Source organism: Cervus canadensis, chromosome 1 (genome assembly GCF_019320065.1).
Source record: "Cervus canadensis isolate Bull #8, Minnesota chromosome 1, ASM1932006v1, whole genome shotgun sequence".
NCBI lineage: Eukaryota > Metazoa > Chordata > Mammalia > Artiodactyla > Cervidae > Cervus > Cervus canadensis.
In genome coordinates this window covers 24,330,392-24,469,175 of record NC_057386.1, presented here as the reverse complement: position 1 = coordinate 24,469,175, position 138,784 = coordinate 24,330,392, and the positions used below count along the sequence as shown (strand labels likewise).

The window sequence follows — 138,784 nt, the reverse complement described above, 5'->3', positions numbered from 1 at the left end:
GAAACTATGAGCCATGCTGTGTAGGGCCACCCAAGACAGATGGGTCATTGTGGAGAGTTCTGACAAAATGTGGTCCACTGGAGAAGGGAATGGCAAACCACGTAAGTATTCTTGCCTGGAGAACCCCATGAACAGTATGAAAAGGTAAAAAGATATGACACTGAAAGATGAGCCCCCCAGGTCGGTAGGTGCTAAATATACTACTGCAGAAGAGCAGAGAAATAGCTCCAGAAGAAATGAAGAGGCCACGCCAAAGTGAAAACAACGCCCAGTGTGGATGTGTCTGGTGGTGAAAGTAAAGTCCGATGCTGTAAGAACAATACTGCATAGGAACCTGGAATGTTAGGTCCTTGAATCAAGGTAAATTGGAAGTGGTCAAACAGGAGATGGCAAATGAACACTGACATTTTAGATGACCGTTATATCTACTATTGTGGACAAGAATCACTTAGAAGAAATGCAGTAGCCCTGATAGTCAACAAAATAGTCTGAAATATAGTATTTGGTTGCAATCTCAAAAACAACAGAATGATCTCTCTTTCCAAGGCAAACCATTCAATATCACGGTAATTCAAGTCTATGCCCCAACCACTAAGGCCAAAGAAGCTGAAGTTGAATGGTTCTATGAAGACCTACAAGACCTTCTAGAACTAATACCAAAAAAAGATATCCTTTTCATCATAGGGGACTGGAATGCAAAAGTAGGAATTCAAGAGATAACTGGAATAACAGGCAAGTTTGGCCTTGGAGTACAAAACGAAGCAGGGCAAAGGCTAACAGAGTTTTGCCAAGAGGACAAACACCCTCTTCCAACAACACGAGACAACTCAACATGTGAACATCACCAGATGGCCAATACTGAAATCAGATTGATTATATCCTTTGCAACCGAAGATGCAGAAGCTCTATACAGTCAGCAAAAACAAGACCAGGAGATGTCTGTGGCTCAAATCATGAACTCCTTGTTGCAAAATTCAGACTTAAATTGAAGAAAGTAGGGAAAACCATAGGCCATTGAGGTATGACCTAAATCAAATACCTTACAATTATACAGTGGAAGTGACAAATAGACTCAAGGGATTAGATTTGATAGACAGAGTGCCTGAAGAACTACGGACAGAGGTTTGTAACATTGTACAGGAGGTGGTGATCAAAACCATCCCCAAGAAAAAGAAATGCAAAAAGGCAAAATGACTGTCTGAGGAGGCCTTACAAAAGCTGAGAAAAGAAGAGAAGCTAAAGGCAAAGAAGAAAAGGAAAGATAAACCCATCTGAACGCAGAGTTCCAAAGAACAGCAAGGAGAGATAAGAAAGTCTTTCTCAGTGATCAATGCAAAGAAATAGAGGAAAACAGTAGAATGGGAAAGACTAGCAATCTCTTCAAGAAAATTAGAGATACCAAGGGAATATTTCATGCAAAGATGGGCACAATAAAGGATAGAAATGATATGGACCTAACAGAAGCAGAAGAGATTAAGAGAGGTGGCAAGAATACACAGAAGAACTATACAAAAAAGATCTTAATGACTGGATAACTACAATGATGTGATCACTCACATACAGCCAGACACCTAGAGTGCGAAGTCAAGTGGGCCTTAAGAAGCATCACTACGAACAAAGCTAGTAAAGGTGATGGAATTCCAGCTGAGCTATTTCAAATCCTAAAAGATTGTGTGTAAGATGCTGTGTAAGTGCTGCACTAATATGCCAGCAAATTTGGAAAACTCAGCAGTGGCCACAGGACTGGAAAAGGTCAGTTGCATTCCAATGCCGAAGAATGTTCCAACTACCACACAATTGCACTTATTTCACATGCTAGCAACATAATTCTCAAAATTCTCCAAGCTAGGCTTCAACAGTACGTGAAGCAAGAACTTCCAGATGTTCAAACTGGATTTAGAAAAGGCAAAAGAACCAGAGATCAAATTGCCAACATCCATTGGATCATAGAAAAAGCAAGAGAATTCCAGAAAAACATCTACTTTTGCTTCATTGACGACACAACTTTTGACTGTGTGGATCCCAACAAACTGTGGAAAATTCTTAAAGAGATGGGAATACCAGACCATCTTACCTGCCTCCTGAAAAACCTGTATGCAAGTCAAGAGGCAACAGTTAGAACCAGACATGGAACAACAGACTGGTTCAAATTGGAAAAGGAGTGCGTCAAGGCTGTATATTGTCACCCTGCTTATTTAACTTATATGCAGAGTCAGGCAAAATGCCAAGCTGGATGTAGTACAAGCTGGAATCAAGACTGTGGGGGAAAATATCAATAACCTCAGATATGCAGATGACACTACCTTTATGGCAGAAAGTGAAGAGGAACTAAAGAGCCTCTTGATGAAGGTGAAAGAAGAGAGTGAAAACGCTGGCTTAAAACCCAACATTCAAAAAACTAAGATCATGGCATCTGGTCCCATCACTTCATGGCAAATAGATGGGGAAAAATGGAAACAGTGATAGACTTTATTTTCTTGGGCTCCAAAACCACTGCAGATGGTGACTGCAGCCATGAAATTAAAAGACACTTGCTCCTTGGAGGAAAAGTTATGACCAACCTAGACAGCACATTAAAAAGCAGAGACATTACTTTGCTGACTAAATTCCATGTAGTTAAAGCTATGGTTTTCCAGCAATCATGTATGGATGTGAGAATTGAGCCACAGAGAAGGCTGAGCACTGAAGAATTGATGTTTTTGAACTGTGGCGTTGGAGAACACAAACACCCGATGCTGGGAAAGATTAAAGGCAGGATGAGGAAAGATTGAAGGCTGATGAAGGGGACAACAGAGGATGAGATGATTGGATGGCATCACCGACTCAATGGATATGAGTTTGAGCAAGCTGTAGGAGATGGTGAAGGGCAGGGAAGCCTGGCGTGCTGCAGTCTATGGGGTCACAAAGAGTCGGACACCACTGAGTGACTGATGCTGCAGTCTATGGGGTCACAAAGAGTCGGACACCACTGAGTGACTGAACAACAAGGATAATTCAGTTCTTGGGTTGAACACCAGGCTGGTGGGTAGTACCACCCCACCTTTTTATGATGGGATAACTTGGGAAGGACTGGATTTGGGGTGGGGTGGAGGGAAGTTAGAACCTAGTTTGGACTATGACATGCATTCAAGTGGAGATGCTGTGTTGTTGTTTAGTCACTAGTTGTCTGACTCTTTGTGACCCCATGGACGGCAGCACGCCAGGCTTCCCTGTCCTTCACCATCTCCTGGAGTTTGCTCAAACTCACGTCCATTGAGTCAGTGATGCCATCCAACCATCTCATCCTCTGTCATCCCTTTCCCCTCCTGCCTTTAATCTTTCCCAGTATCAGGGTCTTTTCTAACGAGTCAACTCTTCACATCAGGTGGCCAAAGTATTGGAGCTTTAGCTTCAGACTCAGTCCTTCCAATGGATATTCAGAGTTGATTTCCTTTAGGATTGACTGGTTTGATCTCCTTGCTCTCCAAGGCACTTTCAAGAGCCTTCTCCAGCAGCACAGTTCAGAAGATCAATTCTTCGACGCTCAGACTTCCCTAAGAGAGTGGAGATGTTAGGTAGTTAAATGTATCAATCTAGATCTCAGAGGAGAAATCTCAGTCAGAAATCAAGATTTGTAATTCGTCAGACAACAGATGAAGACTATGAAGCCACAGCAATGGCTGAGACCCATAACAAGAGAGAGTGAAGGTGAAGAAAAGAGGCCCAAAGACAGAACCTTGAGCCAACTGCCATTCAGAGTTGGTGGAGGAGAAGGAAAGTGAAGGAGCAGAGGTGAACAGGATGAAAACCAAGGAAGGTGGCATCAGAGAAATCCAGAGAAAAAGCTTCTTCAAGGAGGAGGTGGCCAAATGTGTCAAGCGCCCAGAGACTGAGTAACTGAGGCTCAAGAGTTGACCTTTGACTCTGGCAAGATGTAGGTGATACAGACAAGAGCCATTCGGGTAATGACGGGGACAAAGGGCTGGTTGAAGCAAGAGAAATTGAGAACAAGAGGGATGAGAGGATCATGGGAGGGTTTCTCTAAGAAGGGTCATAGGACACAGTGATGCACAGGTGATCATGATAAAGGTCCAATAATGAGGGAGAAACAGCTGACCCAGGAGTAACTATGAGAGCAACATCCTGAGACGCTCTGAGGAGGGTGGAATCAGCTGGAGGTATGGAATGCAGTTTCCACTGTAATCAAAGGTGGTGGTGGGAGCAGGGACAGAATTGGGTGGTTCTTGTGTGATTGCATCCATTTATTTTCCTCTGAAGTCTGTGGTGCCATCACCACCTGAAACCGAGGTTGCAAGCCTGGGAGATTAGAGTAGAATTAGTTATCTCAAGAGGAAGTAAAGCTTCTATGGTACTGAGGTTTGTAGTTTTGATTTTGAAGTGAGTCCAATCACACAGGTATACCGGTTCTTGAGCACAACTGGATCCAGTCAGGATTTGGGATTTTTCCAGGTGAGTACAATGGATACAGAAAAGGACAAAGGAGGGATCCAGGACTCCAGGCTGGGTAAGGGCAGTGAGGACGTAGCTGATGGCGCTGCAAGGGGCTAAGGCTGATGGCTCAGAGGTCTCAGGGGGCTCAGAGATTCGCTGGTGTGGGGTAATACAGTACCTGAGCTGGAGGAATAGGAGGATCAGGAGGTGGGAGGGTTGAAGTTACCAGGAATGACAAGATCAGGTGTGACCATTTGAAGCTGTGGCCGAGGTGTGGTTGGAATCAAGGAGGGCCTCTGAAAACTCTCTTGTGATTCAGCTGGTAAAGAATCCATCTGCAATGCAGGAGACCTGGGTTCGATCCCTGGGTTGGGAAGATCCCCTGGAGAAGGGAAAGGCTACCCACTCCACTATTCTGGCCTGGAGAATTCCATGGACTAGGCAAGTCCATGGGATCACAAAGAGTCAGACATGACCGAGCGACTTTCACATTTTGAAATCTCTTAGCTTCTCAGCCCCTCCCAACCTGGGAGTCAGAGGGCAACCTCCTACCAGCAGGGAAGGGGTACATCTCTTTATTGTGCAAACCAAGGCTGAGGCTTGGAGATGCTGGATGCTGAAGCTAAAATGTCAGAAGCTGGAGTTCTGACTCTGAGTGCTAGGCTGAGGGAGGATTCTTGGTGTCAGCCCTCCTCTTAGCTTCCACAGCAGCCGAGCCCCTGGCTCCCCCTCCCAACTCCCACCTGCTCCCTGCCTCACAGCCTTTCCTACATTCCTCAGTCCTCTGGGGAATCTCTGCTGACAGAAGAGCAAGTCCACAGCCACAAGTAGCACCTTGGAGCTAACCAGGCTGCACCCAGCACTGAAAAATGTTTGTGGCAGACTTTCATGTTTGCTTGCTCACTCACTCATTCACTTAGTTAATCATTCATTCACATACTAAGTGGTTCCACCTTTCGGTTATTTTTCATTAGGTTTGAGCTGCTAAACTCAATCACTGTGAAACTGTTCATCTCCCCAACCCACCAGGCAGACGTCCAACATATACCGAGTGCCCATCACAGTCCTGCATAGGTGTGACAAACAGGCATCATATGTCCTCACGTCTGACAAGTCCCATGTCCATCACTCACCTATTCCCTGAGTCCCATTCATGTCATGTGTGTGCTGTGTCTGAATCCTTTGAGCCTCTTCCTCATAGCAGGGTTAATAATACATGAATTGCCATCTATCAAAGTTCACATGATGTGTCTTTATTAACCTTTAAGGTTGCCTATATATTGCATTGGAGAAGGCAAAGGCAACCCACTCCAGTGTTCTTGCCTGGAAAATCCCAGGGATGGCGGAGCCTGGGGGGCTGCCGTCTACGGGGTCACACAGAGTCGGACACGACTGAAGCGACTCAGCAGCAGTAGCAGCAGCATATATTGCATTAAAGAGATCTTTTTAAAATTTGTGAAAGTCATGCTTGCTCATTGTGGAAAATGTAAACAATGACAAAACATACAAAATAAAAAACCTCCCTTAAAATTGACTATTTCCATTCCTCTATCCCACAGTGCAGACCACTGTGAAAAGTGTGGCCAGAGTGGTTTAATTCTTATCCTTCAGTATCTTTTCTATACATTTGCAAAGGGGGAAATATATATAATAATTATATGGTGTAGTGTATGTTTACAAATTGAGGTCATAGACTATTGTTCTGCAACTTGCCTTTTCTCTGTAACAATAAATGAGACATCTTGCCAGGTTGGTTCTTTAGATCCACTTCATTCTTTTTAAAGGCTGCAGAGCATTCACAGTATGGAGGGACCTGGTATATTGAACAGGCTCCTATCAGCAGACATTAAAGGCATTTTCAATAATCCCCAGCTACAATGCTGATGGACATCTCTCTGAGCTCTTTTATATGATCATTTCTGAAGGATCATTCCTAAAAGTAGAATTGCTGGGTCAAGGGCATTTTAAATTTTAATGGTTACCAGGCATAGTGCCACAGTGCATAGTGCCAGACACACAGTAGGGTCTTTGTAAGTGTCTGTGCAGTGAATGGATACTGCTGGATTGCCCTCCATGAAGAACACACCATTTCCACTCCCACCAACAGCAGAGAGGCACAGTACTGACCATTTCTGCTACTTGAGCTAGCCAGGCTGGGCTTCAGGATAACCACTTTCCTCTAGGCCACTCTGCTGATGTTGGGAAGGATTTAAAGCCCCTACGTCACCTTCAAAGAAAGGCAGGCACCCTGGTAGGGGTGCAGACCTCTTCCAGGTCTGCAAAGCCCATGGCTTAAATCCTCCCACTGGGGCGGGTGATTACTACAGTGAGGGCAACCATGTGGGACTTCTCTAACGGGCGCTTCCCATGTTTACACAAAGCACCTACATATGCTTCCTTCTGCTCCCCCGATCCACCCCTGAAACGGAAGGGAGACTTCCTGTGACTGGGCTCACTCTAGCATCAGCTCCAGAACCATGCTGTCTCTCTCTAACTGCTGTTCTTCCTCTGGGTCCCTGACTCCAGCAGGAACAGTCCCTGTCCCGAGCATCTTGGGGGCTGGCTGTGCCATCTCCCTGCCCCTGGCCCTGTCACCTGTCTAGGACCTGGGGCTCCAAGAAAGGCTATTATTGGGAGAGGTCTGCAGAAGGAATCCCTACCAGCACACACCAGGGCCAGTTCTACCTCCAACCCTCCCAGGAACACTGGCCAGCACTGCTTCTGTGCCCTCTCTCGGGGAGCAGTGCCAAGGCAGGGTCCTGGTGGAGGAGCCTGAGCCCCCGAGATGCTGGCACAGGAGTGTCTCTTACACTGCATGTCCCATGCCAGCCCCCACAGGGATAATGACGCCCTGTGAAGACTGTCTCCCAGGCTGCAGTGGTGACTGCCTTTCCTCTGAGGGGTTAAGCCTGCAGATGAGGCTGAGGTGGCGGTACCCAGAACCCCACGGGACTGGAGGAGAAGGGTAGATTGCTCTCCTCTCCTCCCTCTAGAGATTCCAGGGCAGAGCAGATCAAGGTCTCCAAGACCCTGCCCCACAGATGGCCAGCCTCCCCTACTCACCTCCACATTGCCCCGTCCCCACCCCCATAATGACAGAGTTCAGAGCTGAGTTCTAAGTGTCCCAAGGGAAAGCAGCAGGAGGATGGGATGAGGAAGCACGCAGTGGTCACTCCCTACCTCTAGTCCCCCTCCAGACTCTTTGGCACCCAAAGACCTCAAGGAACCAGAGGTCAAAGCATCTGCCAAGATTCTCTCCTGCAGGGTGACCTACTGATGTGCTGTTCTTCCAGGCTCATCAATGGTGGGATTTTTCAGGCTCAGTGACCTCCACCTGCCCCCGTCCTCCACACACACACACACACACACACACACACACACACACACACACACATATGTACCCCAGCAGTGCCTGAGCTTACCTCCCCACAGTCAGAGGCAGACTCTCAGCAACAATCAACTGAAATTTAGTGAGAACATGTGTTGCGGGTGGGGGGAGGACAATGGGGTCTTCTCTATTCAGGTAGAATGGGAGAGAGGTGAAGCAGCCCCATCTTGCAGGGTACATTGGTGCCCTCCCAAACATCTCAGAGCTGGCAGTCCAGGCCACGCTGGAACCCCAGGGTGCAGACTCCTCCACAGCTCAGAGCAGCCCATTCCACTGCTGGGCACCTCCAACTGTTCACATTTTTCTCCTGGCAGCCTCTAACTTATAATGGGAGGTGAGGGGTGGACATGTCACTCCAGACCAGCCCTTGAGACAAGAGAAGCAACTGGCATGGAACAAGGGTAGAAAAGCAATAAGTTAAAGCCAAGAACTGCCAGAGATGTGGCAGAATGGGCGAGGGTGCTCCAGGGCTCCTGAGAGTCTCTGGCTTGACCCAGGAGGCACTGGGGAGGTGGCTGATGACAGGGTTCCAGGCAGGAGGTGAATCAGAAGGTGGAGTTGTCCATGCCTCTGCGTAGCCCGGCATATTCCTCAGGCCTGAAGCTGTAGGGTGGGGGCGGCTCCAAGGGAGGCAGACCCAGGACAGGCTTCAGAATTATCTGCAGGGAAAGGAGGGGACACAGTGACTTCTTAGGTCAGGCCACTGGCCATCACCACCTGTGTGCTGGTGGAGGCATGTTTACCAGGGAGAAGAGTGACCCCAGGCTGGTGGCAGAGCCCTCCCCAGGGCCCAGAGACATGATGTAAGGACACTCTTCACTGCCCCAGTTGCTCTAAAAATCAGAAAAGGGAGGTACAGACAGCGGAGGGACAGAGCAGGGGTCGGGATGGATACCCACCTCACTGTAGGGGGGTGGGGGCTCAGAAATGGGTGCTGTGACCCTCTCTACAGGAGCAATGGGGGGCTGTTCCAGGGGGGCTGTTGGGGCCTCCTGCTCTGACTTTCTGCAGTTGAGATACAAGTGCTTAGCCAGGCCGCAGATGCACAAGAGGGGTATGATGATCAGGAAGATGATGACAAAAATCCTGGGGTAAGGAACCACCAACATCAGGCTGAGTCTCTAGTCACCCCACACCGCCCTCCCTCCCTTGACCTACCCCCACCCTTCACAGCAGGAAGTCCAGGCCAAACCCATCGGAGGACTGTGCCCAGAGGAGCTGGCCCAGGACTCACCTTAAGGGGCCGGAGAAGAACTCGAACTGCTCCGGCTGGTACTCTTGGCAACAGCTGCTCCCACAGCATTTGAATCCCTTAGGGCAGGTGCTGGGAGTGGGGTGGGATAGAGGCTCTCGGTACCAAGGCGGGGGCGGGGGAGGAGGGCAGAAGGACCCTAGCTTCCCTAAAACCCACCCATGTGCTCAGGGCGCAAGCCACACCTTTGGCAGAGCAGGGTCACAGGCCCCTCTGGGCTTAGTGGGAGGAACCTGGGGCTGGGATTGGGACCTGGGTTTCAGGTTCAGCTCACTACTGGCCTTGTGCACTCCTGCCAAGGTACATTCCTTACTGGGCCTCACTTTCCTCATCTATAAAATGGGTGTAATGAATGTCCTGTTGACCTTACTGGACAGGTGTGGGATTGAGTGTTGTAGTGGTTACAGCATCACTCCAAAAGAGATGCAGGGGGAGAGGGGCAGTGGGGAGGATCCAGGAGTGAATTCTGAGTGAATGGCGAGATGATGGGGCCCCCAGAACAGGAGGCAAGAGGGACTCAGTGTTCCTGGAACATCCAGGGCTGACTCGGTAGAAACACTTTGCTGCCCAGAGATCACCCCCTCAGCCCCTCCTCATTATGGGGAGTGACCCCCAAGTGTGAAACTGCCCATAGGTTGGTTGGTAGAAGGAGTGAGGGGGTAGAAGAGTGGACTCCCCCTCTCTGGTTGGGGGTGGGGATGGTTTCTGGCTAGAAGGGGAGTGGGTGAGGATGATGAAGGCAGGCAGGGCAGGATTTGGGGTGTCTCCTCCCCACAATGGAAGTTACAGCCCAAACCCCAGACTTACAAGAAGAGACCACACGTGGCTGCAGCCTGTGGAAGAGAAGAGGCAAAGGTTTGGGTCATAAACTGGGGGCCGGGGTTTCCACCCAGATACCCAGGTACCTCACAGCCCCAGAGGATCAGCACTTTTCTTCAAGCCTGCTTTCCACCTCACTCCACATCTTCCCTGGGTCAATGGTTCAGCCCTAGCTGCCACCTGGGGGCCCTAGCTCTCCTTCCTCTTCTCGTCACACCTCCTACCACATTTGCTCAGCCCTAGGTCTGTAAGCTTACACCACTAACCCACCCTTCCAGCCCACCCCCATCACAGCCCCCCACCGAAGTCACTCCCAACACCTTGGCAAGTTCCTATCCCACAAATCCGATCACCAGAAACCTTGCAGGAAGCTTCCCTCAGTGGCTCCCTGGGTCCCAGATGCCACCACCCACTGGGAGTTCCCCGGCTGCAGGGGCAGACCCTTGTCCCCGAGCCTTCAGGGCCCACTGAACTCCCAGTCATCCTTCAGACCCAGCCTGGGCCTTCCTGGCTCTGAGAAGTGCTGGACCCTCCTCTCCAGAAACAGCTCCCCTCCCTCCCTCTTCTGCACTAGTTCTGTGACACGTGGTGGCTATCATTATAGAATTTCACCTGATTAACATAAAAATATGTGTATAAGCCCTGTTTGGAGTGCTCTCTCCCCAGGAATCTGAGAGGCTGGCTCCAGGACCTTCTCTGACCATCTTCCTTAAAATTACATCTCCTCTCACAAAGCACTTCTTTTCCCCTAACTGTGCTTACTTTCTCGGCATAGCTCCTGTCAACATCTAACATACTACGTATTTTACTTTATCTTGCTAGTTGTTTGTCTCCTCAGTAGAAAACTCCACCAGGGAAGGGATTTTTGTCTGTTGAAAACCAATACTCACGATTTTGGCAGAATGAATGAAAGAACATTCATTGACAACCTGGTTTCAGTTCATCCTGGTTGCTCCCAGGCAGTGGGGGGAGGAAGAAAAGCAGGCAGAGGAACACAGCTAAAGGGAGTTTATCTGCCACCCCATCCCAGCCTCCAGGGGGATAAAAAACCACAGCTCAAGAATAAGGAGCCAATTTTTTTTATGAGACCACCATATCTCTTTCTTTTGGGGTCAGGGGAGGGTCACACAGCATATAGGGATCTTAGTTCCCTGACCAGGGATTGAACCTGTGCCCCCTGTAGTGCAAGTGGGAAGTCTTAACTACTGGACCACCAGGGAAGTCCCAAGACCACGATATCTTTATATCTTGAAATGACAGTTCAATTGCTAACGACAACAACAATAAAGCTTAGAATACCAATGAGAGCCAATAACAGTTGGGCTGATCCCCCTTTTCTGTGCTCAGTCCCGTGTACACACCTCCTTCTCTCAAGCCTTGGCCAGTAGGGTCAGGAGCAGGAAAGAACCCCTGCAGGTTGGCCCAGGGAGGGTGAGGTGATGGCAGAGACGGACCAAGGGGTCCAGGCACTCAGCATACCCACTTCCCCTCATCCTAGCCCCTGTGCCTCCCCCTCTCCTGGCCCCCAACTGAGCAAAAGACAGCAGATTTAACGAATTAATCTTGAGCTCCTGTTTGGAGGAGCAGGGGATCCTCTCCCAGATCCTCTCCCCTTCACCCACTTCTTAAACAGGGGGTGATCTTCACTGAGGTGGTATCAAACATTGGGGCAATTCTGGGCAACTTCAACTTAATTTGCATGTGAACCGAGGGCATTAACAGCCTGCCCCATGGAGTTGTTGGGAGAAATCAACAAAAGGATACACAGCCTAGTGCTGGCACAAACCCACTGCAGGTGATGGAGAAGGAGTATCAGGGCTTTTGGGGTGAAGTCGCTCGGCGCAGTTAGTGAATGCTGTGGGGGAACTGGCCTGGCCCCTCCCTCAGACTCTCATAGAGGTTAAAAATCCATATTCTAGAGCCATATCAGTTTCCAGGATAATCTCCCATCTCAGAACCAGATAGACTGCCCTTCCCCCAGGCTGGGGGGAGAGAAGAATGTGGGGGTGCTGACACCCTGCCTTACTCTTGGAAATCACAGATTTCAGAGATCATCCCAGCCTTGGGTCAGGCAGCCAGATCAAATCCTATCACCTGCTAGAATCCTACCCCCACTCCTAGAAAGGGAAGAGGGAGCCTCCTTTTCTCTAGGGCACAAGCACAGATACACAGTCCCAGAGAGGGCCAGGACTTCCCCCAAGGTCACCCAACACTGGCAAGAACGGAGCTGGGGAGACAAGCTGCCGAGACGTCCAGATCTCAGTCCAGACCTCAGGTCCCCGCTTTCTGACGCTGAGGGAAGGAGACAGAAGGGCGAGTCAAGGCTAACACTCTGAGAGAGGCGCTAGATGTCAGACAGCGGTGTGCGGGAATAGGTCCCACGACACAGTTCCCCACTAGGTGAAGGAACCCAGGCCTTCTCAGGACCTCCCACCGCGTCCTCTACCTATTACTCCCCTGGCGAAAAAGAGAAAGGAGTTGCTAACTGCCTGTGGTCACGAGGAGATCCTGACAATGGAAGGTGGTGCTCGGGAGTCAAAAGCAAGCCCCGGACCCACAAGAATAGGGGCCTGAAAGTTCCAGTTTTACCTCCCAAGCGCTCACCTGTTGGAGGCTGGCCAGCAGGCCAAGCAGCAAGAGGCTGGCGACCCAGGTGTCAGACATTCTTGCTTGGGGGCCACTGAGCTTCCTTGTGTAGGGGAAGGAGGAGAGAGGCGGGGCCGCGACCTCTCCCACGACTCTCCACCTATCGGGCCCCACCTCGGGATGGGGGCGGAGCTAATGCACCCGGGAAGGGCCCGACCCGGACAAAGGAGGGGGAGGGGGAAGAAGTCTGGACTGGGAAATGGGAGTTAGAAAAGATAATCTGATTTTAAGAATATATATATTGTGCTGTCAGTTCAAGACTGCTGAGCTACCCCTTCCCAACCCCTAACTGCTCCACCCTCTAAGTGGTCCCAAGCTTGAGATGGAGAAGGGCTGCAGGCCGAGAGAGCTGGACCACTGAAGTCCCTCTCTTCCCACACGGATTTCTGGGGCGCAGAGGGAGAGCGGAAGCGAAGGCCTTGGAGTGGATTGAGGGGATTGTAACGGAGGGAGGTGCCACTTTTTGTTTTGTTTTGTTTTGCCGAGAAGAGAGGGAGGGGCGGCCTGCTTGATTTCTGGGGAAGGAGAACCAGGAGTAGAGAACTGGTACAGTCTTGCCCCGCCCCCACCCTCCTTGAAATCCAGGGAGGAGGCGTTGGTACATTTCCTCCATTTGACTACAAGGGAAATTGAGGCCCCAGGATTCTGAAACTAGTTCCTGAGTCCGCAGAGCTGAGTCCGCAGAGCCAGGCCAGCCGGGGCGCGGGCGAGCAGGCCCACCCGGATTCCTAGAAAGATCCCCCGAGGCCGCGGTCCTGGCCTGCAGGGGCTGGATTCAGACCCGCCAGCACGCCCAGCCCGGAGGCGCGTTGTGCTTTCCAGATCCGGCCGGCAGGTGGCAGCATCGCTCAACGCGGGATTTCCAGGAGCCAGGCGGAGCTGGGCGGGGACCTGGGCTGGGTCTCCCCGAACTCTCTCCCCGGGGGACCAGGCTGGAGGGTCGGGTGGGAGACCGTCTCGGTGGGCGATCGGCAGAGGGGAGAGCCAGACGCCCAAACACAGATGAGACGTAAGGAACCTTGCCGGAGTTGGAGAGATGGAGCCCGGACCCCTGGGGTAGGGGCGAAATGGAGATGGTCTTTGGGGTGCCGTTCCTAGACCTGGGGAAAGGGGGAGGGATCCTGGAGAGGATCAGTTCTTAGGTGTTTAGAAGTTCCTGCTATGTCTCAAGTCTGACTTCGCCCCTGAAAACTAGCCCCAACCTAGTAGGAAAGGACAGCCGCCCTCCTTTGGCTTGTCCGTTTTTCTCTCCAGGCTTTCTCCTTATGTGTCTCTCATCTCTCCCAGTCCAGTTATCTCTGTCTTCTGCTTAACCCCTCCTTGCTCTGCCGTGTTTCTCCCAGTCTCTGTCTGCCTGTTTCAGTTTCTCCCTGTCTCTGTCTCCATGCAGCTTCTCTCCATTTCTCCGTGTTCCCTGTTTTCCCATCTCTGTTTCTCCTCTTTGTTAATCTCTGTCTGTCTTAGTGGAGGAGTCTGTTTTTCGGTCTGTTTCCATTTCCCTTGCCTCTGATTTGGTCCTGTGTCTGTGTCTCACTGACTCTCCTGATCTCTCTTGGTGTATCTCTCTCTCCTTGGTCTCTTTTCTCTGTCTCTGTTTCTCATTATCTCTTGGCCCGGAAGGACAGAATCTTCCAGTCTCTGATCCAAGTGGAATTGGGGTCTGGCCCCAGAGAATGCCTTCTCTATTTGCAGTTCCTGTTGATTGATCTTGGAGAAGGGAATGGGGAGTGGGGGTGTGGAGCCGCATGTCTTTCCTCCTCCCCCAGCAGTTGGCTATGGACCTAGCCCACTCCTCAGCCAAAGGAGACCTAGTGCAGAGGGTTCTGGAGCCTTCTCCCCCCAGCACCCACGCTGCTGCCTCCTTAGTGAGTTGTTGCTGACTTGGGCTTCCAGGGCCCTGTTGCTCCAACACCCAAGACCTGAGGTATCTGCCTGGAACCTCCTGCCCCTCTGCCCAGGCCTGGAGCCTGACAGAGGTGTAGCCTTTCCTATCTCTCCCAAACAGAGATGGGAAAACAGGGAACACGGAGAAATGGAGAGAAACTGCATAGAGGAAGATGGGTGAGCTTAGGGAGAAGGGTATCCTAGGGAGTGGAATGAGGATGCTAAGAAGGGCATGCAGGAGCTTCAGGGGTAGACGTAGGAGGCTGAAACGGTGAAGGGATCAGGCAGGTTGGCCCCCTGAGGAGAAGAAGGAGGAGGGCAGGAGGGTGGGATTGTTTCCCTCTGGCGTCCACTGACACAGATGTAGGGTTGCCAGACAAAATACAGGATGCCAGTTGAATTTGAATTCCGCATTAACAGTGAATAGCATTTTAGGATAAATAAATATGTCCCATGCAATATTTGGGACATGCTTAAACTAAAATTTAGTTGTTATCTGAAATTCTAATTTAACTGAGTGTCCTGTATTTTTATTTCTTAAATCCAGCAACATTACCCGCATCCCTGGTATGCTGTAGGAGAATATCTACTCTACTCCCTGCCCCGTGTCTCCCCAATGGGAAAGTGAGGCTCCTGGGCAGAGTCTAGAGGGCCTCTGGAATCTGCTTCTGGATCCCCAGTGTTTTTTCATGACATCAGACTTCCTTTCTGTGCTCCTTCCGGCAGATGGGGATGGGCTGAGTGGCCTGGAGGTGGGCGGTCCCAGCTCGGGCCAAGAACACCAGGCCCTGTTGTCAGCAGGCCCCGTGGTTCCAAGGGCCCCAGCATTCCTGGAGGGTGAGGTCGGTTGGGGGTGGAAGCATAGTGGGGCCCCAGACTGAGCAGACAGGGGCCTGGTCTTGTCTAGAGGCAGGAGGGTCGTGGACAATGACAACACCTTCTGTTCAACACTCTGGCAGTGGGTGGGCAGTGCGGGCATGTGTGTGCACGTATGCTCAGACATACAGGGGCCTGAGGGCAGGGAGGCCCAGAAGCCTCAGGCAGACAGTGGGTCCTTCTAGAGTCCATGCCAGATTCCATCTGGGGCTTCCCAAGAGCAGCGCAGTTGCAGTGTCTTACTACTGGCTCGAGCCTCCCTGGCCCATTTGCTAAAGAAGGAGCTGATTGTGCACCCAACAAGGGCCCAGCTTGAAGGGCCTCGGAGGTCAGCTGGTCCACCCGCTCTCTTCTCCGAGAAGGCAGCTGAAGCCCAGAGGGGTAGAAAGGCCAAGTCACAGGGGACACTGGGGCTGAGTCAGGACCCAACTATGCAGGTCTTAAGACCCCACACCCAGCCACAGTCTCAGGGGTGGCACACATGTCAGGCCTGGGGAGCCTCTGCCAAGGCTGGAGGAACTCACTGGGAGCTGCAGTGGGAGGCCTTGTGCAGCCTGGCTCAGCCAGGCCCCAGGCAGGCTCTGGGTAACAGGCAAGAGCCAGACTGAGTTCTGTTCCTCTCACCTCCCTCCCCATCATACTGTGGTGGACATTGATCCCCATAAATGACATGGCCCTGTGTAGGGATCTTTCTTTCAGAAATACCCAGAATGTTCTGTCCTAACCCAGCTCTTGGAAGAAAAGTTATGACCAATCTAGACAGCATATTAAAAAGCAGGGACGTTACTTTGCCAACAAAGGTCTGTCTAGTCAAAGCTATGGTTATACCAGTAGTCATGTATGGATGTGAGAATTGGACTATGAAGAAAGCTGAGCACCGAAGAATTGATGCTTTTGAACTGTGGTGTTGGAGAAGACTCTTGAGAGTCCCTTGGACTGCAAGGACATCCAACCAGTCCATCCTAAAGGAAATCAGTCCTGAATATTCATTGGAAGGACTGATGCTGAAGCTGAAACTCCAATACTTTGGCCACCTGATGTGAAGCATTGACTCATTTGAAAAGACCCTGATGCTGGGAAAGATTGAAGGTGGGAGGAGAAGGGGATGACAGAGGATGAGATGGCTGGATGGCATCACTGACTCCATGGACATGAGTTTGAGTAAACTTTGGGAGTTAGTGATGGACAGGGAGGCCTGGTGTGCTGCAGTCCACGGGGTCACAAAGAGTCGGACAGAACTGAGCAACTGAACTGAACTGAACTGAACCCAGCTCTGCCTGTAGGGACAGTAATGTGTTGTGTTAATAAGTGTGGCACTTGTTAGGGTGTGCTGTGTGACTTTAGTCAAGAAACTTCTCTGTGCCTTTCTACACTTATCTGTGAAGGGGGTGTGGGGGCGGATAACAGTATCTCCTTTGTCACATAGGATCACTGTGAGGATGAAATAAGCCACTCAGTATCTGGTATACAGTAATGGTGAATCAATATTATCTTGATAGGGAATTCCCTGGTGGTCCAGCAGCTAAGAGTCTGCACTCCCAATACAGGGGGCCTGGGTTCGATCCCTGGTCGGGGAACTAGATCCCACGTGCCACAACTAAGACCCTATGCAGCCAAATAAATAAAAATAAATATTTTAAAAAATTTCCTTAATAACAATATGCTACAATAGCCAAGACATGGAAGTAATCTAAGTGTCTATCGATAGATGAATGGATAAGGAAGAGGTGGTATTATCAGCTATAAAAAAAGAATGAAATAATGCCATTTGCAGCATAACAGATGGACCTAGAGATTATTATACTAAATCAGACAGAGAAGGATAAATGATATGTGAACTCTAAAAAATGAGACAAATGAACTTATTTATAAAACAGAAATAAGACTCACAGACAGAAAACAAACATGGTTACCAAAGGGTTGGGGGCAGGAGAGACAAATAGGAGTCTGGGATACAGGCTACTGTGTATAAACTAGGCAAACAAGAACCTACTGTGTAGCACAGGGAACTATACTCAATATCTTGTACTAACCTGTGATGGAAAAGAATCTGAAAAAGAGTATATATGAATCACTTTGGAACTAACATAACATTGTAAATTAGCTATCAGTCAGTGAGTATGTTAGTTGCTCAGTCCTGTCAGACTCTTTGTGACCCCATGGACTGTAGCCTGCCAGGCTTCTCCGTCCATGGAATTCTCCAGGCAAGAATACTGGAGTGGGTAGCCATTACTTCTACAGGGGATCTTCCTGATCCAGGGATCTATCCTGGGTTTCCTGCATTGCAGGCAGAGTCTACTGTCTGAGCCACCGGGGAAGCCCTGTAAATTAGCTACACTTCAATGTAAAAAACACAAAAAACAATAATACGCAATAAATGTTTCTTTCCTAGTAGAGTAAAGGGGCCCAAAGCTTTTTGTCTCCAGTTCGTATGGAGGCAGAATGAGGTGCTAAGAGATTAAGGGTATTGTTGCCCTCTGAGAATTGTTCTAAATGCTTCTGGACCGGCCACCAAAGTCCAGCTCCACATCCCGCCGTTCCCTGCTCACTAGCCCCCTCTGCTGTCCATTAAGTGCTTTGCCCCCCCCCCCACCCCCCAGCGCCAACATCAGAGGGAGGCCTGGTGTTGCCGGCTCCTGGAGGGCCACAGTGGGCTGGATGTGGCAGTGGTGTTGAGTCCAGGAATTTGAGAATTCCCTCTCCTCCTGGTTTGTTTCCCATTTCTGCTCCCCCTGCTGCCCACTGAGCATTGCCTGGGCTCCCCTCACCCTCATGGGGACAGTGCTCATTCCTGACTGCCCCCATCCACTGTGGCTCCCCGAGGCCATCAGGGATGTCCTCAAGGCCTTCAGCCTGACCTCCTCCTTCCCCCTGGTGGGGTATGTCTCTCATTCCCTAACTTCTAGAGGCTCCCCCTTCTGCCTAAATAAAGTCCTTCCTCAAGGAGACCTTGGGTCCTTAGTAACTAGCCCATCTGTCCTCATGGTGTGTCAGTCTCCCTGTCCTGCCCACATGCCCTCCAGCCACATGCCCAGCCTTTTCTGCTTCTCTCCTTTCCTCTGTACCTAGTACACCTGCCCCATGCCCTCCCTGAAACCTAACAAATTCTCATCCATCCTTCAAGGCTCACATCAAATATCACCTCCACAAAGCCATCCTGGACTTGGAGCCTCCTGCAAGAAGTAATGATCCCCTTCCTGCTTACCCCTCCCCAAGCCTTTCTCTGGGCCTTTCTGACGCACTTGGCCATTCTCCCTTGAAGATGTGTGTACATGTCCTAATGTTCCCACCAGGCTGCAGGGGCCAGCCCAGTTCTGATTCAGCTTTCATTTCCCATGGTGCTTTGTCCCAAGTAAACACTGGCTCTGTTGTCACTGAGTTGAAACTGGTTGGGGGCCTCCTAGGGTCAGGGGCCAGATTTCTCCAAGGGGATAGGTAATGAATTACCGGAGTCCTTAATGGGGGGCTCTTGGTTGCAGAGGTTATTCCAGACTGACCAGGTTTCCCATCTCCACAGACTGTGTGGTTTGGGGAATCCACCTCTTCTGCTTTCTGCCCCCTCCCCAAGTGTACACATACTCCTTCACCGTGTGTAAGTGAGATGGCTCCCCAGGGATTGAGCAATTCCTACGGGGCACGCTGCAAGGAATGCTTGGCTCCCTGTCCACCTTCCAGGACACGCAGGATGCTTGCTGGGCTGCCAATAGGAATTCTTGGCAATGAGATCAGGGTCTGAGTCTCCTTCCCAGCATTTCTTTGAAAACTAAAGCCCACTGGCCCATCACTCATTCTCAGGGTGATGGGTCTGGCTGTGGGCAGATAATGTCTTTAATTGACCCTGGGCTGAGCCACCAACCCGCGAGCCAGGAGGATGGAGAGGGGAGTGCCACCTGACGATTTTTGGTTCAGGGAGCTTATTATCCTAATGAGCAGGTTGGAGGAGCTCAACTAATGCTCACCTTCCCAGAGTCTTAGCAGAGACAAAAACTGCATTTGGCAGCCTTTATCCTTCCAAAGTGTAGGTTTCTGGGGCACAGCCAAAGGTGGGAAGGGAAACACCTCCAAGAGGTGGGTGGTGGGCAGTTCAGAGGAAGGGAGGCTAAGCTGCTAAGTGTTGGCTGTCTCGGGGTGGCAGAGGGAGCATGGCCACTAAGACTCAGATGGGAAGAACTTAACTCAGGTTAAGGGTCTTGAGAGCCCTCCAGCCCTGGTTCCCTGCTTCTGGGGCTCCTTCTCCCCAACTCTGCCCCTCCTCCCAACAGCTCCTCTCCCATCCCCACCCTTGATGCTGTCTCTTAGAGATAAGACCCTGTGGTCAGAGAGAAGAAAGGGGTTGAGGAACCCCTAGGGCCCCCGCTTTGTAGCTCTGCTCTTGGCCCCTTGAGAGAGGGCTCTTTTGCACCCTGCTTGTCGCTGCCTCTGCCCACGTCCAAATGTTACAGGGGATTATGGTTAGACTTCAGAAGAACTTCCCAATCCCAAACAAGTGGGGGGGGGGTTCCAGGTGGCCATTAGAAAGGGTAGCCCCTCTGTGAGTTAGGCATTTTGAGGAGACAGCTTCTAAAGGGTCTGGGAACTGAGACAAATGCAGAGGAGACACAGCTCGGGACATCCTTGAAACTGATCACCAGTTAGGGACCTGGGAGTTAGGCGAAGAATGAGTGTAAGCAGAGGGGCGGGGAAGCAAGGTGGGCAGAGATCACATTCTTCCGCAAATCATAGCTCCTTTAAGCAGCCACATCATCTGGCCCCTAGCCGAGGACAGACTTGGCTGGAGTTGTGTGCACGCACACGTGGGTGGGCGCATGCAGTGTGTGTCTGCATGTGTGTACATACATGAGTGCACACCACCCAGCCTCTCGTGTGGATGCAGCAGCCCCCTCTCAGCACCCCCGGCTTCCTTATCACCAGGCCAGCCTTTAGGGGGCTGCCTCCAGGATCCCCTCACCCCAGTGGCCCTGTTAGCACCTCCTCCCTCCCTTGTTAGCGCCTCACAGCCCCTCTTCCTCCTCAGCCCCTGCTGTCCCCAGAGAGAGGCCGGTGGCTTGCAGCCCAGTTCTCTTCTTCCGACTCTGCTTCAGCTGCTATTTTCTGAAGCTTTGTTCTGCTTCTAGCCCTGGAACCCCTGTCCTCTTCATCCTCTTCCATCTATGTGGAAAGGTCCTTTCCTGAATAAGCCAGCCTGGGGTGGGGGGCGAAGTTGGTGCCCCTACAATCTAGCACACATTCCTCTTCCAGGCTGGGACCCAAAGCGAGCTCCTCCATCAGCCTCTCCTGCCTAGAGGATAGGAGGCGGCAAGTCTGGGAGGGAACCTGTTCTAGGTGCCAAAGCTGGGTCCTGGTGCCAGCCGTGCCACCCTCACCTGGGCCCATAACCACCCTCTTTGCAGCTGTGGGACAGGGAGAGGGTTGGTAGGGGAGAGGGATGGGATAGAAGTGTCTTCTGCCTGCCCCTCCAGGACGGCTGTGCCCAGCCTCAGCCCGGGCTGCCGAGTGGGACAGGGTGGTCCCGTGCCTGGAGCCAGGCTGTCAGCCTGCCAGGACTGCAGGTTTCCTCTACTGAAGGGCCCCTTCCTGGCCAGCTTTGATGTGTCTGCGAGGTTAGTAAGGGATGTTTGGCTTTGGGGCGGGGTGCCAGGATAAACTCCCTCTGCCTGCTGGGCCAAACCACTGCCTGCTCAGTGGCCAGCTCGCCTGCCTCCCCCAGCCCAGGCCTGGCCGACCCAAACCCGGCACTGCCCGGCTCACTTGGGGGTGGGCAACGAGTTGCCATGGTTACTGCTAATGGGGAGAGGCCCTGAGGTCACTGGACGCCCTGTCTCAGAGGCTGGCACTGGGGTGTCTGCCTGCCTGCTAGGTGACCAGGCGCCTGGTGCAGGTGGGGTTGAGGGGCCGGAACCCAGCTGCTAGGAAGGGTGGGCGTGAATTACAGTACAGGGGAGGGGCGTCCACGTGGCGCTGCCTGCAGCTTTTCCAGATGTGCTGAGGCTCCAGATGTAAGGATGACTCAGCCTGGAATGGGAAGGGGTGGGCGGTCCATTGAGGGGGTGTCGCGCGGAGGGAAGTGAGGCCCCCCCACACCTGAGCAACTGCCAGCTGCTGTTCCCCTTCTTCTGGAACCCCCAGCTCCCTGAAGCCTGAGGGCCAGTGGAGTGGTAGCTGCCAGGAGCTGCCCAAGTGTGCAGCCCTCATTTCCCACTGTGTGCAGACGGGGAGAGGCGAGGTGAGGCCTCAAGGCAAGGGGCCCAGCTAGGGGGTCGCCCATGGCCTGGAGGGAGAGAAGCTGAACGTGGGGGCAGTGAGCCTGGAGGGAGGCAGGCAGGGGAGGGGAGGGGGACAGAGATGCGGGCCAGGAAAAGCTCAGGACTGAAGCATTAGAATCTCTCAGGTTCCCTGGGTGGGGGTGTGGAGCTGGAAGGAGGGTATGGGTGCAGAGGATTTGTGAGTGTGTGCGCGTGTGTGTGTATGTGTCCTCATTCGGGGAGTGTCGATTACATGTGGGGAACTGGTATCTTGTGGTGAACGTCTTGTGTGTGACTCCTGTAAGCTGTGTTATGAGCTGGGTTGTAGAAGGTTATGTGTGTGGTGGGCATGGTGGACGTGGGGATGTGGTCTCTGTGGTCTGGGTGATAGAGAAAGGATGTGGAGACAGCGTCTGTGCAGTGATTGGTGGGGCGGAGGGGAGATGGCGCACATGGAACTGAAGCCACGTGTGCCTTTCACTGCTGAGGGTGGGGCCCCCAGACCTGGGGAGTCAACAGGTGTCCAGGCACATTGGGCCAGGGCTCCAGAGTTCTGGGGCTTCCTTCACCTCCTCCAGCCTCTCCACTTCGTGGGGGCCTTTTGGGGAGTTTTCGGAAGTCTCAGAGCCGCAGTTTCTCCTGCCGAGCCTGGCCTATGTGATCTCCTCTTGCAGGGTAGCTGAGAGGGCGCTGAGCTGGTGATGGGAGTGGGTGGCTAGCACCTGTGGGCTGCAGCACACGGCCCAGGTGTGCGGTTCAGGCTGGATGCTGCTCCATGCACCCCTCCCCCCGGCCCCGCTGAGCTGCTGTCCTGGCCTCCTGTTTGGCCTCCAGGAGTGTCTGCTGGCCAGGCCTCTGGGTGCTCCCTGGAGAGCCCCACCTGTGCCAGTCGCGCATGCCAGGGTAAACAGGGCTCTAAGTGTCTGGGCTGGTGCCGGCCGCAGGCTGGGCACCGCTTCCCTCGCTGTGGCTTAGGCTTCCTCCTCCAGCTAAATGACAGGTCTGAGGCTCCAGGCCTCATAAACAGTGTTTTCTGGGCAGGTGGGGTCAGAGGGACCTGGTACACAGACAGATAATCAAGTTTAATAGGGGGACAAGTTGCCACCGCTAGGAGGGCTGTTAGAACTCTGGCCGGGTATGCCTGGACGCCTCTTGCACCTCTCAGGCAGCAGTGGCATAATTATGTGTTACTTCCCAACACACACACGCACACACACACACACACATGCCCCAGCCCGCTCCTCCACCAGGTTTTCAGCTCAGTTCTTGGCACCTGCTTCCCTTGTGAACGCAAATATCCCCTCAGAGGTGACTGGGACTGTCAGCTCATCTCATGTTGTCCTGTTCCCTCTTTACAATCCATGAGTGAAGTCCAAAGAGGGTGAACCCTTTCCAGGACATCGCCCGTGTAAGATGTGAACTTGGATGTGAACTTGGTTGTGTATGTGGTCCTCCAGACGGCAGAACCACTCCACCCAACCCCTGGGTCATCGCGCTCCCTCCTCTGGGGATCCCAGCAGAAACCAGCTCCTTTCCTGACTTCCCAGCATCTCCATGTCCTCCCCCCTCCCCTAACCCCTTTCTTCTCAGCTTCTATCTCCCAGCTCCTCTGGGCACAGTCCAAGTGAGAAGGGAATACTTACTTCTCTGCCCTCTCTCCTGGCAACTGATGGGGAGGAGGAGCCTCAGTCCCCAATGATGCCCCCTGAGGGGGCTGGGTCTCTGGGGGAGGGGAGCAGGCTCCAGGGGGCAGAGGAGAGGGGACACGGAGGCCGCATGGAGGAGTCCCCCATCTGAGGCAGGCTGCAGGTCCTTCACCCACCCCCTTGGAAGCAGAGGAGAGGGGCTGAGGAGCCGGGGGCAGTGGGCGGTGGGCAAGTGTCCAGGCTCCCGGCCTGGACACCCTCCTGGTGGAGATGAAGCTCCCCTCCCCTCCTGTGCCTTTACCCGGCCCTGTGCACACTTCCCTCTTCTCTCCTGCCTTTTCCCTCCCCTCCCCTCTCTACTCCTTGAGGGCAGCCGGCCCCAGTGTCTGGAGCTGGTTCCCAGAGTGGACAGTGGCTTTGCTCGGGGAAGTTCTTGTCCTCAGCCCGTGGTCTCCCAAGAGCCGTGTCCAGCTCCTCCTGTTTTGGCCCAAGCTCTCCCCGAAACCCCCCGCTATGTCTGGGGTCCTCAGAACTGGGCCACTGTTGCCCTGTTGGGTGATGTGTATGTGACTGCTCCCCAGGCAGTCAGGGAGTGAGGGCAATGCTGGCCGTGTCTGTCTGTCTGTCTGTCTCCCTTGTCAGTCTCTCTCTCTCTCTCAGTCTCTCTGTCCGTCAGTCTCTGTCACTCGCTCCCTCTCTCCCTGGGAAGGCAGCACTCTGGGAGGCTGGAGCCTGGGGTACACAGCATAGTCCAGATCTATGCCATTGCTTGGGTATAATTCTTAGCAGCGCCCCAGAGCACCCTGATTTGGACTAGAAATTATGTTCTCATGGCCCCATCAGGGCTGAAGAATCCCATAGCCTCTCCACCTGTTTCTACCTCCTGGGAGAGCTGTGTAGCCTGCTTGGGCCTTGCCCGAGGATAAGAAGGCCAGAGAGCAAAGCGAAGAGCTGTATAAATAGCCCATTGAGGGGAGGCCCCCCAGCACTGGGTAGGGCAGATCTGCTTGCTGGAGAGGGAGGTCGGAGAGCTGTGGTTGCCCCCAAGCAGCATGTAATTTAGGATTTATTTTGGGGCATTCTCTCTAGCTCCGGGTGGGGCTGAGGTTAATTTAAGGAGTCCGGGTTGGATGGGGAGGAAGAAAGGGCCTCTCTGGGCCTCCCTATGGGCCTGGCTGGGAAGAGGGTCCTTTCTGAGAAGCCCACTGTCCCCTGTCCCTGGGTCCCTCTGTCCCACAGAGGCCCCCGAAGTCACTTCTGTACCCGCCTTGTCCAGCAGCAGGCGGCTGTTTGCAGTCTCCTCCAAGGCCTGGGGCTTCAGGTCATGGGTCCCAGCCCTCCTCCCACCACCAGTCACTAGAAGCCACTAAGGGTTGAGGGAAGTGATGCTGGCAGGTCGGGGCCCCTGCTGGAGGGTCCTTGGGCTGAGGAAGGAGCAGCAGTTCATTGCTGGGAGGTGTCTGAGCCACATCAGCTCTTGCTCTCAAATATCCCATTCTCTGTCCTTCTCGGGGCTCCCAGCCTGATGGAGGAGATGCAGACTCTACCCTCAGGAGCCCTTGGTCTCAGGGGAGGCAGGATACAGGCTCTCCTTTCCAAGAATGACCAGTCATTGTTTTCTTCACAACCTCTATCATGATCTTAATTTTTAGCCTTTATTTGTTTACGAGTTTATATTTTGTGTTTCTTCTTGAAACTTAAACTCTGATGACAGGTACTTTATCCAGTCCCTCAAAGTATCTTCAACATTTGCCTAGCACAGAGCAAGAGCTCAGGAAGCATTTCTCAAATGAGTGAGTGAAAGAACAGGGAAACAGTGCCTGAACAGAAAGCCCTGGGTCAAGAGGCCGCAGTGGACAAAGTCTGAGGTTTTCTCCCTTGGTATTCAAGGCCATTCACCTTGTAGCCTCCTGCCCGCTCTGCCCTACTGTTTGGGGCCACCAACCACCTGATCTACTGGCTGCCAACCAAATGTTGAGCCCCCCTTTCTACCTTCATGCCCTTTCTCACAACATTCCCTCCTGCTGCAATCCCTTTGGCTCCCATTGTCACTTGGCCAAATCCTGCTAGTCATTCAAGGTCCTAGCCAGAGTCACCTCCTACATGAAGTCTGCCTGGATATCTCTGCTGGATCTAACATAGGTTGTTCTCTGTACCTCTCCTGTCACTGCATGTGTTGGCCAGGGTCATTGCTTCTCTCTGCTTTAGACCATAAGGCCTGAGGGCCAGGCTGATCTGGAGCTTTCCTGGAGCCTGGCACCCCATGTGAGCTCAAATTGGAAAAGACAATGAGCTGCCCCAGGGGCCAGAGGGAGGTGTGTGCTCCTCTCTGCCCCAGCTTCTAAGAGCTCTGGGTAATTCTCTGGTGAGAAGTATATGTGATGGTTGTTGTTCTTGGTGGGTAGGGTGTTATTGCAGGAGCCAGGAAGGGCAACCAAAACCTGAGTGGGGTGAGGCTGTCATGAAGTTTCCCTTAGAAGGATGTCAAGCCTTCTTCTGGTCAGAGAGAAAGAGTGAGGTGAAAGGAGGCATGTGGGGAAGGGTTGAGGGGGCACCAAGGCTGGGGGAGGCTGGTGGTCAGAGAGGCAGAAGCCTCTTGGTCGCTAGACCACACGTGCCTTCTCAGGTCTCATCCAACCTCGCCTCTGACCACTGAAGTTTTTAGCCACGTGTCCTTTAGGAAGCCCCTTGGGGGCGTGGGCCGCCCTGATTGTCCTGGTTTCCCTCCGAACTCTCTGGTTACTCTTTCTCCAGCCCCTTTGTAGGCTCTGCCTTCTGTTCCTCCCCTCAGGTTTGGGCCTGGCCTCTTCTCTGCACATTTTCTCCAGGTGCGCTCCACAGGTCTGGCTCCCTAGACGGCATCCCCCTTGGTTCCCTACAGGTATTTCATAGTCAGCTGGTATGAACCAGCTCTTATCCTTCTGCTAATAGTTTACATCCTTGTCAACCTGGCCATCTCTTTCCACAACACTGCCATTAGCTGGGGTCTGGTGACTGTCACCTGCCACCTGGACCTCTGTGGCAGCCTTCTAGTGGCCACCTCACCTCCACTCTGATCACTTTCCTACCAGCCCTCAATACTTGTCTAGAAAGTTTGGTCATGTCCTCCTACACGCCCTGCACCCTCAGCCCTCTGGCAGCTCCCCACCCGAGACCTGCGCCCTCACAGTGTCTACAGCCCTGTGGGTTCTGCGCTTGGCTTGTTCCTACTACTTACCGGTCGTTTTGCAGGAGCTGTTCCCTCTGCTTACAACTCCTGGCTGCAACTTCCCTTCCCTCCTGGTTATCACTGACTCTGGGAAGTCTCCCCTGATATTCTTCTCACTGGCCTTGGGTCAGAAGTCTCCTTCCAGGGGCTTCCAGAGCCTTATTTCCCCCATCACAGAACACTGAATAGCACTTCACTTTACATCTAGAAGCCCCACCAGAGTGGAGACCATAACTGCCCACAAGGCCTTGTACCTACATAGTTCCATAGGAGGAACATTCATTCAGGGGAGACTTACAGGGCAAGAAGGAAGGAAACACACGGTGCCCCCCACCCCCCACCCCCCGTACCTGACACTGGGCTGGCCTCTGAAGCCATGAGTGGGGAGAGGTTCTGGGACATGGGGATGGAGCAGGAGGCCTTGGTTAAGGTTGCTGGGATGCTGGCTCTGGGGTCAGAGTTGAGGCTGCCCCTCACCTGTGCTGATTGCCTTGTGAAAGTTGGCCTCCCAGGAGACACACAAAATCAGCAGAGATTCTGGGGGTGGGAGAAGGCATCTGCCCTCCAGGGTGGGCCAAGGCTCCCTGCTGGTACCCACCAGCATTATTGGTGGCAGCCTGAGGTCCAAACAAACTGGCCACTGATAGATATGACCAGTAGCTCACCCAGTTCATGGCCAGACCCAGGGGAAGATGCTGCTGCCTGGTGTCTACAGACAGCCTCAAGTGGAGATCTTCGAGAACCTGTTTCTACCTTGAAAATTCAGAGACATTTGACTTCTTACCCCATATTATGTCCTTGTATGTTTTCATATCAAAATAATGCTTTAAATCACTTACCATTGGGGAAAAATTGGACATTCAGCCTGAGCTCTTCTTGCCCTCTTCCTAGGTTTAGAAAGAGTGCAGGACTGGGAGCCACCAGCGTGGGTCTTAGTCCTGCTCTGCATACACGTGCGGTGAGCCGGCAATGCCTCAGCTTAAGACAGTGGCCACCATTAAATGGAGCAGCGGGTGTGAAGACTTAATGATTCACACATGGAACCTTGGATGCCAGGCTGGCCGCCCCCTCAGGGACTGTAGAAGCAGGAGGGAGCAGCAAGCCTGGCCCCACCCAGCTTCCTGGGAGCCGCTTGGGGCTTGGGGGTCCAGGCAGTGGCCGCCCCCTCCCAGGCTGGAGGAAAGGGTGAGCTCACCCGCTGGCCCAGGGAGAGCAAGCGGGTAGGAGAATAATTAAAATGCCAGAGGTTAGGATGTGAAGTTACAATGGAAAGAATGAAGGCCCAGCGCTGTCGGCTGCTGCTTCTCCCACCCCGCTGTCTCTGCCAAGCCCACATTTGATTTTTATTTCGGGAGCCGCCAGCACAGCACTTGGGAGGGAGTGGAGAAACCTCACTCCTGCTCACCCTGCCACGTCTGGAGCTGGGGCCCCGCTTGGGGGAAGGGGCTCCTGGGACCCAGAGGAAGAGCCTGGAAGCCCAGACCCCAGGACCAGGCCAGCCTCAAATATCAGGCATGAGGGAAGGGTGGTGTGTCGGGCAGGAGTGGGAGGAAAGGCAGGGGTGAAGACCCCCAAAGGATGAAAGATAGTCCTTCCTGTTCTCATTGGCCTTTGCTCCTTCGCTTCACTCATTAGAAGCTGAGGAAGAGAAACATCATCCAGCCTCTAGGCTGCCCTCCTACTTTTGTCCTCCACCTTGACTCCGGGGACTTCTGATGTCCATTGGTGTGTGCATATACATGGAAGAGATCCAGTTCCAATCTTTTCCCTCATGACTTGCTGTGTGACCCTGGGGAAGTCACTGTCCCTCTCTGGACCTTGGTCTCATCTGTGAAATGGGAGGTAAATAAGATCAGTGGTTTCAAACTGGGCTCTAAAGAGGTGTCTAGAGGGCTGGGCCTGGCCTTCCCAGGCCACCCTTGCCTGTACTTCTCTTATCTGCCCTTCCAGGGACTCAGGAAGTGGGGGCAGCTGCTGGCCCGTCCCCTAAAGAGCACTGAGCCCCCTCTTCCTGCAGACAGGAGCCGCCGCTGGGGCCAACTCACATTTTCCTGCTCTCAGCTTTCTCCACTGCCCATAATACACTCCAGATGGTTTCTCCATCCGAGAGCCGAGGCAGCAGATTCCAGAGGGAAAGTGGTTGGGCTCCTCTCTGGGCTCCTCTTTCCATCGAGCTGAGGAGAGGGGGCCGGGGCCAGGGACTGGGGCGGCTGGAAAAATGGAGTGGGAGCAGTGCTAGCTCTGTGAGAAGGTGGATATGGGGAGATCTCCCAGGCATCTTACAGCTGAACAAGGGGCTGGGGACAGTAGGAGAGACCATGGGCTGTGCTGAGATGGGGCATGGCCCGGAGCACGTCGGTGATGCCAGCAAAGCTCTTCCCCTGACTGGGCAGCCCACCAGGGAGCTGCTTGGGGGCTCTGAAACCTGGAGAGGAAGACTCATCAGCTTTCCCAGTGTTGAAGAAAGAGCATCATCCAATGAGACAGACACCTGGGTTCAGTCCTGCCTTGGCCACTTCAAGGCTCTGCAACTCTGGACTTCTTGGAGCCTCAGATTCCTCACCTATAAAATGGGGACGGCTAATGCTGGCTTTGGGGTGGTCATGAAGATGATACGGATAATGTACAGATAGGCCGCCCACAGCCTCAGGTGTTCAGGAAACGCTCTGAGCAAACAGCTCCCTTAGGAAAAAGCCCTGTGTGGGGAGAAAGTCTGCCTCAAACCCCTCCTGCCGCAGCATCACGGTGGTTCCCTCTAGGACTCCAGGAGGACTTGAAATTGCCCCTTGGAGACGGTTCTGTGAACAGCATTGGGAGAGAGGGTGCTATGGGCCTGAGGCTGAGCCCAAGTCCAGTGCTTGCCTCCTCCCAGGCCCCAGCCCCCTCCACCTCAGACTCAGGACTTAGCCCTGGGCCTGGAGAGCCACGTTGAAGCAGAGGGGGTTGAGAAGGGGGGCAGTCTGTCCCCAGCCAGGCCCCGCCTGCTCCTCGCCTCCCCTGCCAGGACAGCCTCTCAGCCAGGCTCACCCTCTCCGCCTCAGCTGTACCAAGGGGAGTGCTTCGATTTTTCCACCATAAGAGCCAAGAGCAGCGAAATGAGAAAGAAAGCCAGCCTGGGGCTGAAGTCCCCCTGCCTGCCCCCGTGGTGCATGGGGGATGGGGGAGAGCGAGGCCCCAGCCCCTTCCCTACGCCCACTGCCACCCTCCACCCAGGACACCAGCCTGCTCTAGGATCCCAGGGGCAAACGGTTTAGCTGGGAAGGGGAGGAGAAGCCCCTCACTTCCCCACACCCACCATGAGCCAGAGAGTCTGTGGCTCCCCACCCCCTGTCCTGGAAAAGAAAGAACAGAGAGGCTGCCTCCTGATTTCCCCACGCTGAGCATGGGGTGGGTGGGGTGGGCGGGGAGTGGAGTGTCAGAGGGGACGGGACAGAATCCCTGCTCTTAGCTGCTCCCCTTCTAGACCAAGAGAGGAGACCTCTAGGCCCCTCCTGCTTAATAATCCCCCTCCCTACCCAGTCATTGAGCTCCTTCTGCCCAGCAAGCTCCCCGCTTCGCCGAGCCTCCTTGCACTAAACTCCCTCCTCTCACTGGGTTGCAGTCCCTGCACCACATCCCATTCCTTCTTCAGTCTCTTCCTGTCAGGCTGCCCCTTCTCTAGTGACCTCATCTCCAGTTACTCGAGGAAACCTCCAGGAAACCGCAGCCCCGCAGAGATGCAGGCGGTGTCCCACCTGCCCTGCCTACCCCTGCTGGTGTCACCTCCAGTCCAAAGGCTAACGGCCCCCTTCTGCCCCTGCCCTCCACCCCCCTGTCCTCCCGTACTGCCCACACCTCCCGCTTGGCAGCCTCTTTCCCAGCTGCCCACAAATGCACCCTGGTGTCTCTTCCTTCCCTCCACTCCTGAACCCCCGAATCACCTTGACTCTCTCCTCTTTCCAGCTGCACTTTTTATAAGAGCTTCTTCCATTCACCCCTCAGCCTGCTCACCCTGGCTTCCAACTGAGACCCTGGAGAGGGCCACAAACAGAAACAAGGCAAAATAGACCAGCCTCACTGCATCGAGATGATTTACCTGTACTCTGGCCTCCGGAAGGAGATGAAGTCCTCTGTGGAAGACGTACCATCCACCAGAACCTCTGCAACCTGTCACACTCAAGGTCCACCTTTCAATAAAATATTGCTTCCTCTTCCTCCTACTCTTCTTCATCCCCCACATCCCCTTTCTCCTTTTTTCTCTTTGCTCTTCCCTTCCGTTCCCCATGTTTCAAGAACAGTTCAGTCCAGAAGCCTTTAGATGGGCCGAGCAAGGCGGGCATCCCTAGGGCCAGGAGTGGGGAAGGAGGCGGTGGCCCAGCACAGGGTTTGGGAGCTCAGGGAAGGAAGGAGAGCGTCTCCAAGGGGGAACAGTCGGAGAGAGAGAGAATCAGTCAAGCCTCACTCATGCAGGCAGATAGGCAGCCCCAGTGTCAGAGCTCCAACAGAGAAACGAGAATGTCTAAGCCGGATGGCAGCCTGGTCAAGATAAGGAGGATGTCCATGTAGGGTGGAGCTCAGTAAGGCAGACTGGACCCCGAGGGGGGTGAAGAATGTGTCTGACCAGGGCAGGGGCCAGGCGCTGCAAGTGGAGCCACGGTACTGAGAAGGGCAACCCTGGACAGGGTTGGGGAGGGGTGGGGCAGGGCATCCACTAGGGAGCTTGGAGGGTGTCAGAGCCTGCTGGGGTGAAGAGCACATCCATGTGGGAGGAAGGGGGTTGTGGGTGACCTGAGGCAGGGACTCAGAGCCCAGGAGGACTGAGTAGGGGTCTGGGTGGGGTGGAGCGCAGTGGCAACAGAAGATCGGTCACCCACAGTAGGACTGACCCAATAAATGATTTGTTGAGAGACTTAACTAGGTTTCTCAGTGCTGGCAAAAAGTGTTATAAATAGGGAAAGAGAAAAAAATAGAATGAACCCTGTGGTGTTGTATTAGAATTGGAGGTATGAGTGAGCACTTACAATTTTCAAAATAAATAGACATAGAAATAAATGTTACTGTAGGTGTGTGTATGTAGATGTCTACATTGTGCATATATGTGTCAATGCATGTACACTTATGTATTGTTCAGTCACTCAGTCATGTCCAATCTTTGCAACCCCATGGACTGCAACACATCCGGCTTCCCTGTCCTTCACTATCTCCATGTTGTTTAGTCGCTAAGTCACGTCCAGCTCTTTGCGACCCCATGGACTATAGCATCACCAGGCTCCTCTGTGCATGGAATTTCCCAGGCAATAATACTGGAGTAGGTTGCCATTTCCTTCTTCAGGGGAATCTTCATATATATACATATATTTATTTCCCAGCTTCATTCACTGAGAGGGCCTGGAACAGTTATAGCTTGATGATAGTGAGCATAACTAGCACCCACATCTTAATTTCTAAATACCGTTGTCCACTAGAAGGAACCAGGGCTCCTTGGAGAAATGGCTAGTTACATAACTGGGGTGGGGAAGTTACAAGAAAGTTACAAGATAAGCCTGGATCATCTTGTGCCAGAAAGTAAAGAAGTACTCAGAAATGATTAACAGAGTTATCATAAGACCCAGCAATCCCATTCTGAAGTATACTCAACAGAAATGAAGACAGGTCCATGCAAAAACTTGTACCTGGGACCTGCCTGGTGATCCAGTGGTTAAGAATCTGCCTGCCAGTGCAGGGAACATAGGTTCGATCCCTGGTCCAGGAAGATTCCACATGCTGCAGAGCAAGGAGCCTGTGTTCCGCAGCAAGAGAAGCCACTGCGATGAGAAGCCCATGCACAGCAATGAAGACCCAGAACAGCCAATGAGTAAATAAATTTTTTAAAACTTGTACCTGAATATTAATAGCAATATCATTCACAATAGCCAAAAGATGGAAACAACCCAAATGCCCATCAACTGATGAACAGGGCTTTTAAAACGTGGCATATTCATACAATGGGGGCTTCAGGTGGCACGTTGGTAAACAATCTGCCTGCCAATGCAGGAGATGCAAGAGGGGCTGGTTCAATCCCCTGGAGGAGGAAATGGCAACCACTTACAGTATTCTTGCCTGGAGAATCCCATGGACGAAGAGCCTGGGAGGCTACAGTCAGTCCAAGGGATCACAAAGAGTCAGACAAGACTGAGTGACAAGTCACACACGTATCTATTCAATGGCATGTTAGTCAGCCATAGAAAAGAATGAAATACTTATACATGCTGCAACTTGGATGAGCCTCAAAAACATTATGCTAAGTTAACAGAGACCAGTCACAGAGACCACGTATTGTACGACTACATTCATTGGAAAATCCAGAATAGGCAAATATTTAGAGACACAAAGTAGAATAATCGTTGCTAAGGGCTGAAGTGGGGATGGGAGAACATGGGGATGATAGGTAAAGGTTCTGAGGTTTACTTTTTTTTTCCAAAGGTTTACTTTTGAGATGATGAAAATGTTCTAAAATTGACTGTAGTGATGGTGGAACATATCTGTGAATACACTAAAACTCATTAAATTTTACACTTAAAAATGAGTGAATTGTATGTAAATCATGCCTCAATAAAACTGTTGTTTTAAGAAGTACTCAAAGAATGATGGAGACATCAAAAGCATACAGAAGCCAGCTGGAAGTGACTTCCATTGGCTCAATATGAATAATTTGAGCATCAAAGTAAATTGTATTATACTATTGGATTATGACTTATTGAATAAAATAGGAATCCATGACCCCATACTGACATTAAAAAAATAAATACATGGAAAGTTTGTGGAGGAATGGTATATTTACATATTCTCAAAGTATGTAACAATAAAATACTTAGTTACAATGGGGAAAAAAAAGAAAAAAGAGTAACTTTACAGGTGATACAGTGGAGAAGCCTGGCAGACACAAATTTAATCAAATGATCAAAGGGAAGATCAACAATGAGACAAATTAAAATCTTGCATCACCTGTTAGAATGAAATGAGAGAGACTCAGCATCACTTCTGTGATATTCTTGCACAGACACATAGCCTGAATCTAATCACAAGGAAACTTGGGACAAGCCCAAATTGACAGTCTACAAATCAACGGGCCTATAATCTGAAAAGTGTCAGTAAGGTTAAGAAAGGATTGAAGATATGTTCCATATTGAAAGAGACTGGAGACACCTGAGAACCAATGTAAAGTGATTCTATACTGGATCCTTTTGCTATAATATCATTGGGACCACTGGTGAAACTTGAATTGAGTCTGGATTAGAGGGTGAGAATGTATTAATATTAATTTCCTGATTTTGATGGTGGTATTGTAGTATCTAGGAGGAGATCCTTGTTCATAGGAATTACACATTGAAGTGTTTGGGAGGTTAGGGCAACTTACTCTCAAATCAGTCAAAAAAAAAAAAGGAAAAAAAAGGTTCTTTGTGCTATATTTGTGATCTTTCTATGAGCTTGAGATTGCTTCAAATTAAGAAAACTTAGTGATCGTGTATGTGAAGAAACTGAACTAATAAATGCCTGAAACCTAAGATAAAAGCAGATCTTAAAAAAAAAAAAAAAGCAGATCTTAGAAGATACAGCTTCACAGGAGATTGAGATATTGAAGTTATCAGGCACTTTTAAAATATTGTGATTACTCTATATTATAAAACAGATAAAAAGCTAGATAGTTTTATGAGAGAATTGGAATAATTGAAGAGTAAAGAATCAAGTGGAATCTTGGAATGGGAAAAAATATAATAACTGAAATTAAGAATTTACTACATAGATCTAAAGGTAGACTAGACAGAGAGGGAGAGAAGATGAGTGAATTGGAAAATAGATCAGTAGGAAATACCTAGATTGAGGCACAGACAGAAATAAAAGATGGAGAACACAGAAAATAGTATTAATGTTATTATGTGATACAATGAAAACGTCTAACATATATGTTTCTGGAGTCCAAAAAGGAGAGGAAAGAGAATGAAGTAGAATCAATATCATTGGACAAAATTTTCTGTATGTGACAGAAGAATCAAGCTCAACAGGGTAATTACAAAGAAATTATACTTATGGACATCATAGTTACATTGCTGAAAATTTTTAAATCTTAAAATATTTTTAAAAGAGAAAAATCTTTAAAGCACCAAGAGAATAAAGGTACGTTACTTCAAAGAAACAACCATAAGACTGACAAACTGAAGTCCTAGAGATGAAAATGATAAAATCTTAGTGTGTTCTAAATATATTTTGAATGGATGAGATAGCAGTATATTAGACATTGTGGAAGAAGAGACAAGTAAACTTGAAGATATATGAAGGCATATCAACAGAACATTTCTGAAAGGAAGCACTGGGAGAAAATAAATAAAGGAAGCAACATGAAAATTAAGACAACCATAGTGACCTATGGGAAGTTATTGAGTACTCTAACATACTTGTAGTTGAAGTCTAGAAATAGAGGGGAAAACAGAATGATAGTGACTAAAATTTTCCAAATTTGACAAAAGCCAGAAACCCAAAGATCCAAGAATCTCACCACCACCCATGAAGACACAAAACAGATAGTGAGGTCCATTGTGATCAAATTGTTGAAAATCTATGACAATGAGGGTATCTTTAAAAAAGCCAGAGGGTAAAAGGGACATTACACCCTGAAGCACAAAGATAAAATTATCATAGACTTACTGTCAGAGACTGTACAAGTTAGAAGGCAATAGAATACAATTGTTAAAGTTGTGGGGAGAATGGGACTATCAACAGGTCTCTAAACTCAATGAAAATTTCCTTAAAGTGAAGGTGAAACTTTTCCACACGCATACACGACAAGTGAGAGAATTCATCATCAGTTGACCTACACCATAAAAAATGTTAAAAAAAATTTTTTTTACAGGCAGAAGGAACATACTAGATGGAAATTTGGATTTACACAAGGGAGTGAATAGGACTACAAATGGAAAATATGCAGATAAATAAGAAATATATTTTTCTAATTTACAAATTGTTTTAAGTAAAAAGAATAACAGTGTGTTGTGGGCTGTAACGTGTGTGTGTGTTCATTCACTCAGTCATGTCCGACTCTTTGCGACCCTATGGATTGTAGCCTGCCAGACTCCTCTGTCCATGGAATTTTCCCAGCAAGAATACTGGAGTGGGTTGCTGTACCCTCCCCCACGTACCCTCCTCCAGGGGATTTTCCCGGCCCAGGGATTGAACCTGCATCTCCTGCAACCTTCTGCATTGCAGGCAGTTTCTTGGCCACCAAGAAGAAAGGGGAAGCCAAGAAAAAAGGTTTCCCTGATGGGGTATTGAACCTGGGCTCAAACAGTGAGAATACCAAATACTAACCAGTAGACGACCAGGGAGCATCAAATAAAATGTATAACAACAATGACACATAGTATTGGAAAGGGAAAATGGGACTAAACTATTTTGCATTTCTGACTTTTACACAAAGTGATATAATGTTATTTTTTTTTTTTTAAACATTTTATTTTTATTTATTTGGCTGCATAGAATCTTAGTTGTGGCATGTGGGATCTACTTCCCTGACCAGGGATCGAACCCAGCCCCCCTATATCAGGAGTGCAGAGTCTTAGCCACTGGACCACCAGGGAACTCCCGATATAATGTTATTTGAAAGAAAACTGTAATAGGTTAAAGATTCATATTTTAGAGAACAGGTCAGCAAAATTTTTCTGTAAAAAGTCAAACAGTAAATATGTTAGATGTTAAAGGCCACACAGTCTCTGTCACAACTAATAACTCTACTGTTGTAACATGCAAGTAGCCCTAGACAATAAGTACGTGAGTGAACACAATTGTGTTCCAATAAAATTTTTTAAAATATTTATTTATTTATTTGGTTGTGCCAGGGTTTAGTTGGGGCATGCAGGATCTTTAGTTAAGACACAAGAACTCTTAGTTGTGGCATGTGGGGTCTAGTTCCCTAACCAGGGATCAAACCCCGGTCCCCTGCATTGGGAGCGTGGTCTTAGCCATTGGACCACCAGGAAGTCCCCAACAAAATTTTATTTGTAGACTCTGAAATCTGGATTTCAAACTATTTTCTTATATCACAACATATTCTTCTTTTGAATTTTTTCAACCTGTAAAAAACATAAAAACCATTCTAAACAAACCTTCCAGGCAAAGAAATTCCTAATAATTTACATAGATACCTGTGAAGGAGGTGGGCATAACTTTTCAATCCTTAAATGTGGGCTAAGTATAGTGACTTCATTCTAAGGGATGAGAAGGGTAATTTTAGAGAAGCCTGACAAGGTGATCAAGGTCAAAGGTCAGTATCAACAGTGATAAGTCATGTTGACTGTATACACCCGTTATATGATGTGATGAAAATGTCACTTTACCTCTGTGGTCTTCCTTCAAAAAACCTATAACTCCAGTCAAAGCATAAGGAAAACATCAGAAAAATCCTAATAGAGGAATAGTACAGAAAATATCTGACTGATACTCTTCAAAACTGTCAAGGTCATTTAAAAAAGTCTGAGAAAGTATAATAGCTCAGAGGAGTCTGAGAAAACGTGATGATTAAATGCAATGTGGTAATCTGGGTGGGATTGTGGAACAGAAAAAGGATATTACATAAAATGTAAGTGACAGATGAATGGATAAACAAAATCTGGTTTATACAGGCAGTTGAATATTACTCAGCCTTAAAAAAGAAGGAAATTCTGACATATGATACAACATGGATGAAACTTGAGGGCATTATGCTAAGTGAAACAAACCAGTCGCAAAAAGGCAAATACTTTGTTACTACATTCATAGGAGATATCTAGAGTAATCAAATTTGTAGAAACAGAAAGTAAAATGGTGGTTGCCAGGGGCTGGGGAAGGGGGAAATGGGAGGTTGTTCTTTAATAGGTAGAGAGTCAGTTTTGCAAGATGAAAAGAGTTCTGGAGTTTGGTTGTACAATGATATGAATATAGTTAACACTCCCAAACTGAACAGTTTAAAATGCTTAAGATAGTAAATTTTGTGTTATGTGTATTTTACCACAATTTTTAAAAACTAAAGAAATCTTAATAAAGCATAAACTTTAGTTAAGAATAATGTGCTATTAATTATTCATTAATATTAAAAATGAAGCATACTAACACAAAATGCTAATAATAGGGAAAGTTGGGCACAGGATATATGAAAAATTGTACTCTATACAATTTTATGTAAGTCTAAAACTATTCTAAAAATTAGCATTAGTTATTTTCAAAAATTATTTCAAGGGCCATAAAAAAAACAGGCCATGGACCATATGCTGACCTTTATCCTAAAGCAACCACTAAAAATATGTGACAGTAGTATAGGTATTAAGACTTTGTGGAGATAGAATGGATATTTTAAAAGTCAATTTTTTAAAAGGAAAAGAGGAACAAAGAAATGAAGAATACCTGGGACTAATAGAAAACAAATAGAAAAATGGTACATTTAGACCCAAACATACCAGTAATTACATCAAATGTAAATAATCTAAATACTCAAAGACATAGATTATCAGATTGTATTAAAAAAAAAAAGGGAAACCCAAATATATGCTATCTTTAAGACTGATACTCAATTATGTTTCCACAGAAATGATGTAAACCAGAAGAGAATGAAATGACACATGTGTAACGGACACATGTAACTTTTTTTCCAGTTAATATAAATAATTCAGCATCTCAACTCTCTTTCTAAACAAGAAAAAGAGTTTCTCATATTTTACCTAATAAATATATACTTCATTCTCCCCAATATTTTGTATTTTGTAGAAGCTTAATTCTAAAAAGTATTTCCACAAATCTATTTTTATTATCAATCTTGAAACTGCTCACTGTTATGTGGCAGCCTGGATGGGAGGGGAGTGTGTTTGTATGGCTGAGTCACTCTACTGTGCCCCTGAAGCTATCACACATTGTTAATCGGCTCTGCTCCAAGGTAAAACAAAAAGGTTTTTTAAAGGGTTTTTAAAAAAAGAAATAAATTTTAAATTACATAAAAGTATCATATGTGAAGTACTGTAGAAGAACTATAAAATAACTGGCAAAAAAAAAAATAGTGAAAATATCCTTTAAAAACTGATTATGATTCCAGTCCAACTTGTAGCTTGGAAGTTGTAACTCCATACTTAGTAATAATGGAAAAGCGAAACTAACCAAAAAATCAACACTCCCTTTGGAGCCATCACGGAGCAGACTCCTGCCCCCAAGCTGGAGAGAAAAGATAGCAGACAGGTACAGAAAATTATGACTTACCTAGCAGAAACCTCTGCAGGAACAAGTGCCAAGGTAGGAAAACCTAAGCTGTAATTGGTCAATTTCAGGAGCACTACGTGTAGGACTATCACCATATGTCACCTCATCACCATATTACTAAAGGCCTGTTTTACTGCAGTTCCTTTTACCCAACACATCACATCTGGCCATTAGGAAAAAATTCCAAGGCATTCTAAAAGGCAGGAAACAGAGTTTGAAGAGACAGAGCAAGCATCAGACTCTGGTACAGTAGAGCTGTTGAAATTATCAGACCAGGAATTTAAAACAACTATGCTTAATATGCTGTGATGGTTAATTTAATGTGTCAATTAGGTTGAGCTAGAGATGCCTAGGTAGTAAATAAAACATTATTTTGGAGTATGTCTGAGGGTTTCTGGAATAGATTAGTATTTGACTCAGTTGACTGAATAAAGATTTGCTATCACCAGAGTAGGTAGGCATCATCCAATCTGTTGAAGACATGAATAGAACAAAGGGAACAAAGGCAACTTCTCTCTCTTGTTGAACTGAGATGTCATCTTCTCCTGTTCTTGGACACTGGAGTTCTTGGTTCTTAGGCCCTTGGACTCCAAGACTCTCGCCTGTAGCCCCCACTCCATAGTCAAGCTTTCAGCCTCAGACTGGGAGTTGCACCACCGATTCCCTTAATTCTCAGGACTCTGGACTCAGACTGAATTATATTAATCCTACTGGCTCTCTGTAGGTTGCAGACAGTAGATTGTAGGATTCCTCAGTTTCCAAAACCATGTGAACCAGTTCCTATAATGTTTCCTCATATATCTATCTTTATCTATCTATCCTGTTGGTTCTACCTTTTTTTTTTTTGGTCACAGAACTCTGACTACTTATGCTAAGGGTTCTAATGGATAGAGTAGATGGCATGCAACAACTGATGGACAATGTAAGCATAGGAATTCTGAGAAAAAATAAAGGAAATATTAGGAATCAAAAACACTGTAACAGAAATGAAGAATGCTTTTGATAAGCACATTAGCAGGCTAGACATGGCTGAGGAAAAAAAATCTCTAACGAAGATGGCAATAGAAACTTCTAAAATGAAAAAAACAAAGAGAAAAAAAATGGGAAAAAAACCAGAATAGAATATCTAAGAACTATAGGGTAACTACAAGGGTGTAATATATTTGTAACAAGAATACTAGAAGAGTAAGAAAAGAGAAAGGAAAAGAAGAAATATTTGAAGCAATAATGACTGAGAATTTCCTTTAATTAATGTAAGACACCAAGCTGCATATGCAAGAAGCTCAGAGAACACCAAGCAGAATAGGTGTCAGAAAAAAAATACACCTAGGTATATTATATTCAACCTACAGAAAATCAAAGATAAAGAGGAACTCTTGAAAGAAGTCAGAGGAAAAGAACACTTTACCTATAGAGGAGCAAAGATAAGAATTATAATAATCTGACTTCTCCTCAGAAACCATACATGCAAGAAGAGAATGGGGTGAAATATTTGAAGTGTTGAGAAAAAATTCACTCAATCTAGAATTCTGTACCCTGAGAAACTATCATTCAAAAGTGCAGAAGAGGAGACTTCCCTGGTGGTCCAGTGGTTGAGAATCTGCCTTGCAATTCAGGGACACAGGCTCAATTCCTGGTAGGGGAACTAGGATCCCACTTGCCATGCTAAGATCCCACATGCTGTGGAGCAACTAAGCCCGTGTGTGGCAACTACTGAAGTCTGCGTGCTCTGGAGCTCATGAGCTATAACCAGAGAGTCTGTGTGCTGCAACGAAAGATCCCACATGACACAGTGAAGGATCCCACATGACACGACGAAGATCCCATCTGCTGCAACTAAGACCGGATGCAGCCAAATAAATAAATATACGTATATATATTTATTTATTAAAGTACAGAAGAGATAAAGGCTTTCTCAGAAAAATGAAAAATGAGGGAATTTAGTGCTAGTAGATCTGCCTTGCAAGAAATGTTAAAAGTTCTTCAGAGAAAAGGAAAATAATATAGGTCAGAGCACTGGAGAAAGAATAAGTGAAGGTAAAGTTAAAATTCTTATTTTTCTTTCTTTTTGCCACACCATGCATCAGGGGGGATCTTAGTTCCTCAACCATGAATTGAACCCTTGCGCCTTGCCTTGGGAGCGTGGAATCTTAACCACTGGACTGCTGGGGCAATCCCTTATTTTTCTTAATCTAACATATAACAGTTTGTTAAAAATAATAATAGCAACAATGTATTTGATTATATATGCCTATGTATGTGTATGTATATCCCTTATATACATGTTTATATGTAAGTGACATGAATGACAGCAATAATGCAAAGAACATAAGGGAAGAATTAGGTTTATTTTGTTATTATAAGGTACTCACACTACTTGTGAAGCTCATAGTGTTATTTGAAAGTGGACTTGGATTAGCTATAAGTGTATGTTGCAAACAGTAAGGCAATAAAACAAAGAAGTATCATTAATATCCTAAGAAGGGAAAGAAAAATGAAACCATATAAAATGCTCAATTAAAAGTACAAAAAGCTGTGTATAAAATAGACAACCAAAAAGGACCTACCTTATAGCACAGAGAACTCTACTCAATATTTTGAAATAACCTATATGGGAAAAGAATCTGAAAAAGAGTGTAAATATGTATATGTACAACTGAGTCACTATGCTGAAACTAACACAACATTGTAAGTCAGCTGTACTCCAGTAAAATTTTAAGTGCAAAAGATATTAAAACAAAAAATTAAAATTTTTTTAATTTTTAAAAAATATAAAAGGTAGAAAAATTATGCAAGACAAAAATAGGAACAAAGAACAAGGGCAGTGAATATAAAATAGAAAGTATGGTAGATATTAATCCAATTATATCAATAATCATTTTAAACATCAATAATCTAAATACATCAAAGACAGAGATTATCAGAGTGGATCAAAAAATGACCCAGCTATATGTTGTCTACAAGAACCCCACTTTATCATTATTTTTTTAATTTTTAAAATTTTGTTTTTATTATTTATTTCCTTTTGGCTATACAGGTCTCTCTTCTCCAGTTACAGAGAGCGGGGCCGCCCTGCAGCTGCGGTATGCAGGCTTCTCACTGTGGTGGCCTGTCCCACTGGGGGCCAGAGGCTCCAGAGTGTGCGGGCTTCAGCAGCTGTGGGCTCAGTAGTTGCGGTTCTGGGCTCTAAAGCACATGCTCAATAGTTGTGGCGCGCAGGCCCAGCTGCTCGGGGGCACGCAGCATCCTCCCAGACCAGGAACAAAACCTTCGTCTCCTGCGCGGGCAGGTGGGCTGCCCTCCACCACCACTGAGCCCCCAGGGAAGCCCAAGAAATCCACTTTAAATATAAAGATACATATAGATTGAAAGCAAACAGATGGAGATAGATACATCATCTTGTGCTAAGTTGCTTCAGTTGTGTCCGACTCTTTGTGACCCTATGGACTGTAGCCCACCAGGCTCCTCTGTCCATGGGATTCTCCAGGCAAGAATCCTGGAGTGGGTTGCCATTTCCTACTCCAAGATACATCATGTTAATGCTACTCAAAAGAAATAGTAGCTATATTATTTTCGGAAAGCAGACTTCAAAACAAAGAAAATTATCAGGGATAAATAGGGGCATTATACGATAATAACACAGTCAATTCTCCAAGAAATATAACAATTCTTTTTTTTTCTTTAGTTTTTTAAAACTTAATTAATTTTTTTTTGTTTCTGTGTTTTGGTTGCGCTAGGTCTTTGTTGCTGCATGCGGGCTTTCTCTAGCTTCAGAGAGCAGGGGCTACTCTATAGCTGCAGTGACGGGCTTCTCATTGTGGAGGCTTCTCTTTGTTGCAGAGCACAGGCTCTAGGCCGCATGGGTTTCAGTAGCCATGGCACACAGGGTTAGTTGCTCCATGAAATGTGGAATCTTCCTGGACTGGGTATCAAAACCATGTCCCATGCATTAACAGGCAGATTCTTATTCTTATTGACAGACCACCAGGGCAGTCTAACAATTCTTAATGTGTATGCACCTAAGAACAGAGCATCAAAATTCATGAGACAAAACTGATAGAACTCTAAGAAGAAGTAGATGAACTACTATTATAGTTGGAGACTTCAACACCCCTTCATCAGAAATGGATAGATCCCACATGTGCTCAGTAAAGACATAGCTGAACTCAACAGCACCATCAATCAATTGGATTTAAGTGATATCTATTGACTATTTCATCCAATAGCAGCAGAATACACGTTCTTCTCAAGGTCACATAGAATGTTCATCAATATAGACCTCATTTTGGGTGATACAGCTTAACAAATTAAAAAGAAAAGAACTAACACAATGTTTGCTCTTGGATTACAATGGAATTAAATTAGAAATCAATAACAGAAAGATAGCTGGAAAATCCCAAACTAAACAACACATTTCTAAATTACACATGGGTCAAATAAGAAATTGCAAGAGATTTAAAAATGTTTTAAACTAAGTGAAAAAGAAAACACAACTTAAAATTTGTGGGATGAAAAGAAAGCAGTGCTTAGAGGTAAATTAGCAACATTGAATTTAATATACTAGAAAAGAAGAAAGATGTAAAATCAGTAACTAAGTTTTGGCCTTAAAAAACTAGAAAAAGAGAAGCAAATACGTTCCAATGTAGGTAGATGAAAAGAAATTATAAAAATTAAAGCAGAAAGAAATAAAATTAAAAATAGGAAGTCATTAGAGAAAGTCCACAAAACCAAAAGCTGGTACTTTGAAAATCAATAAAACCAATCAGCATCTAGCCAGGCTAACTAAGAAAAAAGAGAGACACACAAATTACTAATATCAGAAATGAAAAAGGATATCACTACTGACTCCATGTGCATTCAAATGATAATAAAGAAATTATGATAGACAACTCTATGCTAACAAATTTGATAACTTCAGTGAGGTGGACCAATTCCTTGAAAGACACATCTGCCAAAATTCACACAGGGAAAAACAGACTGTTTGAATAGTCCTATCTCTATTAAAGAAATTGAATCAATAATTTAAAATATTCCCAAAGAAAAAGCATCAGGCCCAATGGGCTCACTGGTGAATTCTACCAAGAATTTAAGGGAAAAATTATATCCATTTTCTATAATCTCTTCCCAAAGGTAGGAGCAGAAGAAACATTTTCTATCTCATTCTATGAATCAACATTACCCTAAGAGTAAAACCAGACAAAAACATTACAAGAAAACTACATATCAATATCTTTCATAAACATGGATGCAAAAATCCTCAGCAAAAGATCAGCAAATCAAATCTAACAATGTATAAAAATAATTGTGTACCATGACCAAGAAGCATTTATTGCAGGTTTGCAAAGCTGCTTCAATATTTGAAATCAAATTAATGTAATCCATCACATCAACAAACTAAAGAACAAAAAAACCATAAGATCATATCAGTGTATACAGAAAAAACATTTGACAAAATTCAGTGCCCATCCATGATAAATATTCTCAACAAATTAGGAATAAAGGGGAATTCCTCCTCTTGATAAAGCACAGCAACAAAAACTGACAGCTAACATCATACTTAAGAAATTTTAAGCTTTCCTTCTAAAATCAGGAATGAGGCAAGGACATCCCCTCTCACCACTGTTTTTAAGCAAGAGTGGTAAAGTTTTAGCCAATGCAAAAAGACAAGAAAAGAAAGTAAAAAGTATACGAACTGATTGGTAAGAAAGAAATAAATCTGTTCATAGATGACATGATCGTTTATGTAGGAAATCTGAATGAGTCAACCAAAAAAATCTCCTGAAACTAATAAAAGATTATAGCAAGTTTGTAGGACACAACATTACTAAACAAAAGTTAATCACTGTCCTACATACCAGTAATGAACAAGTGGAATTTGAAATATCCTATATATTAGCACCATAATAACTAAATAGTAAGGCATAAGTCTAACAAAATATGTACCAAATCTACATGAGGAAAATGACAAAGCTCTTATGAAAGAAACCAAAGATGAACTAAATTAATGGAGTGCCATTCCATGTTCATGGCTAGGAAGACTCAATATTGATGAAGTCAGTTCTTCCCAACTTGATCTATGATTCAAAGCAACTCCAGTCAAAATCTCAGCAAATTATTTTGGGGATATCAACAAACTAAATGTCAAGTTTAGATGGAAAAGCAGAAGATCTAGAATTGGCAATACAATAGTGAAGGAGAAGAACATAGATGAATAACACTGTCCAACTTGAAGACTGACAATAAAGCTATAGTAATGAAAACAGTTTATTATCGGTGAAAGCATAGACAATTAGATCAATGAAACAGACTAGAGTCCAGAAATAGATCCATATGTATGTAGTCAACTGATCTGTGACAAAATAATAAAGGCAATACAATGCAGCAAAATAAAGTTTTAGCAAATGGTGCTGGAACAATTGGACATCCACATGAAATTAACTGTTTCTATACACAGACCTAACGTCTTTCACAAAAGTTAACTAAAAATAAATCATAGACTTAAGTATAGGGTGAAAAACTCTAAAACTCCTAAAAGATAACATAACAGATAACCTTGGATATAGTGATGACCTTTTACATACACCAAAGGCATGATTCATGAAAGAAAGACTTGATAAGCTGGACTTCAATAAAATTAAAATTTTCTGCTATGCAAAAGATACTGTCAAGAGAGTGAGAATGCAAGCCACAGATGGAGAGAAAATACTAGCAAAAGATATATTTGATAAAGGACTCTTACTCAATATATAAAGCTTAAAACTCAACAATAAAATGAGCAATATAGGTGGCAAGAATACACAGAAGAACTGTACAAAAAAGATCTTCACGACCCAGATAATCATGATGGTATGATCACTCACCTAGAGCCAGACATCCTGGAATGTGAAGTCAAGTGGGCCTTAGGAAGCATCACTACGAACAAAGCTAATGGAGGTGATGGAATTCCAGTTGAGCTATTTCAAATCCTGAAAGATGATGCTGTGAAAGTGCTGAACTCAATATGCCAGCAAATTTGGAAAACTCAGCAGTGGCCACAGGACTGGAAAAGGCCAGTTTTCAGTCTAATCCTAAAGAAAGGCAATGCCAAAGAATGCTCAAACTACTGCACAATTGCACTCAACTCACACGCTAGTAAAGTAATGCTTAAAATTCTCCAAGCCAGGCTTCAACAATATGTGAACCGTGAACTTCCAGATGTTCAAGTTGGTTTTAGAAAAGGCAGAGGAACCAGAGATCAAATTGCCAACATCCGCTGGATCATTGAAAAAGCAAGAGAGTTCCAGAAAAACATCTATTTCTGCTTTATTGACTATGCCAAAGGCTTTGACTGTGTGGATCAAAATAAACTGTGGAAAATTCTGAAAGAGATGGGACTACCAGACCACCTGATCTGCCTCTTGAGAAACCTGTATGCAGGTCAGGAAGCAACAGTTAGAACTGGACATGGAACAACAGACTGGTTCCAAATAGGAAAAGGAGTACATCAAGGCTGTATATTGTCACCCTGCTTATTTAACTTATATGCAGAGTACATCATGAGAAACTCTGGGCTGGAGGAAGCACAAGCTGGAATCAAGATTGCCGGGAGAAATATCAATAACCTCAGATATGCAGATGACACCACCCTTATGGCAGAAAGTGAAGAAGAACTAAAGAGACTCTTGATGAAAGTGAAAGAGGAGAGTGAAAAAGTTGGCTTAAAGCTCAACATTCAGAAAACTAAGATCATGGCATCTGGTCCCATCACTTCATGGCAGATAGATGGGGAAACAGTGGAAACAGTGTCAGACTTTATTTTTCTGGGCTCCAAAATCACTGCAGATGGTGATTGCAGCCATGAAATTAAAAGATGCTTACTCCTTGGAAGGAAAGATATGACCAACCTAGACAGCATATTAAAAAGTAGAGACATTATTTTGCCAACAAAGGTCCATCTAGTCGAGGCTATGGTTTTTCCAGTAGTCATGTATGGATGTGATAGTTGGACTATAAAGAAAGCTGAATGCCAAAGAATTGATGCTTTTGAACTGTGGTGTTGGAGAAGACTCTTGAGAGTCCCTTGGACTGCAAGGAAATCCAACCAGTCCATCCTAAAGGAGATCAGTCCTGGGTGTTCATTGGAAGGACTGATGCTGAAGCTGAAACTCCAATACTTTGGCCACCTGATACGAAGAGCTGGCTCATTGGAAAAGACCCTGATGCTGGGAAAGATTGAGGGCAGGAGGAGAAGGGGACAACAGAGAATGAGATGGTTGGATGGCATCACCGACTCGATGGACATGGGCTTGGGTGGACTCTGGGAGTTGGGGATGGACAGGGAGGCCTGGCGTGCTGCAGTTCATGGAGTTGCAAACAGTTGGACACGACTGAGTGACTGAACTGAACTGAACTGAAAGATCTGAACAGCTATCTCACTGAAGAAAATATATAGATGGCAAAAAAAAGAAAAAAAAAAGTCTCTCAGTCATGTCTGACTCTTTGTGACCCCATGGACTGAAGCCTGCCAGGCTCTTCTGTCCATGGAATTCTCCAGGTAAGAATACTGGAGTGGGTAAACCATTCCCTTCTCCAGGGGATCTTCCCAACCCAGATATTGAACCCAGGTCTCCCATGTTGAAGGCAGATTCTTTATCATCTGAGCCACCAGGAAGGCCCAAGAATACTGGAGTGGGTAGCCTATCCCTTCTCCAGGGGATCTTCCCTACCCAGGAATTGAACCAGGGTCTCCTGCATTGCAGGCAGATTCTTTAACAGCTGAGCTACCAGGGAAGCCCTGGCAAAGAAGCAAACAAAAAGACATTCAACATCATTTGTCATTAAAGAATTGCAAATTAAAACAATGATGAGATACTACTACACAGCTATTAAAATGGCCAAAATCCAAAACACTGACAGCATCAGTGAGGATGTGGAACAAGAACATTCATTGTTGGTGGGAATGAAAAATGGTATAGCTAATATACAAGACAATTTGGTGGTTTCTTCCAAATCTACACATTCTCTTACCATATGATCCAGCAATTGTGCTTCTTGGCATTTACCCAAATGATTGAAAACTTATGTTTACACAAAAGCCTGAACATGAATGTTTATAGAAGTTTTATTAATAGTTGTCAAAAGTTGAAAGGAATCGAGATGTCCTTCAGTAGCTAAACAGACAAACTGTGGTACATCTGAATAATGTACCACAGTTTATTATTCAGCGCTAAAAAGAAATAAACTATCACGGCAAGAAAAAACATGCAAGGACCTTAAATTATATTATTAAATGAAACAAGTCACTCTGAAAAAGCTCATACTGATTTCAGCTACATAACATTCTGGAAAAGGCAAAACTATTGAATCAGTAAAAAAAAAAAATCAGTTGTTCCAAAAGGAGAAAGGGAGGTGGAACACAGAATATTTTTTTTTGTTTTTGGCAGTTGAATTCTTTTGTAGGATACTTTAATGATGGATACAAGACATTTTGCATTATTAAAACATCAAAGAAAGGTATAATCCAAGCTTTACAAAACTCTTCCAGAGAATAGAGTGAAAATCAAAACGAAACACTTCCTAACTTTTTGGATGAGGGCAGCATAATCCTGATATTAAGACCAAACTAGGATAGGATACAGAAAGGATAATTACAGAACAATTTCTGTAAATATATATATATATATATATAAGTCCTAAACAATATAATAGTGATCAAATAGTAATAATGCATCATGACAAGTTTGAATTTATTCCAGGAATGCAAGGTTGGCTTCACATTTGAAAACCAATTATGTAATTTATCACATTAAAAGTATAAAAGAATAAAGTCATATTTCAATAGATGTAGAAAAAGCATTCAATAAAAATTTAACATTTATCTGTGATAAAAAATTTTACCAACTAGTAATAAAGGAGAATTTTCTTAATATAATGATATCAAACAGAATAATCTACAGCAGATTTCACACTTAATAGTCAAGTATTGAAAACGATCTCCTTGGAACTGAAGCAAATTGAGGATATCTACCACCATCATTTCTATTTAATGTTGTATTTAATGTTGTCCTAGCCAGGACAGTAAGGCAAGAAAAAATAAAAGATATAAGGCAGTATATAACAAAGATATAACAAAACCTGTAACTATTTACTGATAGCCTGATTATGCATGGTTTAAATTAGGAAACTAAAAAGTAATCTACAGATATGGTATTAAGAATAAATTTAGCAAGGTCACTGGAAACAAAGTCAATATACAAAAATCAATTGTATTTTAATAAGCTGACAATAAGCAATTAAAAATGAAAAAAATCAACAATACAATTTTAAATAAAGAATAGAAATAAATCTGACAAAGTGTAGTCATTATTCTACACATTAAACTGTAGAATATTACTGAGAGGAAAAGAAGACTTAAAAAATTGACATATATTGTATTGATAGATCAGTAGTAACAGTATTGTAAGTGAAGTCACTCAGTCACTCCGACTCTTTGCGACCCCATGGACCGTAGCCTACCAGGCTCCTCCGTCCATGAGATTTTCCAGGCAAGAGAGCTGGAGTGGGTTGCCATTTCCTTCTCCAAACAGTATTGTAAAGTGATCAGTTTTCCCCCAATTGATCTATAGGTTCAATTCAACTGCAATAAAATTTCATACACTGTTGGTAGGAATGTAAAATGGTACAGTCTCTTTGGAAAATAGTTTGGTAGCTCCTCCAAAGTATAACAATAGTGTTACCATGTGACCCACCAATTCTAATACTAGGTATATACACAAGGGAAATGAAACCACGTCCACACAAAAATTTGCACATGAATGTTCACAATGGCACTATTCATGATAGCCTAAATATTGAAATAACAACCTAACAACCATTAGCTCATAAATGGATAAATAAAATGTATTTTCATCCATACAAAGAAATAGCATTCATCTGTAAAACAAAATGAAGTACCGATACATGCTATGATATGGATGAACTTTGCAAACATTATGCTAAATGGAAGAAGCAAGTCACAAAAGACAATCTATTTCACATTTATGTGAACTAGCAGAATAGGCAAGTCCATATATAAAAACAGAAAATGGAATTAATGGTTTCCTAAGGTTGGGAGTGGGGAGTTGGGAGAAGAATTACTGCTAATGGACATAGGGTTTTACTTAGAGGGTGATGAAATGTTCTAAAATTGACGGTGGTGAGTGTTACACAACTCTCTGAATATACTAAGGTCCATTGAATTATCCACTTATTTGTGAGTGATTTGTATGGTATGTGACTCAGTTAAAAATTCCTGAACTTTTCTGTTTTTGGTGGAAATTGACACGACTCTAAAAATTATATGGAAATGCAAAAGGCCAAAAATAATAGTGTTAATCACTCAGTTGTGTCCAACTCTTTGCGACCCCCATGGACTGTAGCCTGCCAGGCTCCTCTGTCCATGGCATTCTCCAGGCAAGAATACTGGAGTGGGTTGCCATTTCCTTCTCCAGGGAATCTTCCTGACCCAGAGATCAAACCAAGGTCTCCGGCATTGCAGGTAGATTCCAGAGCCACCAGGAAATCTAGGAATAACAAAGTTGATCTTAAAGAAGTACAAAAGTTGAAAGACTTAAACTAATATTAGTAAGACATTAAAGTTACAATAATTAAATCAGTTAGTATTGGAAAACTTGTAGACAAATAGACCAGTGGAACACAATGAAGAGTTTAGAAACAGATCCACATCTATATAGTCCAATGGTATAATGTGGTAACCAATAAATTTAATACCCCTGTGGGGAAAAAATGAACTTTGACTCCTACCTCACTAATACAAAAATTAGTCCTAGATAGATCATTAATTCAAATGTAAAGGACAATAGAAATATGCCTTCAAATTTCTAAAGGAAAATCATTCGTCACCTAGCATTCTATACCCTGCAAAATTATCAGTCAAGCATGAGGATAAATTAAACATATTTTCAATATTCAAAGTTTCAGAAATTATATCCATTTTGCACATCTTTTCAAGAACTTATTGGAGGATATGCTCCAAGAAACAAGAGAATAAAACAAGAAAGAGAAAGACAAGGGCTTTAGGAAATGAGGGAATTAGATGTAGGAAAGAAGCAAAGTGTTCTGACAAAATGTGGTCCCTGGAGAAGGGAATGGCAAATCACTTCAGCATGCTTGCCTTGAGAACCCCATGAACAGGAAGAAAAAGCAAAAAGACATGACACTGAAAGATGAACCCCCCAGGTCAGTAGGTGGCCAATACACAACTGAAGAAGAGTGGAGAAATAGCTCCAGAAGGATTGAAGAGGCTGAGCCAAAGCAGAAACAATGCCCAGTTGTGGATGTATCTGGTGGTGAAAGTAAAGTGTGATACGGTAAAGAACAATATTGCATAGGAACCTGTGTTAGGTCCCTGAAATTGTAAAAGTAATTGTACAAAGTATAATTGAAAAATTGTACAAAGTGCAAAAAATTGTACAAAGTAAATTGAAAGTAGTCAAACAGGAGATGACAAGAGTAAGCATCAACATTTTAGGAGTCAGTGAACTAAAATGGACAGGAATGGGCAAATTTAATTCAGATGACCATTATATCTACTACTTTGGGCAAAAATCCCTTAGAAGAAATGGAGTAGCTCTCATAGTCAACAAAGTCTGAAATGCAGTACTTGGGTGCAATCTCAAAAATTACAGAATGATCTCTGTTCGTTTTCAAGGCAAACCATTCAGTATCACAGTAATCCAAGTTCATGCCCCAACCACTAAGGCCAAAGAAGCTGAAGTTGAATAGCTCTATGAAGACCTACAAGAAACTTCTAGAACTAACACCCAAAAAAGATGTCCTTTTCATCACAGACAACTGGAACGCAAAAGTAAGAAGTCAAGAGCTTCCTGGAGTAACAGGCAAGTTTGGCCTTGGAGTACAAAATGAAGCAGAACAACAGCTAACAGAGTTTTGCAAGAGAATGTGCTGGTCATAGCAAACACCCTCTTCCAACAACACAAGAGGTGACTCTACACATGGACATCACCAGGTAATCAATACCAGAACCAGATTGATTGTATTCTTTGCAGCCAAAGATGGAGAAGCTCTATATAGAAAAAAAAAAAAAAAAAAAGACTGGCAGCTGACTGTGGCTCAGATTATGAACTCCTTATTGCAAAATTCAGACTTAAATTGAAGTACTTAGGAAAAACAACTAGGTGATTCAGATATGACCTAAATAAAATCCCTTATGATTGTACAGTAGAAGTAACAAATAGATTCAAGGGATTAGACCTGATATAGTGCCTGAAGAACTATGGATGGAAGTTCTTAACATTGTACAGGAGGCAGTGATCAAAAGCATCCCCGAGAAAAAGAAATGCAAAAAGTAAAATGGTTGTTTGAGGAGGACTTACAAAGACCTGGGAAAAGAAGAGAAGCAAAAGGCAAAGGAGAAAAAGAAACATATATTCATCTGAACACAGAGTTCCAGAGAATAGCAAGGAGAGATAAGAAAACCTTCTTAAGTGAACAATGCAAAGAAATAGAGGAAAACAATAAAATGGGAAAGACTAGAGATCTCTTCAAGAAAACTGGAGATATCAAGGGAATATTTCATTCAATAGGGCACAATTAAAGGACAGAAATGGTAAGGATCTAATAGAAGCAGAAGAGATTAAGAAGAGGTGGCAAGAATACACTGAAGAATACACATAAGAAAGTTCTTAATGACTGGATAACCACGATGATGTGGTCACTCACACAGAGCCAGACATCCTGGAGTGCAAAGTCAAGTAGGTCTTAGGAAGCATCACTACAAACAAAGTTAGTGGAAGTGATGGAATTCCAGCTGAGCTATTTCAAATCCTAAAAGATGATGTTGTTAAAGTGCTGCACTCAATATGCCAGCAATTTTGGAAAATTCATCAGTGGCCACAGGACTGGAAAAACTCAGTTTTCACTCCAATCACAAAAAAGAGCAATGCTAAAAAATGTTCAGACTACCACACAACTGCACTTATTTCACATGCCAGCAAATTAATACTCAAAATGCTTCAAGCTATACTTCAACAGTATATGAACCGAGAACTTCTGGATGTACAAACTGGGTTTAGAAAAGGCAGAGGAATCAGCGATCAAATTGCCAACATCTGTTGGATCATAGAAAAAGCAAGAGAATTCCAGAAAAACACCTATTTGTGCTTCACTGACTATGCTAAAACCTTTCACTGTGTAGATCCCAACAAACTGTGAAAAATTCTGAAAGAGATAGGAATACCAGACCACCTTACCTGCCTCCTGAGAAATCTGTATGCAAGTCGAGAAGCAACAGTTAGAACCAGACATGGAACAATGGACTGATTAAAAATTGGGAAAGGGGTTCATCAAGGCTATATATCGTCACCCTGCTTATTTAACTTATATGCAGAGTACATCATGTGAAATGCCAGGATGGATGAAGCACAAGCTGGAATCTAGCTTGCCGGAAGAAATATCAATAACCTCAGATATACAGATGACACCACCCTTATGGCAGAAAGCGAAGAGGAACTAAAGAACCTCTTGATGAAGGTGAAAGAGGAGAGTGAAAAAGCTGGCTTAAAACTCAACATTTTTTGGTTGTGCTGGATCTTTATTGCTGTGCAGGCTTTCTCTACTTGTGGCAAGCAGGGGCTACTCTTCCTTCTGGTGCACAGGCTTCTCTTTAGAGTGGCTTCTCCTGTTGCAGAGCGCAGGCTCCAGGTGCATGGGCTCAGTAGTTGCAGCTCATGGGCTCCAGAGCATGGGCTCAGCGATTGTCACAGGCTTAGTTGCTCCACTGCACGTCAAATCTTCCTGTCCAGGGATCAAACCCGTGTCCTCTGCATTGGCAGGCGATTCCTATCCACAGTACCACCGGGGAAGTCCCTGGGCAAAGAATTCTTCAACAACACACTCACATAACTAGCCATAGGAAAAGATTAATAAATTGTACTTCAGTGAAATTAAAGACTTTACTTATCAAAAAATAGCACTGAGTGAGAAGGCAAGCCACAAAGGGGAAGAATATCTTCAATTCATGTACCTGACTGAGGTCTTATATCCAGAATATATTAAAATTATCCTACAAAATAAGAGAAAAAGACAATCCAATTTTTTAAATATGTATAAACACGTCACATGCTTTTCATAAAAGAAAATATGCAAATATAAAATAAATGCATGAAAAGGTATTCAACATAGAGAAATTTAAAAGAATACCACAATGATATAACACTAGACATTCACCAGAATGACTAAAATTAAGAAGACTGACAATAGTATGTGTTGACAATGATGTGGCCACTGGAACTCTCATACTGTAAATTTGTATGATCACTATTAAAGCTAAACATATTCACTCCCTATAATCTATCTAACTTGAGTTCCACTCTTGAGTACACATTCAACAGAAGTATACATATATATGGATCGAAAGTGCATTGTAAGAGCTCCCATTGGCAGAATCTGGACTATTTGAGCACAAAAATAGATAATAATCTTAATATTGATTATAAATAAAGAAAGACAAAGTTTTTCCATTGAGAAGAATGACAAAAGGAATGATAGAATTAGTTCATCAACAGAGGGGCGGGCTTCCCTGGTGGCTCAGAGGTTAAAGCATCTGCCTGTAATGTGGGAGACCCTGGTTCGATCCCTGGGTTGGGAAGATCCCCTGGAGAAGGAGATGGCAACCCACTCCAGTATTCTTGCCTGGAGAATCCCATGGACGGAGGAACCTGGTAGGCTACAGTCCATGGGATCGCAAAGAGTCAGACACGACTGAGCGACTTCACTTCACTTCACTTCACTTCATAATATGAGATATCTAAGCAATATCAATGGATGCTAAAATTAATAGGCTCAAGTTGGATGAGGGATGGGACTTTACACAGTACTTTACAAAGTACCTTCCATCAAGAACATTAATTACAATGGGAAAAGAAGTAACTTTACAGTAGATAAATGTGGTAGACATGATCTTAATTAAAAGATCAAAATTGACAAAATTGGTAATGGGACAAATTGAAATTGTTCATCACCTGGTAAGATACAGCGCGAACACAGCATCTCTTCTGTAATTTTCCTGCCCAAAATGCATACCTTGAATTTTATTTTATTTTTGCATGCCTTGAATTTAATCATGAGACAATATCAGACAAACCCAAATTGAGAGATACTCTACAAAATCACTGGCCCATACGCTTCAAAATTTACAAAGTCAAGATCGCCAAGGAAGGACTATTTTTAACATGGTCTCCTTCCAAATTGAAAGGGACTAAAGACGCATGGCATCCCTTGACACTAAACCGGGTCTTTTTGCTACAACTAACTTTATTAGAACAAATGGTGAAAAGGAATAAATTACAGTAATACATCTGCAATTCTTATGGTTCCTTTGTGATTATTTAGGAGAATGTCATTGCAGGATTTAAACTAAAGTTTTCATGAATGGTGGGGACATTGTGTCAGCAATTTAGCCTCAAATGCTTCAGGAAAAGAAAAGTTCTTTGCACTATTCTTGGAACTTTTCTGTAAATTTGAAATGATTTCCAAATAAGAAGAAAAAATGGTGACAAAAAGCTTATCAATATTATGTGTATGGAAAGAGTACATGTGTGTCTATATGCTACCAGCCAAGGGGTGGAATTTTTGGACATCCATTGTTTCTGCCTTCCCTAGCATTCATTCCTCCTCCCTCCAGAAACAGCATCCAGATTTTATTTTCGGGAACTGCCCCTTCCCAACTCTTGGTTTATGTGTCACTGGTGTGGGCATGTGCCCAGGTCAACAAGCACATTTCATCTTCTTGGCCACAGTCATTGCTTTAGGGAAAGACTCAAGTTAGCTTAATATGGGTCAACACTGTGATTTTTTTTTCCTGAAACTATTGTGAAAGAGGTTCTGTTTTTCTCTTGGGGTTGCTTAGCTTTTAGAAAATAAACCTGGAACTGCCCAAGACTCCACTACATGGAGCCAGACTGTCCAGAGGGGGGATAATCCATTTCAAAGAAAAGCAAAAGTAGGAGACAGAGAAACTGAGTCTTTTTAATAACATTTTAGCCCACAGATCCAGCTGTACTTTGGCTTTTTGGTTAAATAACCCACGTATATTTAATTTTCTGCATAAGCCACTTTGAGTTAGGTTGTTGGCACTTGCAACCGAAAGATTCATGACTAATGTTAGGAAATTCCTAATTCAGCTGGATGGGAGTTTGTGGGTGGGGGAGGGGAAGAGAGTTGTAGCTGACAGTTAGGCATCGCAGGGCCTCTGGGTGTCAGGCTTCAGAAGGGATCTTGGGGCCCTCAGGGGGACTTGAAGGTACTTTTGGAAACGCGGTGAGAGCAGGCGGCATGGACAGAATGACCAAGCAGTAGCCACTAGGCTTATCCCTAGCCAACCCCACCTCATAAAAGCTTGCTCCCCACTCAGAGCCCAGTAGTCACACCCTTGGCACAGCCCTAACCAGAAACGCCTACAGGCCCAGAAACGCCAATATCCCCACTTCCGACGCCATGGTCGGAAATGTGCTTGCATTTCTTCACACTGCCTCTGTTTATAAAGCACCCTGCCTCCAGTTTGTGCAACTGAGCATCAGGACAACTCTATGAGGCAGGCAGGACTGAGATTATTCCCATTTCACAGATATGGAAAGTAAGGCTCAGAAAGGGAAAGCAACCCTCCCAAAGTCACACTGTTCAGTGGCAGAGCCACTAGGGGACAGGGTTCCTCTCTCCAAGTCCAGATCTCTCCGAGCTCTGAAATTTCTGAGAAGGGCCTGAGGGATTGGAGTATGTGGTGGAAGACAGAATCTCTCCCTTTGGATTTTGGGACTGCCCTTGAGTGAATGAGGAGGTGGTCAGGCTTTCAGGGGCACATGAGCGCTCAGGAGAGGAGAGTGGGATGGAAAGTCTGTCAGGATGCTGTTTGGGACAGGGTAGGGGAGCTTCACAGAGGATATTCAATCCCCAGGGAAGATCCAAGGACAGCCTGATGTCATGCTTTGGATGGGGCTCTGGGGACTCAGGAATAGAGGGCTCCTCCCACACATAAGGAGTTTGCTGTTGAGTGGAAGAGCCTCACAAAGGAAACAGTAAACTAACAACATGAATACAGTTAATAGTAATCACATGAATACCTAATACTCCTTATTCCAGGTACAGCTTTAAAGTCTCACGAAAAAATCTATCATTAGCCCCATTTTAGAACTGAGGAAACTGAAGCACATAGAAGGAAAGTAAGTTGCCCAGAGTCACACAGCTGGGAACAGGAGTGGTTAGGATTTGAACTCAAAGTCTGAGCCCAGAGCCCAAACTCGCAAGAGCTCCTCTTACTTTCAGCGTATTCACTGAGCACTCACTCTGGGCCAGGCCCTGTGCTGGGAGCCAAAACGAAGATGACAGGCCAGGGCGCCCTTGAAGGGTGGGATGGGAGAGGGCGGCCAGCCAAGCTGGGCATGGGCTCTGGTAGAGGAAGTGTGGGTCCTCTGGGGGGACCCTGATGGGGGTACTCAAGGTTCCCAAGTTGAGTCTTGTCAGGATGAGGAATCCTGACACAAAAGGGAGAGCAGAGGTGAAACGGTGGAGAGGAGGCTGCTCCAGACAGAAGAGGGGCACTGGCGCCAAGGCCTCCAAGTGCCTCAGCGCCCCCAGAGCCCTGTAATGGCCGCAGGGTGAGGGAGGCTCCAGCAGGAGTCGGGGAGCGGGGCGACTTGGAGGGCGGTGGGCGGCGGTTTCAGAAAGGTACTCCAGAGAAAGGGGGCCTGGGGTCCGGCAGGGAAAGTCCTGGATTGTAGAGGTTCCGAGGAAAATGTCTGTGGAAGTGACAGAGGACAGTGACCGGCGGGGAAGGGCGCGAGTGGCAGAGGTGTGTGTGTGTGAGCAACCGGAGACGTCTACGCAGGACGGTCACACTCCGGAAGAGTTGGGGGGCAGGGTGGGAGCTGGGCGGGGCTGGCTGGGCCGGATTCGAGCGGAGCCCGGCCCACCGGCCTGGGTCCCAGGAAGGCGGCTGGGGGCTCGGGTCCTGCCCAGGAGAGGGGGCGCTGCGGCGGGCGGGGGCAGAGCCAGGTGGAAGGAGCCGGCGCGGCGTGGAAGGCCACTCCGGCCTCTAGGGGAAGCAGTTGGACGTGGCAGGGAGAAGAGGAGAGAGGGAGGCTCTGCAGAGCTGGCGAGGCAGGCGAAGACAGAGCAGCTCCGAGGAGGGCTGTGGACAGAGATTTTAGAGCGGGGAGAACTCCGAGCCCAATGCGTTGGCCGTTTGCAATGGGGGGTTAAAAGCCCCGGGGCTGTCGGATTTTAGTTTGAAGCCGGTGTTGCCACTTCCTAGCAATGGATCAGAGGGCAAGTTACTGCAGTTCTCCCAAGCTCAGTTTTCTCATCTGTACAGTGGAGTTAATACATGGCATATGGTGTGTTTCACCTGCCCCCTGTGAAGGCTGAGGTGATGTGAGAGTAGGGGCCTGGTATTCACTAAGTTTCAAGTAAACTGTAGCCCTTATTATTATTCTGTAGTTGAGGTTATTTGGCAGACATTTAACTATTCAGGAAAGAGCCTTTCTGGCGACATAAAATGACTTGGGGGTTCTGGCCCCAGCCCTTCCCTCACAAGCTGGAGGCTTTGGAGAGAAATTCCCTGGGCTTCTAGGTCCTGTCCCTACACTGGGAACACGAATACCTCCCACACCGGACTTAGGGTGGAGCAGAGGGAACAGAGGGTGAGCAGGAGCTTGTGACCCACTGGGAGAGGCTGCGCTGGAGGGTCAGTCCAGCTGGCACATGGGCCTGCACTGGACAGGCAGGGCTGCCAGATCTTAGCCTCCCGCCCCCCACCATGGATTCCCTCTAGGGATTTCTTTATCTTCTGTGGAATGCAGCCATGTTAGGCAGTAGGGGAAAATGTTTCTCACACTCTTAGTATCAGCAATCCCTTAATGGGTGTCGAGCTCATACACCAACCATCAAGTTTAAGCAAATTTTAAAAGTACACTGTATTTCTAAAATAATAAAAAATGTAACTTTGCAAAAGTAATGTGAAGGATAGATGTTTCATATCAGTGAGACATGATACTGTCCAAAAACTTCCACCAGTGTATCTATGCTGTGTGACAATAAGGAGCCATGAGTTTTCACATCCTGTCAGTTTCTTTTCTTACTCCTTATTTGTACTAAATTAGAAAATCCTAAACCACAATTATAGGTCATTAGAAATGGCAGCAAATGTTTGGTGGATGTCAGATGGTTGTGGATTCAGACCAAACAAAAATCCAGAAATCACAGAGCTGTTCTTACTGAAGAAGAAAGCAGGTCAAGCTTCCAAACATTAGAAGACTGACTGTTTCACCTTGAAAAAGAAAGAGATTGACAAATGGAGCCATGATCCTCTCTTTGGTTGAATTTGACTCTGGAAAGAGTTCTTTAAGTTCTGATGTAATATTTAGATATGGTTTTTAAATAATCTTAATAATATGTCACCAATTCTTTTCTCCTGCTCAGAAACAAGAATCACCGTGTTCAGAAAGAATTAAACTCTCATAATGAAGCAGTTACACTGCAGTTTGGCTTTTAAAAATTGTTAACTTGATAGTCATCAGTAAATATAATAATTTGGTGATGTCTGGGCAGTACAGAGGTTGAACATAGTGCTGTCTGAGCAGAATACTTAAGATTGTAGAAGTGGTCTTGAGTGGCATTATTAGTGATATAAAAAATGGTTTTATCTCATCATTCTTTTCAAAACTCCTCCTGGGAACTTTTTCCTTCCACAGCTAAACTATATCAGGGTGGTAGAAAAGTGGGCTCTTGAACTTGCCATCCTTCTGTTTGCATAGGATGCTGAGAAGTATTCTCAGTGAATGAGACTGGATCATAGCCACAATTTTCAGTATTTCCCTCAACTCTATATTGGGTAGAACACAGACCCAGAATTATAGTAATAATAGTAACTTCAACAAGACAGCAATTTATTTCTTTTCCATCTGAAAGTCCAGAGACAAGTGGTGCAGTGCTAGGAAGGTGGTTCTTCTGTATTTGCTCGTCCAGAAACCCAGGCTCTTTCTGTCTTGCCATTCTGCCAAACTTAAGTCTTGCTCTCATTCATATGCTCGAAACTGGCTCACCATGACAGTAGTTGGAGGAAAGTGGGTGGAAAGGCAAGTCCCTATAAGGACCTGAGAGTCATACTTCAGCTCATACCCTTTTGGCTAAAACATCATGAAATGACCACATCTAGCTGAAAGGTAGGATGGGAAATATAGTTTTTATTCTGCATGGTCATGGATCCAGCTAAAATTTGGGAATACAATTACTATGAGAGAGAAGGGGAAAGAGATACTGGGGGGCACTAGCTGGTGTTGCCAAAATGCTGGCGAAAGTTCAGAAAATAGATGGGACTTGGCTTTCAGGCACAACTCCTATCAGCCTTGGAGGAGTGCCCTTCCCGGTGCTCCCTCAACAGTAATTGCCAAGCAGTGCTGCCAGTGTTTCTTGTGACTCACAGGACAATCACTTAAGCAAGGAATCTTTTTTCCTGAAGTATGGGTTTTAAGTGATAAAATTAAAAGTTATCAAATGTTTTCCTCTGATACATCAATATGAACTACACATATGCTAAATGTGCTTGGACGCTGCACATCATTGATTTTTACTAACCTCACACACTAGTCACAGCTCCTTTGAAAAGAGAGATGAGATATAACAGTTTCTTCAAGTCATTGATTATGCCACTTGAGACCAGTTCTGAAATCTCAAAACAGCTTGCTCAGATGCCAAAATGTTCACTACCTACGGTAGTCCAAACCTAAACTTAAAAGAGCAGAAATTTACAATTTTCATGAAAAGTATAACATAGCAGGATTTATTAAAACCAAACTATTTTCTCATAATGCATGCCATTGATACTGTGTGATGCCCAACACTTCCTCAGTTTGTTGGAGGAAGTTTGTCAAAAGCTGGTTTTGCAGTGCTGTCTGAGAAAAATGTGTCATTAATAGCACAGTTATTTTACAAGCTTCTTTTTATAGTGTTACTTGTATCTGTGTTTTACTAAGAGGAATGCAATTTTAAATGCTCCCTACATAGTTTTGTTTTTCTTCCTGCCTTTAGTGGGGGGCAAAAAAGCTATCAATTTTGTCCTGGAAAGCTTATTTTACACTTGTTCTGGAAAAAAAAGAAGAAGAAAATGGCTCTAATGGTTTACCAGAAAGGTCACTGTGCTTTGTTTGAAAATGATGTGAAAGCCTTGATGGCTTTATGCCACTATTTGACAAAGTTTCATAACACACAACACGCTGGGGATTAGGATGGGACAGATAGCCAATCCAGTGAAGTCCAGTGTCAGTATTCAATATCATACTCACTATTCACACTTTTCTTTCTTAGCTGCTTGTGTGAAATCATCATACATGTCCAAGTTCTTACAGATTTACATTTTTTTGGAACCAGAATCTGGTCCACTATTTACTTTTACAACACTGTTCTCAGCTGTAGTATTCGGGTTACTATTTCCATCACTGTTCTTCAGCTTGAATAAGCCACTTTTGAACCATTGACTTCTCTTTTTTCCCCTTTCCTTTTTATTTTTTAAATTATGAAAGTATGATAACACATTTTTAGGTGACTTGGAAAATAGAAAACAAAGTTACCTGTAGTTCCACTGAATCATTGACTTCTTATTTGAGTTGAGGACACTATACATAACAAATTTATAACGAAAAACCCATAAAGGATCCTAAAAATATATCACCTGAGACAAACTGCCAAGATTGATCAACCAAATTCAAACCTTGTATCATGCACAATGCTAAAGCATGTGACAGTTAAGAACATAATGGGATTGCAGTAAAAAATCTTAATCAATTTTGCATTTCAAATTTATGAGTAAAATAATTCCATCCTTTCTTCCTTGGGAACCTCCAACACCTATGAACGACTGATAAAGAAAACTCAGGTTATATCCTCAAGGAACCCCGATCTTGAGGGAGAAACATAGTCCCTGTCCTCAGGGAGCCATAAGTCTGAACAAGGAGATATACATCAGATATACTCTGATGGGAAGGACAGCTTTCTCTCCCAGGATGCAGGGGGAGGCAGGTCGCCTCTCTGACACTCAGATATGATATCAAGACTGGTCTTTGGACAATGGACAGGAAGAGCCTGGGAGGAAGGCTTGAGGAGAAGACTACTGTGGTCTTTTTCAGAGAGAAGGCCAGTAGGAAGAATCCTGGGACAGAGCTGATGTGTCCCCCAGAAGTGGGCCCAGCTCAGACATGGATGTCCACTCTGATGGTGGGTGCCCAAGTCCCCCATCCATTGTCTCCACAGTGCCTGATAGCATCTGACAAGCAGTGAAGGGACAGGGAAAGACAGGAGACAGAGGGATACAGAGAGACAGATATGGAGAAAATCAGCCAGAGATGCCAGGAGAAGATCTGAGCTAGAGAGTCCAGAATAGATGGAAGCAGAAGACCAAAATGGAACAGAAACAGAGCAATGTCCCTACCCTCAGCCCTGTCCCCCCACTCACCCCAGCCTCTCCCCCCACACCCCTTCTGGCCTACTCCATTGACATCTCCCTACCTCTGAGCTGCCATCCAGGCTTTGGCACCACCTCAGTATTTTCCCTCACAAGATGTCAGATGCAAACCAGAACCAAGATCCACATGTCCTAGCTCACTGGGGAGGATGCTCTCTGGGAAGAAAGGAGAGTGAGAGTGGACATAGCCCCCCATCTACCACAAAATACTGGGCAGGGGCAGGCAGGGGGTGATTTACAAAAAAAAGCCTGATTTGGCTGTTGGAGCACGTGGGTTCCCTCTCAGCTCTAGGAGGGGGTTTGGGGCGATGCCTTGATCCTTCTGGGTCTCAGCTCTCCCATCTGTAAAGCAGAGACATTAAGACTGACCTCCCAGAGCTGCTGTGAGGATTAAATTGGATGACCCCTGCAGTGCAGTCCCCTCTCAACAGTTCCCCGGCAGAAGGAGGGAGATGGCACCGCTAGGCCAGCTGTGATGGTGCCGGCAGTCCACTTCCAGCCATGGGATGCTATGATCTTTAGCCTACATGTACACAGATGGAGTGTGTGTATTTGTGCAAAAAAACACTCTTCACACTGGGGAGAGCACCCCTTGGCATCCACTCTGGGTCTCTTGGACCTGTGGAGAATAGTGGTTAAGTCTATGAGCTTTGGAGCCAGGCTGCTTGAGTCTGAATCCCAGCTCAGCCACTTTCAAGCTTTGTGACTTCAGGCAACTGACTCAGCCTCTCTGTGCTTCTCTTTCTTCTTCTGAAATTGGAGGCAATAACGGCACCCACCTGGGAGGGCCTTGCGAGGAGAATGCTAGGTCAAACGTGTGCTGATGGCATGGCCTGGTACAGAGTAGGGCTGGGTCTGAGGGCTGTGCTCTGCGCACAATTCCCACGGCTTTTCTGGCCAAGAGATAGCTCATCCCCTGGAACAGTTCTTTCTGAGCTCTGACCAGTCTCCCTCAGGCCGGAGTTCCTAGAAGGGTGCAGCCTGGGGCAACCCGGCCAGTGCAAGCTGCAAAAATAATCACACTTCCAGGGAGGCTCCAGGATGGACAGACGCTTTTGAAAGTGAATGTTAATAAAGCTCAGCTGGGGCCGGGGTTGGAGGGGGAGGGGAAGGAGCCACTCTCTGCTTCGCTCCTCCTCTCCGCCCCCATCCTCCTTCCCACAGAACCTCAGAACGCTCAGGACAACCGAGGGACCTGAGAGGTGGTGGGAGTGCTCTTTGGCGGGGTCAGAGGTCTGAGGTTCAACTCTCATCCCACTGCCCCGTCTTGCCCTCGCCCTGTCAGTGACCTCAGGAGCAGAGAATGAAAAGGGGTGGGAAGGCAGGGGGCCGTGTGATGGGGGTGAGGGAAGAAAGCGGCTGTCTGAGAAGATGCAGGGGTCTGCAGCACCCAAGTGAACAGGGGGCCAGGCACGTGCAAAAGGGAGAATGCCCGAGTTGTGAGTGGGTATGTTGTGAGAGCAAGAACGTGAGTCAGGGGTACAGGTGAGTGCATGTATCAGTGCCTGAGTGTCTGACGGGGAAGAGACAGAATCAGAGACCAACTTCACCAGCAGGGACTTGTTTGGTCCAGACTCCTATTTTACAAATTAGGAAACTGAGGCTCAGCAGTGGAAAGCCGGGACGGTGGGGGTGTCACTAGGCAAGTCAGGCCCTAGACCCTGGTCTCCTGACAAGGAATCCAGGGCTGAGAGCAGGATTAGGGAAGATGGGGTAACAGAGTGGTTGGAAAGGAGGGGACTGGAACTTATCTAACGCCAGCCCTTCCCCGCCGCCCCCCCCCCCCCACCAGCTCCTCTCCGTTCCCAGGCTGGAGAGGAAGAGGTGGCAGGACCGGGCTGCGCAGGAGGAGGAGGAGAAGAGGAGGGGCCAGGGGCAGCCTCTCAGGGTCCAGGCATCAGCCTCCTCCTCTCCTGCAGACGTGGACTCCCCAGCTCATTTGAGACGTGTCATCCTTGGAGCAGAGGCGGCGGCAGCGGTCTCTCTCTCCAGCTCTCTGGCCAGACCCAGCCTCGAATGTGGGCAGGGCCCTTCAGAAAGAGGCGTGGGCAGGCTCCCAGCTTGGCAAAGCTGAGCCCAGAAACGGAGGAGGGGAGCAGCCAAAGCCCAACGCAGTGCAGGCCTTCCCCTACCTGCCCCTCCTCAGTTTCCCCACCTGGGAAATGAGAGAAAGGACAAAGACATTCTATCTGTCATGTGCGAGGTGGAGTCCGGGGGAGTCACTGAGGCCCCTCCTCACAGCTCTGGGGGTGCAGGGCCTCACTCGCAGTCTTGCACGGGGCCTCCCTCCCCCTCCTCCAGAGCCCCTTGCCTGGGAGGGGCTCCCTCTGCCCTTCATTTGGGGGAGGAGGGGAAAGAGGGTCCCCAGCCGGGAGGAAACTGCAGCCAGAGCAGACATTCCCGATGGTGACTCACAGGCCCGGAACGCCTTGAGGAGAGGCGGCAGTCGTGGGACAGGCCCCCGTTCAGCTGGGGCAGCCAGAGAGGACCCCGGACCCGGGAGGGCAGGGAGGCCAGGGGAAGGCAAAAGGTCAAGAGGCAGAGCCCAGGGACTTTCCTGGTGGTCCAAGTGGTTAAGCCTCCGCACTTCCAATGCAAGGGTATGGGTTCGATCTCTGGTCAGGGAACTAAGATCCCACATGCTATGTGGCAAGGCCAAAGTATTAAAAAAAAAAAAAATCTTATTTAAAAAGGAGAAAGTTAAAAAAAAAAAAAAAGGCAAGCCCAAGGGAGGCTGCAGCCTGGACCCAGGATCCAAGGAAAGGTCACTGAGAAGGGCCTGAGGGAGGGGAGACAGTGTGCCGTCCCACTGCCCACAAGCAGGAGCGAGGAAGGCTGCATAGAACAGAAGACACTGCCCATCACCCCCGGCCTTCAGGAAACTCCCCTTTCTTGAAAAGAGGGAGACGTCCTGCTCTGTGCCATCCTGGGATCTGAGGATGACACCTCCTGTCCTAAGGAAGCCTGGGGATGGCTTCAGTGACCTCCCTCGGTTCTTGCCCACTCCAACTTGCTTCCCTGTCATGCTCCCCTCCATTTCCCGGCCGCGTGTTTGGGGAGGGGAAACTGAGGCCCAGAGTGGTCTGGGGCACAGGGAACACATCAGCTCCCCCAACTCTGCCTGACCTGGCAGAGTTCCAGGCTTTTCCTCTCCCTTCGGCTGTGTCCTGTTTTTTCTCTCCCCAGAAGAAGATACAGCTAAAGCCTTCAGTCTACGTGGCAGGCAGAGGGGGGCCTGCAAGGGGGGAGAGCTGGGAATGAGGTCAGCGGGTTGGATGGGCCAGGCCGTAGCTGTGAAGGCATCTGGGCTGCAGCAGTCTGGAAGGTAGGGGCCTCTGGGTCGGGCCACTCCCAGCCCAACCCGCCATCTACCCGCCCACCATGGCCTCTTTCCAGTCTCCTGCTCCTCCCCTCTCTGCAGCCCACACTCCGCCCAGGCCAGATGGTTCACATCAACCGTCTTCCATGTGGCAGTTCCACCCTGCCCACCAGGCTCCCTTCCCCCTCTGGCCACACGACTCAGCGGAGAGTTGGCGAGCAACTCTCATACCCTGTACCCCCAGATCTGGGCAGGTATTATGCAGGATCCCTGTAACATGTTGAGCCTCCCTCAATCCCAATTGCTTCTCTGGCCCCTCCAGCTCCTTAACACCCCTCCACCCCCACCAAGAATCTTGAAGTACAACAGAGATCCTTCCTCTAATCCCTGAATCTCAGCTGTGTGACTTTAAGCAGGTCACTTCCCTTCTCTAGACCTTGGTTTTCTCCTCTGTGCAAAAAAGGAGGACAGGGCAGAAGTTTTCTTCCAGCTGAACGTCTATTGTTCTGTGGTATTTCCACACTGAAACTGTAAGATTCTGAATCTAGTGGAAGTTGAACACCAACTTTGGAGGGGTCATCTGGTCTACCTCTTTGCCTGCCCCCAAGCCATACTTTCCTGTTGACACGAGATCCACAAATCCCATCAACTTACCTTGCACCTCTTTCTCCTTTCAAGGGCCTCAGTCTTCTAACCTGAGTTCTCCTACTGTCAAGGTAGAGGTTCTCTGGACAAGTCTTTGGCAAAAGGCTCATGAACATACCTTACTCAAGAGCAGTCACTGGCTCTCTGTGGCCACCAAATTGACTGTGAATCTCTCTCCTTGAATTCCAAGGCTCTAGAAGTTGGCCCCAGCCTATCTTTCCAGCCTTTTCTTTCACGTTTCCTCTGCCCAAGGCACTCTCTCTCTCTCTCTGTATGTGTGTGTGTGTTTCCGCTTTCCCAGATTTAGCGATGCCTTTCCTCCCATTCCAACCCTGCATTTCCAACCCTCCCAGGCCCAGTTCTAAAACACACATTTCTCCATGAAACCTCCCTTGTCTCCCACTGGCATCCTTATAATCCCTTGCATCTCTCTGGAGGCTTCCATTTACCTTGCTGGATAAAGTGGTCTTCTTACAACCCCATTTCACACATTGGAGAAATGAGGTTTAGAGAGATGAGGCAACTTACTAAAAATCACACAGCCAATGCTGCCTTGGGTAAGAGACATTTTGGAGGTTTATTTTCTTCCCCTTCCTGATCCTGCACTCTCTGAAGGTAGAAGTCATTGCCCCCAGAACTCTCTCCAATGCAAGGCTGGCCCCAGGAGGTCTGCAGTAACCATCCACTGAATGGAATTGACTAGAGTGTCTGCACTAAGCACTGATCTCAGGGTCTTCATCCCTAAACTTGGCCCCTGCCCAGCTTCCTCTCTTCCAGGGTACCATACCATTTGGTCCCTCTGGTCATCCCTATTCTTCACCACCACACTCCCTCATCCAATTCAATCCCAATTTCTCTAAATTCTGCCTCCCAAATTCCTCTTGAATCCATTCCCTTCTCTGTCTCCATCTGCTTCCACCCGATCCAGACCCTCATCAGTTCTCACTTGGGTGCCTCCAGCAGCCACTTTCTACCACAATCATCTTTCAGTACCTGTTCCCTTGAGTGACCATGGTGATCTTTGACAAGTGTAGACCTAGTTGTGACCCTTCTTGTTTCAGACCCTCTACTGGGTCCAAAGCTGTAAGGACAAGATTGAAACTGCTGATGTGGCTTCTTTGGCCCGTCTTTGTTTCCTGTGCTCCAGACACACTGCCCTTCGCTGGATTCTGTTAGCATCTAGAACTTGCCACGCTCCCTCCTGCCTGGGATTGCTGCCGCTCAGAGCTGTGTTCATTTCCTTCCTAAGGTTTACAGTTGTAACTACAATCTGACTTATGTGACTTCATTCCTGTCTGTCTCTACCAGATGTAAGCTCCATGAGGACAGGCACTGAGTGCCCAGTGCCCGGCAAAGTGCCCAGCATATAAGGATGCTGAATGAATGATTCTGGATCCTTCCTGTGTCCAAGCCAGACTCTGACAAAGGGGTCCTCTGCCCAGTGATGACCCAATTGAGCAGACTACCCCTACTCCAGCAGTTCCCCTGCTGGAACTCCAGAATTCACCCCCTGCTCACTTTCCCACCCAGGGAACTCCAGAATTACAAGTGTACCAGGAAGAAGAACTGGTGGTTGATGTCACAAAAAAGGACACCAGCTATCTGTGGCTGAGGATTTCTTGTGGGAAGATGAGAGTGGGGGTGACAGAAAGAAATCAGGATCTGGACAGGTGCCCTTGGCTCACACAGGCTGCCCCTTCACTCTTCCACTCCTCCCACAAATCCCGGCTTCAAAGAAAGCTTTGCATCCAGCCTCTGAACACTTCAACCAGATATCCGGTTGTGATACAAGCCTTAACCTCCCTTGATCCCCTCTCTCCTAGACTGCTGAAGCTCTCTCCTTTGGTGGAGTCCACGCACGTGGGAGACAGGCACCACCCCTCAAGAAGGGGTGGAGCACCAGAGATGCTGGAAGAGAATATGAGAGAGAAAGAGAGAGAGAAGGAATGTGTGGATGGAGTGGTGGGCCAGTGGAATGGAGGCAGAGGAGAGAAAGAAAAGAACAAAGAAAAGGAAAAAAAAATACGTGAAAAGGGAAAAGGTTAAGGGTAGGGGAAGATAAAAGAATAGAAAATGGAAAAGAAGTGGGGGATGGATAAAACAAGGGCAGAATTGAACCAAGCCAGGAAGGGGGAACTAGCAATTCATTTGATTGACTCGCTCAATCTTCAACAGAATTTGCTCTGCCTTCAGATGCTGCGAATGGGGCCAGTGATCTGATGATGACCTTGACTGGCCCCTGCCTGGGGAACTTACGCTTCAGGAGGAAAGGTGGGCTTTGGCCCCTCACTTGTAGTCACCAGAGTGGACACTAGGACTGTGGCCCCTAATTCTGACAACATCCCCATCTAGGACATTATTCTCAGTTGGGACCTGGCTACAACCTGGTGGCGCTGGAGTGGGCCTGGGGAGTCCTAAAGTCATCTAAAGGACCATGCCCCAGCCCTTCTTTCCCAGCTTGTCCCAGCTCCTTCTCTGGTTCCTGCCCCAAAGTCCCCCTCTTGGACTGGGGTGCGGGGTTCCCGGAGAATGTGACAGGATCTGCAGGACTAGAAATCAAGCCTTCTCTTTCAGAGTGTGGACCAAGGACTCACTCTCGAAGAAAGTGAAATGAAGGCAAGAACTGGATGTGGATATTTGAGAAGATGAAGATTGAAAAAGTCACCCTGAAAAAGAGTTCCAGAGAAGGAAGGATAGAGAAAGATGCAGAGTTCCACAAGGAAGAAGGGGAAGGCTGGGACAAAAAGATAGACAGGAGTTGTGTGGGGATATAAGAAAAAGAAAAAGAGAAGGAAGGAGGGTAGGTGGGAGGATGAAGCATCTACATGCTCTCCTCCCCTTAAGAGCTAAACTCCTCCTCTGAGTTGTCTGCACTCTGACCCCATTTCCTGGCCTCCCACTCCCTCCTCAGCCCACTCCAGTCTGGCTTCCTCACCCATCACTCCACCCAAACAGCTCACACTTTGGGCACCAGGCACTGCTATGCTGCTTAATCCAGTGACCCTTTTACTCCCTATCATACTAATTCTCTCTGCAACATAGAACTCTCCTAGAACAATCTTCCCTCTGCATACATGACACCCTTGATCTTCCTTCTTGCCTGCTTACTTCTCCCACTCCTGTTGTGTCTCCTGTGCAGGCCCCTCCTCCCCTTCCTGACCCTTCACCCTGAGGATCTTCAAGGTTCCATCTGAGCCCTTCATCTCTCCTCCTTCCATACTTTCTCTGGAAACAACTCCTTCTGTCATCACCCAGTGGAGGCAGGAGTCCCACATTTGTCTCTCCTCTGGATTCCAGACTCAGATACTGAAGGCTTCCCTCCATGCAGCTGACTGAATGTCTCATAGGTACCTAACACTCAACATGGACACAATCAATCATCTTCCCTCTAAACCTGGACAAGATGAAGAGATGAAAGGAAATCTCAGACCAAGGGACTTGGGTTGAGGCTGAGGCATGGAAAAAGCGGAGCTGTGCCGGGGTTGCTAAGGACCAAAGGACCCAGACAGTATGATGCTGAAGAAAGGGAAGAAGAGAGACTCCTCCACTCCTGGGATCTGTTCCCAGACTCTGACTGCAGGGATCCTCAACAGGAACCCTGATGGGAACATGATGGGAACCCATGACGGGAACACACGGAGACCAAGGTCTTCACTGCAGCCTCACTCTTAGACCTCTTCCCTTCCTCTGTCCTCAACCCCTTTGCCAGGGACCCTCTCTTCATCACCATTCTGGGGCAGAAGAGCATTCTGGAAGGTCAGATCAGGGAAGCAGGGCAACAAAACCTCAGCAGGGGACCAGGTAGTTGGAAAGGGCTGACGAACCAGCACCAGCACCTGGGCTGCCTTTTCGTTTTTACTCCACACCAGCAGACCAGACCAGGCCTTGAGGGGCTCCTCGGGAGGAGGGGGAGCTAGGGAGCACAAGCGCACTGAGGAAGGGCACTTGAGGAAATTTGGAAAGGGAGCGAACTCAGAGCTCAGCACTTTCTTCCTTCTGTTTTTCTTCTTGAGGAATTTTTTTTCCCTGACTGCTGATGACTTTACCATTTCTAAGAGGTCGGGGTGGGGGGGGGGAGATTTTGGCTTTTGCTCCCCCCACTCCAAATGCCAGACAAAGTCTTACATTCCACAAGAAGCCAGGGCTTCAGAGTTTCCTAAAGATGAGGTGGCGTCTCCTCCCCTCTCTGGCTTCAGCTCCCTCCCTCCTTCTCCCCCCCCCCCCACCCCACACCAAGTCTCAAGCCCTCAGTTCTGGCCAAGGAGGCCCAGGCAGGCTGGGAGGAGACCCCAAGCACATTCTTCCTCTCATTGTCATGCTGCAGAAATTAGAGACACATCTTCGGGCTGGGCGCCCGCCAAGCGTTTCAAGTTGAAAAGTGGCAAAGGAGGCCCTGGGCCTCAGCTCTCTCTGCCACGTGTAAAGGGTGCTTGGGAAACGTCTGCCTGCAGCCCCTGGGATGGAGGTCTGAAACTGGACATTGGAGCAGGGGCTGTCACAGACCACACTCACAAAACCCACCCCCCAATCCCAAGGTTCCCTAAATATTCTTCAGAACCCCAGGCTCCTGATATAGCAACTCCCAACCCGCATCTCTGAGTCTTAATCTCTCCTGTAAGGTGGTCGAGGCCCAGCCTGAACAGGGACCAAGTCGGGAGGGAACTGTAGGTAGGAGTCTTCTGGCTGCAAAAACTCAGCGAGCAGGGAGGTGGAAGGTCACAGCAACCCTCACTTCTAGCCTGTAACTCTCCGCCCCAAACAACCACTCTGGGGGGTGACTACTCTGAGGGGCAGGACTCCTCGTTTCTCCTGTTAGGGAGGGGGTGCTCCTTGTCCCAGAGCCACGCTGGAGGGGGCAGGAACTGCCATCTCAGCACCTCAGCCCCCAGCCCTGCCCTGCAGTAGCTGGCACGATGGGGGCAGATCCTGGGCCACAAGTTGCTGCCACATGGTGGGGATAATTGATGAAGGCCCATCCCTCCATTGCTGTCTCCAGCCCTGCCTCTCTGGAAACTCTATATTTTCCCTTTAATTATAGCCCCTGCAGTCTCCCCGTGCTGCCCCACCCGCACCGCTCATCCTGGCTGCCCACGGCCAGCCGGCCAGCCGACGTGGCTCCCTCCCCTTCTGTTCCCTTGGTCTTTTTTTTTCCTTTGCCTTCGTTGCACAAAACCAGCTGGGGGAGGGCGTGGAGAGGGGCGGGGAGGGGGGGAGGCAATGGAATCTTGGATGGTTTGGGGGAGGCGGGACTCCCCGCTTCCACGTTTGCAGCTCTGGAGTGATGGGGGTGGGGAGCAGCACAGGCGGGATCAGAGTTGACGGGGCACTGCAAAGGGACCCTCTTTGACTCTTTGAATTCTCTTGGGCCCACAGATTTTGGCAGGATCGGGAACCTGGATAGATTGGGGTTGAGGTAGAGTACTGGTGGGAGGTTGGGACATAGAGAAGGCAGGACGCTGGCTTCTAGAGTCATCTCCTATTATAGCCTGTTGTTCTTGGGGTCTCCATCGCTTTTCAGAGTGTAGATGATTCTCTCCTGGTTCCAGGGACAAAGAGTGATGCCCTGGGTTTCCAGGAAAGAGGTGAGGCAGAGAGAAACAGCCTCTAACATACTGTCACTCACCTGTAATTCCACCTCAGACCTCCAAGGCAAGCCTTCCCCCAGACACCCCAGTTCTCCCATATGTCCCCAACCCTGAATCCAGGTACAGACAGAGACAGAGCTTTACACCACCTCCAGAAGGAGCACCCTCTCTCTTGTCAAGTGCTCTCCAATACAGTTCTCTCCAGTTTGACGGTGCTGGGTAGAAGGGTGTCTAAACAGGCCATGGCCATGGCCGCAACAGACTCTAACACAAGACCCTTTTCTAAGTCACGAGTGACCACGGCCCTTCCGTGCAAACTTACTGCTCCTGGGGTGAAAAAATCCTAGCAATTTCCCACCACCACCCTGATGCCCCATCACTCAACACTAAAGCGTCCTTCTGGAGAGACCGCATACTCAAATTTTTCACTCAGTGCCTCAGCAGCCCCCCTCACCCCATCTCTTTCAATCCTGCTAGGGTTTAGGGGAGAGTATTTGAATCTATCCTGGAGCCTCAGGCATGGCAGAATTGACATCCTCAAAACAAAAACCCACCCTAAGGATCTGATTCTTAACGTCTATAAATGAATCTATGTTGTTCCCCAAATATTCCTACATTCCATACCCCAGCCACACCAGAAGACACCCCTAAACAGGCGCATCTTTTTAAATTCTCTGGTCCTCCCGCTTTAAAGTGGTCCCCAGCTGCCTCTCCATCCCCATCCCTGAGCTCTTGCTCTGGATATCAGGAGGGTGAACAAGGCATGGCGGGCAGGACCCTCTCCCAATCACCCAGAGTCCTTCCGTCTTTGAAAGCCTCCCTAACCAGCTCCACAATTCCAGTCCCCTCCCTGAGACTGGGGGGTCCTAGAAAGAAAGCCGAAGAGGCGCCCCTACCCACTATTTAGCCGACAGTATGTTGAGGACCTAGCCGCACCCCAGCGGCAGCATCTCTGGCCCAGACTGAACTGGGGGGCTGGGGAGGCAGAGCTGCGAAGGGGGGAGATGTGCGGTGGACTCCCTTTCCTTCCCTCCTCCTCCCCCTCTCGGTTCCGACTCCCAAATTGGGGGCCGGGCCAGGCAACTCTGATTGGCTGGGGGACGGGCAGCCGGCTCCCCCTCTCCCTGGGGCAGGGTTCCTCCCCGCTCTCCGTCAGGATGGTATAAAAGGGGCCCGGGCCGGTGGTCGGAGCAGACGGGAGTTTCTCCTCGGGGTCGGAGCAGGAGGCACGCGGAGTGAGGCCACGCATGAGCGGACGCTAACCCCCACCCCAGCCGCAAAGAGTCTACATGTCTAGGGTCTAGACATGTTCAGCTTTGTGGACCTCCGGCTCCTGCTCCTCTTAGCGGCCACCGCCCTCCTGACGCACGGCCAAGAGGAGGGCCAAGAAGAAGGCCAAGAAGAAGACAGTAAGTCCCAAACTTTTGGGAGTCTAGGGCTGCTTGCTATCCTGCCCTGCGCTCGGTCCCGGGGGTCTGCGACTTAAACTGAGACTCGGGATGCTCCGGAGGCTCAGGGATGGAAGGAAGATGGTGAGGGCTCTTCCTCGGTGCCCTCTCTGCGACGGGGTGTTGATGAAGGCCCCCCAGGAGTGAGCGGGGAGGATGCTGCACGGCACGAATTGGCGCAGGAGGAGTTCTGAGCGCTCACTGTGAAGTACAGCGGGAGAAATAGGGTCTGGGCACCGGTTTGGGGGAAAGTACGTCGAAGATGGGATGGAGGCGCCGAGTCGGGAATTTGGAGCCCAAGATGTAACAGTGATCAGGAAGGCTATGGGATGATTCATCAGGAAAGACTGTGTGCCCTCTCTGCGGGCTAGCAGTGTTCCTGGGGCCGCGGAGGTCTTGGACTGAGGGGGGAGGGGGCGCAGAGAGTGGGCGGGTTGAATGATGAGAAACTTTGGCGCGGACTTGGCCACGCAGGGTCTTTGCGCCCTCTGCTGATCTACACTGGCCAGTGCGCGTCCTTATCCAGCGCTTCCCCGCGCAGGAGCTGGAGCGGGAAGACTGGGATTGTTGCTGGGTGTGGACCCCACCTCTAGATCTGGAAAATAAAGCTGGAGATGGGATAGCCCCTGTCTCTAGAAGAAATAGCTAGTTTGGGGAAATTGCTTAGTGTTGCCCGCCACCTAGTGGCCGTCTGGGTAGACGATCTGCGGTGGGCGTGGCTAACTAACCACTTACTGTTGCGGACTTTCTGGTTCTTTGACTAAGTGACCCAGAGCACTGGCTGGCTTTGGGAAACGGGGGTTGTCCCTGCGCGAGGCCTTCTGAGATTTCTGGGCGCCGGAGGTTAGGGCGTACCCTATTTTTACCGTACATTTCAAGTCTCTGGGCGGGATCCCACGCCAATCAGCCCCACCCCATCCTCTTAGCCCCGCCCACTCCATCCCACCTGCCCCGGGAATGGGGCGGAATCTGGGTTGAACCTCCCATCTCTCCTCCCATTTTCCTCTGAGGTCTCCAACCAGGGTCACGCCCCAGAAGCCTGCCCTCGGGATGGGGCGCCTCTCTTCCTACTCCTCCATCCTCCACCCCCACCCCCACCCCTACCCAGTGGCCTTTTATTTCACTTGGCTTCAGCGCCAATGGGCTGAGGTTACAGTTGGAAGCGACCCCGGCCTAAAGCTTTGTTTAAATTCCTGAGAACTGGAAAGAGTTATAGCTGCCCTGGCCAGGCGCCTCGGCGCTGTCACTGGCTCTGATGAGGAGCAGATGAGCTTTTAAGGATTTGGGGAAAGGAAAAACAAAAGGACAAAAAATGGGAAGGCGGGAAATGGAAAATCTAAATGTGCCTCTTAGACCGAAGGGAAGGGACGGTGGGGTTGGTGTACCTGGAGCTCCGAGGTGGGGGACTCGCGCGCCGCTGACAGCCCCCGTCTCCCCGTCTTGCCCCAGTCCCACCAGTCACCTGCGTACAGAACGGCCTCAGGTACCATGACCGAGACGTGTGGAAACCCGTGCCCTGCCAGATCTGTGTCTGCGACAACGGCAACGTGCTGTGCGATGACGTGATCTGCGACGAACTTAAGGACTGTCCTAACGCCAAAGTCCCCACGGACGAATGCTGCCCCGTCTGCCCCGAAGGCCAGGGTATATAGCTCGGGGCCTGGGCCGGGACGGGCAGGGACCGGGCGGGGGCTGGGGGGTATAAGGGGGGACGCTCCTTAGCCCCTATCAGGGGAGGCCTCTTGTCTCTGGGAGCACCTGGAGCAAACCTTGCCTCTAAGTCACGTCTCTCCCCACCCCCCCAGAATCACCCACGGACCAAGAAACCACTGGAGTCGAGGTAATCCTCTGCCCCTTTGCCGTCGACTCTCGCCACACCCCGCCCCCCAGGACTCTTCACGATTCTTCTCTAACCCCGTTCCTTTTGTTTCTTCTCCTGCAACCCCATAGGGACCCAAAGGAGACACTGGCCCCCGAGGCCCAAGGGTAAGTGGCGCCCTCTCGCGGCTGTCGGGGGAGGGAAGTGGGCGTGGCTCCCGGCCAGCGCTCACCAGGCCTGCCCTCTCCCGCTGCAGGGACCCGCCGGCCCCCCTGGCCGAGATGGCATCCCTGGACAACCTGGACTTCCCGGACCCCCTGGACCCCCCGGACCTCCCGGACCCCCTGGCCTCGGAGGAGTAAGTGGAGAGTCGAGGCTTCTGTGGGAGGCCTTAGGAGCCAGCCCTGCCCCCCTGCCCCCCAACCCCCGACGGTGTTTTCGTTTGCTGGGTTTTGTTTTGGCAGATGGCATACTTTATATTGTGAAATAATTTCAAACTTATAGGGGAAAAAGGGAAGAAGAGTTGAAAGAATAATGCAAAGATCTTTCATATATCGTTCACAATTTGTCTGTCACATTTGCTTTATCAGTCTCTATGTATACATAAAATTATCGGGGATTTTTCTCTGAACTCTCTGAGAGTAATTTGCTGGTATTGTGTCCCTTTGCTCTCAAATACTTTAGTGTGTATTTTCTGAGAGCTAGAACATTCTCTTACATGAGCATTACATAATGATTACATTGCAGAAATTTGGTGTTGATGTGATAATATTATATAATATGCAATCCATATTCAAACTTCAATGTCCTCCGTAATATGCTTTACACCATCCCCCCCCCATTCAAGATCCAATCCAGGGTTATGAATTGCATTTAATTATCATGTCTCTCTAGTTTCCTTTCACCTGGAACGTTCCTCAGACTTTCCTTGTCTTTCATGACACTGAACTGTTTTGCAAAAGCCAGTTGTTTTGTAGACTGTCTCTTAAATTGGGTTTGTTGGATGTGTCTTCCTGATTAGATTCCAGTGATGCGTTTTGGGCAAGACTATGCCACAGGTCGTGTTGTTGTCCTGCATACAGAATGTGATATCATTGGGTCCCATTACTGGTGATATCTTCTGCCTTTCAACTCACTGCCCTGACCCTGTTTTCTCATGCACTCTCTCTTCTAGAACTTTGCTCCCCAGTTGTCTTATGGCTATGATGAGAAATCAACAGGAATTTCCGTGCCTGGTCCCATGGTGAGTCATCAGCAGACGATGTAGAGGACAGAAAAAGAGCAGACGGGCCAGTGAAGGCACATAGGGTGGCATAGATAACTTGGGAGGTCAAGATGACCTTTGGGACCTCAGAATCCAGAGAGAACATGAGGCAGCTGGGTGGTCTGAACAGGAACCATGGGAGATAAGCTTTACGACCAAGGCTTCACTATGGCCTTTCTTTCTTTTCCTTCCATAGGGTCCTTCTGGTCCTCGTGGTCTCCCTGGCCCCCCTGGCGCACCTGTGAGTATCCAGGATGTCTACACCCCTTTGGGCTTTGGGCTTTAGAGGGAGGATTGGCATGAGGGCAAGAAAAGTACTCAGAGATCTCTTAGTGAGATGGGGGACATGTTGTCAAGGACCTGCCCTTCTAACCCTACCCCTCTCTCCTTGGCCTCTAGGGTCCCCAAGGTTTCCAAGGCCCCCCTGGTGAGCCTGGCGAGCCCGGAGCCTCAGTAAGTGGCCCCTGATTTGTATTCTTTATGCAAATATACACCCCCTCTACAAATATATGGATTCTCCTATTGAAGGACCACCATCTGGGGTCTTTCTTACCTCCTTCTTCCAATCCTAGCCTTCCCCTTCTTTTCTGGTCATTCCCCTTCCTTATCCTGGTCATTCTAACATCTTCTCTTCCTGTCACCTCTAGGGTCCCATGGGTCCCCGTGGTCCCCCTGGCCCCCCTGGCAAGAACGGAGATGATGTAAGTAGCCCTAGTGAGGAGATACCATCTGACCCCCACCACCTCTCCATGGGTAGGCTCCTGTAATCTCTACCCTAGTGCCTCCACCACCTTTGGGAGTGACACCCAGAGAAAGAAGGACTTGTTCTCCCTGACATATGGGACTGCCCTTGAATAGGGAGCTTCCTGGGATGTTTCCCCATCTTCCTACCAGATATGGCTGTCCCTCCCCTCCCCTCAGTCACCTTAAGCAGTCCCCAACTCTATCCTTGATGTGAATTGCTTCCCTAGGTGTAACCTCAGGTTTTCACTCCATGTGGTGAGATTAAGATGCTGGTGACAGAAAGAGGCCTCTTTGGAAGGAGGCACAGTTCACCAAGCGAGTGTTTCACAGTACATTTAAACTGAGATAAGATTTTGGGTCCCGAAGCCTGACCCTCAGCAATCCCAAGAAGACCCAAGCCTTCCATACTTTTCCAACTCTGGGGGCCTGGGCATGATGGCCTTTTCTTTTTCTCTCAGGGTGAAGCTGGAAAGCCTGGTCGCCCTGGTGAGCGCGGGCCTCCTGGACCTCAGGTGAGCAGGATGGTGTGGCTGCCTCCAGGCTTTGCTGCACTGGGGCTTCATTTGGGAGCTGTGTCCACAGCGGAGTCTTCTAACGGCCGTGCCTTTGTCTCTCTCTTTTCTCTCTAGGGTGCTCGGGGATTGCCTGGAACAGCTGGCCTCCCTGGAATGAAGGGACACAGAGTGAGTCTCCTTTGTATCATCTAAGTTCCCAAAGTCCCAGTGTCATATTCTAGTCCTTTCCCCAAAGGATCCTGGCATGTGTCATGGTGGGTGGTAGCTCCATAAGAAGTTCCAAGGGACAGAGAGTAAATGTCCAAGAGAACTTCCCTTCGTTGGGAAAGAAATCCCAATAAAGGGAAGGAGGGAGATCTTGGGTCAGTTGGGGTTTCATCTAGCTCAAACACAGGGGGATAGATGTGATGACCTTCTGAGGCTCCTTCTCTGGGCTGGGCGGGTGTCAAGGTGGTCCACGGTCTCCACAGGGTCTCACTTGGCCCTCCCTCCTATCTTAGGGTTTCAGTGGTTTGGATGGTGCCAAGGGAGATGCTGGTCCTGCTGGCCCCAAGGTAAGATGCTGTGTGGTGGTCATGGTCCTTCACCTCCTCCACAGTCCCACCAAGAACAGATTCCTCACACCATTCTCTGCTCTGTAGGGTGAGCCTGGTAGCCCTGGTGAAAATGGAGCTCCTGGTCAGATGGTGAGTGTGTCCAGTTCTAGAAGGAAGAGAGGGAGCAGGGTGTAGGAGCAAGATGGGGGCTTGGGGAGAAGGGGGTGTCTCCCATCTCACTTGGCTTCTCTTGGTTTTGTTATCAGGGCCCCCGTGGTCTGCCTGGTGAGAGAGGTCGCCCTGGAGCCCCTGGCCCTGCTGTAAGTGCTCCTGGCCCTTTGGGGAACCCAGAGCTCTGGAAAGCGTTCCTTAGGAGCTAAAGGGACTGGCCAGTGCTCAGAGAATGTAACCGGGATTTCTCCCGCTCTTCTGCAGGGTGCTCGAGGAAATGATGGTGCTACTGGTGCTGCTGGTCCCCCTGTGAGTACAGCCTCTAGACCTCAGTGCCTGGGACTGGGGAGGCGTCTCAGCGTCAGCTCTTGTGGCTGACTTCAGGGCCAGGTCTCGACCCCAGGACCTCTTCTGTCCCAGGGTGTGACTTGCAGCTGCCATCTTCCTTCTTGCTAACATTGCCCTTTTATTCACAGGGTCCCACTGGCCCCGCTGGTCCTCCTGGTTTCCCTGGTGCTGTGGGTGCTAAGGTGAGACCCCTGCCCTCCAACGAGCAGAGCTCCCATGGGCCAAGGGGTGGGCATCTCTTTGCTCCCGAAACCTGAAGGACTCAGAATCAAGAGCGAAGCCTAGTCCCCAGCATCTTTGTCTTGGGGGGGTCTCTTCTCTGATCTTAGAGTCATGACTCTTGGTCTCCTGCCCTGGCCCTTCACCCCTTGCCATCTGGAGGTGAGGTTGGGGTCCCAGGGTGACTTCTGGCATATCCTTTCTTCCAATCCAGGGTGAAGCTGGTCCCCAAGGACCCCGAGGTTCTGAAGGTCCCCAGGGTGTACGTGGTGAGCCTGGCCCCCCTGGCCCTGCTGGTGCTGCTGGCCCTGCTGTAAGTATCACTTTCTCAGTGCTCCCAGGCTCCTCCCTAACTTAGAGTCCTTGCCTTTCACTCACCCACCTCCCTCTGTGTCACAGGGCAATCCTGGTGCTGATGGACAGCCTGGTGCTAAAGGTGCCAATGTAAGTATCCTGCAGGGTTCAGAGCCACCCCTGGTACCCACCTTCCACCCGCCCTGTGCCCTACACTCCTGGGCTCAACTTGTTCTGCCTCCCTCAGGGCGCTCCTGGTATTGCTGGTGCTCCTGGCTTCCCTGGTGCCCGAGGCCCCTCTGGACCCCAGGGCCCCAGCGGCCCCCCTGGTCCCAAGGGTAACAGCGTAAGTACCACTGTCTCTCTTCTGTCCCACCTCCTACGTTGGATCTGAGGCCCTTGTCTGGGAAGCATGATGGGCCAGGCCAGCTGAGCACTGTACCCATTCTCCACTCATCTGCTTCTCCCGCTTACTCAGGGTGAACCTGGTGCTCCTGGAAGCAAAGGAGACACTGGCGCCAAGGGAGAACCTGTAAGTCCTTTTGCAGCTCAGTCCATCTACCCCGGAAGCCCCTGGGGGGTGGTCCAGGGAGGAGAGGGAACCCCAGGTGCTGGAGACCCAGCCTCAAGCCAACTCTGGAACTGGCACCAGGACAACCCCTCACTGCAGGCTGCCCCCTTCTCTCTGCCCTCGCCAGGGTCCCACTGGTATTCAAGGCCCCCCTGGCCCCGCTGGGGAAGAAGGAAAGCGAGGAGCCCGAGGTGAACCCGGACCTGCCGGCCTGCCTGGACCCCCTGGCGAGCGTGTAAGTACCCCCTTCTTTACCCCCATGCTGACCCGGTGCCCACGTATCTGAGCTCACTGACCTCCTCTCCTCCCACAGGGTGGACCTGGTAGCCGTGGTTTCCCTGGTGCCGATGGTGTTGCTGGTCCCAAGGTAACCTCTCATCATGACTGGAAGGCTGACCCTGCCACTCCCTGGACATCACCTTCCTTTCCCGGATGTAGTCAGCCCCCTCCCACCCCCACCGTGCAGTTCATTAGTGCCCACACTGGGGCTGCCGACCTCGTCACACTCAGCTCAGCTTGACCTTCCCACCACCACCAGTGCCCCTCACGGCACCCACCCCCATGGCCCAGGAGGAGGAAGATGCCAGCCCAGACTTGAGGCCCTAATTGTTGCTGTGGCTTCCCCAACCAGGGTCCTGCTGGTGAACGCGGTTCTCCTGGCCCTGCTGGCCCCAAAGGTTCTCCTGGTGAAGCTGGTCGCCCCGGTGAAGCTGGTCTGCCTGGTGCCAAGGTGAGACTCCAGCGCTCTGCCCAGCTTGGCCCAGGACCCTGCCCATCCTATGTGGGCTCTGGAGCAGGACCACAGATCTGCCTTCTGGAATGTCCTCCACCCAGCCTACACCTTCCTCCTCCCCCTCTCCCACCACCTGTATCCTCCACTCCGCTCACACCTCTCTGCCTCCCCCGTAGGGTCTGACTGGAAGCCCTGGCAGCCCTGGTCCTGATGGCAAAACTGGCCCCCCTGTAAGTACCGCTCCTCCAGGCCCCTGCCAGCCTCCTGGCCTCTCACCCTCTGTCTTCACCTATGCTCACGTACCTTCCATCCCCAGGGTCCTGCTGGTCAAGATGGCCGCCCTGGACCCCCAGGCCCTCCCGGTGCCCGTGGTCAGGCTGGCGTGATGGGTTTCCCTGGACCTAAAGGTGCTGCTGTAAGTATTCAGGGAGGTGGGCTACAAGGACATACACACTTGGGGCGAGCGTGGGCGTGGGGGGAAGAGTCCAGGGTCTGGGTCCAGCCCTGTCACTGACTTGCTATGTGGCCTCGGGTCACTTACTGCCCCCCTCTGGGCCTCAGTTTCCCTAGTCCATGAAATGGGAGACCTCTCCTTGGCTTCACTACCATTGCTCTATCCCTGGAAATACGTATTGTTGCCTACCCCACCTCCCACTATCCCACATACACTTGGGGATAGGATGGGCCTTTTACATGATAGTCATCCCCAAATCTTGGTGAGTTCTTTGAGGCTCAAAAGGAGATTTCAGAGGAATGAAAGCCCTTTGCAGCTCAGGTCTCCAAAGGTATACAATGGAGAGAAGAAAGGGAAGAGGGTGAGAGAGGAGCCTAAGGGGCAGGTCGTCTGGGAGGAGAGGGCTCAGGGAGAGGCCAAAAGATGGAGCAGTCAAAGCCAGCAGAGGCCTTCCTCAGGGGCCAGAGCTGATAGAGGAAAAAGCTCCTTAAAAATTCCACTCAAAGTAAACAGGAGGGACCCAGGAGGCCTGGTTGCCCATTCAACTCCCTCAACCCTACCTGTCTTTCCCCAGGGAGAGCCTGGCAAAGCTGGAGAACGAGGTGTTCCCGGACCCCCTGGCGCTGTTGTAAGTATCTCCTTTGGGTCCCTGTCCCTTTCCTGCGCGTGTCCCATCCCTATATCCTGCAGAAGGGATACAGAGCCTCCAGCCCATCCCTCGGGCATCAGGACCCCCAGCTCCAGGCCCCTTACCCGTGCTGCCTTCCTCAGCTGCCCACCCACCTCACCGCCCTAACCCCTTTTCTACTCTCTCCCCAGGGTCCCGCTGGCAAAGATGGAGAAGCTGGAGCCCAGGGACCCCCAGGACCTGCTGTGAGTGTCCCTGACAGGGAGGCCTAGGGAGGGGGTTCTGTGGGGCAGGAAAGGGGAGACAGCCCCCTGCACCCTTCTCCTGGGCCTTCCCATGACCACAGCATCCCCTCCATGCAGGGCCCCGCTGGTGAGAGAGGTGAACAAGGCCCTGCTGGCTCCCCCGGATTCCAGGTGAGGTCTCACGCGGTCCGGGTATTGGGAGAGGGGTGTGAGGAGCACTTCTTCCAGATTCTAAGCCCATTCTTCCCTCCCCTATTTCCCACCTACAGGGTCTCCCTGGCCCTGCTGGTCCTCCTGGTGAAGCAGGCAAACCTGGTGAACAGGTAAGGTATACCAGCTGGCTGAAGAGATGGGGAGTGCAGGAAATACAGACAGTCCAGTCCTCCTAGCTAAGCACACAGCCATTGGCTAGAGGGATCAAGGTTAGACTTGAGGAAGGGCTTCCCATCATGAAGGGTGCCGCTCAGAGGGGAGCACAGAGCTACACCCCTGAATGCTAGGATCTGCAAGGAGCTGCCTGGCTGTGGGTCTGGATGACTTCTTTCTAGAGCTGCTGGAATACTCTGGCTTTCCCTCAACCTCAAGGTCAGGGAAGGTGACACATCCTGAGGACGGATAACCCCAGTTCAGTGCTCAGAAGGGGTTGGTCTCTAATCACAGACCCTAAGGGCTAGCTCCCAGGCGGGCGAGAATGTTTTCTAGTGGGGAGGGCCAAGGTGGGTTTTGCTCACTGTCTCTCCCTCCGTCCCCCTCAGGGTGTTCCTGGAGACCTTGGTGCCCCCGGCCCCTCTGGAGCAAGAGTAAGTAGAGCCTCTTCCCACATCACGGAGATGCCCTGCACTTGGGCCTGTTTCTGGAGCCACCACCACACACCCTTGTCCTTCCCTTCCAGGGCGAGAGAGGTTTCCCCGGTGAGCGTGGTGTGCAAGGACCTCCCGGTCCTGCAGGTCCCCGTGGGGCCAATGGTGCTCCTGGCAACGATGGTGCTAAGGTAAGGGCAGCACGGGGACCAGGTCTCACCCTTCCCGTGGTGGGGGCCGCCTGGCTGGGACCAGAGCCGGCTCGATGCTGGGGAGGGTTGGAGGGATAAGACCAGGGTAGGGTCCGTGTGCAGCCTGAAGTTCTGGGCTGTGAGCCCTTTCTCTTAGCTAGTGCCTGTCTTTGGCCTCAGGACCAAGCCTGGGAGGAATTAAGAGGAGGCTCAGAGTTGTGACCTAGACCTAGTTCTGAGATCCCAAGTCTCACTCCAGTCTTCCCCGTTGTCACATAGGGTGATGCTGGTGCTCCTGGAGCCCCCGGTAGCCAGGGTGCCCCTGGCCTTCAAGGAATGCCTGGTGAACGAGGTGCAGCTGGTCTTCCAGGCCCTAAGGGTGACAGAGTAAGTTGAACTCCCCCTCCCTTGAGCCGTGTGTAGTTCCCATCTCTCTCTGCTTTGAATCCCTCAGCATCTTTCTTTCTGCTCCCTGGGGTGTTTTCCTCTTCTTAATCCTCCTCCTTCTCTGGCCTCTTAACTATCATCTACCTGTAGTTCAGGCCCTTCCCGTCCCATGTGTTACCATGGCGACAAGCAGTAGTGGGTGCCTCCTAGAAAAGGGATCCCTTATTTGGGAGCTTCTTAACCTGAAGTGTTAGTTGCTCAGCTGTGTCTGACTCTTTCCAACCCCTAGACTGTAGCTCACCAGGTTCCTCTATCCATGGGATTTCCCAGGCAAGAATATTGGAGTGGGTTGCTGTTTCCTTCTCCAGGGGATCTTTCTGACCCAGGGATGGAACCCAGGTCTTTCCCTGGAATCCCCATACAGGCATCTTACCCCTGAAAGATCTTGTGTTCTTCGCTCTTGTGGGGCAGGGCAAACATAAGCTGGGGAGGGGTCCCAGACACAAGCAGGGTGCTGAAGGTCACCTCCTTGCCCCATGCCAGAAGTCTCATGCTTTCCTGTGTCTTTAGGGGGATGCTGGTCCCAAAGGTGCTGATGGTGCTCCTGGCAAAGATGGCGTCCGTGGTCTGACTGGTCCCATTGGTCCTCCTGGCCCCGCTGGTGCCCCTGGTGACAAGGTGAGATGGCTCCCTTCTCACCTTCTTCCCTAACACACAGCTTCCCTTGTGAGCCTGGGCACGGCTCTGCAGGGGAGTCAGCTCCTGCCACTCCAACCTGGCAACCAGTGGTGGTGGGACCAGGAGGGAGGAGGACTCTGCTGGGGTCATCTGGCAGGAGTATTCAGCGTGGCATCCTGATCCCGAGCTTCTTGTCCCTTCCTTTCAGGGTGAAACTGGTCCTAGCGGCCCAGCTGGTCCCACTGGAGCTCGTGGCGCCCCCGTAAGTACAGAAGACCTGATTAAGGCCCCGTACTTGGCCCTTCTCTCCATACTGCCCCCAGCCCTCTTTCTGTCTCTTCTCCACCTTAGCTCCCACTTGCTCTGGTCCCTGGGCAGTGCTCCTCAGGCCCTCCTCCCCACCCTCCTGTCCATCCCCACCTGCCTTCCCCCAAATCAGGGCCTTTCTCCATTTGCCTCCTTTTCTTCTAGGGTGACCGTGGTGAGCCTGGTCCCCCCGGCCCTGCTGGCTTCGCTGGCCCCCCTGTGAGTACCAAGATCCCGTTTATCTTCCATCCCCGACTAGGACCTGGGGCCTTGGGTGATTGAATGAGGACAGAGGCGTTGGCCGGGTTTAGAGGTGGTTTGTCTCCCATTGAAAGCGTCTTCCTGCCTGGAGTTCCGGGGCCCCCTAGGCTGACTTCCTGGGTGAGCACAGACCTCTCTTCCACTCACCACGCTCCCTCCTCCCCCAGGGTGCTGATGGCCAACCTGGTGCTAAAGGCGAACCTGGTGATGCTGGTGCTAAAGGTGATGCTGGTCCTCCCGGCCCTGCTGGACCTGCTGGACCCCCTGGCCCCATTGTGAGTATCTCACTGTTTAGGCGCAAGCTGCCAGCAGGCTGGACCCAGGATCGGCCCAGTCTTGATGCCTCTGTGTTCTCCTCCAGGGTAACGTTGGTGCTCCTGGACCCAAAGGTGCTCGTGGCAGCGCTGGTCCCCCTGTGAGTACCCACTCTGCCTCTCCGCTGAAGCTCCCCCCAGGCAGCGTTTGGAGGTGGGGCAGCTGGGCCAGGCGAGGGGCTGTTCTCCCTCTGATCACTTCTTTGTCCTCTTCTCCAGGGTGCTACTGGTTTCCCAGGTGCTGCTGGCCGAGTCGGTCCCCCTGGCCCCTCTGTAAGTGTGCATGGTGAAGACTCCACTGGTCTGGGAGGGTGTGGGACACCGGCTGTCAAGAGTGTGGTGGGCCTGACTGAGGCCTCAGGAATGCTCCAGAATCTGCTGGACTCTGACAGCCCCAATTCTCCCCGTCCAGGGAAATGCTGGACCCCCTGGCCCTCCTGGCCCTGCTGGCAAAGAAGGCAGTAAAGGCCCCCGTGGTGAGACTGGCCCCGCTGGGCGTCCCGGTGAAGTCGGTCCCCCTGGTCCCCCTGGCCCCGCTGGTGAGAAAGGAGCCCCTGGCGCTGACGGACCTGCTGTAAGTACCCCCTCCAGAGGGGTCCAGAGTGGGGGGCGTCTTCCCTGGCCACTGGGAGTCATCTCACTTCTGTCTGCCCCCCTCCCCGCAGGGCGCTCCTGGCACTCCTGGACCTCAGGGTATTGCTGGACAACGTGGTGTGGTTGGCCTGCCCGGTCAGAGAGGAGAAAGAGGCTTCCCCGGTCTTCCTGGCCCCTCTGTGAGTGCCCTCTCACCTTGGGGCAGGACCACTGCAGGACTTGGAGGATGCAGGATGGGGGTGGTAGGGTCAGCAAGGACAAATGTGGGGGACCATAGGACCCTCTCCCACCCCATCTCTGGCCTGACTCTCTCTTCTCCCTCAGGGTGAACCCGGCAAACAAGGTCCTTCTGGAGCAAGTGGTGAACGTGGCCCCCCTGGTCCCATGGGCCCCCCTGGATTGGCTGGACCCCCTGGCGAGTCTGGACGTGAGGTGCGTGGTTGCCAGCCCCATGCCAGTGCCCTCACTGTGGCCATTTGGGCCTCGGCCTGAGGCTCCCTTTCCTTGGCTGATGTTCACCTCCCCACCCCCCGCAGGGAGCACCTGGTGCCGAAGGATCCCCCGGACGAGATGGTTCTCCTGGCCCCAAGGTAAGACGGCTGCACCCAGGACCACAGCCCCACAGCCGCTCCCACTGGGCCTCTTCGGCTGGGGCTCACCGGATTTCCCTCCTTCTCCTCTCAGGGTGACCGTGGTGAGACCGGCCCTGCTGGACCTCCTGGTGCTCCTGGCGCTCCCGGTGCCCCCGGCCCTGTCGGACCTGCTGGCAAGAGCGGTGATCGTGGTGAGACTGTAAGTAGCTGGGCTTGGCTTGCTGCTTCTGCTCAGGCCAGGGGCTCTCCAGACCTGCCGGGGGATCTGCAGGTGGACACTTGACTTCACCTCGGCAGGGGAAGAGGGGAGGACTTGCAAGATGTCTGGCCCTTGGCCTCCCTGGAAAAATGGAGCCATAGGAGTTTGGGTTTTTTGAACCTGAACCCCCCACCATTCTCTTTGCTTGGCTCTGCCGTAAACTTTTCTCTGCTCCAAACTTAGTTTGGAATGTTTATTTAGAAAAAAAAAAAAATGTGAGCCACAGCTCAGCCTCAAGGCCCCTCCCCATCCCGTAGCCTGTTTCCCCCAAGGAAGGGGGTTTGTTCCCAGGTGCTCGCCCCAGCTTACACAAAGCCTAAATCTGCTTGAAGATTCACCTGGGGTCAGGAGGGATAGATATGGTAGGAACAGATGTGAAGGGATTTGACCAAGGGGAGGTCTCACCTGCAGCTCAGGCTGTTCCAGCCCTGAGCCGGGCTCCTCCGACCGAGATCTAATGTTCTCTCTGCTCTCCCTAGGGTCCTGCTGGTCCTGCTGGTCCCATTGGCCCCGTTGGTGCCCGTGGCCCCGCTGTAAGTGCCCTGCTCTGGCCCTCACATCATCCTCAGAACCCTTGTCCAGGTGGGGACTGCACCCTGCTCAGTGCTAACAAAACTTTCACCTGACGGCCTGTCCTCATCTCTCTTCTAGGGACCCCAAGGCCCCCGTGGTGACAAGGGTGAAACAGGCGAACAGGGCGACAGAGGCATTAAGGGTCACCGTGGCTTCTCTGGTCTCCAGGGTCCCCCTGGCCCTCCCGTGAGTATGCCCAGCACCACCCCCCACCCCCCAGCCCCTAGCTGACATTGCGTCTTCTTTCATCATCTCCCCAAGCCTTGCTGTGTGATGGAAAGGACACTTTACCTTAGTTTCCCTTTTTGGACAGTCCTTCTCCTCGCTAGTGGGGACTGGGGTCTGAAGATCAGTGGGCATTTCCAGGTAGCTTCTAGGAGGGTGAAGAGTGCACAAAGAGGGATCGTGGGAGGGGTCTCAGCCTATGGACGCCCTGGGGCTAGACTTCCAGAATGACTCAGTTGGTGGCAGTGGGATGTTGCTGGCCGCATCTGACCTACACTTGGCCTGAGCTGCCTTCCCGTCTCTCCTGCAGGGCTCTCCTGGTGAGCAAGGTCCTTCCGGAGCCTCTGGTCCTGCTGGTCCCCGCGTGAGTCATCTTCTGTTTGTCTGCTCTTCCTGGGTCCTTTATCTCTCTGGAGAAGGGTTTGGAGCAGGGGATGAAAGAGAGGAATGGGGTCTGTGGACAACCTTATGCGGCCTTTGGCCTCTCCCTCCCCACTCCTTCCTCCCACAAACGTTCCGTGGGAATAAGCCGTAATAAGGCTGGGGAGTCTGAACTAAACAAAGTGGGAGATGGGCTTCTCTACCAGAGCTGGGGTGGGCCCCTGCTTTCCGGAAGGCTTTCTCCAACCAGCTTCCTCCCTGCAGGGTCCCCCTGGCTCTGCTGGTACTCCTGGCAAAGATGGACTCAATGGTCTCCCAGGCCCCATCGGTCCCCCTGGGCCTCGAGGTCGCACTGGTGATGCTGGTCCTGCTGTAAGTTCCCCAACCCTGTCTGCCCATGGCCCCCCAGCCCTGAAAGCACCAAGCCCCAGTAATCACCGCTCTCCTCCCCCTCTGCCCATGGCCCCCCAGCCCTGAAAGCACCAAGCCCCAGTAATCACCGCTCTCCTCCCCCTCTGCCCATGGCCCCCCAGCCCTGAAAGCACTGAGCCCCAGTAATCACTGCTCTCCTCCCTCTCTGCACAGGGTCCTCCCGGCCCTCCTGGACCCCCTGGTCCCCCTGGTCCTCCCAGCGGCGGCTACGACTTAAGCTTCCTGCCCCAGCCACCTCAAGAGAAGGCTCACGATGGTGGCCGCTACTACCGGGCTGATGATGCCAATGTGGTCCGTGACCGTGACCTCGAGGTGGACACCACCCTCAAGAGCCTGAGCCAGCAGATCGAGAACATCCGGAGCCCTGAAGGCAGCCGCAAGAACCCCGCCCGCACCTGCCGTGACCTCAAGATGTGCCACTCTGACTGGAAGAGCGGTGAGGGCCGGCCCAGCTGTGCCTCCCGCTCCTGCCGTGATGGGGCTGAGCCCTGAGGGGCCGTCATCCCATACATCCCCTGATGCCATCTTACCTTGCCCCACCCAGGAGAATACTGGATTGACCCCAACCAAGGCTGCAACCTGGATGCCATTAAGGTCTTCTGCAACATGGAGACTGGTGAGACCTGTGTGTACCCCACTCAGCCCAGCGTGGCCCAGAAGAACTGGTACATCAGCAAGAACCCCAAGGACAAGAGGCACGTCTGGTACGGCGAGAGCATGACCGGCGGATTCCAGGTGCGTGAGCAGGACCTTGTAGCCAGTCTTAAGAGAGATGGGTTAGCCCAGGACTCAGAAGGGCCTGAGGGTAGGTCCTGGGTGGACCAGACCTCTGCTGAGTGTGATGGGCTGGGAGACAGAAGACTGGGGACCTTGATACTGGCTCAGACATAGGATGCCTGGGGGGCAGGGGATGCCACCTCTGGAAGTGGGGTTCTCTGGGATGCCCTCAGAGGAGTCCAGGGAGGGAGGCCAGGACTGGGGGCTCAAACACAGCCATTCACTCCTCGCTCTGCCACCCCCACAGTTCGAGTACGGCGGCCAGGGCTCCGATCCTGCCGATGTGGCCATCCAGCTGACTTTCCTGCGCCTGATGTCCACCGAGGCCTCCCAGAACATCACCTACCACTGCAAGAACAGCGTGGCCTACATGGACCAGCAGACTGGCAACCTCAAGAAGGCCCTGCTCCTCCAGGGCTCCAACGAGATCGAGATCCGGGCCGAGGGCAACAGCCGCTTCACCTACAGCGTCACCTACGACGGCTGCACGGTGAGTCCAGCGGGGCCCCTGTGCTGGTCTTTGGCTTTCTCGGCAGGCCCAGTCCCCCAGCCCCTCACTGCCACGTGGTGACACCCCTCTCCCATTGTCTCCCCTTCACCCCAGAGTCACACCGGAGCCTGGGGCAAGACAGTGATCGAATACAAAACCACCAAGACCTCCCGCTTGCCCATCATCGATGTGGCCCCCTTGGACGTTGGCGCCCCAGACCAGGAATTCGGCTTCGACGTTGGCCCTGTCTGCTTCCTGTAAACTCCTTCCACCCCAACCTGGCTCCCTCCCACCCAACCCACTTGCCCCTGACTCTGGAAACAGACAAACAACCCAAACCGAAACCCCCAAAAAGCCAAAAAATGGGAGACAATTTCACATGGACTTTGGAAAATATTTTTTTCCTTTGCATTCATCTCTCAAACTTAGTTTTTATCTTTGACCAACTGGACATGACCAAAAACCAAAAGTGCATTCAACCTTACCAAAAAAAAAAAAGAATAAATAAATAACTTTTTAAAAAAAGGAAGCTTGGTCCACTTGCTTGAAGACCCACGTGGGGGTAAGTCCTTTTCTGCCCGTTGGGCTTATGACACCCCAGCACTGCCCTTTCTGCTCCTTTCTCCATGCCTTCTTAGGGCCTCCCCACCACTGCTCCCCAAATCTAAGTCTCCCCAAAAGACACAGGAAACAAAGCATTGTCTGCCCAGCAACCAAAGGCAATGCTGAAACACCCAAGTGGCCCCCACACTCCCAGCCCACTCCCTTCACCCAGAACCCCCAAACCCTGGGGGACCTGGAGTCCTCAGACTGCCAAAGAAGCTTTACCATCTGACAACCCTGTGGCCCCGGCAACATTCCCTCTTTGTTTTTTGAGGGGAGCACGCCAGGGGGACCACTGGCCTTTCAACACCGGGTTTGGAGGAAAGTCAGGAGGGGCCAAGACAGAGCAGAAACATCGGATTTGGGAAACGTGACATTCCCCCCGCCCGTGCAACCTGGCTGGGTGGGAGAGACTGCTCTGTTCCTTGTGTAATTGTATTGCTGAAAGACTACCTCGTTCTTGTCTTTGTCACCGAGGCAACTGCGTGGGGGCGGGATGGGCGCAGGGTGGAAGGGGGTCCTCATTTTATATCAAAGGTGCTACATCTCTGTGATGGGGTGGGGTGGGGAGGGAATCACTGGTGCTATGGAAGTGGAAACACACCCCCCCCTCAGGCCAGCAAATGTTCCTTTTTGTTCAAAGTCTTTTATTATTCTTTGTTTTTTTTTTTTTCCTTGTGGATGGGGACTCATGTGAATTTTCTAAAGGTGCTATTTAATGTGGGAGAGAGTGCGGCCTCAGCGTCACTCACTCTCCGCCCTCTTCATCCCTCTGGGCGCCTCTCACCTCCTCAGGCCGCTTGCCTCTCTCTCCCCACCTTTCCCTCCTCTGAAACCCTCTCCCCCTCTTGAGCTGCATCCCATTCTCATGGCCTCTGTCTCAGTCTGTCCTGCATCCTCTCTCACTGGGTTTCAGAGCACAATTTCCCAAAGCACAAAGCAGTTTTTCCCCCTAGGGGTGGGAGGAAGCAAGAGACTCTGTACCTATTTTGTATGTGTATAATAATTTGAGATGTTTTTAATTATTTTGATTGCTGGAATAAAGCATGTGGAAATGACCCAAACCTATCTGCAGTGGCCTCCTGATTTCCTTCCTAGGAGTTGGTGGAGGGGAGACCCAGGGGCGGGCGGGGAGGGAGGTGGGCCTCCTTCGTGTCTGCCCCTTCCCTGCCCCTCCTCCTCTAGCACCCTAGAAAGCCCCTCTCCCTCCCTCTTGACTTTCCTAGGCCTATACCCTTTCTGTTTTATCCTGCCGTCTTCCTTGTGTGTCTCCCATACCCTCTTGTCCCTTCCAATGCCAGACAAGCAACCCTTTTGTGCAGACACACACACACACACACACACACACACACACTTCCATGCAGCCCTGCTCTGACCAAACCTCAGGCCCATGCCCACGCTCATCAGTGTCATTAACTCTTTCTGCCCCCTTCCATTGGTGGGGGCATCCTGCAGGGTTGGGGTCTTTGGTAGCACTTTCTCAGCAGGGGTTGGGCACTGGGAGGCCCATGGTTGAGGGAGGGAGGTGGGGCAGAGAGGAGAAACTGGGAGTCTCCCTGGGCAAACGCAGAGAGTCATCTGGCCTCTTCTCCCTTCTTGCTCTCTCTGAGCTCCTCCAAGGGAGCATCCCGCAGTACTGAATGTGAAGGGGTTGTTGAGGCTGCCCTGAGGGCCAGAGGACACCTAAAGGAAGGAGTGCCTCCTGCTCCTTCTTCTGGGTTCCCCGGGAGGAAAGGGGAGAACCCTGGGCCTTGGAGAGCTGCAGCCCAGGTCCTTTCCCAGAGCTACCAGAAGGCAATAGGCCTTCCTGACCAGCTGGGCATGTCCTAGATCTCTCTTAGTCTTCTAAGTCCCCAGAACTTGGCCCCTGGCCTGGGAAGTTCACTTTGACCAGCTCCTGCCTCCTGCTCGTTCTTTCTCACTTTTAAAAATTCTTGCTTCCTCTTCCACCTTCTTCTCCCCACCTTCCCCTTTCCTCACCCTCTGCCTGCCCCTCCTGCTGGCCTGAGAGCCCGAGGCCCCCACCGGGAAGGTGACTGGCCAGATTCCCCAATCTCAGGGAAGAGGGACAGCAGTGTGCAGTCTGTGGGGACACAGCAGATCCAGGGAGTCAGAGCTCTGACGCAGACCAGGCCCCCAGAGACCTAGAGATGGGGAGATGTTGACAGCGACCCTGTCCCGCAAACCCCCCTACCCCTGCCCCCTGCAAGGTCTTAGGGCATAAACCTTTGGGCAGGAAAGGCCCGCATCCCTCCTTCAGGTCCACAGAGAGGTGGACAAGTCCTTAGAGTCCATTGTCTGCCTTGGCTGTCATTAAATAGTCATGGCGGTTAACTATGGCCTTTAATAATTCATCATTAGCACTTCTCTCACCTTCAGGGTAGTGGAGTACTAGAATTAGCTTAAAGAGGACAAAAGATTGTGGCTTTGAACAAAGGTTTATTCAATATGCAAATTATCTCAAGTTACCCGATGATCCTCTGATCAATCCAGTGAATGATTAGTGATGCAGACCCGACACCAGCCTCAGCAACCCATCCACCTGGACCTCCTGCTCCTTGGCGCCCTTGGCCATCTTGGTCCCATCTCCATCTGCCCCCACAGGGGATCCAGAATCTACCCAAGCCTGGCATCCAAGGCTTTACCTGATCATTACCCACCTGTTCCTTCTCACTGTCTCCTCCCCTGCTTGTGTGACACTTGTCACACCAGCAATTGCACCACGCTTCTTAACTTCTAGATCTTTCTTATATTTCAAATGTCTCATTGTCCCCTCATTCTCCTGCCCAACTCAAGCTGAGTTTGACTGGAGCTTCCAAAGCTCTCCATGTCTGCGGAATTCAGCTCAGCCTCAAACCAGACTTGCTGCCGCTGTCATGCTGTCATGTTCTAACCCTGTTATTCTCTCCAGGTCAAGGGGAGCTGGCCAAGGCAGGCTGGAGGCCAGGTACTGCAATGCTGGGTGCAGGTCAGGGCCTAGATGCCGGGGAGACTAAAGAAAGAGAAGGTGAGCTCTAGAGGCGGCCTTTTTAGGAGAGCGTGTGGCGTGTGAGCATCACTGCCAATAAGAGTGAGCAAGTGTGAGAGGAAGAGCACATACAGATCCACATGCAAGCAACTAGCAATGAGAGGTTCTGGGCCTGGGCTTGCTGCAATGAGAAACATGTTCTCTGTCTACCAATGTGGTAGCCGCTAGCCGCTGTGGCTGTGGAGCGCTTGACCTGAGGACATGCTGCCAAAGGACTCCTTTTTCATTTTATTGTGATTAACTTTAATAGCTACCTATGGCTGGTGGCTACTGAGCTGAGCAACACAGTTCTACACAAAGCGGGGGGACTATGCCTCTCACTACACGTGCGCGGATCTACACGTGGGCACGTGTGTGTGCTTGCAATGTGCACATGCATGCATGAGGGCATGAGTGAGGGCATGCGAGGTGACACCCTCGCTGGTCAGGGCTGTGATGGTGACAGAGCCCCGCTGTGCAGTCCTGCCGGTGTCACGTGCGTTGGAGCCAGACTGTGGTTCCAGTGTGCACGCGGACAGGCGGGGAGGGGGACAAAGGGGCCATTGTACTACATTCCAAATTCAAGCCCTCCTCGCTGCTGACATCACAGCTGCCTAAATACAGCTGTCCAGAGCTGCTCCCCGAGACCTGCTGCCCGCACGCGTGGAGGCACCGCAGCCCTTTCCGCCTGCTGCTCCATGGACTCACTTTTGCTTTTCGGTGAGGGAATGGGTCATGTTCCTGCAACTGATTTTTCAATCAAATCTAGACTGAAGATTCTAGAAAGAGAGGAGGCTACCTTTGGATTTTTCACTTTTTGCTTTCTCTCAGAATCCTTGGACCTTTTCGTGGCTCGAACCCATCTCCTGGCAGGACTTTCTATAACTGAAACATGGCAGATTTTCCCTCTTTTTTTCCTGGCTCTTTAACTCTCAGCTCCCCAGGTGCCTCTAAGACAGAGCTGGGTGATGTTGAGAAGGGCTTCCAGGCTGAGCATGGGAGCCTCAGGCCAGGCACCCACAGGGCCACGTGGAGCTGATCTCGGGGCTGCTGGAGCAAGCATGGGGCTCTGAAAGCAAGACCACCCACTGGAAGAGAGGGAGTGAGGTGGGTTCCCACAGTCATCCCTGGGTGAATGAGAAAGTACCCACTGACCTAGGACCAAATGCTTCGATGTTCTAAGGGATCCTGCACCAGTGTGGGTGTGTGAGGGACAGTGAGGGGGGGGGTCTGCACACATGGGACATGGGTGCACAGACATGACAGAGGGCATAGGAGAGCTTGTCTGTGTGATGAGGATGGAAGGGAGATGATAGAGCAGGGAGGAGTGTGGGGGGAATGAGGAGAAGCTGGGGGCAGGGAGGCCACCATCCTGAAGTCCAGGGCTGCTGAGGCTTTAGTGCGGGTGAGCAGCTGTCTCTGCATCCCCTTCCAGGTGTGAGGGCTGAGAGATGTCCGTGGACCAGGAGGCAAAACCCTGGAAGAAGGAAGGCTTTTGTCTCAGAGGATGATCAGGCCCTTACACTCACGGAGAATCCAGTGCTTTGCAGGGGACGTGCGTGGCAAAGCCTGGAAGGAGGTGAGTCCGGTGCACATGGGTGATGGAGAGACTGGGGTTTTCTCTGCATAAGACAGCAGTGGAGAAAAGGAAGATGGGGTAGGGTGGAGACCAGAGCACGTTTTAGAACAAGAACGCCACCACATATTCAATGCTAGGTGACTTCACTGCTGTGAGGCAAACTGCTCCCTCTCCTCAAGGCTCCCGAAAACTGAAAACTGATGCACGTAGAGGCCTGGAAGGAGCAGGTGTTCTGGAAAGCAGCTGAGTTCTGGTTTCGGTTTGGGTCAATCTGGACTTGAGATACAGGTAGGACCGTGAAACCAGCACTGCCCAATGCAAGTAAAAAGTGAGCCACACGTGTAATTTTTCATTTTCTAGCAGCCGTGTTAAACATACAAAAAGAAACAGGGAATGTTAATTTTAATAAGATATTTTATTTAACCCAGTATATCCCCAAATATTATCATTTCATGAGTCCATCTGCAGCACATCTCCGTTTGGAAGCCACATTTCAAGTGTTCAGTGGCCACAGGTGGCCAGCAGCTGCCTGAGCAGACAGCTCAGGATTGGACCAGACAGCAAGCCAGAGCCTAGGAGCAGGCGAGTTTCAGGCTCCTCCCCAATTCACAGCTTGAACTCTTCGTAGAATGGAAATTGAGCCATTTCGGATTTTAGGGGACAAGGAGACCTCACAGACCTCTGGTTCTGGGGTGATCATGGGAGTACTTGTATGTAATAAACTTTTCATTCTTGGGAGCTGCCAGATGCCAGGCACTTGCCTAGTTCTCCCAAACTCTCACAAAAGCCCCCAGGACAGTTATAATTGATGTCTGTGAGTAAACTGAGCCATGATGGGAACCCTGCTCACTCTGGCTCCAAATCCCAGCAGATACACCAAGGGAGTCGCTATAAAATGGGCGTAGGTGTGAGCGTGCATGTGTAGATATGAACATGTCTCCAGAATAAGGAAGAAGTGTGTGTGCAGGGGCTGAGGCCAGCTTAGGGGTTCCTGGGTCCTTACAGCTGGCAGAGGGTCCTCACCAGTTTGACAGGTGGTGAGGAACCGTCTAGAGTCAGGTCATATGTGAGAGCTGTGTTTGGGGTGAAGGTGGAGACGTGGAGTCCTGTGGGCAGTGTGGGTATGGAGCTAGAGGAAATGAGGGAGGGAGTGAGATAGAATCTCAGGGAGGAGCAGCTATTTGTCCTTGGTGGTGAGGGGCTGAGGTGTGACTGCCAGGTGGAATCTTGCCCCTCCGAGCATATGTAAAAGGGTGCTGAGTGCCAGGGCAGTGGGGCTCGCGTGCGTCTGCGTCCAGACACAGCTCGCTGTCCTCCGCAGTCACGCTATCCCCCTAGTCGTGTCTGGGCCACTTCCTCCTCGGCCAGCAGCCAGGATCCCGTGTGCTCCTGGTAGCTGAGCTGGGAGGGAGGCACTGCCAAGATCCCAAGGCAGAGGGAAGTATGGGGCTGGTCTCAGACTCTCCCATCCGGGTGGAACAGGAAAAGCGCACGGGTCCAGGGTGAGAGGGCAGCCTCCTCCTCACAGGGGTTGGGGGCGGACAGGGAGCAGGGAGGAACCATCCCAGACCGCAGGCTGACTGCGCAGAGCCTCCAATCAGAGCAGATTCTGTGCAGCTCCGGGTTTCAGCCAGATGAGGGGCCCCCGGGGAAAGGAGGAAATTGCGAATGAAAAAGTCAGAGTCCATGTGATTGGGGGTTGTTACCTAAAGAGCCCTTGAGTTTATTGAGCACATATATTCAAGAGGCTTGGTGCCTCTTCCTGCCTCCATGGATGCTTCTGGGATTAACTAACCAATGGGTGTGGGGTGGCCAGCAGGGAAGTGGGGCAACCACAAGATAATGGTAAAAGCTCTAGCAGTGGCCTTGCTCAACTCACCCTCTTTGCCCAGAGAGGAGCAACCTACTCAAGAACTCTGAGCAGCCGGGACCTGATGGCTTCCCTTCACACATTCTTTCACACGACTTTCCTGGGCGCCCGCTGTGTGCAGGCACTGTCCCTGGGGGAGCACAGAATCTTGCCCTCCTGGAGCTTAGCCCAGGGCCAAAGTCCACCCCAACAAGGTGCTCATACAGGGCACATCCTATGGTGAAGAGCACTCTCTGAGCAGGGGGAAGGCTTCTCTAGAGACCTGCCATTTGCCCAGAGGCAGAATGACTGCACTAAGGGGAAGTTTTGTGGACACAGGAGACTGGGGGTCCCAACAGAGGGAAGAGCAGGGGCTAGGGCACTGAAACGGGTGTGTTAGGAGGCAGTGTGGCTGGAGCAGGCAAGCATGGGGAGCTAGGATGATGAGGTCAGAAGCATACACGGGGTCTCTAAGCCTGGCCAAGACTTTGGGTTTTCCCCTTGCTGTCACGGGAAGGCAATGGAGAGTGGACAGCAGAGGGGCGAGACTCCTTGATGTTTCCTTTTAAAGAACTGGCCTGACTAGTACTGGAGGTAAGACAGAAGGGGCAGGGAGGAGGCAGGGAGGCTACAGGGAGGCTGCTGTGGGGGTCCAGGAGCCAGATCCTGGAGCTGGCCTGGGAAAGTCATTGTGGAAGCTGTGAGAAGTGAATGAATTCAGGATATGTTTTCAAGGTGGGGATTCTGGGAAGTGAGAGAAAGGGGAGGGGAGTCCAGGAGCAACTTGGGGCCCCCATGACCCCTTTGCCTATACATTCCTGAAAAGTGGGATGCAGTGTTCAGAAACTCAGCCCTCCTCAGTGGCCCTGGGGGCACCACTGTTAGACTGGGGCTGCCTCAGCTGGTTCCGCTTCCCCTCAGCCCCAGGCTGGGCTCTCGCGTCCAGGTGAGAGAACAGTCCCATGCGTCCCCCCCACCTGCCCCCTACACGCACACACACACACACACACACACTACATACATAACACACATATATAACACATGCACACATGCATACATATACACACAAACATATTTACATACAATACACACATAACACACACACAAACATACACACACACATACAATACACATAACACATATATTACACACATAACACACACATACATATACACACATACATGCATACATACAACACACATATAACACACATGCATATACATACACAAATATACATACAATACACATAACACACATATATTACACACATAACACACATACATATACACACAAACATACATACATACAATACAAACATAACACACACATATATAAATATACACACACATACACACCCACAGAGAAGGGGTGATTGAACATCAGCTACAGGATAGTGGATGGGGCCCAGGCCTAGTGTGAGAAGCTCAGAAAGGGGTGTAGAAGCCTCAGAGTGGCAGAGCTTCCCCTTATCTGGATTGTCTCAGAGTTGCCCCCTTGGCCAGGGCCCTGAGCCAAAAGACTCTGCTCCTCCCTCCCCCTCTTTAACCGGGTCCCCTCTGAGGCCATCTCCGGCCTGCTCTCCCAAGGGGGCATCAGATGTGAGACTGGGTGTGGCTCTGGTGGCAGGGCGGGAGCGGACCTGGTCTGCTTTGCTTCCAGTCACCTGGGAAGAACAAGCTGCGGCTGCTTCCTGGTCAGCCATGCTCTCCGGGGCTCACACAGGGACCAAGCTAGGCTGGTGACATCAAGCTCCAGGGATCCAGGCTGTGCAGTGTCCTGAGGAGCCCACCGAGAGGGGTCACTGATCCAGGGCATTAAGAGTCCTGCACCCTAACCCCCTCTCCATATCTAGGTTATGACTTATAAAGGGGCCTCCCTCCAGGGGATCTGAATGGGTAAGAGCCCAGATCTCCTGCTTCCAGAACCTCTCAGCCCTCCAAAAGGCAGGGTAGAGGTGGACACAACAGATCTGAATCCAAGCTCCGCCACTTGCCTGCTCTGTGACCGTGGGTAAGTCACTCTCTCTCTCTGTCTGTTAAATGGGGATAATGATCCAATTGTCCCTAACTATTGGGTTCAGGTGAGGATCAATATCAAGGCTGCATATGCAGGTCCTTCCCTCTTACTTACAGAGAATTTGAGAAATGTAAAAATGCCAAGAGTTCCGAGGTCAGGCGGCAGCCCCAGGCTACCTCTGAGGGTGTCCACAAGGCAGAAAGGGAAGCAGAAGCAGTGAGGGCTGGCAAGGAGGCTTCTGAGACGAAAGCACAGCAATCGATGAGCAGAGCGGCAGGTATTTATTCTGGGGGTCCTGATCCCAGACACCCTCACCCCACGCCATCCTCCATGCCTGGGGTCCAGAGGGCCAAGAACTGGAGTCAGGAAGAAGGATGTGGTCACGGTCATGGCTGCTCTGTGAGTGGGGAGAGAAGGGAGGACAAGGCCAGGGCTGGAATGGGAGCAGCAAAGAGAAGAGAGAGTGGGAGTTCGTGAGAACCAGGCCCCAGTTCTCCCGCTTTCCCCACCCTGACCCTCAGACTGTGAGTGCTTGGCACTGGGGCCACACCCCTGGCACTGCTGAACACCTTCCCACCGCTACCCTGGGGGGCAGACAGGTCTGTGTGCCCCTTCCCATTCCCCAAACCCCCGTGACAGCCTTGAGATGGAAGCCACATTATTCCCAGAAAGAGGCTGGCCCTGCCCAGCTGGACCCACCTGGGCCGGCCCTCAGCGCTGGTCCAATATAAGGGGCACCTGAGCGCTGTCCACTCGCGGGGGCAGCCGCTCGCCTGTGCGCACATTGAACATAGGCAGGGTAGAGAGCGGCCTGGGCACCTCTCGGCTAGATGCCATCTGTCGCAGCTCCTCTGTGTTCCCACGGATGGTGCAATGGTGGACCATCTGGATGCTAGGGGCACAGGAGGGGGACACATACACGATAGGTGGAGGAGGACAAACAGGAAGTTCTTCAGTGCCAGCTCAGTATCCAGGGAATGAGGCATAGGCTCTGGGTGCAGACATCCTGGGTTCAAACCTGCGTATCCTTTGCAAGTTGCTTAACCACTCTATGCTTCAGTTTCCTCAACTGTAAAATGAGGATAATGAAAGAACCTACTTCCTAGGATTGCTATGGAGTTTAAATGAGAAAATACAGGTTGGGTGTTTAGAAAAGTGCTTGGCACATGGTGAGTGCCTGAGATATTAAGTCATGAAAAGATACCCACAGTGGCATGTATATTCAGAGGCCACTGTTTGCTAGGCTCTGTATGGTTTTTATATTCTGATGATCCCCTGGATCCCTTCCAGCAATCAGTTTCCATTTCTAATACTCTCTCCCTTCCCCATCATCTTCATTTTAGTCTGGCAAACCTACCTCCTCCACCTTTTCCTAGCTTTTGCCCAAGCTCTTTTCCTGGCGGACTTTGACTGCTTCTGTTTCGGATCCTCAAACCTTGACCCTCTCCCACCCTGCCCCACACTGCCCCCAGCATTGCTTAGCTCAGACGCTAAGTCTTACTTCCTGTCTGCGTTTCAGACCTATCGCCTTGAGGCTGGAACCAGGCTCCATCCTCACCGGGCCAGAAATCCTAGGAGGGGCTGAATGAACTGACCGCCACACCCATTAGCAAGTCCCTCCTGAGCTCTAGATCCAGTTTCCTCTAGGAAGGCTGAGCCTCCTCATCTGACATTCTCATGGGCTTGTTTTCTGCTGTCCAGAAGCAACTTTAATTCATTTTGAGAAACAGGGTAGCACAGTGGTTAAGCTTGAGGACTTGCTTTGGGCCTGAATGTGAGTTCCTCTGCTTACTGGTTGTGCTATCCTGTGTGAGTTATTTGACCTCTCTGCCACCATTTCCTCAACTGTAATAAAGCTGTTGTATGAATTAAATGAATTAATGCAAGAAAAACATTTACATCTACTGGTCAGCATGCAGCCAAAGATAGCTATTATTATAGGGAGTCTTCTGTTGCTATTATTATCACTGGTATTATTATAGTAGGTCCACTGATGAACTTGGCCTTCAGTAGAAGGACATTTCCAAGCCCTTTGGCATGAACCCACCCACACTCGTGGGCTTTTCACAGACTCCCTGGTTGCCGGGTCAGACAGACAATAAGAACTGGTTTTCTTAAAGGGGCGGCGGCCCCAGGCAGGGTGGAAGCCATCCTTCTTACCATTAGATTACTGATCAAATCCAGGAGGGGAAAATGATTCCCATCTATATCCTCATCTCAAGTAGTGGACACAGACTCCGACTGGAGTCTGAGAGATAAGACTAAAGGAAAGATATTCTAGCTTCCTGCTGAATGGGCCACCCTCCTCCCCAGAAAGAATAGAACCAAGCACTTTCTGGCCAGCGGAAGGAGGTGGAGCCACCCTCTTAAGGCGAGAGGAGGGTCAAAATGAGCTATTGAGTCTGGAATTTGGCAAGCAGAGTTGTCCAAAACACAATTTTCCATTCCCAGGCAAAGGGAGGCTGAGACGGGAAGGGAGCAAGAAGAGTATGGAAGTGGAGGCAGCCAGGCAGGTAATGATCTCGAGTGGGGGAGGCCTTGGTCGATGGGCCCCCTCCCCACCCCTAACCCCACATCTGGGTCTCATTACTCTGGCAACACACACAGGTGGAAAAATGGTCCAGGGACATGTTTTCCAGAGCAGGAGCAGAAGTCAGAGCCACAGTGCCCTCCCCCACAATCTTTCCACACCAGCACTTGGGCAGAAAAAATGAACAGGCAGGCATTCACACACACACACACACACACACACACACACACACAGCCCCTTGAGCCCTGCCTCTGGCACACAGCTCACAGGAGAGGGTCGTTGGGCTGGAGGATGTTCTGAACAATAAAATCTGATGCAGGTGAAAAACAGACAGCAGATTCACTATTTTGGATAATTTCAATTTCCTTGAACAAGCAAAAAGAAAAATGAATAAAGAAAAGAAAATTGGACTTTGTAGAAATAAATCAACACAAAATCCACACCAGCAAGGGCTAATATCACACACACATGGTAAAATTGGTTATTGACTCAAAATTGATGGAGGAAGCCTATTTTCCTGACACCAGCAGAGCTAGAAAACTGACACAGGAAAGCTGGACATGGTGGAAAGTAACTGGTCAGAAGAGAATATTCTCAATGGCAGATGATAGAATTGGTCAAATTTGGCACAGGCCAAAAAAAAAAAATAAGGAAAATCCAAAACTTACATAGAAAATCACTGATCCCAATAGGGAAAAAATTCTGCCAAATAAACATGAAAACAGAAAAGAAGGAAATCCATTTTATTACTTTGTTAAAAAAAAGTTGATCAAGGAATTAAATTGAGTTAGATAGATCAAAGAATTACATTTCTGTTCACGCTGGGAAATTTATTCCCCATAAAAACTCAGAAATGTAGGTATAATACTGATTCTAAAGTTTGGTGTTCTTCAACCTAATGAATTGAGATGGTGGGGTCAAAATGATGGGTTTAAAACTGGGGTCTTGGGCACCCTAAAATCAGCTGGTGAGCATATACACACCACATAGGTCCATCCGCCTGACTCACTCAGCCACAGCCCTTCTTTCCAGGCTACCTGGCATGTCAGATGCCCACACTCTGGTATCTCCCATCTGCCCCACCTAGGGGGAACAATGGGTCCACTGTGACCCTCACAGGATTCTGGTGGCCTCACAATGTCCCCCTGAGGTCACTACAGAGATAACCTCACCACCCCCTGCACCTCAGGCACCAGTCTGCCAAGGCCAGCGTAGGTGATCATCCTTGGTCCTCCTTCTGGCCACCCAGGGCAAGGCTCAGGCCAGAGCCCTACAGGAAGCTTCTGAGGGAACCAGGAACTGGGGCGCACCTCCCCCACCAAGGAGTAACCCAGGAGAGACTTCCAGCCGCCATCCTGGAGGTCCTTGCACCCAGCTCCCTTCACCCACCCCAGGAAGAGATGCAGAAAGACACTTCGCTGCCACCCCCATCTGGGCCTTTGGCCTCCAACACTGCCCTGGGTGCAGGCCTGCAGGCCAGCTCATCTGGACTCCCGAGCAAGAGCGAGACTCGGCGCCGCACCAGCCCCAACCCCCACCGGAAGCCCAGCATATCCAAGGTGATCCTGGGGTTCGTGGCAGACAAGGGGGCAGGCAAGCGCGTGTCCCTGGCCGCCCTGAAGAAGGCTGTTGCCACCAGAGGCTACAACATGACCCGCAACGCCTGGCGCTTCAAGCGAGTGCTCAAGGGGCTGGTGGACAAGGGCATGCTCAAGCAGGTGACAGGCAAGGGGGCCGCAGGCTCCTTCCTCATGGGCAAGAATCATGCCTCCAAGTTTAAGCTCAAGGCCAAGAGACGGCGGCAGCGGCGGCAGCAGTCTGGGCAGCGCCGATCTGGGCAGCGCCGGTTGCTCATGGGCTCCAAACAGGGGCACAAGCAACCCATCAGGGGCGTTCGCAGGGCGGCCAGATGCCGCCGCAGTTAACCAGGAAGGTTGGGCAAGCAGGCAGGGGTGCCAGGCCCGCCACAGGCTCAGTGCAGTGAGAATAAAAGGAGCCTAACTTATTTCACACCTGCCTCCTGGAATCTTTGGGGTTCAAGGGAGTGGGAGAGGAAGAGGTCTGGGGGTACACAGGAAAGGTAAGGCCAGGGGTGGGGGAAACCCTGGGGTGTGGGAAGGGCTGGAGAAGAAAGCATCCAGGTATTAGCTAGTCCAATCGCATTATCTTGGAGGTGAAGAAACTGAACACAGAAAGGGTCACAGGAATTATGCAGCAGAACAGAGCCTGCAACCTAAGTGTCTGACTCACAGTGAAGTGTGCGTGCGTGTGTGTGTGTGTGTGTGTGTGTGCTGATGCACACACTGGAAGCCTTGTAAGTTGCTTCTCAAACCCTTTGCCCGAAGGTGGCAGCAGATCCCTAAAGCCTGGCTAGATCCCCTCTCCTGTCCCACATTAGACTCTTCCGTGGAGACCAGAAAACGAGAAAGCCAAGCCAGAATAGGTGGGACCCAGCCCCCAGCCAGCCCAGGATTGGAGCGCATAGACCAAGTGTGGCCCCATTATCTGGGATTTGTCTGCTGCCCATGGAGGTTGGAGGGTCCAGCTTAATAGTCCAGAGGGGGGCTCCCACCCAGCCCCCAGACTTCCCCTACTCACTCAGAGGTGGCCAGGTCTCTCTTCAGCCTGTGGAAAAACAAGGGTGAGGATTAGCTATTATCCACAATCCTCCAGGTGCAGCCACGCAAGGGGCCCCCGCTGTTTTCCTGGCTGAGGATTCCACTCTCGGAGGGATCTGGGTCCCCAGGCAGCACATGTACCACAAGCAGCCTACAATGTGAGCACCAGCCTCGGTGCCCTCCCTGCCCTCTGCCCCCATACTCACCGTCCCTCCCGCCGGCAGCACATGACGTAGGCCAGCAGCAGGGTCAGCAGCAGGGCCACCAGAAGGGGCACCAGGAGGGTGACGAGGGCGTCGGTCAGGAAGTCTCGGGCTGTGGCCTCGGTGGGTGGGCAGAAGAACGGGTCGTGCTCCAGGATCCCATCACCTGGGGCCGGTACCTCGTCTGCAGGCTCTGGCACTGACTTGTCCACCTGCTCAGGAAGCCGAGGGTTGATCCAGGAGTGGATGGCTAGACAGAGACCCCCAGGGCACAGAGCAGGAGTTCTCCTCGAGGAAGCGGTGGGGATTCCTCCTGCCTCGCCTCTCCCAGCTCATGTAACTGAACAGGACAAGCACCGGTCTAGAAACCAGGAAAAAATTCTAGGAGAGGCAGGACCATACAACGGGCAGAGTACAGTCCTCAGGTTTGAATCCTGTTTCAGAAAACTTCTGTGCTGCGATGGTTTGCCTCTAGGTGCCTCGATTTCCTCATCTGTAAAAGTGGGATGCTAATGGTGGTACCTGTCTCCTGGGTGGTTGCGAGGATAAAACACACGGATACATAATGCCTTACCCATAGCAAGTGATCAAGAATATTGATTACCAGTTTCTGGCTGTGCTATTGGCCAAGTCACAGAAAGGGTTGCTAGCCCTGGGAACAGGATCTCTAGGGACCCTAGACACCTCAGCTCCGTATCCCAAAGAGCAGAAAGTGAGCATCTTTGGTTTATAACATAGGGGTGAGCTATCTAGTCCATGTTTCAAGATAATTTGCTAAGTGACACCTTAGAGGAAAGTAAAGTAAACAGCTGTCACACAGAAACCCTAGGTGGAGAAAGAAGCTTGGCACCACTCTATGGGAGTGACTATTGGAGCTGTTGAGTTGGGCACAGCTGGGGCTCCAGGAGCTGGCGATCCTTTTGTCTGGATTATGGACTCTATTGCCCTCTTGTGGGAGAAAGTGGAACATCAGGCTGTGTGTGTGTGTGTGTGTGTGTGTGTGTGTGTGTGTGTGTGTGTGTGTGGTGTGTGTGTGTGTGTGAGAGAGACAGACAGACAGACAGACAGACAGACAGAGACTGGGAAACAGTAGAGATAATTGGAGTAACAGAGATGGGATGGGAAGGTGAGGCTGGAGGAGACCGTGATGGGGGCCATGTCCAGAGATGGGATGGGAAGGTGAGGCTGGAGGAGACCGTGATGGGGGCCATGTCCCACCCCCCAATCCCAGAGCCCTCCTCACCAAGGACACATTGCACCAGTCGACCCGGAAGTGAGGTGCCAAGGTGTCATAGCAGGACAGTAGTGGAGGCTGGCCCTGGGCACAGCGCGCGTGGCTGTCGGGGGATGCCACCATCTTCAGGCAGGTGGAGAAGGGTGAAGCAGAGCCCACCTTGATGTATACCCTGGGCCCAGATAGAAACCACTATTAGGTAATTGAGGGTGTCACTGAGCACTGGAGATTTGGGGGTTATGGCCATCCTGAGATCTGGGATTATGGAGAGAGTATACAGAGCACCCCAGTCTTCTGGGGACCTTGTCCTCCCAGCAATGTCCTTTAATGGATAAATCTTTTGTGTCCTATGGGTACCAGGAAGTGCAAAGTTCAGGGTAACTAGGGTTTGGGCCCTGGAAAGGCAAGAGGAAGATGGAATGACCAGAAGAATTGGACAGTGACATGACGCTGGGAGGTAAAGACGGGCATGGTGAGCATGCAAGACAATGGATAAAGCCCCACTTGGAAGTTAGGGAGACCTATGTTCTATGCCCACCACCTAGACAAAGGGCAAGCTGCTCCCTCCTCCAGGAAGCCCTCCTGGGCTGCATACCTACCCTTCCTTGCGGCCCTCAATAGGAAGGGGGACTCGGCCCCCACGGTCCAAGGCAGAGGTGATGTTGAGCAGCTGGAGTTCCCCTGGCTCCCAGAGGCCCCCCAAGGCTGTGAGGAAACGGCTGGCAGGTGTCGAGGGCAGCACTTCCTCCACATCATGGCTGCGCACCAGGAACTCAGCCTGGTAGGGCAGCAGGGGGCCTGGGAGGGCCAGGTGGGCATGTCAGATTGTACCCAACCCCCAGCCCGGCATGGATCCTTCCCAAGCCTCCCCCCATCTAAGCTCCTCCCCATAACCCCTCAAATCCCTTCCTTCTGCCTAATACCTCATATATCACAGGCCTCAAACACCCTTCCCCGGCACCCACAGCCTCAACTACTCGCCTGTCAGCAGAGCAGCCGAGAACACAATTCCAGTGTTTTCAGGGTGCCCTGCCCCCCACTAGTTGCTTCTACAACCCCTTCCAGGGGAGATTCCCCCAAGACTGGCATGGTGGGGGAGGGATGGGACAGGGCTGGTGGTACCTTCTGGGTCCCCAATCAACAGCACCAGCATCTGCTGGGTGGTGTCGAAGCTGTCCCGATTGTAGGCTGTGACCTGGAGGATGGGGAAGCGGGGCTGAGAGGTTGGTTAGGAGACAAACGTGATGCCGCTGGGCCTGGTGAGAGAACTCTGAGCGAGCACACCAAATCAGAGGTGCGTGATTCACGTAAATGAGTGAACCCTGGGCCCCTGCTGAATGCGACACAGCCAACTGGGGCCCCTGCTGGTACCTCAATGACCTGGCGTCCACGATCTTCTGGGGTGGCGGTGCCATAGAGGAAGCCAGGCTGGTAGGGGCTGCGCTGGGTATAGCGGAGCCACCGAGGCAGGTCTGGGTGTCCCTGGAGGTGGGCGTGGTAGGTGATAGGGACGGGGGCTGGGACAGCTGGCGGAGGGGAGGAGAGGGGATTGGAGACATGACAGCAGCCTTCCCCAGCCCTGGGCCAGGCACCCCCCAGCCCACCCCAGTGCCCCTCAGACCCCTCTCACGGAAGACGTGCTCAGGAAGGTGCGGGAAGCTTTCGTGGTCCAGGGTGTGTACAAAGACGCGGCCCACAAGTGGATGCAGGGTGGTCTGCTGGGCCTCAGTGCCCCCCAACCCTTCCAGGAGACCTGTGGGGAGCCACGACCCCAAACACAACGGCCCAGACTCAGTCCCAGCCGGGGAATCAGGTCCCCTTTCCACCCAGTCCTTGGTGGCCCTGAGAGACCAGAGAAATGTGTGAGAGGAAAGGGACAGCTTTGCTGGCTCCCAGGAAGGCTGGGTGGGGCCCTGACTGTGCCATACACTGTCATCAGTGATGAGACCCAGACCTTAGTTTGGTTTGGATTCATGGAAGCTCCTCACTCCTCATTTTAGGCCCCCAGTGAGAGTCACAATGGGCAAGGATTAATGTCTGAATGAGAGGGTTGTGGGGTGTGTGTGTGTGTAAGGGAAGTTAGAAAAGAATTCCAAGCTGACTATCTGGGAGACTAGAGAGGAAGGGAAGAAGGGAGGGAGCGGGAAGGACCCCTTGGAGGAGGCTGTTAGCCACTCTAGGGCCTCTCCTAAAATGCAGGGGGAATAGGGTCCACACCAGAGTCCACTAGGAGCTGAGCAAAGGGAAGCCTGAACCCGGAGGCCCAGGGAAAGGATCTGCCCCAGCAGCCCTTACACCTTCCCAGGGCCAAATTTAGCCTGGACCCAGAAAGAAGCCAGCCCAGCCAGCTCATTAAAGGGCCCCAGCGCTCTGGGCCTGTGTGGTTAAGGCCCAGCCTGACACCCCACCCCTCAGAGTTCCCAGCACCCCTACACACCTCAGCTCCCAGCCCCAGTTTCCGAGAACCCCACAGACTGTAGAATTTATACCCCAGAGTCCTCTGGCCCCTGCCTCACCCCAATGACCAACTCCTACCCTGAGGAACTTCTCACCCCCTCAACCTGGGCCTCTCCCCTGAGGAAGACCCCCAACTTACCCACAAGGAGAGAAATCCAGATTAGTGCTGCTGCCATGGCTGCCCCAGCCTGGCCCTCCCTGTGAGTGACAGAGACAGGAGCGGGGATGGTGGGGAGGCGGAGAGAGGTCTGGGCAGGTGTCCCAGAGCAGCTGGGCCCGGATTCAGCCAACAGGGTCCTCCCCATCCCCACCCAGAGCGGGCGCTAAATCTAGGGTAGACCCGGTCTTCACATGACAAGATCCCTCCAATCATCCCCTTCCAGGGCCCAGAGTGTATTTTCTAGATCACCAAACTTAACTGCCTTGATTCCCCTCTTAAAACCCTAATGACTCCCATTGCCCTGAGCTCCCCAGCAGCTGATGGCCTGCAGGCCCTGCCCGTACCTGGCCATGCTATCTAGAATGCCCGCCTCTCTTCACTACCCCCACCAAACACACACACTACCGCAGGCTTCTGCCCCACCTCACTCTGTCTATACCCCTCTGCATAAGCTGTTCCCTCTGCCTGAGTTCCCTTTCTGCCCTCATCCTACCAGCAAACTTCCACTCACTTTTCAAGCTGCAGCACAGGCCCCCTGTCCACTCTAAAGCCTTTTTGCCCTCCATCCTGCCCCAGGCTGAGCACAACCCAACCACACAGCGTTGTGGGTGGAATGGGATCTTATGATCTTTGCATCCCTGGGCCTGTGCCACCGAACCCCCAAGCAGATGCCCCAGACAAGGACATCTGGGATCTTCCCTGGGTTAGCCTGAGGGGGAGGGTGCTGGCCCACAGACGGAGGTAACTGATGGGCAGGTCACCCAGTCCTTGTCCCTTCCATCTCTCCCACGTGACCGTCCCACCTGTCCCGGGATAGCCACAGATTCCACAGTGAGTGTCCACTCAGGCTGTCAGACCGGGCAGGGAATGTTTCAGAGTCACTTTGGTACCTCTCTGCCTTCTCAAAGATGAAGGGCAAGAGGAAGGAAAGAGGCAGAAGAAAGAGAGCTCTGGGGGAGCAGGCAGAGGTGCCAGAACCTGGCTAGTTGCCCAGGCCTCAACCCCTCAGTGGCAACATGTGACTCCCTCCCTTCCTGGCTGCAGCTTCTCCTACTATTTTTAGAGCCACCCAATAACACCCTCAGTTGTCTTAAGGTGGCATTGCCCGAAGCCAGTGCCACCAGGCTCACTGAGGCCAGCCCTTCTTATTGATCCTTCTCTCTTTTCCCAAAACCAGGGGAACCAGGGACTGGGCCAGGAGCCAGCTGAAAGTGCCCTGAAAGTCTCCACTGGCCCACAGAGGACCTCCCCATCTCAGGGCTGTCCAGATTGCAATCTGCTGCTATAATACTCAGCACCTCTATCCTTTGAGGCCTAGGGGTAGTGAGAGCAATCACAAGATCTTTAAACCTATTTTGGAAAATTTTAAATAAAACTAAAATATACAGAATAATATAACGAACCTCCTTATATCTATCACCGAGCTTCAACCATGATCAACCCACGGCCGATCTCATTTTATGTATACGCTTCCCAATTAATTTCCTCTGTCAATTTTTCAAGAGGAATTTTTGAAAAATAATGACTTTTTAAAAACATAGCCATGCATCCAGTTCAAGATGGCAGAGTAGAAGGACGTACGCTCATCTCCTCCTGCAAGAGCACCAAAATTGCAACTAGCAGTTGAACAACCATTGACAGGAGGACACTGGAACCCAAAAGAAGATAACTCACATGCAAAGACAAAGAAGAAGCCACAGCAAGATGGTGGGAAGGGCACAATCATGATCAAATCAAATCCCATACCCGCCAGGTGGGTGACTCACAGATTGGAGAACAGTAATACCAAAGAAGTTCTTGCACTACTGTGAAGGTTCTGAACCCCATGTCAGGTTTCCCAGCCTGGGGATCCGACAAAGGGACTGGGGATCCCCAGGGATCTGGCCTTGAGGGCCAGTGGCATTTGATTATAGGCCTTTCAGAGGACTGAGGGAAACAGAGACTCCAGTCTTGGAGGGCACAAACAAAATTTTTTGTGCACCAAGACCCAGAGAAGAGGAGCAGTGATCCCATAGGAGACTGAACCAAAACTACCTGCTGGTGTTGGAGGGCCTCCTGTGGAGGCATGGGTTGGCAGGGGCTCACCACAGGGAAGGGGGCACTGGACGGTCCCTCTTGGCATAAACCCTCTTGGGTTTGCCATTAACCCTACCATAGAGCCCACAGACTGGAGAACTAGGTCACCTCAGGCCAAACAACTACGAGGGAGGGAGTGCAACCCCACCCATCAGCAGATAATTGGATTAAAGCTTTACTGGGCAAGGCCCTGCCCACCAGAGCAGTTTTTCCACTGCTAGTCCCTCCCATCAGGAAGCTCACACAAGCCTCAGTCTCATCCATCAGAGGGCAGACAGAAGAAACAAGAAGCAGCACAGTCTCACAGCAGCTAAAACAAACCATGTTACAGAAAGTTATTCACAATGAAAAAGCAGAAAGTTATGACCTAGAGGAAGGGACAAGATAAATTCCCAGAAAAACAACTAAATGAAGTGGGGATAGGCAACCTTTCAGAAAAACAATTCAGACTAAAGATAGAGAAGATGATCCAAGATCTCGGGAAAAGAATGAAAGCAAAGATTGACAAGATGCAAGAAATGTTTGCCAAAGACTTAGAAGGAGAAAAGAACAAGCAAACAGAGATGAATAATACACTAGAAGGAATCAATAGCAGAATAACTGAAGCAGAAGAACAAATAAATGACCTGGAGGGCAGAATGGTGGAAATCTCTGCCACAGGACAGAATATAGAAAAAAGAATGAAAAGAAATGAAGACCGCCTAAGAGACCTCTGGGACAACATTAAATGCATTCACATTATAGGATCATAGAAAGAGAAGAGAGAAAGAAAGGACCTGGGCAAATATTTGAAGAGATAATAGCTGGAAAAAAAAGAGAGAGAGAGATAATGGCTGAAAACTTCCCAAGCACGGGAAAGGAAATAGTCAACCAAGTCCAAGGCAGCACAGAGAGTCCCAGGAAGGATAAACCCAAGGAGGAACACACTGAGATACATAGTAATCAAACTGACAAAAATTAAAGACAAAATATTAAAAGCAACAAAGGAAAAATGGTAAATAACATACAAGGGAACTCCCATCAGGCTATCAGCTGATTTCTCAACAGAAACTCTGCAAACCAGAAGGGAATGGCATGACATATTTAAAGTGATGAAAGGGAAGAAACTACAACCAAGAATACTCTACCCAGCAAGACTCTCCTTCAGATTTGACGGAGAAATAAAAGCTTTCCAGACAAGCAAAAGTTAAGAGAATTCAGCACCAACAAATCAGCTTTACAACAAATGCTAAAGGAACTTCTCTAGGCGGGAAACACAAGAGTAGGAAAAGACCTACAGAAAATAACCCCAAAACAATTAAGAAAATGGTAATAGGATCATACTTATCGGTAATTGCCTTAAATGTAAATAGATTAAGCACACCAACTAAAAGGCATAGACTGGCTGGGTGAATGAAAATACCTGTATGTATGCTCTTCCAAGTCCTAAATCGCTTCAGTTGCATCCGACTCTTTGAGATCCCCTGTCCTGTAGCCCAGGATAGGCTCCTCTGTCCATGGGATTCTCCAGGCAAGAATACTGGAGTGGGTTGCCTTGCCCTTCTCCAGCGGAATCTTCCTGACCCAGGGATGGAAACTGTGTCTCCTGTAGCTCCTGCGTTGCAGGCAGAACACAGCCAAACCCTGCTTGGGACTTGAACCCACGTGGCTGGGACTCAAACCCAGCCAAAACCCATGGTACTTGGTTTCAGGACCTAATGAAGCTCGGGTTCTTGATGTTTCATCGCAGAAAGAATTCAGTGAGAGACAAAGTGACAGGTAAGAAGTGGATTTATTCAGACACAGAGAGAAGCGCACTCCAGAGACAGGGTGTGGGCCGTCACAAGTGTAGCAGAAAAGCTTTTTTATGCATATATATGTAAGATATATATATTTTAGGAAACTTACTAATTTTTGCCTAACTAAAAAAATTATGACATTTTGATTCCACTTGTTTGACTTAGTATGAACAGTATGCTAGATTTCTAATTAAAAAATAGATATGCAACAAGCAACAAAGATTTACTGTATAGCGCAGGGAACTATAGTCAATATCTTATAATAACCCATGATGGAAAATAATTTCAAAAATAATATAAATTATATAACTATAATATAAATTGTATAACTGAATCACCTTGCTGAGCACCTGAAACACTGTAAGTCAACTATACTTCAATAAAATGTATATATTTTAAAAAATAACTGCAATGAATATACCTAATCACACATTTTATGTAAGGTTAATTCCTTAATATCAGATCTATAGAGTTCAAATTCCCAATTTTTCATACATGTCTTTTCTTTTTACGATGTATTTGTTTGGATCCAAATAAGATGTATACATTGCAACTGACTGATAAGCTTCCTTGAAATCTCTTTAAATCTATGGGTTCCCCCTTCAACTACCATTCTCTCTCTCTCTCTGGCTTTCCTTGGGAGTAACCAGGTCATTTGTTGTGTAGCCTGGATTTTGTCTGGATTTTGCTGATTGCAACTCCACTGCGTTCTTTAACATATTTCTCTGACCACTGTACTTCCTGTAAATTGTATTTCCTGTATGTTGTTATGTCTCACAAATTGTAGTTGGGTTGAGATTCCTGATCAGTTTTAAGTTCTACTTTCTCTGGCAAACCATTTCAAAGGTGATCATAGGAGCCCATCTTGAGCTTGTGATTTGTCCTATTCAGCTAGAGCATCCATCTAGGGAAACTGGAAGGTCAGTTCTGTATCTCCGTCTCTCAACCGTGTCTACAAAAGCCCAGTCCAGATTCGCCTGCCTCTGCTTACTCCTGCTGCGGGGGCACTGACTTCAACTAGCTGATTTTCTGTCCTTGCTGCTTTGCCATCCGCACCTGTTTCCCCAGCTTTCCGCCCTATACTGGCCCGTCAGTGTCTCAGTTTAATCCCTTTGGTCCTTTGTCCCTGTCTGTCCCCACCTCCATCAATGTTTGCTGAATAAATGATTAATTGAATATCATCTCCCAAATTCTCTCATTCCACTTCCGTCTCTATGAACCTGTCTCTTGATCTCTGAGCCATATTTTCTTCATCTGCATCTAAAACGGAGGTTTAGTTGTCATGAGGGACAAAGGAAAGGGATTATCGTCATTGTGATCCGACCGTCGCATCCGCCTCCTAGACTCCACCCACATCTTTTTCTCCCGCATCCTCTTCGCTGCCCCCAGCAAAACAAAGGATGCGATCTCTCATTCTGCCACGAGAGGACGCATTCGCCTGTTCCAGCCCGGACCTGCGCCTGCGCAATATTGGGCTGGAGCTGGGTGGCCAGTCGGAATCTCAGCAGAGCGCCCCGCCCCGGGCTAGGGATACACGTCAGAGGCGCTCGCTGAGCGCGGCGGCTAGAGGGGACACACAGCCTCTTGTCCTCCCCTTCCGGGTCCAGAGGATGTTCTCCCAAAACACCAAAGCAGGGAGGAGGACCCGCGAGGAGGCAGGGGACTGGACACAATGCCCTCTTTCCTACCTCCCCCATCATCTATATCATTGCTCGGACTTAAAAGGACAATTCCATTTTTACCCACCCGCAGGACATAAGTGTACCCATAATACCCCTCCCCCACTCGGCCTTTTATCGGTGAACTTGTCTTCAAAGGGGTTCCTTGAGCCTCCTGACGGCCCAAAGCTATCAATCTTGAGTCTGAGAAGGCCAGAGGCCAGCCCTGGCCAAACATTTTAGCTTACAGAAGAGATACGCAAGGACAGGGTCTGTCTGAGGTCCCACAGCGCAGTAATCTGCACAGCTCGATCTCTGGACTTGGAGCTGAGTCCTACACAAGCACTCCGTTTCTGTAAAGTGGGGGCAATAAGGACTGATGAGATAATGGACGTGACAGTGCTTTATAACCTGTAAAACTCTGGAGGAAGGAAGGGGGCTTTTATTTATTTATAACTGACAGTGCAAGGCAACAGCTGCCCAGGGTCAGCCCACTAGCACAGCCTGAGAGCTGGGAGAGGTCAGATTTAGAAGCCTTCTCTTCTGGAGGATTAGGAGATAAACAAAATTTCATTGTCTTACCAAGGACTTGCCAACATGGGCCCCAGTCTCTCCAAAACCAGGAAGAAGGTAGCTGAGGTCATCACTGAGAAGTAATAGAAGTGCCTGGGCAACGACTTCCAGTGAAAGGGATCTCCATCAAGCTGCAGGAGGAGAGCTAGAGAGATAATTACATGACTGAGGTCTGGGGCCCTGGCTCAACAGATCACTGAAGTATTGTAGATTCTGACACTAAGGAAGTGCTGAAGCTCTTGAACTTTGGCAGTCTGTTTAAACTGCAGGCCACTCAGCCCACAGTTGGGATGAATTTCAAAACACCTCATGGAAACTTTTGACTCTTGCTGCTGTACTTTAGTATTTTCACCCTAAACCTTGGACAAAAAAAAAGAAAGGAAACAAAGTCTCTGACTTTTTTTTTTTTTTTGCAGATGGTATGATTATTTATTTGGAAAATCCAAGAGATTCCATAGGTATGTTGTCAGAGTTATTCAAAGAGATCAGCCAGGTTGCTGGACAAAATTGAAACATCCAAATTCAAATAAAATACAGAATTCAACAGTTGTTTCTATAGACAAGCAATAATTTATTAAAAACTGTAATATCTTTTTAGAAAGAAATCATACACAAAATTAAAATTGTACAGAACCCAGAAAAAAAACTTAGAAAAGATATTAAAAGATATTTATGAAGAAAAACTAGGCTATAAAACTGTAAAAACTACCAGCTAGAAAAGGAATACATTGAGTGATGGAGAGATACATTAAATTTAGGGATGAGAAACCTCAATGTCACAAAGACAGTTCTCTCCATAAAAATCTGCTGATTCAATCCAAGTCCACTGAATATTGCAACAGGGTTTTTCAGAGAGTTAGGCAAACTGATTCTAAAATTCATATGGGAGAGAAGAGGACCAAGAAGAGATTAGACAATTCTGAAATGAAGACTTATTTGAAAGCAATAGTAATTAACACAATGTGGTATTGTTGCTGGGCTAGACGAAGAGATCAATAGAATAGAGTGCCCAGAAACAGATCCAAGCATATGTGGGAATGTGATTTATGATGGCAGTGGCCTTGCAACTTAGTGAGCGAGAATACACATTTCAATAAAAAATGTTGTAACAATTGACTTTTCATTCATAAATATTAATTTCAGATGGATTAAAGATCTGAAAGTGAAAGACAAAACTTTAATTAGCAGAAAATGTAGGAAATCTCAGGGAGGAAAAGTTTTCTTCGATGAGAGACATAATTTATAAAAGATCAATTTCACTACATCACCAAAAAAAAAAAGCTTTCTTCTATGAAAATGACATTATAAACAAAAGACAAGCAACAGCCTAAATGATAAATATTGGTAGTACATACAGCAGATAAAAGGTTAGTATCTGGGTATTGATCTCCTACACACCAATAAAGCAAACACAGAACTTTTTGAGTGCCACACCAAATGACATTCTTTTCCTTCTTCCTAGCTAATAGACTCCTGATTCAAAAGTCAAGGGTCTAGGCTTTGGATGAGGCTGGACTTTCCCCATCCCCATCAGGTGAACAGTGATTGGTCTAAGTAGAGCATGCTGATAAAGTTCCTCTGGTCAGTGATTGGTTTAGATATGGATATGTATACAGTTCTGTCCACTGAGACCAGAAGGGAGATCTCCCGTGGGACTCTGGAAAAAAAGACACTGAGAAGAAAGGATCATTTCTTTTGCTCCTGGACATTGTTGTCTGCATGAGACACCCAGAGAAGAGGCAGCCATCTTGGACCATAAGGAGGCCAGTCTAGGAAGCAAACCAACATGATGAGAAGTATCTTATAGAAAGATGGAAAGAACCTCTTCTTTGATGTCACAGTTGAGTCTCTGAATGAACCAAACCTAGGACTCCTTGTTATGTGAGATAACATAACTCCCTTTTTTGCTTAAACCACTTCTAACTGGACTTTCTATAACTATATCAATAGTTGCACTGGGTAGCAAAGAATGTGGATGTAAGCAATTTGCCTGGAAGAAACCCAGATGGCCAATGAGCATGATAAGATGCTCTGCCTCAGAGGCAAGGAATGCAAATTCAAATGAGATACTACTTCACACCCAGCAGATTAGCCAAAATAGAAAGTCTAACAAGAGCAGATGTTGGCAAGGATGTGGTCAGATAGGACATTTTATACAAATGCTGGTGGCAAGAGCATAAACTGGCTACAGAATAGCTCAGCAGTACTAGTCTAGGTGATAGTGTACCTGCAACCTTGGCTTCCTGCTCCGAGGTGTACACTCCAGAGATGGGTTCAGATGAGCACAAAGATGTTCATCACAGCCCTGCTTACAACAGAAAGTCACAGAAACAACTCAAAAGCCCATCAGTAGAGGAACTGATAAATACGTTGTGGCTTGTTCATATGATGAAATAGTAAACAGAAGTTAAAATCAATGAACCAAAGCCACATATATCAATGTGGCTCCATTGTGAAATGCACCTCAAGTGCAAAAAAGACACAAATGATACATACAGCATGATGGTCTTACATACATTTTAATAGTACATGCTGCTTTATGAATACTTAAATCTATAGGAAAAATGTGAAATTATGGGCTAGACTTAAAAGGGAAGGAAATTCTGACATATTTTACAACGTGGGTGAATCTTGAGGACATTATGCTATTTGAAATAAACCAGTCACAAAAGGACAAATACCATATGATTCCATCTATAATGTAGATTATATATGATGTACCTAGAGTAGTCAAATTCAGAGACAGGAAGTAGAATGGTGGTTGCCAGGGACTTGGGGGTGGGGGCCTGGGGAGTTACTGTTTAGTGGATAGAGTTTCAGTTGGGAAGAGGAAAAATTTCTGGAGATGGATAATGGTGATGGTTGCATAACAATGCGAGTGTACATAATGCCAGTGAACAGTACACTTAAAATGTTTAAAATAGTGATTTTCATGTTATGTATATCTGACAATTAAAATGGTAATTAAAAAATTCTGGGCCATAAAGGATGCATTCCAAATTTTTGAGAGTGGGTAGGGTTGGCAGTGGGACTAAGGAGCCAGAGAAAGGGGTTTCAGCTCAAATTCTCATGTTCTGTTTCTTTTATTTGAAAGAACCTGCAGCAAAAATGACACAATAACAGCGGGATTTTTTGTTTTGTTTTGTTTCCTTTTGGCCACTTCCTGCGATGAGGGATCTTATTTTCCCAACCAGTACCCCCTACTTTGGGAGTGCAGTGTCTGAACCACTGGACCACCAGGGAAGTCTCTGAAAGTACTTATAAATTTTGTTTGTGGACTTCCTGGGGGCTTCCCAGGTGGCACTAGTGGTAAAGAACCCGCCTGCCATGCAAGAGACAAGACAGATGGGGGTTTGATCCCTGGGTCAGGAAGATCCCATGGAGAAGGAAATGGCCACCCATTTCAGTACTCTTGCCTGGAGAATCCCATGGACAGAGGAGCCTGGCGGGCTACAGCCCATGGCGTTGCAAAGAGTTGGACACAACTGAAGTGACTCAGCAGCAGCAGCAGTTGGTGGAGCAGTGGATAAGAATCCGCTGCCAATTCGGGGGGCAGGGGTTTGATTCCTGGTCCAGGAAGATTCCACATGCCTCAGAGCAACTAAGCCTGAGTGCCACAACTACTGAACCTGCTCTCTAGAGCCCAGGAGCCGCAGCTGCCAGGCCCACGTGCTGCAACTACTGAGGCCCCTGTGCCTAGAGCCTGTCCCCCACAACAAGAGAAACCACCCCAATGAGAAGCCCGTGCATGGCAATGAAGAGTAACCCTCTCACCCCTCACCCCCACCCCACTCACCCCAACTAGAGAAAGCCCACACAAAAAAGTAACGAAGACCTGCCTCAGTCAAAAAAAAATTTTTTTTAAATTCTGTTTGTTATGTGATTCTTTTTCTTTTTTGGCCCCTAGCAGGGATCGAATCCAGGCCCACAGCAGTTGAAAGCACCACATCTTGACCACTGGACTGCCAAGAAATCCCCTGAACTTTTCTTATTTTTAAAGAAACTTTTCAAACTAAAAGTAAAAAAGTAGGTGTGTAAATTCTTTTCTCTCTCAGAACAGAGAGTTCTCTAAAGTAGAACTGCCCTGAAGTGGCAAGATTTGCCACCCCAATCCTCACTGTCACGGCCACCTGAAGTGCAAGGGGTTTAGCATAGAGCCTTAGAGCTAAGCTACTCTTGCAGAGGGTACCTGGGCTAGGTACATGCAGCCCACCACGCCTGGTGGAGCCAGTTGGCAGGGAAGCTGGCAGGGTCCGGATTTGCTCTCCCTTGACCCTGGGCAGGTGAGGCAGAGGCTGATGGGAAAATGCCTTTTGAGAGCCAGTCTCTTTCCCAGGCACCCACTGCAGATCCAGATAGCACATGAAAAATAGAAACCAACATCAAAACACGGGAATGTGTAATAATAGCACTTGGAGCAGGCAGGAAAAAAAGAGTTCTTCGAATCTGCTGATGACAAAATAACATTGCTCAATCTTTCCATGTTTTCTTTTTTTTTTTTTTCCCTTTGACTTCCTTGCAATCTCTGGAGTTCCCATAGCTATGGCTGTCTGCTTTACAAAATACATATTTACAAGCCCTCTAAGCCTGGCTAAATATAGCCTTTCTTTTAAAGCAACTGATGATTTGGAGAAATCTTTCCTCTGTCCTATCCTTTCCCTGCCCCCAGTACACACACACACACAGACACACACACACACACAGACACACAGAGCCTGACTCCTCCTTCTAGGTCTCCTTCCTAAATCTCCAAGATGTATCTGAACTTTCCAAGTGACACTAGAACAAAAAGTGGAGGGTGAATGAAAGAAAGAGGGGGCCAAGCAGAGGGACCCAAGCAAGGCAGTCTCCCAGCTGTGGGAGGACCTCAAAGAATCCCTCTCTCTGCAGGGGCACTGGGGGCCTTGAGACACTAAGAGGCAGGAATGAAAAACCCTTTGGGAGGTGGAGAAGCAAAGTCACCTTCACTCCAGGGATGATCTCAAAATATTTGGAGACAAGGTGTGCTTATATTTCAGAATCTCATATAATAGACTTTAAAGGGAAACGAGAGGCCCCATAGTCCAGTGGAGACACAGGTAGAAATGCAAATATTGATGCCTCGTTTCAGCCACACTTCCCCACACATGTACACGTGTACACACATACCCTTACATGTTTGGATAGCCATGTAATCAATAACAGCCAACACACCAAGTTCAGACGTTCAAATTTGAATAATTTGATGAAACTGAGGCTTAGGGAGTAAAAACAACTACCCCAACCAAGGTCGCTCAGCAAGTGGCTGGAAAAGTGTTAGTCACTCCGTTGTGTTCAATTCTCTTTGATCCCATGGACTATATAGCCCACCAGGCTCCCCTGTCCATGGAATTCTCCAGGCAGGAATACTGGAAAGGGTAGCCATTCCCTTCTCCAGGGGATCTTCCCGACACAGGGATCAACTCAAGTTTCCTGCACTGCAGGCAGATTCTAAATGGGTGGAGCTAGGGCTCAGTTCAGACCTTATAAACCTCTGTTTCTTTCCTCCAAAACTGGAGTCATTTCCCACTTCATGTCTCAGCCTTCTTCATTCCCCCTGGGAAGAGGTCAGCCAAGAGCCACTAAAGCCCATTCAACACTGACATCCTGGATTTGAGCTCTCCTGTATGTAAAATGTACTCACAGGCAAGTCTTTCTAGCATCCTCAAATTAGCCCAAATCTCTGGCAGAGGAGGACAAAAGGAGAGTGGTTGGAACAGGGGCCACTGGTTCACCACAAAATGACCAGAGAGCAGGGTCTAGGCCAGCCTTTGCTCAGGTGACGCTAGCCAGGGAAATACCACTTTCCTAGGCTGAATCTCAAGACCCCAGGGCTGGAAAGAGAAGACAACCTTGGCTTGCTCACCCCAGGAGTCCAGGGCACTAAAAGCTCCAGATTTATTTATCACAAAACAGTTCTCTCTCTGCCTTCATCACCTGTATTTGCAGTTAACACCTGGTGTTTAAAACACAAGCCTCAAGAACAGTCTCAGAAGGCCCTCAAATTTGAGGGTAGGTGGGAAAATAAAGAGGGGCTTTATCTGGAGGAAGGTTGGGTGTGAATTATCTCCCCCTAAGAAGCCTCCAGGCTTTTTAGCAACAGCTGGAAGAGGCACACACCCTATCTTCTGTGTTCCATCCACTTTCACTTCAGTTTACCCTTACTGAGCACAGAAAACCTAAGTGATTTGTCCAAGGTCACACAGCTAGTAAGTAGTGGATCCAGGATTTGAACTCTGGCAACCTGGCTCCAGGGCCAGCTTTGGGAACCATTCATTCTCTATTTCATAACAGAGGTAAGGAAGGGTTAGAAGACCATCAGGCAACAAAGGATAAAAGAGAGAGAAAGAAAGGTTAAATTACTCCCGGAGCTGAGTGAGGATCTCAGCCTGAGGAATAAAAATTAGGTTCAAACCCTTCAGTTTGGGCGTAACCCTTCCCAAAGTAACCGTCCTCCTCACCCTCCCCTTCCTGCAGGTGTGATTACTGCCTCAGGCAGGCAGGGATGGGTGGAGAAGATAACACCCCATTCCCCACCCCTCTCACAGGCTAGCCTGCCTGGCGCCTGACCCCAGGGAAGGACATGCTAAAGCACTCATTGCTTCATAAAAGCTTCTTCGGGAATTCTGGCTGGGAGGGTCACTAAGCTAACTGGGAGCCCAGGAAATAATGATCCCTCTCGTTAGCCTCAGTCATCTGAGCTCTGGGCTGGCTCCAACCCTCCTGCATCCCAAAATACTCAAAAGGGTTTCTTGGAAGTCTCAGGACAAGGGAGACCCAAGCATCCCAACAATTAGAGTTCAACCCAAGCTGCTGCTGGAGATGTTGTTGGGGGCTGGGGCTGGGGGTGGGGGAGAGGTGTCCGCAGGGCCTGACAGTTGGCTCTTGGCTCCTCCTCCCATCCTTAGAAGCTGGCTTCCCCACCTGGCCAGAAGCGTGGGCACAGACCCCTGGGCTGGGACCAGTTAGAATGACTCATCAAAGGCTGTGGGAGATTCTGGGCAGAATACCCTGGGGCCTGAGCCCTCCCTCAATCCACACAGGAGTTTTTGAGGACACTGCTCAAACCCCCAACTAGTGAGACTTCTGTCTCACCTAACTTCCCTAATGAGGTTGGGGGTGGGGCCTGTAGGTGGGGAGGGTCAAGTCCCAGACTTGGGCTTGGAAATCCAAGTCACTGAAGCTCCTGCTCAGTGCCCAAATCTTCCCTTTCCCTTAGCCTCAGGATTGCCAGCCTCAAGATCAGTCCTGTGGCTCCTGGCCCCTCCCTGTCCCAATATTCAGGATTCCCAGGAGGCTTCCCACACCCCATCCCCCACGAGCTTTTGCACGTGCTACCCAGTTTATCTCCCACAAAACCCACACACATCCCGACAGTGGAGGGATGAGAGAATTCCTTTGAACAGCCCTTCTAAGCAAGGGGGGCGGGTAGTGGGAGATCGGAAAGAAGAGGAAGAGGATGGAAGGGAAGAGGGAGGGGGAGGAGGCAGAGGCTGCAGGAAGGCCTGAGATGCAGGAAGCAGCTGGGAGTGGGGGGAGGCTTTGTGCCTGAGGTGTTCTCTGGGTCCTAGGGTCCACAATGTTCATTATTTTCTGGGATCTGTGGAGTGAGGCTCCTCATCTGGATCTGGCATGACCAGGGGGGTGGACCTTCACTCCCAGGCCCTGAGCAAGGGTCCAGGGCAATCCCAGGCCCCTTGATATGTATGGGGGGTTGAGGGGAGTATCAAAACAGCTGCCAGGACAGCGGACGTAGATGTCACTGCCACCCTTCCCCCTCCCTCCCTACATTCACACTTGTACACAGTGGCCAGAATCCTTTAGATGAGAGATAAAAGCTAGAGCTCTCACTGGTGAAACTTGGGCCCCAGGCCTCCAGAATTCCTCCTCCAAAACTCCTTTTTCCTGTTTGAGAGGCAGGAGTGCCCTAGTAAGGCCCCGAAGACAGGGATTCCACCCTTCATTTCCAGCGTGGGCACAGTGCAGGCAGTTGACAGCATACCCTCTTCAGAATTCCAGAGGGCAAAAGCCAGCTTCAGGCGGCCACCTGGGTGATGAGGACCATTCCTTTCTTCCCCTTTCTCCCCCACCATGAGACCAGCAACATTGGGCCAAAGCTTCACACCTTAAAAAGTACAAAGGTTCCCTATTGTTACAATGCAGATTCCAAGGCCAGCCTCTGAGATTCTGCTTCACAAAGTCTGGGGGAGGATCCAGAAATCTGAGTTTTAAAAAAGTTCAAACTAGGCAGCTCCAAGAATCTTGAAGAAAATGATCCTTTGTCCCTCCCCCATTAATTCCCCCTCCACACCCTGAGTAGAGGAGGGCCACGACGAAACCAGAGTACCTTCCCCCCATATTTAGTGGAGGGCTTCCCTGGTGGCTCAGACAGAAAAGAATCTGCCTGCAATGCGGGAGCCCGGGGTTCAGTCCCTGGGTCAGGAAGATTCCCTGGAGGAGGAAATGGCAAACCACTCCAGTATCCTTGCCTGGAGAATTCCATGGACAGAGAGGAGCCTAGTGGGCTACAGTCCATGGGGTCGCAAAGAGTCGGACACGACTGAGCGACTAACACTTATTTAATATTTAATGGGGGGTGAGGTTATATATGTTGCGAAAAGCTACAGTCAGAGGTTGGCATGGAAGGGTTGAAGAAGACTGGCCAACCTCTGGGTCAGTGGCCGGCTATGGCGAGGGCCGGTAGGGGAGGAGTATACACTGGGGTGGAGGGGAAGGGGAGGGCTCACAGGCTCGGGTCCCGGAAATCCGATCCCTTTAGGACCCAGAGATGCCAGTCCCCCAGCGGCGGCGGCGAGAAGGGCAGCCGCTCGGTCTCCGGCAGCCGCCGCTCGGGCAGAGCCAGAGAAAGACCGAGGCTCGGGGCGCGGGGGGGAGGGAGGGAGGGAGGGTGGCGCGGCGGCGGCGGCGGAGCGGCCCGGGCCGGCCGAGCAGCTATGGGCGCCCGGGTGCCGGGCCCCTGGAGAGCCAAGGCCCCCGGCCGGGGTTGGGGGTGCCGGGGCTACCAGCCCCGCTGACACCGCCTCGGACGATGTGAGCGGGCGCCTCCGCTGCTGCAGGGCGAGCGGTCCCACCGGCTCCGAGCGCCCCTTTTCTAATTTGGGTGGGGGCGACCATACCAGGCCGCTCGGGCTTTGGTAGAAGGGCGGGCTGTCTTTGGCAGCTTGATTGGGGGAGGCGATCCACACAGGGCGCTCGGAGATTTTTTTTTTCTTTTTCTTTTATTTTTTAAAGCGAGGTTAACTGTTTTGGGCAGCTTAGTTTTGGGGGGAGGCTTTAAAAAGGCCTTTCGGGGTTCCTTTTCTCTGGGGGAGGGGGCGGTGGTCCCGACTTGGCCCGCCGCCTGTTGGAAGGGGGGAGCGGGAAGCGTTGGGATGCGAACCCGGCTCCCCCCACTATGATGAAGACGGAGCCACGGGGCCCTGGGGGTCCCCTCCGGAGCGCCTCCCCGCACCGCAGCGCCTACGAGGCGGGCATCCAGGCTCTGAAACCGCCCGACGCGCCCGGGCCCGACGAGGCACCCAAGGCAGTCCACCACAAGAAATATGGCTCCAACGTCCATCGCATCAAAAGTATGTTCCTGCAGATGGGCACGACGGCAGGCGCGCCGGGCGATGCGGGCGGCGGCGCGGGCCCCACCGAGGCCCTGCGGGCGCCCGAGCGCGGCGTGCGATTGTCGCTGCCGCGGGCCAGCAGCCTGAACGAGAACGTGGACCATAGCGCCCTGTTGAAGCTGGGCACCAGCGTATCGGAGCGCGTGAGCCGCTTCGACTCCAAGCCCGCGCCCTCTGCGCAGCCCGCGCCGCCGCCGCACCCGCCGTCCCGGCTGCAGGAGACGCGGAAGCTGTTCGAACGGAGCGTCCCCGCGGCCGCGGGCGGCGACAAGGAGGCCGCGGCGCGGCGGCTGCTGAGGCAGGAGCGCGCCGGCCTGCAGGACCGGAAGCTGGACGTCGTGGTGCGCTTCAACGGCAGCACCGAGGCGCTGGACAAGCTGGACGCCGACGCCGTGTCCCCGACGGTCAGCCAGCTAAGCGCCGTCTTTGAGAAGGCCGACTCGAGGACCGGCCTCCACCGCGGGCCCGGGCTGCCCAGGGCCGCGGCCGCCGGGATTCCCCAGGTCAACTCGAAGCTGGTCAGTAAGCGGTCCCGAGTGTTTCAGCCGCCCCCGCTGCCGCCCGCCCCGTCGGGGGATGCCCCAGCCGAGAAGGAGCGCGGCCCCGGAGGGCAACAGCCCCCGCAGCACAGAGTGGCCCCCGCCCGGCCGCCCCCCAAGCCCCGGGAGGTGCGCAAGATTAAACCGGTGGAGGTGGAGGAGAGCGGGGAGTCGGAGGCCGAGGCAGCGCCCACAGAGGTGATCCAGGCGGAGGTGACAGTCCACGCGGCCCTGGAGAATGGCAGCGCCTTGGCAACCACCGCTAGCCCGGCGCCTGAGGAGCAGAAGGCTCAGGCGGCTCCGGAGGAGGAGGCGGCGACCGTGGCGGTGCCTGAAAAGGGGGTGGGCAATGGCCGGGCCCCGGACGTGGCCCCCGAGGACGTAGACGAGTCCAAAAAGGAGGACTTCTCGGAGGCGGACTTGGTGGACGTGAGCGCCTACAGTGGGCTGGGGGAGGACTCTGGGGGCAGTGCCCTGGAGGAGGACGACGAAGAAGAGGAGGAGGGGGAGCCCCCCTACGAGCCCGAGTCGGGGTGCGTGGAGATCCCAGGGCTCTCGGAAGAAGAGGACCCGGCCCCGAGCCGAAAGATCCATTTCAGCACAGCGCCCATCCAAGTAAGTGAACCCCCCTTCCCGCCCCCTCGCCGCCCCTGCCACGTGCACGCAGTCGCCCCCGCCTCGCCAGCCAGCCGGGTTTGGCAGGCTGAGTCAGCCCTGTCACCCAGCCCCCTTCCCAGAAGTTACCTCCCTGAGGGGGGCGTGGGGGACTTCCAGCTGTTTGTCAGAGGGGGAGGATATTTAGGCCTGAGATGAGGTGGCCTGCCCTGACCTGCCCTCGGGTTCCTCTGCCTGCTGCCCCACCCTGCCCTGCGCCGGTCCTGGGACACCTGCTTTCCCTTCCTTTCCCAGACATTCTCCTTCCCGAGACTGCCGACGGCGTGGGCTTAAGTGGTGGAAAGGTGTCTGTGTGTGTTTATGTGTACCTGTGACCTCAGGAGAGCACCCCCACTTTGGTCCTTGCTCCGCTCTGGGTTGGAGGGGCATGAGGAGCTTAGAAACACCCCTGCTTTCCTCCTGCACCAGAGCTGCACACGGGGGTGGAGGAGCCAGAAACTTCCCAAAACGAAGGTGCAGCTCTTCCTTCAAACTGGTTGTAGCCTTCACCCTAACTTTGCAGAAGTGAAAGAGGGAAGCAGGTCTCTGAGGTTGAGCTAAGCTGGGGCCATGTGACTGGGGGCCCTGTTCCCTGGGGTCTGTGCTGGGCCAGCTCCCAAGGTGGGGGTACAAGGTTACACAGGCAGGCACTTTCTGTGGTTTTTGAGGAGGCTAGGCCTTCAGCAGGGTATGGAGGAGAAGGAGGTGGGGCTGGGAAACTCCTAGGTGCCTGGCAGCAGCCTCCTGCTTTTGCTCTTGGCTTTGGCAGGCACCAAGCGCTCTTGCCTCATTCTCTGGGTACCCTGAAAGGACAGGAGATCCTCCCTTTTGGGGGGCACACACACGATTGGTGATTGGTTTGTGGGTTGTGCCAGTGCCCTCAGATCCTCAGGAGAATGATGGGAGAGATCCCTGGGAGAATTAAGAACCCCAGCCCCCAGTTTCCTGAGGCTTCCCTGGTGGCTCAGATGGTGAAGAATCCGCCTGCAGTGTACTACCCTCTATTCTTGGCTGGCACATTCAGCTTAACGATTTTTCTCACCACCCCAAGCTCAGCTGTGCCCAACTCCCAAGTCTCCTTCATGGGGTTGTCCAGGCCAAGGAAAGTTCAGCCTTTGCCCCTCCCCAGTCAACCCCCCCTCTGTTTGATTGAAATTTCCATAACTACTCCTGGACACTGAAGCTGCCCATTTCCTCCCACCTGCCCCAGCATCTTAACCTCTGTTCCTCTTCCACCTCCCACCCCAGGGGGCCTGGGAAATGCAACTCCCCACTCAGGCCAGCCCCTTCCCCCAGGCTGTGACCTCACAAGCCTTTTGCCTCTCCTCTCCTTTTCTGAAGTGCTGGGATCCTGGAGGCAGAGAACTGAAGAATATGGGGTGTTTCTTGGGACACTGAGGATGCAAGTGGGGACCACTGAGGGGGTCAGGACACCCCACGGCCCTGCCACAGCAGTTTTCTGAGCTGCCTGATCCCCTCAGAGGTGGAGTTTGGTCTTTTAGTCCTGAGCCTCTGGCTGTCTATATTTGACACCTTACCCTGATTTTTGGGTAAAAAATAGCACATGATTTGGAGCAGTGCTCCCTGACTCCCTGGTGACAGTTGCTCGCCTGTGGTGTGTGGTGCTGCCTTTGTGTGTGACTTTTGACCTTGCTGGGGATGTCTTCCTCTCCACCCAGTTCTTCCCTTTCTCTGCCCCCACCCCTGCATTGATACTAAGTCCAGGGTCTTGTGCCCCTCGGATGACCCAATTATTGGCCATAATATAGAGGCTTCTGCTGAGGACAGAAACCTCAATTCTGGATGGTTATTTGGAGAGGGGGACTGGATCCAGGGCCCTCAAATAGGCTGGACACATGGAGGTGGGCAGTGTGAATGGTGGTCTGAGGCCTCTGACCCTCCGGCCTGGGTTTCCTGCAGGGGGCAGGATTTAATAATCTGAGAAAAGGGGAGGACAAAGCCCAGGACAGGCTGTGAGGGTGTTTTGGAGGTCACAGTGTGTGTGTTTGTGTGTAATTGCATGTGCTTAATCGTGGTGGGGAGGAGTTTGGTTGACCCAGGCTACCACATAGACTGAGGGATGAAGAGACCCTCTCTGCTGGGATAGAGGATGAGGGTCAAGGGACTCAGATGCAGAAGTGGGTCAAAGCCAGTTTGCCAGATCTAGGCGCATGCCGGCCCCATCCCGGGGCTGGGGACCTATGTGCAATGGGGACAAAGTCCCAGTGACCCACCCACCAGTCTCATCCCACCCTGCTATGGGCTAGCTCCCATGACCTTGGGCAGTGGGCCTAGCATCTTGCACTGTATGTAGACTAGGTGGCCCATTTCTCCCAGGAGCTTGGGGCTGCTGGCCAGATGTCAAGAGGGCAGTCTGACTGCTGCACCATCAACAAAGAACTCTAAGGGTTTGCACTGTTTCTCTGATGCTGTAAAGTTGCGGGCAGTGAGTTAAGTGACCATGGAGGCCCCTCCCAGCTAGGAGCCCCCTTGTGGGAGCCATGGTGCTTGGGGGGTGACCCTAAACCAAGGCTGGGACACCAGAGCTGCTGGCCTGGGCGCCCATAGCGCCTGCTTCTGGAGGAGAAGGACCTTGGCAGGGGCCTCGGGGGAGACAGTGTCCCGCTCCAGCTGCTCAGGCCTCAGGCCCAGCCATCTGATAGAGCTGCTGCTACCCTTCATCGCCCCCGCTTGGCTCCAAGTGGTGCCAACCTGTCGCTGCAGGCAGTGAAACAGGAACACGTCATGGTGCCCCAAATGGTGCTCATTAACCTCCCACCAGGAGCACCCCGCCTGGACCCAGACTTAGGCACTCCCGCTGACCCCTTGTCCTACCTTCTCTGTTCTTTGGAGGAGGGTCAGGCTGGGGATTCCTCTTTTCCCCTGAGCCAGCAGAGGGGTACAGAGGACAATAAGGCCAGGTTCACTGTGGACAGTGTCGGAGGCTGCCACTTCCCTGCTGTCCTTGCTTTCTGCATGTATTGGGTCCAGGACCTCTGTCCGGGCCTCCTAGTGCCCTGGGGATAAGGGGGGTACCTCAGAGAGCTGCAGTTCAGAAGGGCGATTGAGGTCTGACAGTATGGGCAAGGCCATGGGGGCCCCTCAGGAGGAGGGCCTGACCATTCTCCATGGGGGTACCAATGGTCCTTCTGCCTCTCTCCTCCACCCTGGAAGCTTCAAGTCCAGGCTAGCTGGGTCCTGGGTGCCCTGCTTCCTCTTTCTACCCTTCTCTCTCCTCCCCTCCCCCCCTCTGTGTCTCACATCCGCTCCCCCCCTCCCCATCTGGCATCCTCCAGCATCTCTTCCACTCCTCATCCCTCCTCCTCTTCCCCTCTTCTACTCAGCGTGTTCCTTCCTCTCTCCTGCCGTCTGTGTCCACCCTCGTCTTTGTCTGGGATGGGGGCTGTCTGTTGGTCTCTCTCTGACCTGGGAACCTGGGTTCATGAGTGTGACAATTTCTCCAGCATTGACCTTCCTTTCCTCCTCTAACTGGCCATGCTTATGTGGTCAGGGCTACAGGAGAGGCACGGTGTGGATGTGGCGAGGCTGGGTCCCTTTCTGTCTTGCCCCCTAACTCAGAACTAGAAGGGCCCCACTCTGAGCTGGGATCAGCACGGACTGGGGAAGGCCTTACCTCAACCTGTCTGGGGGTGGGAGAGGCCTCTGGCAGGAGGGGATTGCAGTGGCTGGCGCAGCCTGCCCTTTCAGCCTGCTCTCACTGGGTTAGCCCTTGCCCTCCTATTGGCACCTCTGACAAGCAGCCTCTCCCCCAGGTGTTCAGCACCTATTCCAACGAGGACTACGATCGTCGCAACGAGGACGTGGATCCCATGGCAGCCTCTGCTGAGTACGAGCTGGAGAAGCGGGTGGAGAGGTTGGAGCTGTTCCCTGTGGAGCTGGAGAAGGGTGAGCTGGGCCACCTGGGCCTCCGCCTTGTGCCAACTTCCGCCCTGGGTGGACCCTCAGGGCTTCCACTGAGATGTTCTGCTTCCTCTAACTGGGCCTCAGTCAGCACCCCACAGCCACACAGACTCAGCCCAGCCCAGACCCCCACTACCACCTGGCCCCGCAGGAGCACTGTGGGCTGGGCTCTGGGCTCTGTGGGCCAAGCCACAATGGGACCATGATGGAGGAGGGAGACGGCAGGCATGGCTGAAACGGTCACACCTAACTGCGTCCTTTGCACAGTGAGGGTGCCGGGAAAGGAAGGAGGGGCCACTATAAAAGCATTTAACAGGAGGCCTGACCAGACCTGGGGGGATCCCCAAGGAAAGGGACGCTTGAGGTGAACTCTGAAGAGGAGATGAGGGGAGTCTGTGGGAAAGAGGAGCGAGACCTGGTAGATTCGGAGGGTGGGGGGAGAAAGCTGTGCATACAAGACCTTGTTGACCACTTTTCTAAGATGGACTGGGAGCCTTGCAAGGTGTGAGAAAGGTTGTCTAGAGAGATTATACCAAGCTGTGCTGTGGGGCAAAGGGTTGTACATGGTTGGAGAGGGGCCCCTGTAGTGTGGACAAGGTGATGGCCGTGTGGGAAGGGGGTGGACTTGAGGGATTCTTGGAAGGTGGGATTGACAGGATTCGGGGGTTACTTGGCTTCCACAGAGGCTGCAGGGGGAGGGAGGAATCCAGGTGACTCCCAGGCCCTGTGAAGCCGGCGGCGGGGCGGAGGCTGGAAAAGCCTATTTGTGGGGGAAGATCTCGTTCAGATGTCAGAGGCCTGTGAGACAGATGGGGGCAGCTGCGGAGAGAGGAGTGGGTCTTGCGGGAAAGAAAAGCAGGAGGTCTTGAGTCGCTGAGGCTGTGAGCAGGGATGAGACTGCTTAGGGAGGGGGAAGATCAGCCCCCTCGTGGCTCCCCCACCGGTCCACGTGGCCACCACACACCTCATCTACGTACAGATAGTGCCCCCTTAGCACGCCCTGCTGCCCATCAGTTCTTTGGATGGGGCAGAGGGCAGACAGTGACCCAAGAGCATCCTAATTGGCTTGGCAAAGAGGGAGTGACAGAACCAGATGTGGGACATCCCCTCAGCATGGAGACTGCTTCTTGAGGTGAGGCTGTGCCCCACTCTGAGGGCTGGGGATGGGTCTCTCTCACTGTGTCCCTGCAAATCCTCACCCCTTACCCCCACCCCACTCCCCCCGCTGGCTTCTCATCACCCTCTGCTTCACAGACTCCGAGGGCCTGGGCATCAGCATCATTGGCATGGGGGCCGGGGCGGACATGGGCCTTGAGAAGCTGGGCATCTTCGTCAAGACCGTGACTGAGGGCGGTGCGGCCCATCGGGACGGCAGGTACCACCTCCCCTTCCTTTATCAGCCATCACCTGGGGGGTGGGTCACTGAGGAGGGCACAGGCCACTACCCGTGTGGGGCTCAGACGTTCGTGGAGACCACTGTGCCTGTTGCTGCTCCACTCCCCCAGGGAGCGGTGAAGAACAGACAGGGCCCTTGGCTTCATGGCACTTGCATGCTGTGTAGGTGTTGTGTTTCGGGCCATGGTGAGGAGAGCGTGGGTGTGGAGGCTCTGTGCCTGGTAGAGTACACATGCGCTGTCTTTTTCATTTAGGAAATATTGAGCCTGTGACACTGTTGAAGGGTTGGTGCCAGGCCCTGGGAGTCCGTGATGAGGGCCTTGCCCTTAAGAAGCATGTAGTGTAGTAAGGCAGATGGATATTCAAGAGGGCACGCAGAAACTGGTGAAATGGACAAAAGCACAGGGTGGCACTAAAGCCTAAGTCAGGAGGGCTTGACCTCTTTGGGTTTCAGGGAGGTCTTCCTGGAGGAAGTGACATTGGAGTTGAGACCTAAAGCATGAACGGGAGTGGGGTGTGCAAAGTGTTCCAGGCAGGGCAACGAAAGCAGGCAGGTATGGCTGGAGCTAGAGATCACAAGGGATTCAGGTGTCTTATGAGGTTAGACGAGCCCTTGGGGGCGGGCTGGGGAGGAGGCTGCGCCTTGCCTGTGTGCTTACGTTTGGCCCCTGAGGCTGGAGGGTGTGAGTTCTGTGGGTCAGAGGGCTCAGGAAAGATCCCCTGGGGTTCTGGGCAGCCCAGTGAGTCCTCTGGAGCCTTCCTGCTGTGTGTGAATTGCAGAGGGGAAGTGGGAATGGCTTTAGGGCACCCCCGGGTTGTAAGTTAAAGGTTGATATCAGTGTGCCTTGGGGTACCTCTAAGCCCAGATCCCTCCATATGACAGAGGTGACTGGGTGTTCCTATGAGGACTAGGGTCATGCTGCTAGAGGTGAAGTTGCCTCATTCAGGAAGCTCCTGTCTGCTGCCGCCCAGGTGGCATGATGGGCAGGGGTGGGGGTGGGCAGAGAAAAGAACGGTGACCACCCCTGCTCTTTTACTTACCCCCTTATTTGAACTTCCCAGAGCCTCTCCCATGGTTGCCTGTTGGCCAGTTGGGGAGTGTGTGTGCATGTGAGAGTGTCCCGGTGTGGGGTGGGGGTGAACTGTTTACTGTAAACCATTTCCTCCATTTCTGTGTGGGAGCCCTGCGAGGAGGCCTGGCACTCTGGAGGGAGGTGGGAGTGGAGGATGGAGGTGGCCGAGTGTCCCTCCCTTGCTTTCATCCCCCTTGCGGTCAGGCTGGGCCACTCCCATCTCTCCTTGTGTGGGGAACAGGGCTTCCAGCGCCATAGCTGGAGCGTACTGGGGACTGTGCACGTGTGCTGGGGGGACTAACCCTGTGGGACTGTAGTGAACACAGATCTCAGGCATTTGGAAGAAATCTGTGGGCTCAGGTCTGTGCAGAATGGGTGTGTAAGAGGGCTGGCTGCACGTCATGTGTGTGCTGGAGGCCCTAGCTGGTGTACCTGGCCACGATGAACTCTGTGGATGTCACACTGGTCTGTCGAGTGATGGAGGAAGGGACTAGTGTGTGATTGTCTTGGGAAGTGTGCTTGCCACCTTTCCTGGTTCCGGATGCCCGTGTCTGTTATACTTGCTTGGGTCTCACAGCCCATGGGCCTGGCTGATACCTGATCCTCCGGCCTCACGCATCTTATTTAGGTAGACAAAGGACCAGGTTCCTGTGGGGACTGAGCCTTGAGTTTGTGATGGGAAGGGGGCCATGTCTACCCCAGCTCCGCAGTTCCCCTCAGGATCCCCTAACCAATGTCACTCACCTCCCCCTCGCCTGTCCCCAGGATCCAGGTGAACGATCTTCTGGTGGAGGTGGATGGAACGAGTCTGGTGGGAGTGACCCAGAGCTTTGCAGCCTCCGTGCTCCGGAATACCAAGGGCCGCGTGCGGTGAGGCCCAGGAGGGTGGGGGCAGTGGGGAGTGGGAGCAGACAGGAGGCTCAGTCTTTATCTGGCCACTTTGCCCACCTGCCCACACCCAGTTAAGATCCTCTGTGGCCCAACTTACCGAGAAGTTTCCATTGTGGAAAGGAATTGCTGTGTGCTTATCCTTTGCTCCGTCTCCCTTCTCATCTCCAGCCCCTGACCACTGCTGGCCACCAGCACTCAGGCTTCAGGCCTGTTGTCCACCATGCCTCCAAACTGGCCTCTTGGTCGTCTTTCCCCGTCTGTCCTAACTCATTCATTGAAGATCCCAAGAGGCGCAGGGAGGATGCCATCCAGATTGGGGTTTATCCCTCCCTCCCCTCTAGCCTGGTGTAGTCTGTGAGGACTTTCCTCCTTGGGTCTGCCAACTGAGGAGGTTGGGTTAGAGGCTCCCTATGTTCATCTCTGGCATAACATTCAGGGACCACTCCCTGCCCCCTCCAAAAGGGGTACTGCCCCCAGGAAAGGGTGGTAGAGAGAAACAGGATGTGGGTGGCCACGGAGAGGAGGGGCTGGTGCCTAGAAGTTCCACGATTTCCTTTCCATCCTAATCTCCAGTCGCCATCATCCCGCCCCTTCCTGAGGCTCAAGGACTTGGAGAGCATATAAGACACCCCTCCACAGCTCAGGGTCAGCTTTGCCAGTCCCCTGCCTCATTTTCTCCCATGTGGTGAGGGAAGAGCTCCTATACTGGCACCTCCTGAATTCATGTCCCCTGCAGCCTCACCCGAAATTTGGCTGACATCTCCCCATCCCCCAAACTGGCCAGGAGGGCTAATGAGTCTCTGCTACTCCTGGGAAAGAAACCCAATAAGGGCCCCCTGTTCCCCCATTCATTATTAACACTCTGCAGTCTCTGGACTCAGCCCTCTCATTTCACCTCCCCTGGGAGGACCTGGGTATTGAGAGGGGAGTACCAACAGGGAGGATGGTGGCGTTTCCAGTTAAGGACAGAGAAAAAGGAGACAATGCTGGTGCCCCTGCAGGTTTATGATTGGCCGGGAGCGGCCCGGTGAGCAGAGTGAGGTGGCCCAGCTAATTCAGCAGACCCTGGAACAGGAGCGATGGCAGCGGGAGATGATGGAGCAGAGATACGCCCAGTACGGCGAGGATGATGAGGAGGTAGGGACTCCACTTGGCTGGGAGCGCCATCGTCCCCTGGTGGCTTGATGGAGCATTACAGCTATCCTCTGCCTCTGCCACTTTCCCAGGCCTTGTAAAGAACCCCAGAGCACCACTCCTATCCTGGGGGAGCCCCTAATCTGAGAGGAAATGCAGATCCTTCCCTTAAAGAATCTCTAGTCTGATGGAGGAGTCACACCCTATGTCTTCAGAAAGCCTTCCTGGTCCTACAAAGAAAACATAGTTCCCTCTAAGAGCCCGCACTCTAAAGGGAACTAGTCTGAGGAAGGAGACAGCTCTAGACCTCAGGGGACCTGCTGCATGAGGAGGGGAAAGCAAAGGCTGTTTCTTCAGGGGTCTTAGTCTTTTAGGGGATAACTCCTGCCTTCAGGAGACTCTCCTGAAGTCACAAACCATGCCCCTGGCGTGGGCCCCCCTGACTGATGGCGGAGGTCATGAACCACACCCCTGGGTCGCTCCCAGTCTGCCATGGACCAACCACTGCTGGTCTCAGCCCTAATCATCAGGGCTGAGGGAGGCTGGCGCAGGCAGGAAAACACAGCCTCCTGTCTCCCTTCACAGACGGGAGAGTATGCCACCGACGAGGATGAGGAGCTGAGCCCCACGTTCCCAGGGGGCGAGATGGCCATCGAGGTGTTCGAGCTGGCGGAGAATGAGGATGCCCTGTCCCCTGTGGACATGGAGCCCGAGAAGCTGGTGCACAAGTTCAAGGAGGTGCGCAGAGGGGTCCCTGGGCTGGTGGAGGGCAAGGGCAGGCTAGTATTTAGTGCTGCAGCCCTGCCTGCCCCAGCCAGAGCTGAGTGTCTGTGCCCTCGCCCCCACAGCTCCAGATTAAGCATGCTGTGACTGAGGCAGAGATCCAGCAGCTGAAGAGAAAGGTAAGAGTGGCAGGAAGTGGGGGAGGCTGAGGCTATGGGGGGGGGACAGTCTTCCACCCTCACAGCTGTACATGCTGACCCTTGTCCACCACCCACAGGCACATGGGAAACAAGCTGCTCTGAAGTAAGGGAGGGTAGTATTAAGAGCTCAAGCTCTAGACCATCTCTCCACCACTCACTTGCTGCTCTGGGCCTCATTCTCCATAAAATGATTTGATAATAGTGCCAGGACCATAGGACCATTGTGAGGATAAAACAGAATAATACATGTAAGGTCTTTAGTACAGTGTCTGACACATAATAGTTGCTTAATAAAAAGTTGAGCTATTAGCTGTCAGCCCTCTAATAGCTGAATGTGGATGTCTTCACGTTCACATAGTCCCACGCGTGTCTTCTACATACAAGCCTAGCATTTAGCCTAGCCTAAATGCAAACCACCCAGAGAGCCAAACACCAGCCCAGATCCGAGGTACGTGGTACCCACAGACCCACCCACCCAGACACCGAGAGACACCCACTCTGCTTAGACATAACATGAGGACAATGGACCCATGCTTCACAAGCAAGACGTTTATGTCCGTCTGCTTGTGTGTCTGTCTGCTGTGAGATACAGGATGTTTCATGGAACACGCGCATTCTCATGGAGATGCCGTGTAGACACAAGCACACTGGGTGCCAACACCCTTACAGGCATAGAGATACAGACTTCTGATGCACAGTCTGTACCGGGCCCCTACTGGGCCTGGACATTAGGAGCTTCCAGTGTGGCAGGGAGAGGCAGAGGCACACAGGGGTTTTGCAGACATTGTGCACCCAGGTACACACAGGTGCATTCCCATATGTGGGCTTAGGCCAACATGCCTGGAGACAGGAGAGTGTGAAGCTGAGCCCCAGAGGGAAGACAGGGTTTAGGTGACTGAGGCAGAGGAAGGGCATTCCTGGCAGGGAGACAAACATGAGCTGGGAGGCTGACTTTGGAAAGAGACCTGCAGGCTATGGCGGCCATTCCCGGAGCGGGGTGGGGGAGTGAGAGGTAGAGCTGGATTGCCAGGATGGGCTGTAGCAGTATCCTGACTCCCCACTGAGGACTCCGGCCTGGATCCTGTGGCCATATGAGACCATGAGGAAGCTCACTACCCCCAAAGTGGGAGGCATGAGGGTGAGCAGGACTTGGAGGCTGGTGAACCAGTTAGAGGCCCAAGTGGTGCCTTGGCAGGTATGGGCAGGGCTACCCAGGGCACAGGCAGAGGGTATGAGGCAACGGATTCAAGTTGCATTTCCCAGGTTGAGGTGACAGTTCATGTTCTTAGAGTAGGTGCAGAGCATGAAGGGGAGGAACAAGTCAAAGGTCTTTCAATTTATAAATACCTTTGGGCTTCTCTGGTGGCTCAGTGGTAAAAGAATCTGCCTGCAATGTGGGCGACCTGGGTTCAATCCCTGGGTTAGGAAGATCCCCTGGAGAAGGGAATGGCTACCCACTCTAGTATTCTTGCCTGGAAAATTCCATGGACAGAGTAGCCTGGCAGGCTACAGTCCATGGGGTCGCAAAGAGTCAGACACGACTAAGCAGCTTTCACTTTTCTTTCTAGATGTGCGGCACCATCCAATTCATGTGATGGGCAAAAGCAGACTTGATCCTTGCCCTGTGTGTCTTAGAGTCTACACACCAACATTTGTACATAGAAGCTGACACAGGCTTTATAGGAGAGGACAGGGTCGCTGAACTCCTAGAGCTGGTGGAACCTGATGAAGCTGGGGTGGGGGCGGGGGCGCTGTGCTGTCAGAGAGAATCACAGGAGACTTCTGGGGAAGCGGTATACTGAGCTCAGCTGAAGGCTGAGCTAGTGGGAAATGATGAGGCAGTGGGAGGGTAGATGGGAGCATTCCAGGCACAGGGAACGGCAAGGCGAAGGCCCTGCAGCAAGAGGGAATGTAGCAGGTCCAAGGATGTGCAGGAAGGCCTGTGTGGCTGGGACACAGAGGGCAAGGGGTGTTTGCAGCTAGCAAGGTTGGAGGGGCAGTCAGGGGCTTGAAGCTCAGCACTGGGGTGGCAGTGCTGATGGCACATTTGGACAGAGGTGGGATAGTCGGAAAAGGAGGAATAAGTTTTCGTGGGTGGGGCCAAGTTTGGGGCAGGGTGCCTCTGAGGAGCCGGAAGTAAAGTTGGGCTGGAGATCTGGGGCTCAGTGCACAGAGGTGGTGAAGAAAGTGAGTGCAGAGGGAACAGAGGCCCTATGACTGGGCTGTGGAGCCAGGAGGTCTGCACTGGGGTGGCAGGGGCGCTGGGAGAGCAGCAGGACTATTTAGGAAGCCACAGGAGCCAGGGCTATATAGAGGGAACGGAGGGCAATGGTGCCCTCTTCTCACCCATCTACCATCATACTGTAGCCTTTGTGAGCTTGGCAAGGCAGGAATCAGTCCCACTTTACAGATGGGGGAGGACAGCTTAAGACAAACATGGCCTTACCCCAAGTCACGGAGATAGTCAGTGATGAATCCGGGCGGCCTGCCTTCTAAGAGTGTAGCACATGTCAGGGCTCCTGGCTGGGACAGATGGGGTCCTACCTCCTCCCTCTCCAGGTTTCGGTTCTCAGACTCAGCCAAGGAGAGGCAGTGGTTGGGGGGCAGTGGGCTCCATATCTGCAGGAATCATCCAGAGACTGTCGTCCCCACCAACCCAGGGCTGTTCCTTCCTCTCAGCTGCAGAGCCTGGAGCAGGAGAAGGGGCGGTGGCGGGTGGAGAAGGCCCAGCTGGAGCAGAGCGTGGAGGAGAACAAGGAGCGCATGGAAAAACTGGAGGGTTACTGGGGTGAGGCCCAGAGCCTGTGCCAGGCTGTGGACGAGCACCTGCGGGAGACCCAGGCCCAGTACCAGGCCTTGGAGCGCAAATACAGCAAGGCCAAGCGCCTCATCAAAGACTACCAGCAGAAGTACGTGTGGGGGCTGGGAGCCCTGGACCTCAGGAGGATGGAGAGGCCTGTGGTGGCCTTCCCTCCCCATCCCAGCCAAGTAGGGGGGCCAGGAGCGCAGAAGTTGGAGGGTCCTGTTGGGGGGGTGCCCGGGTTCGTAATGATTGGGTGCCAGAGCCAACAAACCGGGCCCCAGAGGCTTTGGGAAGACTGGGGATTTCCAGACCTGAGAACAAGGAGTGGGCAAGAGCTGCCCAGGTAGAGCCAAGGACAGGGCTGAAGACCCTGAGACTCTGAACGGAAGCCAGACCACACACCCTTACCCACTGTTTGTCTCCCACTGATCCCCAGGGAGATTGAGTTTCTGAAAAAGGAGACAGCACAGCGCCGGGTTCTGGAGGAGTCAGAGCTAGCGAGGAAGGAGGAGATGGACAAGCTCCTGGACAAGGTAGGCCCTGGATGCCCCAGGGGCAGGAGGGAGCAGCAGGTCAGTCACCCTGTGGATCCTGGCTGGGAGCTCAGGGTCATGTCCCCAGCAGGGGGGCAGGCGGGGCAGGGCCCAAGTCCAGTGCCCAGTCTTGACGCCTTCTCCCCCTTTTTTTCAGATCTCAGAACTGGAAGGAAACCTGCAAACACTGAGGAATTCCAATTCTACTTAACAGGAATCATTCCTTAACGGGACAATAATTAATCCCCTCCCATTGTCCTCCCTCCCCTGTCCTCAATACTTGACCCCGCCCCCTATCAGCCTGGGGACAGGTGCCCCGACTCTCCCACGCCTCCACCTCACCTCACCCAGCTTCAGGGACCAGAGGGCCCACATCATATAGGCCCCTTAAGGTGGCCCAGGCAGACAGGTGGCTGGAAGGATGGCCTCCTTGCCCATGGGACTGAGGCACAGAGGCCGTGGAATGCCAAAGGCTGGCCTGGGTGGTGGATGGACACAAGGACCTGCAGACCAAACTGCCAGACTTTACAACCTCCAGCCTTTGTCTTTGGACTGGAACGGGGCTGGGGGCTCTCCCAGCATCTCACCACCTGGAGGCTGCCTCCTGCTCCTAGGTGGTCCCTGGGCCTCTTGACTTGAGATTCTACCGTCTTGGCCCTTCCCCCCTCCCCTATCATTGTGCTGTTCTGTTGCATTCTTATCCTCCTGCTGGGAAGGGTTGTCTCCACACCTTCTCCCATCCTTGTCCACCTTCCCAGGAGGGATAGAGTCCACTCAGAGCCTGGAGGCTGGGCCTGACCCTGCACTGATTTCTCATGTATCCTTCATGAAAAGGGGAGAGTCCAGGACATGTGGTGTCCAGCTCTCCCTTCTCCTGGGGCAGCAGCCCTCAATTTCTCCTTGTGCCTCCCCTCCCCCAGGTGCCAAATAGCCATAACCTCCTCCTGGAACCATTCTGCGGCCTCTTTGGGGTCCAGGTGTCCTGGCCAAGCCTGGCAGTGCAAGGGAGGAGAAGAGGTCAGTTTAGAGGGCCTGGTTTTAGGCAAGGGGAACATTTACTGGAGAACCAAGTCCCGTCCTGCCCTATGCAGGGCCACACCTGGAAGCCTTGTACTAACATCACAGAGATTCAGCCTCACCCCACCCACACCCACAGTTTTCCAGTGTTTTGACTGGAGGGCAAAATTTTACTACTTTTATTCTTTTTGGAGACCAGGGCTGCGCTGCTGGCAGCCTGCTTTCTAAGTGAAATCGACTCTGTTTCCCCACTTTAACCCCAAATCGGGGCTTGGACCAAGGGAGGTGAGACCCCTACCCCAGGTCCCCTCCCCTTTCAGAAACCATCTCATATTTGCCTCTTCCTCATGCCCCTGCCTCAGCCTGGGTTTTTGTTCTTTTTTAAAAAAACAACCCCTGTACCATCCGTTTTGGCTTCTCCTCGTCCCCTGTAAATAGGCCATGCCATCGATCAGTATTTCTCAGCAATCTCTTCCTGCCCCCAGATGTGCGCCTACCCCCTGAAAGAGCTGGCTGTCTCAGTGCCTGGGCCCGTGCAATTCACCTCCTCGGCCTCAGCAGACGGAGGGGGCGGGGCCAGGGGCGGGGCTGTTGGGGAGGCTTCCGGTTTCTCCAGCCGAGGGCCACCCTCGCCCCGCCTTTTGCAGGACTGCGTCTCTGTATATAATATATATATGTATGTATTGTTCCCGGTTTTGTACGGATCATGCCCTCTGTCAGGTCACCCCCATAAAAGCAGTCCCCAGAGCTTTGCCGCCTGGTTTCTTGATTCGCGGGAGGGGGTGAGGGATGCCAGTCTGGGTCAGGTGGTCTGCCAGTGCTATTTCTGACCCTGAGGAGCTTTATGCCGAGAACGCTTGTTCATGCAAACTCCGTTTGCCATCCCCGCTCCCATCCCTTCTGGGCAGGGCTGGGATTTCCAGAGCGTTCCCTAGGCTCATCACTTTCAGCTCTTTTTACAAGGCCTCCAATGGAATTC

At 50.6% G+C, this 138,784-nt stretch overlaps 5 protein-coding genes across 21 annotated transcripts; 3 read left to right on the top strand and 2 right to left on the bottom strand.

The window, feature by feature from the left end:
* Positions 1 to 7,882: 7,882 nt before the first annotated feature.
* On the bottom strand, positions 7,883 to 27,430 carry TMEM92 (transmembrane protein 92). Of its 3 annotated transcripts, none has more exons than XM_043471272.1 (5): positions 27,232 to 27,430; positions 9,879 to 9,904; positions 9,054 to 9,143; positions 8,719 to 8,905; positions 7,883 to 8,478 (listed from the first exon to the last, which is right to left on the bottom strand). In XM_043471272.1, exons 1-5 carry the CDS (start codon positions 27,250 to 27,252, stop codon positions 8,365 to 8,367), a joined length of 438 nt encoding a protein of 145 aa, XP_043327207.1. In that variant the 5' UTR covers positions 27,253 to 27,430; the 3' UTR covers positions 7,883 to 8,364. The 3 variants fall into 3 exon arrangements, with proteins under 3 accessions (XP_043327207.1, XP_043327197.1, XP_043327187.1); XM_043471262.1 differs by lacking the exon at positions 27,232 to 27,430 and adding an exon at positions 12,495 to 13,257; XM_043471252.1 differs by lacking the exon at positions 27,232 to 27,430 and adding an exon at positions 10,620 to 12,391 and having other exon boundaries at positions 9,879 to 10,003.
* Positions 27,431 to 72,860: 45,430 nt separating this feature from the next.
* On the top strand, positions 72,861 to 90,598 carry COL1A1 (collagen type I alpha 1 chain). 9 transcript variants are annotated; one of them, XM_043471158.1, is made up of 51 exons: positions 72,861 to 73,090; positions 74,579 to 74,773; positions 74,935 to 74,969; positions 75,080 to 75,115; positions 75,205 to 75,306; positions 76,123 to 76,191; positions 76,409 to 76,453; positions 76,612 to 76,665; positions 76,860 to 76,913; positions 77,415 to 77,468; positions 77,586 to 77,639; positions 77,972 to 78,025; positions 78,113 to 78,157; positions 78,274 to 78,327; positions 78,443 to 78,487; positions 78,655 to 78,708; positions 78,960 to 79,058; positions 79,145 to 79,189; positions 79,287 to 79,385; positions 79,518 to 79,571; positions 79,738 to 79,845; positions 79,924 to 79,977; positions 80,242 to 80,340; positions 80,520 to 80,573; positions 80,660 to 80,758; positions 81,372 to 81,425; positions 81,617 to 81,670; positions 81,788 to 81,841; positions 81,940 to 81,993; positions 82,426 to 82,470; positions 82,563 to 82,661; positions 82,941 to 83,048; positions 83,619 to 83,726; positions 83,935 to 83,988; positions 84,198 to 84,251; positions 84,461 to 84,568; positions 84,655 to 84,708; positions 84,827 to 84,880; positions 85,020 to 85,181; positions 85,273 to 85,380; positions 85,526 to 85,633; positions 85,738 to 85,791; positions 85,886 to 85,993; positions 86,533 to 86,586; positions 86,705 to 86,812; positions 87,162 to 87,215; positions 87,497 to 87,604; positions 87,818 to 88,100; positions 88,209 to 88,399; positions 88,689 to 88,931; positions 89,046 to 90,598. In XM_043471158.1, exons 1-51 carry the CDS (start codon positions 72,988 to 72,990, stop codon positions 89,190 to 89,192), a joined length of 4,392 nt encoding a protein of 1,463 aa, XP_043327093.1. In that variant the 5' UTR covers positions 72,861 to 72,987; the 3' UTR covers positions 89,193 to 90,598. The 9 variants fall into 9 exon arrangements, with proteins under 9 accessions (XP_043327093.1, XP_043327102.1, XP_043327112.1 ...); XM_043471167.1 differs by lacking the exons at positions 78,655 to 78,708; positions 78,960 to 79,058; XM_043471177.1 differs by lacking the exons at positions 84,461 to 84,568; positions 84,655 to 84,708.
* Positions 90,599 to 93,986: 3,388 nt separating this feature from the next.
* Positions 93,987 to 102,525, top strand: LOC122443248 (spermatid-specific linker histone H1-like protein). Of its 5 annotated transcripts, none has more exons than XM_043471240.1 (3): positions 93,987 to 94,120; positions 100,437 to 100,498; positions 101,765 to 102,525. In XM_043471240.1, exon 3 carries the CDS (start codon positions 101,916 to 101,918, stop codon positions 102,438 to 102,440), a length of 525 nt encoding a protein of 174 aa, XP_043327175.1. In that variant the 5' UTR covers positions 93,987 to 94,120; positions 100,437 to 100,498; positions 101,765 to 101,915; the 3' UTR covers positions 102,441 to 102,525. The 5 variants fall into 5 exon arrangements, 4 of the variants coding, with proteins under 4 accessions (XP_043327175.1, XP_043327177.1, XP_043327174.1 ...); XM_043471239.1 differs by lacking the exon at positions 100,437 to 100,498 and adding an exon at positions 97,822 to 97,979 and having other exon boundaries at positions 94,056 to 94,120; XM_043471241.1 differs by lacking the exon at positions 93,987 to 94,120 and adding an exon at positions 97,930 to 97,979.
* SGCA (sarcoglycan alpha) lies at positions 98,244 to 107,225 on the bottom strand. 3 transcript variants are annotated; one of them, XM_043471236.1, is made up of 10 exons: positions 107,167 to 107,225; positions 106,192 to 106,323; positions 105,942 to 106,096; positions 105,693 to 105,765; positions 105,170 to 105,368; positions 104,580 to 104,742; positions 103,340 to 103,548; positions 103,114 to 103,140; positions 98,685 to 98,877; positions 98,244 to 98,418 (listed from the first exon to the last, which is right to left on the bottom strand). In XM_043471236.1, exons 1-9 carry the CDS (start codon positions 107,201 to 107,203, stop codon positions 98,697 to 98,699), a joined length of 1,176 nt encoding a protein of 391 aa, XP_043327171.1. In that variant the 5' UTR covers positions 107,204 to 107,225; the 3' UTR covers positions 98,244 to 98,418; positions 98,685 to 98,696. The 3 variants fall into 3 exon arrangements, with proteins under 3 accessions (XP_043327171.1, XP_043327172.1, XP_043327173.1); XM_043471237.1 differs by having other exon boundaries at positions 98,244 to 98,382; XM_043471238.1 differs by having other exon boundaries at positions 106,201 to 106,323.
* A 14,862-nt stretch (positions 107,226 to 122,087) lies between these two features.
* Positions 122,088 to 138,552, top strand: PPP1R9B (protein phosphatase 1 regulatory subunit 9B). The gene is made up of 10 exons (XM_043471092.1): positions 122,088 to 124,076; positions 127,889 to 128,021; positions 129,291 to 129,411; positions 131,270 to 131,374; positions 132,397 to 132,532; positions 133,115 to 133,267; positions 133,378 to 133,431; positions 136,132 to 136,361; positions 136,692 to 136,788; positions 136,946 to 138,552. The coding sequence occupies exons 1-10, from the start codon at positions 122,706 to 122,708 to the stop codon at positions 136,997 to 136,999; spliced, it is 2,454 nt and encodes an 817-aa protein (XP_043327027.1). The 5' UTR covers positions 122,088 to 122,705; the 3' UTR covers positions 137,000 to 138,552.
* Positions 138,553 to 138,784: the final 232 nt, after the last annotated feature.

What these genes read in the sequence shown, in the direction of transcription:
- SGCA (XM_043471236.1), bottom strand. Translation starts at nt 107,203, where the DNA reads ATGGCAGCAGCACTAATCTGGATTTCTCTCCTTGTGG. An exon ending in CTGGATTTCTCTCCTTGTGG is followed by an intron (nt 106,324 to 107,166) that starts GTAAGTTGGGGG and finishes GGCTCCCCACAG; the next exon opens with GTCTCCTGGAAGGGTTGGGG. An exon ending in GTGGACGCCAGGTCATTGAG is followed by an intron (nt 105,766 to 105,941) that starts GTACCAGCAGGG and finishes CCCATCCTCCAG; the next exon opens with GTCACAGCCTACAATCGGGA.
- PPP1R9B (XM_043471092.1), top strand. Translation starts at nt 122,706, where the DNA reads ATGATGAAGACGGAGCCACGGGGCCCTGGGGGTCCCCTCCGGAGCGCC. An exon ending in CCCTGTGGAGCTGGAGAAGG is followed by an intron (nt 128,022 to 129,290) that starts GTGAGCTGGGCC and finishes TCTGCTTCACAG; the next exon opens with ACTCCGAGGGCCTGGGCATC. An exon ending in TGGTGCACAAGTTCAAGGAG is followed by an intron (nt 133,268 to 133,377) that starts GTGCGCAGAGGG and finishes TCGCCCCCACAG; the next exon opens with CTCCAGATTAAGCATGCTGT.
- COL1A1 (XM_043471158.1), top strand. Translation starts at nt 72,988, where the DNA reads ATGTTCAGCTTTGTGGACCTCCGGCTCCTGCTCCTCTTAGCGGCCACC. An exon ending in GCGGGCCTCCTGGACCTCAG is followed by an intron (nt 77,469 to 77,585) that starts GTGAGCAGGATG and finishes TTTTCTCTCTAG; the next exon opens with GGTGCTCGGGGATTGCCTGG. An exon ending in ATGGTGTTGCTGGTCCCAAG is followed by an intron (nt 79,978 to 80,241) that starts GTAACCTCTCAT and finishes TTCCCCAACCAG; the next exon opens with GGTCCTGCTGGTGAACGCGG.
- TMEM92 (XM_043471252.1), bottom strand. Translation starts at nt 10,685, where the DNA reads ATGTTAGATGTTGACAGGAGCTATGCCGAGAAAGTAAGCACAGTTAGG. An exon ending in GGGGAAAAGAAGTGCTTTGT is followed by an intron (nt 10,004 to 10,619) that starts GAGAGGAGATGT and finishes CAGGCTTGAAGA; the next exon opens with AAAGTGCTGATCCTCTGGGG. An exon ending in TTCTTCTCCGGCCCCTTAAG is followed by an intron (nt 8,906 to 9,053) that starts GTGAGTCCTGGG and finishes TCCTTACCCCAG; the next exon opens with GATTTTTGTCATCATCTTCC.
- LOC122443248 (XM_043471239.1), top strand. Translation starts at nt 97,861, where the DNA reads ATGGGTAAGAGCCCAGATCTCCTGCTTCCAGAACCTCTCAGCCCTCCA. An exon ending in TGCCTGCTCTGTGACCGTGG is followed by an intron (nt 97,980 to 101,764) that starts GTAAGTCACTCT and finishes CTGGCCACCCAG; the next exon opens with GGCAAGGCTCAGGCCAGAGC.